Source organism: Danio aesculapii, chromosome 3 (assembly GCF_903798145.1).
Source record: "Danio aesculapii chromosome 3, fDanAes4.1, whole genome shotgun sequence".
Classification (NCBI taxonomy): Eukaryota; Metazoa; Chordata; class Actinopteri; order Cypriniformes; family Danionidae; genus Danio; species Danio aesculapii.
Genome location: NC_079437.1, coordinates 35,675,047 through 35,796,942, shown reverse-complemented (window position 1 = coordinate 35,796,942; position 121,896 = coordinate 35,675,047). Strand labels below are relative to the sequence as shown.

The 121,896-nt window shown below is 35.5% G+C and overlaps 2 protein-coding genes across 2 annotated transcripts in view; one reads left to right on the top strand and one right to left on the bottom strand.

Annotated features, from left to right (window-relative positions):
- Positions 1 to 2,675: 2,675 nt before the first annotated feature.
- On the bottom strand, positions 2,676 to 97,451 carry si:dkeyp-72e1.9 (syntaxin-binding protein 4). The gene is made up of 22 exons (XM_056453883.1): positions 97,387 to 97,451; positions 76,082 to 76,155; positions 67,919 to 68,014; positions 63,352 to 63,421; positions 63,117 to 63,191; positions 48,226 to 48,305; positions 46,012 to 46,135; positions 45,761 to 45,902; positions 39,148 to 39,254; positions 38,904 to 39,045; positions 38,149 to 38,221; positions 24,645 to 24,733; positions 19,098 to 19,194; positions 16,039 to 16,166; positions 13,093 to 13,185; positions 12,074 to 12,139; positions 11,674 to 11,862; positions 10,191 to 10,307; positions 9,091 to 9,140; positions 8,883 to 9,013; positions 7,121 to 7,178; positions 2,676 to 4,075 (listed from the first exon to the last, which is right to left on the bottom strand). Exons 1-22 carry the CDS (start codon positions 97,449 to 97,451, stop codon positions 4,015 to 4,017), a joined length of 2,127 nt encoding a protein of 708 aa, XP_056309858.1. The 3' UTR covers positions 2,676 to 4,014.
- Positions 97,452 to 111,230: 13,779 nt separating this feature from the next.
- Positions 111,231 to 121,896, top strand: part of ppl (periplakin) — a 27,203-nt gene continuing 16,537 nt past the window's right edge. Inside the window, exons 1-8 of the mRNA XM_056453882.1 lie at positions 111,231 to 111,472; positions 115,723 to 115,822; positions 118,096 to 118,250; positions 118,362 to 118,482; positions 118,571 to 118,690; positions 118,779 to 118,820; positions 121,561 to 121,722; positions 121,890 to 121,896. The exon at positions 121,890 to 121,896 is cut by the window's right edge and continues 101 nt beyond it. Coding sequence (XP_056309857.1) covers positions 111,423 to 111,472; positions 115,723 to 115,822; positions 118,096 to 118,250; positions 118,362 to 118,482; positions 118,571 to 118,690; positions 118,779 to 118,820; positions 121,561 to 121,722; positions 121,890 to 121,896 — 757 coding nt within the window. The 5' untranslated portion in view covers positions 111,231 to 111,422. The remainder of the gene's footprint in view (positions 111,473 to 115,722; positions 115,823 to 118,095; positions 118,251 to 118,361; positions 118,483 to 118,570; positions 118,691 to 118,778; positions 118,821 to 121,560; positions 121,723 to 121,889) is intronic.

Here is a 121,896-nt window from a genome sequence, read left to right as displayed (position 1 = left end):
TTCATAATAATACATTCAAAATCCCCCAAAAACTAGATCTGTGAAATAAAATCCAAACCGCATCTCGCATGTTTGATCTGACTTTATTAAAAACATTAAAAGAAAGATATTTAGGCCACACATATGATGCAATCTAGTTCAATCACAGGACTACATGTCGGCATCTGTAGAGCATGTGCTGTTATTAACATCAACAAACCATCTGCGTAACCGTACACACACACACACCTCTATCTTCAGGAAATGATTGATCGCATCTTATTACATATTGATATAATTGACTGTAAGTCCTATACGGCGAGACAAAAGAGCCAAATACAGTGTGCTTATGAAAACAGTAACCTGAACCGTGGGCTTTGTTGGGCTTGAATGGACCAATTCAGGGTGGAGCTGCAATATGACTCTGTTTCTCCATATACTTTGTGCCATGACGAACCAAATCCTGCTCAGTTTACCTGGAAAATAAGAAGCTTTTAAAGGCGTTTGACACATGCGCAAAAAGATTAGTCTTTAATTAGTTTATACTACTGAGGTTTGAGTGATTACTATGATACTTGTGATTTTTTTCTAATCCTCGCAGTACAATTGTAATCATAATTCGTAAATCTTTTGCTGTCTTCAGTAGTTTGTTTTTGTTCTTGTTTTGTGCCGCCATCTTGTGGACAAACTAATTAGTGCAAGAACAAAAGATTGTCAGCCAATCAGAATTCAGCTTAAGTGTTTTAAGCGACTAACGTAAAGCAAAAAACTGCAGCACACTACTGTAAGAAAAGACAGCGTCCTCTAGTGTGTAATCGTAATGTATTACCTGTGTTTGGATTCCGAGGCTGCATATTTGAAGTCCTCAAAGACTGAACTGAGTGTTGTTTCTACTAAAGATTGATCTGAAGCAGCAGTCACATTTGTACTGGATGTTTTTTAGAGTGATTTTAAACAATACCTACCTTGTTGTGTATATTTAGGTTGAAAATATAAACCATAAAAATCATCTTGGTAAAATAAGTGACATTTGATAGTTTGTATTTTTGACATTTGTATTGTTAGATATCAGGTCAACTGAAATATAATATTCAAGAGTAATCCTTCATTTTCTTTAAATAAACAAAAGTAAGAGGCTTGCAATGAATCTTGGGATAGTCTGAACTGTAAACAGGGCTTGACGTTAACCTTTTGTTTATTTATTTATTCTGACCATGGTTTTGTTCTTGCAATATTGTGTTTTATATAAATAAGTTGACCGCTGCATGTTTAAACTTAGTTGAGCATTTTTATGTGTGCTCGTAATGGATCATTTAATCATTGATTCACCTGATTTGTTCAAACTTGCTCAATTGTTCATTTAGACACACTTCAGTGTGATAGAGGTCAAAATGTACTATTTAATATTAATACTATGTAATAGTTTTAAGCATAAATTCAGATGAAATCGAGGCCAAATTTGCTGTCATACTGGTATTTGTGAAAACGGCCCTCTGATTATGGCATCTTGGTAGGCTGTATCTGTTATGAATAGAGCAATTCAATTTATGTTTGTCTGTGGTTTTTTTTTGTTCAAGCTCATTTCATTCATTCATTTTCCTTTGGCTTAGTCTCTGATTTATCAGAAGTCGCCTCATCGAAATGAACCGACAACTATTCCAGCATATGTTTTGTTCAGCGTATACCCTTCCAGCTGCAACCCAGTACTGGGAAAATACACTACAACCAATTTTGTTCACCCAGATCAACTATAGCGTATGTCTTTGGTCTGTGGGGGAAATCGGAGCACCTGGAGGAAATCCATGGGAACACGAGGAGAACATGCAAACTCCACACAGAAATGCCAACTAGCCCAGCTGGGACTCGAACTAGCGACCTTCTAGGTGACAGTGGTAACCACTGAGCCACCATGCCGCCCTCAAGCTCAATTATTTATTTCAATATTTTTGTGAAAATCTCCTTATCCACAGGCTGACCAACTTGATCTCATGGCAATTCGTAACTTTTTGATTTAGTGGCTAATTTATATAAATTCGTACAATCTTATTCGTACAATTTACTATGATTTGCTCATCCCCCAGTAAACATGGGTTTAGGGGTGGGGTTTTGGTGCACACCTCGTTTTCAAAATCGTACAATTTCATACTACTGGACTTATTATGAATCCATACGTATTAGCCATTAAACTGACAAAACGTAAATAGTTATATTTCCTCGTGAGATAGGCTGGACTGACTGCACGAGACAGAGCTGAAAAAAATAAAAATCACAGAAATTTTGCATTTTGTCTGGTTGGACAAAATTCTCTTTGGCTCGCTTATAAAAAATTCACCTGTTCTACACAAGCGTTAACCTCAAGCCCTGTTATATTCAATTTAACAGCCCTAGCCTCAAAAGATCCATCTGTTGTCTGAAAAAAAAAAGAAAAAAAAAAAAACTAAACCAAATGCTGGATTGTTCCCAGCAGACACACAACGTCATAAGACAATAATATTAGGTTGGATTTAGGTTGCCAGCATCTAAGGACAACGTTATTTTAACGTCCAACAACAGCGTGAAATGACATTGATATTAACTGAAAAATACTGTCAAATACTGACACTTATTCATCAGGTATAGCAACCAAAATCCAACATCTGATAGACGTCAAGCTGTAACATCTATAGATGTTGATATTTTGTTGATTTTCGGTTGAGTTGGAAAGTGACTAAAATCCAACGTCAAGCCAACATCTTAAACCAACGCCATATTGACGTCAAATACTGACATTAATTTGTCAGGTATGGCAACCAAAATCCAACATCTGATAGACATCATAGTGGTAACATCCACACAACGTCAAGCTGTAACATCATTAGACGTTGATATTTTGTTGTTTTTAGGTTGTGTTGGAAAGTGACCTAAATGTAACGTCTGTCCGACGTTGGGCATTGACGTCAGCCTGATGTTGGATTCTGACGTCAACCCAATTTTCATTTTCAAACAAAATATAACGTCCCATGACAAGGGGATACAACCCCAATCTGACATCATGTTAACGTCCTGTGCCGGCTGGGTTGTAACACAATGCTGTGTGCAAAATGGACAAAACCAACGGTTGAGTTAAAATAGCCATTTTAAATTTAATTGAAAAAATTAACCCAACATCGAGTTCATCCATATTTTACCAAACAGTGAATTACGATAAGATTTTGTTGTGCCACAGTGATGCAACTGGCATTTATCTACTGTTATCTAGCCTTTGTTGTAATTTGGCCTTTGTACGACTTATTTTCCAGCAAATTCAGCAGTCTTAAAGGAAGTTCCCATCCATCATAGAAACCAATACCAATGCAGTGGATGCTGAGTGACATTGGACAGACCTTTCGCGCAAACTTGTCTGAGCAAAGACTGGCATAATTACTAGAGATGTGAAGAGGACACAGAGGGTTCAACGGCAAGATTTACAAGGTTCAAGATGGCAGCCGTGCACATACTTCAGAAGCGAGCATGTCTACCTGTCTCTGAATAATAATAAAATATCTGGACCCAAAATATAAAATCTTCAAAACTTCATAGCACTTCTCAGAACAGATACAAATAAGCATCATATCAAATGATGACGAGTAAGGACTGTCCCAACGTGTATTTCTAAAGTGAAATGTCATACATGTATATAACACACCTAACTCTAATAGAGAGGTCAGCTGCACGGTCGCATGTGTTTCATTACAGTTGTTCAATGAGGAAATATTCGGACAAAAAATCATTGTCGTATGGTAACCATCTGCTGTAAATGTTATGCTGACGAGACTGAAACCGCATTGGAGCATCTCAAAGAGCCGATTTCAGTCCCCTGGGTTGATTTCTGCTTTATATTATGACATTGAGTACTGCTACTTGTTATATATACACATGGACGGCTTTAAAAAATGAGTTTGAGTTGAGCTCAGGCCTCTGAAGAATGAACTGAAGGAGTGAAAGCTCACAGTCTCTTATTTTCCACAGTATGCTTTGAGTTCAGATGTTGTGGTTGATCTGGTTGATCTGGATGCTCTATTGTCCTCTTCGCTCGGCCGCTGGAGTCCCGAGGACAGGAGGCTGTGGCCATTGGAGACTGGAACAAAAAACAAAGACACCACGAATTTAGATGACACTTGTGCCTTGATCTTCAGTGTAAAAAATCTTATGAGCACTTTTTAAAATTATTTTATAAATATTATTTTCTAATATTTACATAAGAATAACCTAGCAACCGCCTAGCAGTGCCTTAGCAACCACCTAAAACAACCTAGCAACTGTCTAGCAGCGCCTTAGCAACTACCTATAATACCCTAGCAACCGCAAAGCAACCACTGAAAAACTGCCTAACAATGCCTTAGCAACCATTCTGACAGATTTAATAATACAATACAATTTATGTGATTTTAATATTACACACAGCATATAAAATGAGATGTATTATGCAAAAATCTCTTTTATAATGGGTTTAAAGACAGTTGTGCTGCAGCAGTGTGTGAGCAGTGTGTATAGCCAGCCTCTAATAGAAAATTTATTAATTCTATCTTTTTAGTAATTATACTTGATTAAAACAGTCTGCAGAAACACTCTGGTTGAAATTCTCCCTTTCTACATGTCATCAGAGGTGACATCATTGTCACCCATTAGTCACAATCTCTTCCTCATTAGCATAAACAGCCCTCAGTGAGAAGCAGCCATCCGCCATTAGAGGTTTAGCTCTATACCTGCTGAAGTATGGAAGTATGTCAGCGACTAAAGGCTGATTTATTCTTTCGCCTGGCGCTGTGTTGCAGACCTTCGCTGACTGCGTGCGCACCTCACGAAACAGATGAGGTTTTTATACTTGATGCATTTTTGTAGTGATATTCTTTAAAACAACAGGGGACGGTCAAAAGAAATTCACCGTAAAGTCAGACAGATAAACAGAGAATTCTGTTTTCTGATTCTAAAGCTCTTTCTGATTCAGAGAACTAAGAGGTTTCCGGAACTACTTCATATCGTTAATATCACTCTAGATTTTTAAACTAATCATTTTAAATATTTATTTGAATGGTTATAAACATTTTCATAACCATTCAAGATTTTTAAAATCAAACTTTGATGCATCACTTGTTTTTGTTCATATCTCGGACACTTCCACCTATTAAAGTTAAATATTAATGATAACAGAACATGGGTTGCTCTACGTTTTTTATTTATTTATTTTTTGTTATGGAAAGAATAAAAGCTAAAAAAACATACACTTACTAAAAAATACTGACGTTTATTTATTAAACTCCACAATGTCTAGTTTTTGCCTTCTACTTATGTTAAAAAGGCAATAATGGTCCAACATTCCTGACCATTATCACCAATAAAGCCAAAAAAAAAACAGAATTAATTTGTCAAAGAATGAATTTGTTCCTTATAGTTTGGTAACTATTAGGTTGTTTGAAATTCAAAAGCAATGTTGAAAAAGCATATTTCTGTAATTTTTGTCATGCCCATTCATTTGACCTGTCTCTTGTTAATTACCGTGGTTATTGTCTCCACCCCTTTATCATATTGTTTAACCTAATTGTTTGGAATATATATATATATATATATTAAAACTATTATGTTCAGAAATGTGTTGAAAAAATCTGCTCTCCATTAAACAGAAATTGGGGAAAAAAATAAACAGGGTGGCAAATAATTCAGGGGGTAATAATTCTGACTTCAACTGTATATATTGCTTTTGTTAAGCCAGTTGTTGTCAGTCGTTTACGTTACTTCCAGGATGTCTGAGTGTTCTCCCTGTCTGTGTTTTGTTTATGTCTTATTTTGAGCTCAATAAACCTGTAAGACAGCATTTGGTTTCTTACATTTGATTCACTCCTTGCACTACACGTCAGACATGACACTATCTGTGAAATTTCAATTCTTTTTCAAATATTTCCCCAGTGCTGTTTAATGCGATACTGGTATTCAGCTTTTTGCAATTTGCAAGTGCAATTTAACTGCTTAACTATGTTAATTAGTTTAACTAGGCAAGTTTGGTGAATTACTATAGAAATGTGGAGCATCACATAAACAGGAGTAGAAACTAGTTAACCTGACAGAGACACAAGGAAAGAAAAAGATATAAATCCAAGGAATAATCAGGTAAATGAAGAGGTGAAAAGGTTAATCAAATCACTTAATTAACATGGCACAGAGAAAACGTAAGAACAAACCAAAGTTTATATTCTCGTGCTTGTATTAAGTGGGCTAACATTGTTGTTAACATAAAAAGAATTTTAAATGCAAGTGAAGTGTCTTCTTTAATAATTCAAAGGACTTTGTGAAGATGAAATGGCTACAGATTAAACTGTTCCATCATCATTCAATGTATATATTCATGTACAAATAAAATATGTTATAGAAAGACTGATCTTACTAAATTTGATTATATTTTTAAACTTCCTGCTGACAGATGGATAATATAGCAAGTAGTATTATAGTTAGTATTATCAGATGGATAATTTAGTTAGCTGAGTATTTATATTATGAATATTAAAATATAAATATTAAACCTTTTAAATATTTTATTTGAGCAAATACTTAGATATATAAAGATAAAACAGAATCCAGTTATAATTTATAATATAATATAATATAATATAATATAATATAATATAATATAATATAATATAATATAATATAATATAATATAATATAATATAATATAATATAATATAATATATAGAAAAGATGACAATTAATGAGTGTCATAAACCTTTAGAGGAGAACAATAGCTTCATTAGCAGAATCAGTGTGTTTTTACATGAACAGAGACCTGAAAGAAAACCTCAGATGCAGTGCAAACATTCTAGGAAGCGATGTGGTCTTTGGTTCCAATTCAAAGGACTATTTTCCATGTCTGCAATAATTATTCTACTCTCAGTGATGGACGATTAATGCCATTTAAAACACTAAAGTCTAAAAAAATGATCCATGTGACGCCTGCTTTGGTGTCCTTGTCAGACTGGATAAGTGAGAGCCTCTGCAAGGCCAGCAGTTCTGGTGAAGGGTTTTATGACAGAGAAATGAACATTTGGCCTGAGCTAAACTCAGCTGACAGCAGCAGTGCAAGGGGAAAATGCTGATAGCTTCATAACACAACAACAAAAAAGCCACTCACTCTGAATCACAGTCCTCTTCGGCCTTCATAACAGATCCCTCTACGTACTGCGGTAATGCTGTAAAACAACCAACCATGAATTCATTAAAACAAGAAGTCTACAAAATGTCCCAAATGATATAATTCACAATCCAAACAGAGATAGCCTCAAACATTTTCGTTTTCAAATGCAGATTTTAGTTTAGACACCATTTTAGTTAAAAAAAACAAAACAAAACTATGTATTCCAAACAGCAAATATCAGTGTCTCTCAACCATGTTCCTGGAGGACCACCAGCTCTGCACATTTTCAATGTCTCCTTAACCAAACACACCTGATTAAGATCATCAGCTCATTAGAAGAGACTGAAAGACCTGTAATAGGTGTGACAGACAAAGACATCAAAAACATGCAGTGCTGGTGGTCCTGCAGGAACGTGGTTGAGAAACACTGGCATTTATCACCCTTCAAAGAGCACTTTGAAGTAAAAACAATCATGGCTGTCATATTCAAGTGTCATTTCAGACTGAAGTGCTTAAAACTGGCCACCTTAATGGGCCTTTCAGAATGAAGCTTTTTGAAAGGTACAACTGATGGAAACTTCGGACCCTCATGATCCTTTGCATGTGAAAGTTGTTTGATGTCGAACACCATGTTACATTAGGAATGGCTCATCCCTTTGCCCTAAAGCTGTCAATCCGGAGGGTGAACCCTTAGAAGGGATTAGGGCACGAGGATGAGCCCTTAGAAATTAAATGCACAACTTTTCTAAAAAAGACTTGCTGACCACATTGGCTCCCAGAAAAGTTCTTATGGATCATTCCATTTCCTTCTCTGATTCATCGAGCTCTAATCATCTGGACATAATGATTATTTTCATTTCATGTTTGTGACTTGACTCAAAATTTTAAGAAACCGCTTTAACAGAAAGTGCATCCTAAAAGTTTTCTTGACTTTAAAATGCCAAAATGAGAATATACAATATATGACAGCATTGCTAACTTGACATTGCAACCTGTAGTCAAACAAACATATACACCAGGGGTCACCAAACTTGTTCCTGAAGGGCCGGTGTCCTGCAGATTTTAGCTCCAACCCTAATCAAACACACCTGAACAAGCTAATCAAGGTCTTACTAGGTATACTTGAAACACCCAGGCAGGTGTGTTGAGGCAAGTTGAAGCTAAACCCTGCAGGGACACCGGCCCTCCAGGACTGAGATTGGTGACCCCTGATATACACTGTAAAAAATATCCAAAAATTGGCAGTTTTTCCTTATTTTGTGATTCATGTTTTTATTATTTTTTTATTTTTCCCCCATTTATTTTTGCTTTTGCATTATGGAAGCTTGATCTTAATGCCAACAACTTTTAGCCTTTTAACCAACTTTTAAGTCACTTTTATTAGCATTTTTAATAGTTTAAAGTGATATATTTTCTGGGTTGGTGTTGAATATTATGGTACGAAAAACCTTGTAATAAACTACCAGTACATTTTCTGTTATTTTACATCGTTATATTATTTCTTATACATTATATTATTTCAAACTACTAAAATGTCAATAAAAAATCACTTTATTAAACTGTAGAGTTGTATTTTTAGCATCAAAAGTCGATCAGAGCAGAGATCAACATCCCATAATGCTGTAAATAAATGGAAAAAGACTTGTGAATCACAAAATACGGACCCTGTTAATAACAGATTTTTTTTACAGTGTGCATAGAATAAGTTGCATTGTTCAGTTTAAATGGTCAGTTGATCTGCTGCACATTTCTGACTTACTGTGATCCTCAGTGCAAAGCGAGCAGACTCCATCCACGAGCTCTTTGGCCTCTGCTGCGAGCTGGCAGGCCGAGTCTGGGATCGGGGACGGTGTGTCGGGGCTGTCGGCTGCTGGAGATGCTTGTGCACTCCTGTGGAATGAACAGATGTAAGAATCAAGGACGGAGGGACAATGACACTTTCAGCAAGTTTGGCTTGAACAACTTACCCATTTTCAATCCCGAATAAGTAACTGTTGGTGAGTACTTTGTGGACGTTCTGTAAAAATGTAAAGAATGTCAAGTGTTAATTGAGTGTCAAGTTTTTGTTTTTGAAGGACTTCTGATGTCTACATATACTACCTGACAAAACTCTTGTCGTTAATCCCAAGTGTAGGAGCAACAAATAATAACTTGACTTCTAGTTAATCATTTGGAAAAGTGGCAGAAGGCAGATTTTTCCAATGAAACACCTGTTGAACTGCATCCTAATCATCACAAATACTGCGGAAGACCTATTGGAAACCACTTGGACCCAAGATTCTCACAGAAATCAGTCAAGATTGGTAAAGGAAAAATCCTGGTTTGGGGTTACATTCAGTATGGAGGCGTGAAAGAGATCAGCAGAGTGGATGGAAACATCAACAGTCTGAGGTATCAAGACATTTGTGCTGCCTATTACATTACAAACCACAGGAGAAGGCAGATTCTTCAGCAGGATAGCACTCCTCATACTTCAGCCTCCACATCAAAGTTCCTGAAAGCAAAGAAGGTCTAGATGCTCCAGGATTGACCAGCCCAGTCACCAAATATCAACATTATTGAGCATGTCTGTGGTAAGATGAAGAAGGAGGCATTGATAATGAATCCAAAAAATCTCGATGAACTCTGGGAGTCCTGCAAGAACGCTTTCTTTGCCATCCCAGATGACTTTATTAATAAGTTATTTGAGTCATTGCAGAGATGTATAGATGCAGTCCTCCAAGCTCATGGGACTCAAACACAATATTAATTCTTTTTCCACTGCACCATGACTTTATATTCTATACTGCACATTATTTGTTTAGTCACAAGACTTTTGTCTAAGCAAAGTCAGACCTTACTGTCCTAATTAAATAATTAAAAATCAAGGCATGTTCATATTTTATTTGGATAAAATAAGCGTAATCTAGTGGCCTTTGCCTTTCACATAAGCTACTTCTGATACCAAATGATCAACTAGAAGTCAAGTTATTATTTATTTCCTAAAACTTGGATAGGCAACAAGACTTTTGTCAGGTAGTGTACAGCTGATAGTTTGTTTAAGTTTAGAAATGTGCTTTGTGTTTACCTGGGCAAAGCCAAGGAGCTTCTTGTTGGATATTTCCAAGTGTTTTCGAGTGAGTTCAGACTTTCTGAACTGGCTGTCAATGGCTGTCAGCCTTCTGTTCAAATCCATCACATCCTCCTAAAAAGAAATAGGCTATTAGAATAACTTGAACTAAAACTATTAAAATTATTTTGGTTAACTCAAGTTTAAAAAACAAGCCTCAAAATCACCTGACAACATGTTACAGTCCATTAACTTTTAGTAAATTTTGTTTTCTTTTTTTGGATTTTTTATTTATTTTACATTTTGGACTTTCATTTGACTATAATTCGCTGTTTAAATCGTGACATGGAAATCAAGTTCAAGCCTCTGCTCATTTGAATTGAGAAAGTAGTTATGTCCACCTTTAAATCATGTCACACTATACAGTCTTATAACGATTATAATATAAATATCTGTAAATTAGCAGCTTTCCATATTTTGTAATTCATGTTTTTATTATTATTATCCCCCCCTCATTTATTTATGCTTTTGTATTGCATTATGGAAGCTTGATCTTTCTTTCAACAACTTTTAACCAATTTTTAAGTGACTTATACAAACATTTTTAATAGTTTAAAGTGATATATTGTCTGGGTTGGTGTTGAATATTACAGTATAAAACCCTTGCAATAAACTGCCAGTACATTCTCTGCTATTTTACAGACTTATTTCTCTCTATACTATTTCTTACACATTATATTATTTCAAACTACTAACTTAACTTATAAAAATGTATTACTTTTTGGCCATCTATTATTAGGCACTGAAATAAACATTACGATTAGGATTTTCAATAGTTTTACAGAGCATTGTAGGCGTTCATTAATATCATTTATTGAGCCTCCCCCATATAGTCAGATAGAGCGCTTGGACCCAGAAACTATGACACGTGACATAAGACTATACAAGCAGATAATGAAAGGAAGCGTATCGGAAGACAAGGGTTAACAGGATCAGGAAAGCTCCCAAACAGGCACATGAATTTGGTTCACCTGAAGCACAACATTTTGAAGCACGGCCCAGGAGGCTACAGTCTCCAACATCTTAATAAATCTCTTAAAAATATATATGAATAGTCAAGAGAGATGATATAGAGCTAAAAAATCAAAATCTCTAAAAATCAGCATACAGTGATCAGATTTGTAACACTTTTATCACGTAGACGAATTTTTATGTAACATTTATTAAATACTTTAACAAGAAAGCAGCAATTGAAGCAAGAACATCTAACAATATTCATTTATTTTTCATTTTCCCTCAGAATTTCTTTTTCTTTTCTCTTTCCTTAACCTCTTTTGCAGTATATGATGTTAAAAACTGTTGTAAAAAATAATGTATACACATGTAAAAGTTTGTATAAGAATTTTTGTGTCATTGTAAAACATAATAATGTACAAAAAATAATATGAATAATAATAATGTGAATATTTTTCAGCAAACAGAGGAATGTGCTGAAATGTACCTTAGTGGCCTCTAGGCCTCTCTTTTTCTTGCCGGCAAGCTGGTTCTTCAGATCTTTGATTTCGGCCTCCAGGAGCTGAATGACCTCCTCATAGTCCTGTTCTGCACTGTTGGTCTGTCTCTGCACAGCTTCTGCCACCTGCAGTTTACTCTTCAGACACTTATTCTCCTCCAGCGTGGCTGTGGCCTTCTGTTTCACACACACAAAAGCAAACAAGGCAACCAAACATCTTAAATGTCACATATATTCAAACGCTGAGATAACATATATTTGGCATACTCAAATATAATAAGGCAAAAGGGGGAATCCATGACTTAAATCGCATTGTATGCCTCTTACTATTTGAACTGCATATTTTGAAAGTATTGAGATTAGTCATGTTGTTTTTTTGAGGCTTTACCTCAGCTGTTTTCTGCAGTTCATCCTCCAGAGTCTTCTTACTGTCCTCTGTGTCTTTCAGCATCCCCTGAGAAAATTGCAATAAATCTTCATGTGACAAAAGTTTTGTTAACAGATATTTAGCTATGTTTTGCCAAAATGTATAAAGAATCAAATAACAGATCTATTTAAGTGTCTAAACTTACAGCTGGGATATATGGAATATAAAATATGTACACACATTTAAATATAAACACATACAGTGTTCATCAGGTTCACTTGTTTACATTGTAATGAAAAATCATCTGAATTGCCTAATATATACTAATAATATTCACATCAAAAACATCATCTAGATCAGGGGTTCTCAACCTTTTTACTTTGGGGCCCACTTCTTGAAGGCCCACCTGTCTAACTTTTATAAAAATATATAATTTTATTTAAATGTAATTATATATATATATATAAACAAAAACTATATATATATATATATATATATATATATATATATATATATTTTTTTTTTTTTTTTTTTTAAACACACAGATTCAAAGTCATCAGGGAGATTGCAAGAGACCAATATATAGACAAAAAAATATATAGACAAATTTAAAATACAGTAAATCACCCTAAATCTGTTGAAATGCGTTGATCTGATGGCAGTTGAGTTTGCCGCTGGATATTATTGGGAGATCGCTGACAGAAACAGTGAACAGCTCTGCCAGAGCACGTCTGAAGCTCATACGCAAGTTTATTTTACACTCTATGGTAAAAAACACCATTGAACCTCGCTAGATCCTCCTTTATGGGTGCACGTCCATTATAAAACACTTACAGGACATTAATTTGGACAACTATATGGATATATTAAATAGTTCACACAAAAAATACACAAAGAGAGACTTTCACTTTTACAGTTTGTGAATGAATATTGCATGTAGTTGCAGACGCGATTTGCAGTCAGCTATTCTAGCCTTATACTTATGTAGCTATTGAAGGAACAGTTTCAGTCCAGCTACATCTGTTTGTCTGAGCTCTCACCTTGAGTTGTTTCATCTGCACCTGGAGATGTTTGACTTCATTTTGAAACTCCTCCAGCTCTTCACTGCTGTAGCTGCACTCTGATTCATATGTCTGGAAAAGAAAAGAGAAGCAATACTGTTAAAATACTCCCCTATAAGCATAAACGTCTGAAAAAAAAAGATTTAAAAGTGCCTCATTATAATAATTAAATGTTCCTTATTTTGTTTTTAAAAAATCAGCTTCTAAGCCCCTCCTTTCCAAGAGTCTGCTATGCTCTGATTAGTCACATCATGGCTCAGTTTGTCATGGTTGGTCTACTGCTAAATTGTCATTGACATGTCTGAGATGACACATCCTACTTTCAGCAATGCTAAAAACTGTGTTGATTTTACTAAATCAAAATTTTAATGATAAGTTATGATAAAGTTTAATGATAAAAGTTTAATGACAAAATACTGGACAAAATCAGCTCCAACCTGGAGGACAAATCTGCTCGTAAGTTTGCAGTTTATTATAAGATCTCATGACTGTAAAATAGCCATTTATATGCACCAGCATTTCACAAGCCCTTTTTCATTAGCCGCTTTCACATATTCAGACTTTTCCAGATTATTACCGGTATTTTGCTGTAAAGAGATCTTGTGTGAACAGGCCCTTAAAAATACTGAAAACTTGTAACATTACCAGTTAATTCACACAATTCTGCTGTCTGTAAACGCAGAAGGAAAATGTAATCATTTAATTAAGTTTAAAATGATGTCAGAATTTACTTGTTTTTTAAATGGATGTGTTAAAATGAGATTAGATTAGATTAAACTTTTTTGTCATTACACATGTACAAGTACAAGGCAACGAAATGCTGTTTAGGTCTAACCAGGAGTGCAATAGCAGCAAGTGCAGGATATGGGTATAAGTATAAAGTGCAATTATAGAAAAACTATGGGTATTATTTACAGATGGATGTACTATGAACATTACATACAGAGATTTACAATAGATAAATATATGTACAGGTTAATATTAATAATCAGAATTATGCATATATATATGAACATAATTACAAATGTATATATGCAGTGGATATGTACAATTCAACATGAATTAGTGCAACAAAGTGCAATAAATATGTACAATTTTAAATGTGCAAATATTAAATAGTGCAGTGATTTTTGGAGAGTATAATGCCGAGTTCAGACTGCATGATTTTCAAAGTAGTCGTGTCACAGATGTTTGCACACTGCATGACTACCGTTTTGTCGCTGCTTTGTTTACATTGCAAGATGGATCGGCGACAGGGGGTTTTACACTGCATGACTTTACGATAGGAAGAATCGCAGACAACTTTGCTCAAACTACATCTCACAACCAAAAACACGTGGTATATCCTTTGTTATTAACTACATATTGAGAAAGAAGCCTTTAATGGGGTAGAAAATGCACATATTTTATACGTAATTTATATTACCTGGGTTTAAAGGGAATTAGCAATTTCTTCTCAACTTTTTTCTTTTTTGACCTAGTTGTGATATTGCTCAGATAACATGTCAAACAGACACGGGTGCTCCTGCCAAATTTACACTAGTTTTTACTCCATTTCTTGGGTCCAAATAAACTGAAAATGAGCGTTTTTAACTTCTCCCCAACTACCCGCTGGCCTGCAGGTAACCACACAAGTGAATGCTGCTCTCTTATTGGCTAGTGTTGATCACTGATGTTATTTTCAGTCGAAATTTATTTCACACAGTAGGATTTGAATCGCAGACAGTTCCAGATATTTAGCATGGCAAATATCTCACGTGCATCTGCGACTCATCAGCGATTTTCTCAGATTGCGTCTTTGATAGTTCACACTGTGTGATTTCAGGCATTTGTCGGTGATTTCTCAAAACCAGTCGGCGAGTCAAAATCGGGGCTAAAATCATGCAGTTTGACCTCGGCATAAGTTATGAGAAGAGTGTGGGGGTGTATGAGAGGGTGGGGGAGTCAGTATAATAAAATAGATTATAATGAAATTATTAAATAAATTATAATAAAAAGTATAATAAAAAAGGGAGACAGTAATACTGTCTATTACTGTGTGAAAGCAGCTATAGATGTAAGCAAAGAGTTTGTATGCATGCGCAATCCTTGCATAGATTTTTATGCACAAGTAACAGATGTATCAGTCTGCATTTATGTAAGCTTTTATTCATTAATATAAACAGCAGAATCAATTTCGTTTTTTAAAAGACAATAACTTCGAGCGACGCCGTGGCGCAGTAGGTAGTGCTGTCACCTCACAGCAAGAAGGTCGCTGGTTCGAGCCTCGGCTGGGTCAGTTGGCGTTTCTGTGTGGAGTTTGCATGTTCTCCCTGCGTTCGGGTGGGTTTCCTTCGGGTGCTCCTGTTTCCCCCACAGTCCAAAGACATGCGGTACAGGTGAATTGGGAAGGCTAAATTGTCTGTAGTGTATGTGTGCGAGTGAGTGTGTATGGATGTTTCCCAGAGATGGGTTGCAGCTGGAGGGGCATCCGCTGTGTAAAATATGTGTTGGATAAGTTGGCGGTTCATTCCGCTGTGGCGACCCCAGATTAATAAAGGGGTTAATTAAGTATGTTTTATAATCTTTAACACTTTGCAGATCTTTTACATTCACAAACAACTTCATTACACACTGATTGGAAGGTAATGTTCGTAGAAAAATCACATTATGGGGCACTTTAAGACCAGAAGCAGTTGAGTGGTTACATATTAGTATGAGACAAATCCAAACTCTGACAATTGAAGCGTTTAAGAGCTTAAACGACAGCTTTGATAACTTTCCTGAGCAGCAGAAAAGCTCCTTTAAGAACGCTGGGTAAATCTCCCGACACGCTCAACTTTAGGAGAAAGTGAAGTCTCAATAATGTGAGGAGGTGCTGTGAGGATAGTTTTAGTCTGTATTACAGTCAAGCACAGCAATGCGAAACTGTACAGTTCTACTTACTGGGGAATGAAAGGCAGAGGTGTCCATCAAACTAGCTGCTTCCTGGTAGGAGAACATAAATGGTCCCTGTCCCAGGCCCACCTCCTCCAGCTTCTCCTGATAGACACTGCGTGTGGCCTCCACAAAGTCTTAACACAGAAACAGAGACACAGTTAGACATAGTAAAGAATAGTATTAGAACTAAATGCATAGATGAAAACATCAATATCCTCACATTATCAGTCAAAAATGTGGAATTTGGATTATTTGGAAATACTTAAAAATGTTTTAATAGACACAATAAGGCTTAAAAATACAGTAAAACATTAAAATGGTTACAATTTAATTTACTTAATTATAATAATGGACTAGTCTATGTAATGGACTAAGTAATGAAGTTTGCACTGCGTGCTCGTGGTTTTTAAACTTTTTTTGGTGCGTTAATCTTGTCAATATTATTCAGAAGGTCATGATTCACACTCATTAAATAATTATTTTGTTTAGTTTTCATTTTACATTCTTCAGTGATACAAAACACAGACGCTTCGGCACAATGCCTTCCTCGGTTTGTGAGGAAGGCATCACACTGAGGAAGGCAATGTGCCGAAACATCTGTGTTTTGTATCACTGAAAAATGTAAAATAAGAGCTAAACAAAATAATTATTTAATGAGTGATTGACCTTCTGCATTATAATCTAGACTAAAATGTTTTAAGCTGATTTTTTTGTCATTTCTTTAGTCTCCAGTGTCTCCAGAAATCATATTGACATGATAATTTGGTGCTTAAGAAACATATACATTTGAAGTCACAATTATTACCCCCCTCTGAATTATTAGCCCCCCTGTTTATTTTTTTTCCCAATTTCTGTTTAGCAGAGAGAAGATTTTTTCAACACATTTCTAAACATAATAGTTTCATAACACATTTCTAATAACTGATTTATTTTATCTTTGCCATGATGACAGTAAAAAAGACACTTCTATACAGCTTAAAGTGACATTTAAAGGCTTAACTAGGTTAATTAGTTTAACTAGGCAGGTTAGGGTGATTAGGCAAGTTATTGTATAACGATGGTTTGTTCTGTAGATTATTGAAAAAAATATAGCTTAAAGGGGCTAATAATTCTGACCTTAAAATGTTTTTTAAAAGATAAAAACGTTTTTTATTCTAGCCGAAATAAAACAATAAGACTTTCTCTAGAATAAAAAAATGTTATCAGACATACTGTGAAGATTTCCTTGCTCTGTTAAACATCATTTAAATATTAAAAAAAGAAAAAAATAATTAAAGGGGGGCTCAACTGTATATCTTATAATACATTTTTAAAACAGTAATATTATATAACAGTTAATATTTTGTAGAAACAGTGATGAACTATTAAAACATTGGTGGTAAGAAAGACAGAAAAAAAGATGGAAAGAATGAAAGAAAGAAAAAAGAAAGAAAGAAAGAAAGCACTTGTGTACACTATTTGTTTGCTAGACTACAAAATTCTGAAGTCTTATTTGATTTAAATGCCCATCTATCACACTAATTTGAGCAGCAGATGAGTGATATTAAGGGATTGGAAGGGATTTGATTTTCTCACACTTTTTAAAACATGACATTGATGTCGGTGATGCCGTCCCGATTAAACAACACAAGAGACATATTAAAGAATGAAGTCAAGTACTTGTTGGAGAATGAGCTTGCTAAGTCTTGTTAGTCCCTGCAGCAGTATATAAGACTTAAAGAATTAACAGTTAAGATTGTCTCTCCTTGATTATTTCCATCCATTTTCTTCAGTTATAATATAATTTTCTAAATGTTACAATTTCTTTCCCTAGACACCTTATTAAAACACATGAAATTGATCAAAAGTCTCATTTAACATTTATAATGTTATAATTTTTTACAGAGTGTTATGTATAATTATACATATAAAAAATTTTATTATAAAAAAGTTATAATACAATATAAAAAATATAATTGTTACACATTTTAACAAATGCTGTTTACTGAACTTTAGATTAATCAAACATTCTTATAAAAAATATACTTTTTCTCAAAAATATTATGCAAAATAAACTGCTTTTAACAATAATAATTATAAACAAACATATTTCACAAACATAAAAAAATTATAACTATTATAAACATAAACTGTAGGGTAGATTTTTAAAAAAGTGTGATTTCAGGTTACCTTTTGCTTGCTAAACAAAAAAAAAGTTAAATATATTCTCTTCTCCTGTCACTCAGCTAAATCCATCCAGCATATTCCTGATAACAGGAGAAAAACTGTCTAGAGGGAATATTTATGTTCAGGTGTTCTTGCTCTAAGTGTTTGCACAGCTGAAGTACAAGGAAACCAGCGGAGCTCTTGCTTTAGCACAAGCACTTTGATCAGGGTTTGCGGGCGACGGCATCTTCCTGCGGTGAAGCATAAACTCCCTGTCGTGAGCAGCCTGGAAATATACTTAGCTGTCTAAGTTTGTACTGAACCCAAATATTATTTCCCTTCCCTCGCAATTTGTCTCCGAAACTCATTCTAAGTGTTTTAAAATATAAACTCCAGAATTTTGATTCTCTCTTCAGAAGAGGCATTTCCGCTCATGTCAAAATATGATTATTTCCTGTGGTTATTTCAGAGGTTGGAAACCTTAGGCATGCATGCTGGACCGGTAATCACTGAGTGCGAGAGAGATTTTGGTTATTTCCGTAATGTTGAATTTGCGTGCTACACTACCTATTTTTTTAATGTTTTTGCTTAACTGCAGTAATCCTTTTTCCGTCATGCAACCTGTTTTATTAAGCTGTATGGAAACCTAACGCTCCAACTGAACTGAATCTGTTGAGTGTGTTTGACGCTGGTGATTGCAAAAAAGGAACTGATACTGTATATAAATATTATAAATCTCAAAATATTTTGAACCTATTTCATAATCACATCTAATATTGAGTTCTATATGACACATCTATATGTGAGTTCCTGATTTAAGTCCATTTAAGTCCACATCAAAATAATTGCAAAATTGTGTCTTTTTTTCCAGGATAATGTATTGCAGTTGTGGGATAAGAGTGTTATGGATGTGTCTGTACCTCCATATGAGACTGTTCCCTGAGGGTCTGTGGTGAGACTCTCTCTGAGCTGCCGTCTCTTCTCATCTGTCACATCCAGACCCAGGTACGACAAAGCCTGTAAAAAGACCAAACCATCAATATTATAATACCTATTCAACCAAATTTACATTCATAACCCTGAATTATAGATTTTTGTTTTACTCCAAAATCATAAAGATTAGGTTCCATGAAGATATTCAAAGATATAAAATTTTAATTAGTAACATGCATTGCTATAAAATTCATTTGGACAGCTTCTTGATGTCATTTTTTAACGTCAGATTTTCAAATAATTGTATTTCAGCCAAATATTGCCCTGACATTCATTCATTCATTTTCCTTCGACTTAGTTCCTTATTTATCAGGGGTTGCCACAGTGGAATGAACGGCCAACTATTCCAGCATATATTTTACACAGTGGATGCCCTTCCATCCGCAACCCAGTATGGCAAACAGCCATACACACTCATTCACACACACACACTCATACACTACGGCCAATTTAGTTTATCCAATTCACCTATAGCGCACGTCTTAAGATAAGGGATAAACTAGAGCACCAGGAGGAAACCCACACCAACTCCACACAGAAATTACAACCTGGATAACATACGAATGTGGGCCACTTTAGGCAGTTGTGCGGTACTGGTGGTATTCCTTCGGCCCAGACAAAATGATGTGAGCCAGAAGTGGCAAACCTGTGCAATGACAAAAGGTGGGCCAAAGATTCAAATCCATATATGGGCCGTTTAAGGCAAAGATTAGGCACTTATGGCAAAATGTAATCTGAACGTGACCCTAATGTGGCCCATGTGGAAAATGATAAATTTAGCCCAAATGATGGAGGACAAATGTGGGCCACAGTTGGTAAAAATGTGGCATAGTCATTTAAGGGTAATCTGGGTCTAAACCTAAAGTGGCTCACACGTGTAAGTGCAAATGTGGCCCAGTTATCTTAAGACATATGTGGGCCACTTTTGGCAAATATCTGGCGCAGTAAGCTCTGGCTAATGCAGCCATTAGCCTATAGTGGCCCAGAGAAGATATGGCAAATGTGGCCCAGTTATCCTTAAAGAAATGTGGGCCACTTTTGGCAAATATTTGGCACAGTTAGCCCTGGCTAATGTGGCTGTGAACCTAAAGCAGCTCAGAGAAGATATGGCAAATGTGGCCCGGTTATGCTAAAACATATGTGGACCACATAGACTAAAGTCACCATCATGGAGAAAAGTGTTTGCTTTAGTTGGGCTCATAGCCCTGAACCTCTTAATATAAATTTTCTTTTGGGCTGCTGTAACTTTTAAGAACTTTACTTGAAAAGTTTATTCATTACAGCAAACAAGCCAAGTAAAAAAAAATAAAAATAAAATGAAGTGAGGCACAACCTGTGAAGAAATAATAGAATTCACAGATGTTAACCAATGTTTAATCCATTATTAGAAGTAACGTAATACCATTCTTGCACATGCCACAGAATTATAAAGGTTAATAAGCTAAAAAAATTCTATGGTTCAACTTCTGCTCACAGAGACATCAATAATCAGCGTATGAACCTCAACATCGGAGACAATTAACAAAATGAACAAAACTCACAAACATCACAAAAAAGAGACTAAAAGTGACAAAATCAACGTCAACATAAACAGCAGAATCAACAGCAAATAATGAAAACTGTAGCATCAGTAATCTATAGAATGTATTCATACTGCAATGCATGCTGCGATTTTTGTACTTTGCCACACCAAGAAAGTGTAAGGTGTAGGCCAGATCAGGGCCAGAATAAAAGCAAGCTGTGGCCCAGAATAGGGTCAGTTCTGGTTCATTTGGTTGAATTCTAGCTAATATATGGTATTGATTTGACTTATTTGTGGCCCAGATCTGACAAACAGGAGCGGACCGCCCTAGAGCCATCAGTCCATTCAGTATGTGGTCCAGATGTAAGTGTCTGGTGTGGGCCGGATCTGGGCCAGAATAAAAGCAAGCTGTGTGTGGCCCAAAATAGAGTCAGTTCTGGTTCATTTGGTTGAGTTCTGGCTGATATGTGCTATTGCTATGGCTTAATTGTGGCCCAGATCTGGCAAACAGGAGCGGACCGCCCAAGTGCCATCATTTCATGTGGTATGTGGGCCGGATGTAAGTGTCTGGTGTGGGCTGGATTTGAGTCACATGAATTTTGCTAGCTGGGAACTGACCCAGCCGGCACTCAAACCAGCGACCTTCTTGCTGTGAGGTGGCAGCATTAACCACTGAGCCACTGTTCCACTGTTTAAAAGTGTAAAAATGTCTGAAAGGTTTTGAGCTTGCCAGTATGACCATTTCCAGAGCTAGTCAACATTCAATTGACTGAACTGCATTCATAGTCTAAACAGTCATATGCTCAGATGCATTCAAACAACCACAAAAGACCCATCCACTTTCTGTGTTTTATTTAAAGATTTAAAAAAGAAAGCACAATGTTCTCAAACTACTAGCAAATAATTTGTGTGAGCTTATTTAACAACATTAGATCAAAAGATGAGCGGATGAGATACACTTAAAGAAATCAGAAAAATGGCAGAAACATCAAAACTTTACTTTTGATTCCAGTGATATCTGTGAGTGAATTTTGCACCGGTGTGATTGAGTTTTCTATCTGCTTGCATTTCTTATATATTATAAAATCTATTTCAAATTTTTTGAGAAAAATACTACTCATAACAGGAGATATTTCAGTATCTATTTTCTCTAAACGCTGGTACTTAAACATTTGGTTAACAAAGTAAGAGAATATATTGGTTACACTTTATATTAAGGTATCATTGTCACGATGTAGCTATTCATTTAACTACTGAGCAATATATTAATTAATTACATGTACTTAATAAATGGTTAGAGTTAAAATGCAGAGTATGCTAAGTTATTGTAATTACTACAGCAAGTACATGGAAAGTGTTTAACGAACACCTTAAAATGATGCATTACCAATATATTTGTATAGTTAACTGATTATTTCTTTACATTTCTGAGCCTGAAAAGTCACATTACATCTACATACACAAGAGGGCAGTGTGGTGATAGAGGTAAATGGTGTACAATAAAGCGAGGCTTATGTTCGATAAGAGTTCAAAAGGCTGTAATATGGCTAATCAGATTAAAAGTGAACATACGATCTAATACAGGCACAGAAATAAGATACATAGCCAAATGTTCATACTCCAGTATCAAGAAAACTGTCCGTTTCTAATACAACATATCTACTAGCAGATGTATATGAACATAAGTCACAAAGCAAATTTGCACAGTGTCAAATACCTGTTCGTGCAACACTTAATGTAGTGCGCACTGTGTCTTTAGTCCACATTTAAGTGCTCTCGTCCATTGAGACCTAATCCTATTAATGGGCCGGTAGATTAGGGTCAGCCCTGGGATCAGCGGGATTAAATTAAATCTCTGCTAAACAACTGCACCATAACAAAGAGCAGGGACAAAGATCTAGGAGGAAAGTGACACTGAGATATTAAAGGTTATCTTTATAAGCATTCTCTCGGGTGCTCTGCTATTGAGATTTGGGCTCTTTTTGAAGTCAGATTCACCTGAATTGCTGGGCCTGATTTTAGCATTAACAAAAGGACAGGTACAAGGCACTGCACTCAGAAGGAATGCAAAAAGTAAACATTTAACCCTTAATTCTTTTTGTATTTAAGCAATTAAATTGTACTTTTAAATGTTAAAAAGGATAAAAAATATCAAATCCACAGGTATGTTGTTCTATTTTTTTCACACTTTCACAAATTTTTAATGTGAATTCGATTTAATTTTGTTACCAAAGTAATGTTATCTAGCTTTACGTCAATTAGGAGGCATCAACAACTGAATTAATAAACTGTGATTAACATCAACTCTGAATAACTAAACACAAAATGAAACTATATTTAACGTATTTGTTATTTTATATTATAAACTAATTATATTCAACAAAGGCGGCTACACCAAAACTCCAAAAATGCTAAATTTATTAAATTAAAAGGCTGACACAAAGCGTTACATTAGGTTAATTGCTGTTAATTAGGGCTGATAGCAACAAATTTCACACAAATTTCCATTCGCAAGTTTGCAATTTTTATTAAATTTAGATTTCAATTCAGAGTGTTTAACAAAAATGACAACAAATGCTGTAAACTAAACTAGACCTTAGTATACTACTTTAGAATAAAAGTAAGTTTAAATGAACCGATAAATGTTAAGATAGCTTTATTTCACTTGCACATAAGGAAGGTTCAATGATGACATTATAAAACATTTTTGATGATAATAATATTTCTAATAATTTTTGATGCATTCATTTAAACACATCAAATATTAAAGAGGCAAAAATGCACTGAATGTGTAATACAATGAATATTTTTAGCAAAATGTTAAAGTTTTCAAAGCCAACCATCAAGTCTGTGGACACTGAATGTCTAAAATAATTATAATGTTACTTATTGTTTCAAGCTGTTTCCTTCTGCTGTTCAAACTCTTTTGATTGAGTGATTATATTACTTAGAATGAATCTCAACCTAGGGATGCTCCATTTCTCTGTCATGCCACACGGAACGGCAAATATATTTTTTTTGCTTAAATTACATCATACTAATCATAATAAAATAGACATATTTTGAAAGCTAATGGGCCACATGATGGCTCAGTAGTTAGCATTGTCACCTCACAACAAAAAGGTTGCTGGTTCGAGTCCCGGCTGGGTCAGTTGGCATTTCTGTGTGGAGTTTGCATGTTCTCCCTGTGTTGATGTGGGTTTCCTTCGGGAGCTCCGGTTTCCCCTCAGTCCAAAGACATGCGCTAAAGGTAAATTGAATAAACTAAATTGGCCGTAGTGTATGCGTGTGTGTGTGTGTGTGAGAGAGAGAGAATGAGTGTGTCTGGGTGTTTCCCAGTACTGGGTTGCAGCTGGAAAAGCATTCGCTGTGTAAAACAAAAAGCTGGATAAGTTGGCGGTTCATTCCGCTGTGGCGACCCCTGATGAATAAAGGGACTAAGCCGAAGAAAAATGAATGAATAATGCTGATGCTTGGTTTCATTTCCAAAATATGCAAAAAGTGTGGAATTTATTGGATGGGAAGCATGTTAGAAAACACTATTCATTCATCAGACACCAAGCCACAGACTAAAAGATGGATTTTTAAGAGTTTGAAAAACAAAAATAATAATTTTTATAATTCTTAAAAGATTTTTTCAAAGTTACATAGCTAGATAATATTGTCAAAATTGTGAGAATGATTAGTGATAGTCTTAGAATATGTCAGCTCAGCAGAAAAATATAACATTTACATTATTTCCATACTATCATACATACTTCTTTTTATTGTTAAAAAATTATAAACACATTCAGTTTTTAAATAACAAAACATATTTGTGTTGTTGTTGTCATGGATCCGCTGAAATTATTACCACAGTGACTAATTCTGCAGAAAATAAAAATTATGTCCTGGACAGCAGTCCTCAGCAGTCCTCACGCACATGTGAAATGTTTGTGTACATCAGCCTTACCAGATCCAGCTTCTCTGATTTGAGCCGTATGTGGGGGTCCAGCGAGATCTTGGGTTTGGAAACAGTGGCTGGTCTCTGTGCGGTGGAGGCTGAGGGGGAAAGTGGGACAGTAAATCACCTACTTTAACAGTCATCCTCACTTTACTGCATTTAGCTGCAAGTGCTAGTTAGCTATCCTAAAAAAACATGACTTCTTTCCTATTGTCTGAAAGCTGAAATGAATGCGTATTACATTAATGCAATAAAGATTATGAACAGTGTGTGGGATTTGACTGAAGGGGCAGAGAGAGGGAGAGAGAGGTATTAACACCAGTGTTTTCGGTGGCGTGTGTATTGTTAAGCAACGCCTCCCTGCAATAAGAGCTATGAGATGATCGCCCCCCCACCCAAGGCCAAACTCCTGCGGGGATTTATTTATGTGGCTTCTGACGCTCTTGATGGACAGGCTGAGCTCAGACACGTCAGATGCACACAGGACCAACACACACAGCAGGACCAGTGGATTTAACAGGTGGCACCGATGGGACACAATTCAGGGCAACTCCAGCAATACAGATTAATGGTGCTTCAATGAATGTCCCACCGGCATGTGGAAACACAGAGAATATTCAGTAAAGTAATGGTTGAATGTTGTTCAAATGTGGACACTTTTTTCTACATGCAGAGAAAAGGGTGTTTTTTAAAAAATATCCTGAGCTTTGTTTTTGTATGGAACAGAAGCACATAATCAAGCTCCAAAATCCCATAAATGTACAATAAAAGCATGCGCATGACATACTGGTATATTCACAACTAAATTAGATCAGCAGTATGGTCAACATCAATAGCATTTTGCTGTAATTTAGTAGTCAGTATGACTTTTGTAGTTCATTTCAGAACATCATGGAAGTATTTGTGAAAAAAGTATCATTTTACACACGTAAAATTAAGTTGCCAGGAAGAACCAATTTTTTTACAGTGATGCCACTGAAGACCCTATTTTGGTTCCCCATAGAAGCATTTTTCATAGTGTGAAAAACATCTTAGCAATCTAATAACTTAGTTCTCTGATGTAAAGGACCGTTTGTGGAATGAAAAGTTTCCCATGAAACCACTGATGCCAATGAAGAACCTTAAAAAAGACTTACACAAAGTTATTTAAAATATGGCATGTGACAGCCAGACCAGGAATAATATCCATCTACAAGCTCAACCGCCATCAGATCAACGCATTTCAACAGATTTAGGGTGTTTTACTGTATTTTACATTTCTCTGTGTATTTTTGAATTGTAGATATCTAATAGTAGATATTCAGTCAGTCCAGTTTAAAGCAGAAGCTAGTCTTTTGTAATCTCCCTGTATATATAAACAGTTAAAGTCAGAATTATTAGCCCCCCTGAATTATCAGCCCCCGTTTATTTTTTTCCCCAATTTCTGTGTAACGGAGAGAAGATTTTTTCAACTAATTTCTAAACATAATAGTTTTAATAACTCATTTCTAATAACTGATTTATTTTATATTTGCCATGATGACAGTAAATAATATTTGACTAGATATTTTTCAAGACACTTCTATACAGCTTAAAGTGACATTTAAAGACTTAACTAGCTTAATTAGGGTAACTAGGCAAATTAGGGTAATTAGGCAAGTTACTGTATAACGATGGTTTGTTCTGTAGACTATCGAAAAAAAAATTCTTAAAGGGGCTAATAGCTTTGACCTTAAAATGGTTCATAAATTAAGAACTGCTTTTCTTCTAGCCAAAATAAAACAAATAAGACTTTCACAAGAAGAAAAAATATTATCAGACATAAAGATTAAAGTAAAAATTTCCTTGTGCTGTTAAACATCATTTGGGAAATATTTAAAAAAGAAAAAAAATTCAAACGGGGGCTAATAATTCTGACTTCAACTGTATATCAAATGGGATTTAGAATATTAAATGTGTGTATATGATGAACATTTTTTTGTGTGTGTGCTGCCTTTTTACAAACAATATGACAAATAATTATCATATCAAATGGGCCAGCTCACAATCTTCAAACATAATCGCTTTAAATACTGTATTTCCTACAGCAGTGTTTCTCAACCATGTTCCCGAAGGACCACCAACACTGCATGTTTTGGATTTATCCTGTTACACCCATTACAGGTCCTTCAGTCTCTGGTAATGAGCTGATGATCAGAATCAGGTGTGTTTGGTTAACGACACAGTGAAAAAAATGTGTAGAGCTGGTGGTCCTACAGGAATGTGGTTGAGAAACACTGTTCCTACTTGTGACTTGTTTATTTTATATACTGTTTTCTGTTAGTTCATGTTCCCCTCAGTATCCTGCTTACTTCCTGAACTGTGTTAAAGATTTGTCATTTAAACCACATTGATCAGAACAGTTATTAGTGATGTTAGTGACATGATCAGGTGGTAAACCCCTGCTACTTAAAACATTTTGAGATAAAAATAATGGTTTATTACTAGCCAGATTTCCATCTTAACATGAAACAAATCATTTCAGAGTTTAAAAAAATAGAAAAAAATGATTTAGATGCATTTCCATCAAGTTGTTAGAGCGGCTGACTGTGGTATTGTTAACCAACAGTAAACAATAAGCTTAATGGAAACTGCTGATTAGTCACATTAGTGTAATGTTTGCGGTGTTAAGAGTTTATTCTGCAAATGCACTGCCATCTACCATTATTCGCATTAACCCTTTTTCACATAAGTTCAAAACCAACTCAAGTAAGTGTAAAAACCTTTGCAAATTAAGGGATTTTTATTTGAAATTTGACGTGTTTCCATCATTCATTTCTCATGGGATTCCTCAAAATGGGCATTTACACAGGATGATGGAAATCCAGCTATTGCTTTAAATAACAAACATGTCATCTAAGGACTGCTTTGCTACAGTATGTGGCTTTTTTTTACACTTCTCTGGGGTTCCACCATGGTAGCAGAGCACTTACTGTACATTTACAGCATCTTTAATCCTAAAAAACTAAAAGACGCAGAATGAAATGTGTATATGCGTTGAATTAAAGATATAGATGGCACCACGCAATATCTTTTTTTATTTTCCATTTGTTACACTAGGAAGAAACTACAGTATGCTTTTAACCCCAGGTCAAGAGTGGGTTAAGTCTTAAGAGGTCAAGTTCCAACCACACAAATTGATGTTGTTGTTTTGCAAAAGTTCGTTGGAAATTTCAGGAAACACAGAACTGCTAAACTATGCTGGTAATAACATAACCTGTGGCCACAGTTGGCTAACGATAGTTTTGAGAAGAAAAAAAGAGTTTAATATATGAAGGGGCAAGCATTAGAAAGGTTGGCAGAAAGGTGACAAGCAATGGCTGTGAAAAGTAGGTAAGGTAAGACGCTTACGTACATATGTTTCCAAGTGTTTGCGGAACTGCAGTACTGTGCTTAAATCACTTACATGTAGGCTATGAAAATGTATTCCTTCACACTTTCAGTTTACACAAACATCTAAGTGTATAAACATGCCATCGTCCACCTGGTTGAAACAGGCATGCTCAGCCCTAAATCTGACACGCCCCAGAACATTGGAATTGTAGGGTTGCCAGCAGCACTGAGCGCAGATTTGACATTGCAGTGGACACGTGGTTACTTAGTATGACCTTGTTTGTTTCTAAAGTTACCCATTAGTTTTACCTGTGGCTAGTTTAGTTGCCTTTGCTTTGCTCCTGTATTTAAAGCCTTGTGTTTCAGTTGTTTGTTGTCTGTTCTCATTTAAGCTTGTGGTTTGTGTTATTCCCTCAAGTAATCTCTTGAGTGTCCCTTCCGAGTGCCTTTGGATCATTGCTAATAACTGCTAAAGTCTGACTGTTACTCTGACGTCTTGTTTGTGCATTTCAGTGTTATGCAAATCATTTCTTCTCAGCTTTACGTTAATAATACAAGCTGTTTATAGTGCATACCGTGTTCATTACTGTTTTATACTTATATTTTTCATTCATTTTTCAGTTCTTGTTACTTTAAAATGTAAAGAAATTTTTTAAGAATGAGGAAAATTAAATATATGTTTATATGTTTCATTTTATTTTGGGCGACCAGTAGAACATTTAACAAATTTGAATTTAAATAATAAAATGTGAGAAATGAGAAAATTAGGAAAAATGTGGAAAATACAGGGGAAAATAATCTGAAAATGTAATGATTTATAGTAGTTTTATTTTGTTAACTACTAGTAGCTATGTTTCCATTCACCTATTTTTATATAGGATATACTTTTATATAGGATATACTTTTATATAGGATAAATATTTGGATATACAAATTCCAGTATGTGCATTAAAACAGGTCATGGGATTTAGTTATAAGAGATCATGTGATGATAAAAATGTGAGTGAATGGACAAACCAGCAGGCTGAGCACACTGTAAAACATCTGAAATATTGTTTTGGTCATTCTAAAATGCATTAACCATTTCAGTATTAGTATTATTATATTAGTAATTACCTCCAGAACTGTCAAGAGCAATCGGTGCTCAGCTTCTCACGCCTTCAAAGGCCACCGCGCATTTATTGCGTGTCGGCGTCGTCTTCTGAGGCGCAAGTCATTTAATAAATGAAGAAAAGATTCACACAGCTACCGCAACAAATTCTGCTTTTACTGTGGATGTTTGCCACCAGTTAATCAGGAAATGACAATTTTGTTAGCTTTGGCTCGTTGGATGGAAACGCTGCTTTATTTGCACATCTTTTATGAAATATTCAAGTTTTGTGCATACATTTAATTACCATTTTTAGATAGAAACATAACTAATGACATTTCTTGCTAAATTAAATTCAAAATGTTAAATGCAAAATAAAATGAAAATTGGTCAATATGACAAAAATCATGATGTGTATCATTAGACATGTTGACAGTCATTTTTAGGCAACATGATACAATTGTTTTATCATTAAAACAGCAAATTAATCAATATCTTGATGGAATAACCTTGATTTTCAATCTGTCCAGAAATGCTCTAAACAACAATACTTTTATTTTTTTAATTTGGAAGAAATGTTAGCAAACATTTAATAATTAACCAAATATAAACAATTCAATCAAACCCATACCTAACAAATCCAGAGAAACCTTTTACAAAAAAAAAAATAAATAAATAAATTTTTTAAATGAGTCTTAAGAATTTAAGAATTAAATTTTGGAATTAAGAATTTTTAAATGTCTGTAATTTTCTTTCATAACTGTATGTGTGTGTGTCTTTGTGTGCTTGTATGTGTGTCTTATTTTTTTCCTCTCTTCGTGGTGTTAGATATGTACAGTACATACAAAAATACAGTTAATTATATTAATTGTGTTAACAAAGCCTGCTGTACTTAACAAGCAGCCAGCCTTTATTGTATGTTAGCCATAATATGTTTTAGTTATCATCACTTTCCATGAAAAACAGATTACAAGCTCCATTTCTCTACAAAGCACAGTGATTATAGATTGACAACGGATGAAAAAAAAAACACGTCTGAGTCTGAAAGCAGCCAGTCTTTCTTTTTAGGAAACACACCCAGAGGGGCTTTTGCAGGATTACAGCACCCATTTAATTCAGATAAGACAGATCTTTCTTATTCTTATACGATTTGATCAGCTAGTCTGGATAAAAGGGTAATTAATCCCTGTACGCTTTATAGATGCCATGAGTGATTAGAGCACTCAAGTGTGTAAACATAACACCAGCCAGAGTTCAAGGGCGAGTCAGGCGGGTTTGCATCCGGTCTAGATTAACCTCCACTGCACTTTAAGCTCCGGGACAGAAACAGTCTGATGGACATCTCAGCGAGTCTGACGTTATTCATTCTGTCAATGTTAGTGACCCCAAAATGTGTTTGGACACTGAAGATGCCCTTGAATATGTTTGAATTACATAACCAAATATCAAATCATGAGACACTGTTTTATGCCGAGATATCAGAGGTAAAGACACTTTTTTCATGCATTTGCCAATTTTGAGGCATTATGTGCCTGGATATTTATTCAATTCAATTCAATTCAATTCACCTTTATTTGTATAGCGCTTATACAATGTAGATTGTGTCAAAGCAGCTTCACATAAAAGGTCATAGTAAATAGGAACAGTGTAGTTCAGTTTGTAGTGTTTAAGTTCAGTTCAGTTTAGCTCAGTTTAGTGTGGTTTAATAATCACTACTGAGAGTCCAAACACTGAAGAGCAAAACCAACGATGCGTAACTCTACAGATCCCGAACCATACAAGCCAGTGGCGACAGCGGAGAGGGAAAAAACTTCACTAATTGAATTAATTTTCACTAATTTATGAATTTTGAGGATTATTTGCCAGGTAATTTAGGTTTTGTTTGACAAAAAAAATCTGTCTGTTTGCAATATTTTGAATTATGAAGAGAACCCATCTGTAAAAAGCTTTGGCTCTAATATTTCAAGAAAAGAAAAACAGTTGAACGTGACATAGTTTCATAGTTCAGACTCTTCTGCTAATAATGTATGTAAAATTCCATTTAACCCTTTATGGAGCAAATCAGGTTCAAATGTCATATAACCCACATTAACCCTCCAGGGTTTATCCAATGAGTGCCCTATAAACTTTTAATAAAATAATGCCTTAATTGCATATTAAATAAGTATTTTTGCAGCTGATACCGAGTACTGATTCCTTGTCACAGTGATCAGTCAATACCGAGTACTGATTCTGATGCTTCAAGCTTTAAAACGCATAAAGAACATTTTACCTCTAAGTATGACACTTAAGCGGAGATCTCACCTTACCTAAGAGAATAAATTAAAGATGTTTAATTTAACACATCTTTTAACCATTTAGGTGTGAACATGTCATGGCCAGAAGCAACTTTACAGAAAAACAATGTAATTTTGTAAACACTGCAAATGATGAAAGATGAATTCAGCATGTCTCAATCAAGAAAAAGTTTGGAACTCAAATTTGATGCATCACAAGTTAAAATGCACACCTATGAAATCTCATACTTCTTTACTAAAAGAAAAGAGGTGTATAAACTACGGTTTATTGCAATAAGTATATTACAAGAAGCTATATTATTACATATTCTTGCTAAAAATGATTTAACTTTTATTTATCTAATAGTTCCCGCTAGCTTTTAGTGAACTTGTAATATTGTCAAAAACACAGAACTTACAGTTGTTATATGTAGAAAGGTCTAAATACATGCAAGACCATCCAATTATTTCGCTCGTCTCCAACTTCTGACAGCATATCTGGAGAGTCTCACAGCAGCTCGATAGCTCTGTGACAGAGAGGGGGATTTCCACTCGCTATATCTTTACTGCTCTTCTTTTAACCTAACAAATGTAATGTTTAGAAAATCACTTTGCCTCTCGCGAAATGTTCTTTTGCTTATTCACTCTCGTCGCCATGATTTCTGTATATTTTAACTCATTTTGGGGATCATGGAGCTACTATGATATGCTGGAGAGCTTCAGGGAGAGGTCAAAAGGTTGGATGAGACACTAGATATCGGTGATCGCTTGGCTTGTGTCACAGCAGCTCAAAACACTGGAAACATAATGGTTGCATTTGCAAGAAAAGAGGCCATCACTCATGCCGGTCACACCAATAGACTGTTTAAACAGGCCCCACAGCATCTGTATATATTTTAGCTGATGTGACGCGAGTGCATCGATTGCTCACGCCCCAACACATCATTAAACTCCTCACGTGTATGGCTGCTGCATAATATACATGCGTCTGCCTCTGCTTGTAAACTCACAGACAAACTTTTGCGATCGGTTCATGAGATCGGCTAGATTGGCGACTGGCGAGTACCGATCGAGTCATTAAATGTGACTATCGGCCAATACCGATCTTCGGCCGATTGGAGCATCCCTAATATTAAACATAACATTTTAGCTCTTAATAAAAAAAATTGTAGCAATTATTAATCAGTCAATAATGCTGTTCAAGAGTTATCAATTAGATATTGCTTGATACTAATTGCAGGTTTAAGAAACTGTCCCAGGAGAGAATTGAGCCCAGGGCTCCTGCCTGGTAAATTAGCATGTAACGGGGTCCGAGATCAGGTAGCTCCCACTGGTAAAATGAGGAAAAGGGGGAGATGGGGTGGATGGGGGATTCTTGAAAAACAAAGATAAGCGAAGTAAGGTGAAATGGCCTATTTATTGTAGATTTGGATTAATCTGATTAGTTTATTCATGATTGCAGATGAGAGATCAGCCATAATCAATCATATAACGTGCTTCTCACGAAATTAGTTTATAAACCATTTCAATGTGGTCATGTCATTGGTCCTTAAACAGTTCCTGCATGTTTTAAAACTATTTCTTAACTGTAACAAGAGGCAATTCTATCATAACATGTTAAAACAGCTATCATTACATTATTCATTAATGTTAATTGTTAAATGTTAAACAGGGTTTATTGATTTACCCTGTTCACCTGCAGTGTCTTGTTTTAAAAAGAGACAATTTCGAAAAGTGAAATAAAGCTGTATTTTTTCAACAACTGTAAATAATTTTTTGATATATAGTTGTATATACACTGGAACATATTACAACATTTAGCATTGTTAGGATCCATTTCATAAAGTTACCACCAAATAGCAAGTAGCACTGCTTTATATTTTCAAAGCATGGTCCGCTTTCGCTCTGTTGCTTCAATACTAGCGACCACCATCAATTATAATGTCATATAATATGCCAGTCTCTGTTCATGATTTGTTTGCGTACGTGAATGTGTGAAGTATCACAAGCAATCTATCAAAATTCCACTGATTTCCTGAAATACATTTCGGGATAATCCGGCGCAGATCTTTGATAATGAGCTGAACTCTCTTTCCTCTCTATTAGATGAACACAATATGCAGCCTATTCCTCTTTCTGTTTCTACTTTCGAGAAGAGAGGAGGACGTACCACTGCTAAAACTGACTCCTAAATGTTTAAGAAGCTTTTTTGTAATGATTGATTATTACGCATCGGACTCAGTGTGCAAGGTTTGCTTATGTGACAAGTTTTTCGCATGTGATTACAAAAAAAATGCATACGAACATCTCGGACTTCAGTTTGCAAAGACCTTTAGACTTAAATACGGGAATATTATAGAGCCTAAAATATGACAAAACAATCTGAATTTGAATTGTGTTAATTTGAGTTATTAACAATTGTAATTTAATAAAAAAGAATATTATATGCCATTAAAAAACATTTGAGCCTAAAGCACCTTTACATTCAATTAGTAGAAACAGTGCTAACCCTAAACCACTAAGAGAACAAAATCAACACTTCCTCATAAACTGGCAGAAATGGAATTTGCTCTGTTAGGAGAAGTCACTGTGGACCTTTTTCCTATTTAATAAATTACTTGAGACACAGACAATGGGCGCACTCACACTATGCTATCTGAACCGTGCCCAGGCCCGTTTCCCGGATCGTTTGAGAAATTTGAGTGCTCTGAATCGGGCTCAGGCATGGTTCAGTTGGCCGGCCCTGGCCCGGTTTAAAGAGGTGTGCCAGAGCGTGGTTTACTTGGGCTTTGGCACAGTACATTTGTAGTGTGAGTACAAAGCGCGCCCGAGCCCGAATCTGAATACAAGACGTGACTTTTAAAGGACTGTTTCATTTGGATTTATTAATCATTCTTACTGTTCAATGAACGCAAACTGTCGTAGATTATTAAAGACGCAAACCCCTCACTGCTCGGCAGCTGCATCTTCAGCAAACCTACTAATTCCTGCAGCACGAGGACTTTATGATTGTTTATGAGCGTCAAAAGTGGCTGATCTGTTCGGTGAAATATTTGAGTGCGTGTCACTGCATCCCAAACGACTAAAATGATATAACTAAAGAAATGTCCACTGTGCTGAGCGAGAGCGCTTCTTGTTACTGAACATCGCATCATCGATGACGTAAGCGTGCTCAGGCCCGAATGTAATGTGTCGGGGGAGACGGGAGGGGGGACAAGCATGCTTTCGGCCCGGTTCAAGGCAACTGTACATAGTGTGAGTACACCCAATGAAACATAATGAATGCGCAGTGGTTTTTGGAAGTGCAAGACCACTCTTTTGGTAATAACACCACTGTGATGACAGACTTTGGCTTAAAGTGATTTTACATGACCAAAACAACATTTCAGATGTTGTGCAATGTGGTTGGTATGCTAGTTTGTCCATTAATGCCAACCCATCATGCTCATTTTTTCTGAAATGATCTGTTTAAACAAAATCGCATTACTTTTTTTATGCGCATGATGGAATTTATTCGATAAATGTGTTTCCATTGTAGTTTACGCAGATTTTTCCTACTCAGTCAGTGCATATAAGTGTTTTATGTGCATTTAAACAAATGCTGTGCATCTTGGCATTTCCACTAAGCATTTTTTGTGATATACCAAAATGCTATTGTTTATAGCTATTCTCTGAGGAAGTGACTTGACATATTAGCACACACTCAGACTTCAAAGCATCTGAACGCATAAAAAATGGACTTTCTCTGTATAGTTTCTATAACAGTTTATCAATCCGTTTTTTTGTGCCCCAAGAAAGGATTACACAGTGCGCACGGCGAACCAATCTGTACTAAACAGCTCTCCAGTCGCTGTGAGCTGAGATAAGAGCACTATCTGACTCGACATGAAAGCGGCCGTCTTCCCTTACTCTTGTACGTCGTCTTGGTTTTGATTGTGTAATTTAAACACCTCTCATATACAAGCCTGACCCCTGAAGCACCGAGAGATTACTCTGCAACTAGCTGCTGATTAAAATCCACACACTGCTACTGACTAATCCTCAATATTTCTCTCTGCAAATAAATAATTGCTTTGCAAGAAATCCTGATTCTCTGTGCACTGGTTAACTCATTTACACTGAGTCACTAAGTTGAAGTCACTAAGGAGAGCATTTCACATTCACTTGCACAACGCTGATATTTGGTTTGTTAACATGAAGTAGGGCTGCACAATATTTTGTTCTAGCATGGATATCACAATGTGTGTCTCCGTAATGGTCACATCACAAGATATGCAATGTTGAGTCTGAATTATAGTTGTTAAGCAACCAAAAAACAGATATGTGCGCACATCTGAGATTCTCCAAGGCAGGTGCTCGAGTCAAATATAATCGGCACACTGATTTATTTAAACAATAAAAGTTACAATAAAACATTTTGAGAGCTAAAGTGGCAGTGTGCTGATTTTCTTTTTACTTTTCCCTCTGAATTATAGTTGACCAGGAGCTATAGAATTGTATTTAATTACTTTATTTATACGGAATACATAAAATTTCTGCAACAATTAATTTTTTCTTGGAATTTTTGCCTTGTTTTTAGTCCAAATAACTACATTTCAAAACGAGAACAAGATTATTGTACTTATCCCACTGACCCCACAGATAATATAGCTTTTTAAGGAAAAACTCTTGATTTTGACTTAATTATTTTGAAATTGAAAACAAATATTTGTTCTTGATCTAAGAATTGTTTGATATTTTGACTAGAAAAGAGACAAAACAAATTAAGAAAACCTTTTTTAATTATTCATTGTAATTATTCAATTTCTGTAGCTGAATACTGTTAAACTATCCAGAAAACCATCAAATAGAGCTATTTAATCTATCTTATGAAACCGTATTCATACCGCAATATTTATCCTCCTAGGGCTTAAGTGGCTATTTAAAATACTTTGAATGTTTTATATTTTTGTTACAGTTATACGGTGTCATCCTGCAACTGTTTTGCAGCATATGAAATGTCCCAAACCCTATTTTTTACTGTTCAAAATGGAAAAAATGTTGTTTTTACTCTTTGATAGTCAAAGTTTAAAAAAAAGTTTTATGTTAAATATGCATTTAAAAAAATTCTGGAAAAAGTGTTTTATGTAAATTCGGACCACGAGTCCACATATATGGACATCATTTTTCTCTAAAAGTACATCGTATCAAAAGATGATACTTAGATTTTATTCTAATGACGTTCCAATAAGCCCAAATAGCAAAGAGAAATAAAAAAATACATGTAAAAAACACCTTGGGCCTTAAGATATATATTGCAATATAATTTTTTTCCAATATTGTATGGTCCTAACATAATGTTTAATAAAGAACACACTTTTATAAAAATAGTAAACAGTAAAAATCTGTTTAGATAAGTTTACTACTCATTACTTATTATTAGCATATTTTTGGAAATACTGTTACAGTTTAAATGTACTTGAGAAGAAAAAAGCGAATTTTTTTATCGATTGCTTTCATTTGTTGATTTTTTTCAATTAATCCACAGATCTTTTTTGTTAACTTTAAATATACAAATCTGATAACTGTATGCAAAAATACTTCAGGTTAGTAACATAAAATGTCATATGCTCATGACCAGTGTTGTGGTAATGCATTACAAGTAACCCGAGTTACGTAAAAATATTACTTTTCTAAGCAACAAGTAAAGTAACACATTACTTTTAAAAATGAAGTAATTATTTTAAGTTACTTTTAAAAAAATTCAAGGCAAGTTACTTTTTAGTTTAGTTAATTGTCTTTTAAAAAATAAATTGCTGAATTAAAATGATCGTAGACACATTGCATCCCACATGCAATGAGAGAATGCAGGAATAGGCAGAAAAGAAGATGGCAGAGCCTTACATTTCCGCAATGGATATATTCTCATTATTTTGAACACATTGAAGACAAGGAAAGGAGGATTATTAATGGATAGTGAGTTTACTTTTTAATAGGAGAAAAAGACAAAAAACATTGCTTGATACGTTCATTAATCTGTATATACCACATCTATAGCTCTGGGGTCAGGAAGTTCTCTGAAGATAACAATATCCTACAATATGTAGTTTTTTTTTTTTTAAGGTAAATAAAGGTGAAACAGTGTGTTGTTAATTGCAGAGCTCCTCTATTTAAAAAAGAAGAAACCCCTGCAAATTCTGAAAGAGATCAAGCCTCACCCAGGTCAGAAAAGGTAACGCAAAAGTAACTCAAAAGTAATATAACGCGTTACTTATCATAAAAAGTAACTAAGTAACCCAGCTAGTTACTTTTTTGGGCAGCAACTGAATATTGTAATGCATTACTTTTTAAAGCAACTTTCACAACACTGGTCATGACTGCCTTTATTTACAAACAAACACACAAAAAATATAAATATTAAGAAATCAACCTACTTTTGATCAATGTAATGCACCTTTGTTAAATATAAAGAGTTTCTAACATTTGTAATTTCTAAATTTTCACTTTTGATGAAAATTGTTTGCTTTGGTTTTGCTTTGCATTGATTGATTTGATTGATTGTAATTTTTTTTGCACTAAAACTAATGGAATCTGATATACTGGCACAAAAAGCTTGTGATTACATTGCACAAAATACACTTGCTTCGTAAGGTTATGAAATTAGAGTACTCCTTTCAAAAGGGAAATGTGAGCCTTATAAATAAACCTGCAGTGTTCATGTGGGAGTTGAGAAAAGCTGGAAACTAGTCGTAAAGCGTATTAAGACAGAGATAAGGGGGTTAGACATACTCTAAAAGTAAAGCTTCATGAGGCTTACCTGAAACCTGTATGTCTGGAGGACAGATATCCGGAGAGGAGGAAAGAACTGGAGCCGTTTCCTCTTGTCGCATCTATGAAAGGACAGTTTACTCTCATTAGTTGTACATTTGGGAATGTAAATTATGTTTAAATGATTTCTATCATGCATCTCATATTATGCAATTATTTTAAAAACACAAAAATACATATATATATATATATAAATGTATATATTATTAGAGTATTATAATAATATTGTTAGCTACATATGTGTATTGTTAGATACATTTATTATAATTGTTATTATGTATTGTTTTTTATCTAATAGGATTGGAAGTGTTAGAAGATCAAATACTGTATGTATTTTATGACTTTTATGAAGTATTTTTCCCACAATGATGTCTCCTGTACATTATCTTATTATTTTTTGGGAGAAACCCATGTCTTTTCCTTCAAAATACATTGCTGGTTAAATAAAAGTAACTTTATAAATAATTTTGGGGTATAAATAATTATTCTTAACAGAATAGAGAACAGAATAAAGAATATTAGTATTAGAAAGTCAAGCAAGACAAAAATAGAAAGTCTTAGTCTTGTAAGAATAGATAGAAAACATTGAACAGAGCATAGCATAAAAAGTGTATAACGTGTTATTGTTGAAGGACCAGAAGGGAATAGAAGGGAAAAGTGTTAGCATTTTTAAATACAGTACTTAAAATGTCAGATTTTGGCTTAGCACTACTTATGTGTAGACACAATGTGATCTGCCCACACCTCAGGAGATCGCACATGAACCTTTAACCGGCTGGAGTTGTATCCGTTCCCAACCCCTCTCTGAACTCCATTATGCAACGAAGGGCTGCTGGAAAAGGGTCCTTTTCCTGGGATGAAGGCAACATCCACCACCGGGTCCTGACTTCAAGAACAAACAACAGGAATGAAACAAACATTACAAAAAACAAGTAGAACAATACCGCTTAATCACTGAATCCAAATCCACATTAACCAGATCGAGTACCTGAATTTGACCTTATTGAGCACGCTTTTGGCCTCCTCATAGGTGACTCCTATCAGTGATTCCTTGTTAATGGCGATAAGCTGATCTCCGGGTCTGAGCCGTCCATCCTGTAAGGCCGGGGGAATGAAAATCCTTACTAAATGTTGCTGATCAGTCACAATTGATGGCAGACTTTCAGTTTGAGAAAGCTGCGCCAACAGCATCAGCAGGAACATAAGCCACTGTACTACACATTACAGAGGACACACTACAGCTACGCCAGCCCTCAGAGACGCCAAAGTCACCAAATCTACACATCCATGCCAGAGGTCTCAGGTTCAAGAGAACACAAGCTGCTCTCTAGCATTTACACAGACAACTCTGGGATTTGGGGATACGCGATATATCAGCTATCAGTAGCAGCCAATAAAAGGCACTAATTTCACACCTACTCTTAACGAAAAGCCTTACGTTTTTTTTTTTTACCTATGATAGCTGTTTTTTGTATTTGTGTGTCGGTCTGAGACAGTTATTAATGCATCAATTCATCAAAACATTTTACTAATTCATTAACTTCATCTGATTACTGATTACTTTACTTTGAAGTTACTTTTAAAACATATAAAAAAATACAAAATAAACTGCAGCTCATTCAGTAATTTAATATTCACTGAAAAAAATATTACAATGGGTTGATCACCGCAGCTTGACATATTCAAAGGCTTAGAGTTTGTCCAATACTTAAAATTCTCTCATCATTAGCTAGTTCCAAACGCATTAGTCTTTTTTTTTTTTTTACCACACAAAAAAGACATTTAGAAAAAAACTGGATACCTGTAACCACTGACATGTATAGTATTTAAAAGCACTGCAGTGTTTGGGTGGTCTGTGTTTGTCTGAGGTAATTAGTCTACCGAAATGTGTATACTCCAAAGCATAAAGCTGATTGGTCAGTTTTTGTCATTTGACTCGCGGTTTTCATCTGGGAGTGCCTGGGATATGCGAGCGTGCACAATATGCAATCCCAATATGCGCACATGCAAAAGACGCGATATGTGAACAGCCCCATAAGCAGTAACGCTACTCTTCAAATTCAGAAGATACCTCCCAATCCTGCACAAAAATCCAATTTAGCCTGTTTAGGCTGAGTTGGACCGCCGTGTTTTTGGGCGCCGATGTCCTCCTTGGTGACGAGTATTGTCATAGACTGCTTTTTGTAGAAGTGCTTGAACAAGTTGCTGGTCGAGTTAAAAGCAATCGAAAGTTCTTTAGAGACTGGACTGCATTTTACAGCAATATTTTTGTTTTTAAGCTCAATGAATTCAAAGTAATGTCTGTATTTCTATTTGAAGAAGCAGAAAACGTGATTTAAAATAAGCATTTTTTTCTTCAAAAAACTATATTTGTCATATAAGAAACACAATTACATTGACTTTAGTAACTGTAATCAAATTACACAAATTTTAATTGTAATTTGTTACATTACTGCATTCCTCAAAAAGTATTTAGAATACAGTAACGCGTTACACCCAACTCTGTTTACTAATTCGTTGCCTCATTTGTTGTATGTTAAATACAGGTTTAGTTCCGAAATGAATAAATAAAGGTGTTTCATATATTTTAAAGGTTACTCATCCTCCAAACGTAATTTAGCTAACTGAAAATGATGTTTATTGACTTTCCAATTACACCCTTAAAAAAGACAGATTCCAGTGTGAACCACAAACACAGTGATGCCATATAGAAGAACCTTCAACAGTTCCCTAAAATAGTTGTTAACCAGTTCATCAAATAACCATTTTTTTCATAGTGTGAAGAATATTTTAGTAGTCAAAAGAATTAATTTAGTCTAAGGGCTTGAAAGAAAAGGTTCCATGGATGTTAAAAATTCTTCATTAATCCATGGATGCCCAAAAATAAGATTTATTTTTAAAGAATGGATGACAATAAAACATGACTGTAATGGGTAACATGAGCACAATTACTTTAAACTAAAACGTTTTTTTTTTAAGTAAATGGAAGTGGAAATATTGCTAACATGTGACCATGACAGGAATACATTTTCCTCTGTCACTTCTAAAAATAAAGGCTCTTTAATGAAATTGAGAACTCAATGAAGAGCCTTTAACATCCACAGAAACTCTTCATTTCACAAAAGCATCTTATATTGGAAACATGTTCTTTAGATCATCGTTCATTTGAGAAATATTCACTGAAATGTTCTTTAAGGAACTTTAAATGGTTCGTCTATTGCATCGCTGTGAAAACTACGTTTTATAAAGTGTGTGAGCAGAAATGGTGATTTTTTTGGGTGGAATATACCACCAACATGTAAGTAAACACTAGAATCAAAAACTGGAAAGAGAGATACTCCTAAAAAAAGCAACAAACATCAAAATGGTTTATTTCGGACAGGAAGCCCTAATTACAGATTGTGATTAAGCGATTCTAAATGGACATGGGACCTTATATAACAGGTGTTACAGATGGCCAACAACCTGACACTGAAAATCTGAGCACTATTGAATATCTGGGTTTCAGCACAATAGTGGCGTAGGAGAATGAGTTTTATATTCCGCCGGGAGGGTGATGCCCTCGACAGCCTTCTGTACACCTGACCTCTGCAGTCTGCTGTCACAGCATTGTCCATCCCCAGAACAGCCCTACTATCTCTCTCTCTCTAATGGGGAAAACTCTTTCTGAGGAAGACAATGTAATGCCTGGATTAAAATTACTTTGACTGTTTCCAGGAGACATCCACCTGTTTAGAGTAAACCTTTGCACACTGGCTATAAGGCTGTAACGCAGTCGCCTGACATTCTAGGTTGTCATCCTCACTTTAATCCTAACCCCCTTTGCGATAAAGATGGCTAAATGTGTTGGAGCTTAATGGTGAGGTGTAAAAAGCTGAGTGATCCTTGCTTTGGGGCGCAGGATTCCTGGAGCTTCATAATCGGTTTCTTTCTGGTGCTCAGACCCAACACTTCCACGAATTGTGTGATATATCACACTCATCGATGTCTGCTACCAGCACACTTTATTTTCCAATAAATGCATAAGTGTCAGCTTCTTGTTCTTTTTTGTCTGAGGTGTGCAAGCACATAAATCTGCTCTAGATTTCATTATAATGTAAAAATCCACATTATTCTAAATAAAGTTTCACATGTCCTCAGTTAAAATGTAATGAGCTTTAAAGGGGTGATTCACCCAAAACGGGATACTTTTGTCATCATTTACTCTGGTTTTACTTGTTGCAAACCTTTGTGAGTTTCTTTATTCTGTCGAAAGCTATAGAAGATATTTTGAAGAAAGCTGAAACCCTGTAAGCATTGGCTTCCATGATATTTGTTTATCCTACTTTGGAAGTCAATAGTTGCATGTTTGTCACAATAAATTCTGTTGTATTGAAGAAATAAAGTCATAAATGTTTGGAACCACTCGAGAGTGGGTAAATAATGAGTAAAACACCACAAAAACAGTTAACCAAATAAAATAAACTACATACCATATATAATAAAGCTGTATCAATGCATATTTCCCACTAGTTCTGCATAAGTTACGCCAAGCAAAGTTTTTTTGTTTATAGATTTATTTCGTAAGATGGCGGAGCCTGAGAACAGTTTGAAATATCATATACACATGATCACTGTGCCAGCTTTTCTAAATAAATGACAAGGTGCACTATTAGAGCTATCTAAACATACTGTACAAGAGGTGATCAAAAGTTCAGATACGCTCATCATGATAAAGATTTATTTATTTAATGTTTATTGTTAATAATTGATTGTTATTGCCTGTACTGTAAGAAGGTATTTGTATTGTACATTGTACTGTACTGTAGTTTCTGTTTACAATAATAATAATAATAAACTTGAAAGAAATGCTTAATATTAACCTGAAGTTTCTGTTACTGTATTAAAACTAAGATAAAGGAATCAGATCTTTAGTGGTTTAAAGTGATGTGATGAATTGGAGTTATCCTGTTATACTGTTATTCCACACTAACTGGACATACACCATTCTCCCATATTTGAGAACTTTTATTTTATTATTAAATAATACTATTAAATCAATAAATAATGACAAATTAATAATTATATAACAATAAATATAAATCCACATTTTCTAAATAAAGTTCCACATGTCCTCGGTTAAAAATGTAATGAGCTTTAAAGGGGTAATTCACCAAAAAAGGGATATTTTTGTCATCATTTACTCAGATTTTTCTACTTGCAAACCCTTGTGAGTTTCTTTATTCTGTTGAAAAACGATAGAAGATATTTTGACTTATCCTACTATGGAAGTCAATGGTTACAAGTTCTTCACATTATATTCTGTTGTATTGAACAGACGAAATATAACCATTTAGGTTTGCAACCCCTTAAGGGTGAGTAAATAATGAGTAAAACCTCATTTTTGGGTGAAATATCTATTTAAGGAAGTTTTCCCATGCACTCTTTCTTAGGACCAGAATGAAACAAGCATATAATTATCTTTAACTATATTATCAATAACAGAAAGCAAGTTTGAAAGTACAGCAGTTTGCTGTTAACCATCAAAACTCTATCTAAAAACTGATCGAAATAACCTATTTTACAAGTGGTTATTTCCCAGTGGTAACGTCAAAATGTAATCATACATGTATTTTTTGGAGTATTACATATGTCACGTGACTCGTGAGGTTAAGTAAACCATTAAACTCATTTTCCATATATTTTCCATGTGTGCATGTGTTAGGAGCATGCTTTTACAATTTCTTGGGTCAAAAAATGAGTTTGCGATATACCCAAGACGAAACACTCACTGTTGCAGGATGTGCTTAAATCTGCCGTGAGGATGTGATCCTATCATATATTACACATGCGCACTTCAATAAGCCGACAGATCACTGTTAAGGTGTTTACGTGGCGGGCAAAATCAAGCTAATAGGCAAATAGCTACCAGTGTCGATCGGTTTAAGGTTAAGATGTTTAAGACCTTACGCCGATAATGAAAAACTGTTTAACGCATTTACACGACCACACGCACTGCCGGCTTAATAAGTGTAATTGGTTTAGGAACAGGCACGTAAACACACTCAATATTTAACAAATTAAAATTGTAGCAACATCTAATTTAGTAAAATTCTGCTGACGAATGTGTATATTGTGTATCTTTACCAACGCAATGTCGTTGAGATTAATTACAATTCTTAAGTGTGAACTATGCTGGTAACGCATTAGTCTGTTTGCTAATTGACAAGGTCCCAGTGCAGCAATCAGTGTTTCAGAGCATACAATTTACACTGAAGTACATTTAACCTGTCCATATGAAAATCTGATATATGGCCATATCCCAGCAAGCATTTTTTTGTTTTTAAAATATGTCTAATAGATGTCTAAACATAGTCGTCTTGGCTAAAACAAGGCTAAATTTGGGCTGTCAGAGAAAATCTAATAGATGTCTAAGAGTAGGCCAAAACTAGACTAGTCATCAAATAAACAGAAATGAATGACTACACATATAAAGTCTGTCTAATCTGTCTATTTGACGATAGTTTTGGGCTATTCTTAGATGTTTATTAGATTTTGACTGACAGGCCAAGTTTAGCTTTGTTTTAGCCAAGCTGTCTACATTTAGATGTCTATTGGATGACTATTAAACACACAATTGTTTGCTGAGTAATAGCTAATTTTTTTGAGCATATATTTGCATATTTGTAAAGGCAATTTCTGTAATATTTTGAAAAATATTGAAATTTATTTTATATATGTAAAATCCAAACCTGAACTTGTATGTCAAATATGTCATTTGCATATATTGCCATATATCAGATTTCTATATGAGTGACTAAATGCATTCACTCAGTGATTTCTACAATGTCAACAAACAAAACTCCATATGACAATACGCTTTTGTTAAATATATAGATTACAATAATTTAATATACATGTGTATTTAATGCATTAACTTGTATTTCTACAAATAGTGAGTAATTATAAACACTGATGTATGAACAGCACCTGGGACTAATTACGAGCCCGTAATAAGACTGGTGTCTGAACTCCACATCCAAAACAATCAAAGAGGATGATCCTCTTTGTTTATTATCTGCTGTTTATGAAGATGATCATCAAACACTAAACTGCACGTAAATCAATGCAGTTATAGAACAAAATGAAAAACCCTTGAAGAGATGTACAAATGCACAAGCTTTGTTTCATTGTCAATTCAATCAGTATGTTATTTTACTTTATTATTTTTTTATTTAATAAAATTTTATTTACATGTATTTTATATTATTTTATTTTATTTTATTTTATTTTTATTTTTATTTATTTATTTATTTATTTATTTATTTATTTATTTATTTATTTATTTATTTATTTATTTATTTATTTATTTATTTATTTTATTTTATTTTATTTTATTTTATTTTATTTTATTTTATTTTATTTTATTTTTTATTTTAAAAGCAGAAACTGTTCTTTCTTTTGATATACTAACTGTTTACAAATTTGTTCAACAAAATATTCTGTGGGACTTAAAAAACTTGCTGGTTGGGAAAGAGTTAAGTTCTGGCTTTTGCAAATACTAATATTAATTGTTCAACAAATAAAACTTTTACTACAGTTAAAAGGACTTCTTCTCTCACCCGATGACAGTCTCCTCCAGACAGCACTTCCTGGATAAAAACTGCAGGGCCATCAGGTCTGTTGGAGCCACCACCAATGGTGATACCCAGACTGCAGGAGCGAGCCACTGTTATCAGCTGAATCACCCCTTCACCTGGGTGACTGAAACCAAACATACACATAAAAGTATACAGCATGAGGCCACGTGTCAATAGACATAATATGGTTCCATAAATACGCTTTATTAGATTAAACCATTAGTTCCCAGTACCTTAAGGAGCGTAGCAAGGGTCCGGTGTTGTTGTAATTACTCTGAGATCCAGCAGGACTCAGCAATAAAGGACTTTGAGATCTTGATGAAGATCCTGATGATGTGCTGTCCAAATATCTGCCTGCTTTAGCATAAAAAAATTAAGATTTAGGGATTACATAGTTTCTGATTTTCAGTGGTGTAAAGTAACAAATTACAGATACTCAAATTACTGTAACTGAGTAGTTTTTCTTAGGAATTGTACTTTACAAAGTAGTTTAAAAATGTGTAGTTTTACTTTCCTTGAGTACATTTGTAGTACAGTATCGGTACTTTTACTTCACAACTTTCCTTCAACCTGCAGTCACTACTTTATTTTTTCTTGTCTATGGGAATTGGCTAAAGTAGACACATCAGTCCTGTGATTCCCGTCCAATCAAATCACACATAGAAAATAAAATCGCACCATACTGAACAACCTTAAGACATAGGCACTTTTAAATTGCAGCAAACCATTTGAAGTATTAAAAAAGTGTCCAAAGAGATGTCCAAAATCTTAACACACAATGACCCAGAGACTGTTTAGACTGCATGTCACTGATGAGAAGATGGCAGATGTTTACTCTATGATGACTGAAATCCCCAAATGGCCTTAAATAATCACTAAATGCACTACAAAATGTTACGTTTACACATCCCTGCACAAATTGCATGTAAATGCATCAGCTTTTCACAGCGTACTACTCAATACTCACTACTCTTGAGTACTTTTGAAAGGGCTACTTTGAGTATTATTTACAACAGATACTTTTACTCTACTTGCACTACATTTTGGGGCAAGTAATGGTACTTTTACATGGGTATGATTTTTCAGCACTCTTTGCACCACTGATTATTCTAGTGTCAAATTTGACAAGATTATAATTATCCATGTTTATGTAAGAACCGCCAGAGACACTCATTTTAAGAATATCAAAAATAATAATACACAGTTAAAGGTCTTAATTGGCATTAATAATTCCATGAAGAACATTCAGAATCCATAAAACTTTGCTTGACATTTTATGAAACAAATTGACTAGTATACTGTCTCTCTGAGGGGGAAAAACACCTTTGAACCTGAAAACTTTTTCCTGAGTGTCCAATAAGCTAAAATTAAAAGACTTTTTGGAATTGATTTTGTATCCAACTCTTATAAAACATAATAATATAAAATAGAAACCAACAATATATTTAAAAAAAACTATGGCTGTGTCTGGAATTGCGTACTTCCATACTATACAGTATATTAAAACAGTATGCGAGCTGAGTAGTTCCTCAGAATTCATAGTATTTAAAAAACTATGCGAGAAATAACTATATAACATGTTACTTCCGGCGAGATTCTGAAGTATGCATACAATATACACTACGCTATCCCATGATGCCACAAAAGAGAATTCATGAATGGCAGTGAAGCGATGCAACTGACGTGGGTAGGCACGTTATGATGACAAATGGTGGATGTAGCATGTACTATACTATACTATACATACTATATAGAACATGCTGTTCTAATGGTCGTGTAGTAAATTCAAATTCAAATGTAGTCATACTTGAGTAGTAGGCGATTTCGAACACCACAGAAATTTGCTTAAAAAAATCTATATATTGATATATAACTATATTGAGCTTTCCAGCAAACTGTAGTCTGGAAAACTTTTGTCAAAAAGTGTCCAGACAAAGCCCATAAGACCATAGTTCCTGCAAAGCTCTATCTCATTTGCACTTTTAAATTAAAGGCTGTTGTGCTTAAAGCGAGTTACATCATTAGAATTTTCTACACTGAAGAGAGTGCAGGGATAAGACTGAGCACAAGCTTCATCCTTGTGGAGTGTCTTTCCTCCGGCAGAAACAGATGTTCAAAATTGCATAATGGACAAATGCGCTGTCTTAAGCCATTTTCAAGGGCTGATTTGTTTCTCCTTCAAACATTAGAATGATAATTGACTTGAGTCCAAAAACACTTCAGTTTACATTCATATTTGAGAATGCGTATAAATATAGTAGTGAAATTATTATAAAAATGTTCTTCTTTTCCTGTTGTAAGACATTTTTGGAAGATCATATTGCATGAATCAGCATTTCATAACCTTTGTTATGTGAGGTTAGGAAAGAGAGACATTCTAGTAAACTCGAGCACAGAAATGATTGAATTACATGGCTTTAAATTATGTGTGAGAAACAGTAACCTACTATGCTGAATTGGAGAATTCCTGGTAGAACCTGTGCTGCCATTTGAGCCGTACTTTTCAAGAAGCTCTGCAAATTCTCGCCTACATAAAGACAAAAGAGAAATTATTAATAATCCAACCAAGACAAAAAAAAAAACTACTAATAATCACACAGAAAACCTTGAACACCTGAATGATATAACAGTCATTACTTCTCCCAGATTATGTAAGAATAGCTTCAACTATTCCAAATAATATCATGTTAAGTTATTTTTTTAGGACAGAATGTGAAGGTCTCCAGAATGTTATCCCCACAATCAAAATATGCTCTAAGCAGATATAAATCCTCTCTAGAGTGCTGAGATCAGTGATTAAAATTTGTCACATCATTACAATGAGGAAAAAGCATGACCAATGTTCGAGATGTATTTTCAGGTGTTTTAAATCTAAAACTGATTATCTTTCCTAGTTTTTTATTTGTCTGGCTAGTATATAAATGTGTGTGTGTGTGCGTGTGTGCGTGTGTGTGTGTGTGTGTGTGTGTTAGTTATACTGTATGTTAAGAGGTAACACTTTATAGATACAGTGGGGCAAAAAAGTATTTATTTAGCCACCAATTGTGCAAGTTCTCCCTCTAAAAGATGAGAGGTCTGTAATTTTTAATCAAAGGTAGACCTCAACTATGAGAGACAAAATTAAAAGTAAATCCAGAAGAAATTTTTTTTAGAATTTTTAAAAAGAATTTATTTGCAAATTATGGTGGAAAATAAGTATTTAGTCAATCAGAAAATTTGATCTCAATACTTGTTATATAGACTTTGTCGGCAATGACAGGCGTCAAATGTTTTCTGTAAGTAAGGTTTTCACACACGGTTGCTGGTATTTTCCATGCCCATTCCTCAATGCAGATCTCCTCTAGAGCAATAATGTTTTGGGGCTGTTGCTGGGCAACATGGACTTTCAACTCCCTCCAAATATTTTCTATAGGGTTAAGATCTGGAGACTGGCTTGGCCACTTCAGGACCTTGAAATGTTTCTTACGAAGCCACTCCTTGTGTGTTTGGGATTGTTATCAAGATGAAAAACCCAGCCACATTTCATTTTCAATGACCTTGCTGATGGAAGGTGGTTTTCACTCAAAATCTCAAGATATATGGCCCCAGATGTTCTTTACACAGATCAGTCATCCTGGTCCCCATGCAGAAAAACAGCCCCAAAGCATGATGTTTCCACCCCACGCTTCACAGTAGGTATGGTGTTCTTTGAGTGCAACTTAGCATTTTTTCTTCTTCAAACATGACAACTTGAGTTTTTACCAAAACGTTCTATTTTGGTTTCATCTGACCATATGACAGTTGCCCAGTCCTCTTCTTGATCATCCGAATGTTCTCTAGCAAACTTCAGATGGGACTTGACATGTACTGGCTTAAGCAGGGTGACACATATGGCACTACAGGATTTGATTCCTTCAGTGTATTACTGATGGTAGCCTTTGCTACTTTGGTCCCAGTTCTCTGCAGGTCATTTACTAGGTCCACCCTTGTGGTTCTGGGATCTTGCGTGGAGCCCCAGATCGAAAGAGATAATCAGTGGTCTTGTACGTCTTTCATTTTCTAAAAATGTCTCCCAAAGTTAATTTTTTTTTAACACCACGCTGCTTACCTATTGCAGATTCAGTCTTCCCAGCCTGGTGCAGGTCTACAATTTTGTTTCTGGTGTCCTTTGACAGCTCTTTGGTCTTGGCCATAGTGACATTTGAAATGTGACTGTTTGAGGTTGTGGACAGGTGTCTTTTAGGCTGCGTTCACACTGCGAGGTTAACTGCTCAAATCTGATTTTTTTTTCTCAGATCTGATTTTTTTGCATAGATGTTTACTATGCGGTGGCGTAGTAGGTAGTGCTGTCGCCTCACAGCAAGAAGGTCACTGGTTCGAGCCTTGGCTGGACTAGTTGGCATTTCTGTGTGGAGTTTGCATGTTCTCCCCGTGTTCGCGTGGGTTTCCTCCGGGTGCTGCGGTTTCCCCCACAAGTCCAAAGACATGTGGTCCAGGTGAATGTCACGGATTGGTCAGGCTCTCACGATCCCCACTCACGAAGATCACCATCACCTGACTTCTAATGAGCACACAGCTGCATCACATTCACGAGCACCAGATAAAAGCACAGCACTCCAGTCGCTCATTGTCCGGGCTCGTCTCGACGAAAGCGGACAACTGAGCGACCACTCAGCGTAGTCATCCTCAGCTAAAACAAACGCTTTACTTACCTGTTCTCTTTGTATTCCTCCTAGTCTTCCTGGTCCACCCGAATCGTCCTGTCTTCCAGTCCTTCCAAGTCTGTGTCATCCTCTGTCAGCTGTATCTGGTGTGTGCTGTCCATCCTCGTGTATTCCTGTTACCCAGTCACGGAGGAAAAGACCCCAACATCATTCCTGATCCTCCTGGCTATCCTTCATGTGCTCCTTGTTGTCATTTAATAAACACCCTAACGTTTCCTTACCTCTGTCTCCTGTCCGCTTCATAACAGAAGCCCGGACCAATAACGACGACAACATGAGCACCCCCGATCACTTTCAAGAGCTGGTGGACCAGTTGAAGCGGATTCTACAGCCACCAGCTCCACTTTCCAACGCACCACCAGCACCGAGCACTTCCGCCTCCACAGTTTCTTCTTCGGCCCTTCCTTCCAGTCCCATGGCCCGACCAGCGCCCTACTCAGGCGGAGCGGGGGAGTGCAATGGTTTTCTGTTACAATGTTCCCTCATATTCGAAATGCAACCTTCTCTATATCCCACAGATAAGTCAAAGATCGCCTACATCGTATCACTACTCTCTGGGCCTGCACTTAAATGGGCTGAGACGATCTGGAACCAAGCCGGGCCGGTCATGAATTCCATCACTACCTTCACGGAGTATTTCAAAGAGGTGTTTGGACGTTCTGATGGGGAAGTAGCCGCTGGAGAGCAGCTGTATCATCTAAAGCAAGGTACTCTATCTACACAGGAATATGCTCTCCGGTTTCGCACTCTAGCAGCTGCAAGTGGATGGAATGAGAGATCGTTGTTGACCACGTACCGGCTCGGCTTGGAACCCACTCTCCGAATCCAGCTGGCCACATTAGATGATACTATGGGTCTGGAGAGATTCATCCAACATTCTCTCCGATGTTCCGATCGTCTCCGTTCCTATCAACAGGACACCATCACCCCCTCGTCTGCACTCCTCCAATCGCCTGAGTCAACAGCCTCTCCAGAACCAGAACCCATGATAATAGAGTCTGGAAGACTGACATCAGCGGAACGACAGAGGAGGCTGACCCGGGGTCTGTGTCTATACTGCGGTGTCAGTGGACACACCCGTATGGAGTGTCCCCTTCGTCCCATTCGGACTTCAGTGAGTGTATTCAGTACGAATATTGAACAATGTAAACCACTTACTACCACCGTACAAATAACTACTGCCTCTATTTCTCTCCTTGTCACAGCCCTCATCGACTCCGGGTCAGCAGGGAACTTCATCTCCCAATCCCTCTGTCGTCAACTCCACCTACGTACTGAGGCGTCCTCGCATATATACCAGATACAACCGATAACCCAGTGCACTCGATCTTCGACCCGTATCCATCGACAATGCGAAGACATCCTTCTTCAAGTGGGGTTGTTACATCAAGAGAGGATTCAATTTCTGGTTCTGGAGGGTGCAAATATGGACATCATTCTAGGGCGCCCGTGGCTGGTGAAGCACGATCCCATCATCTCTTGGGGCACAGGAGAGATAAAGAAATGGGGATCTGGATGTACACCTACCTGTTTTCCAAATCTCCCTCTTCAAGGTCGGAACCCCATTTCTTTGTTTACAACATCGGTCGAGAGTCCTCCTGAGAAGCAGTCTATCCACATTCCTAAGGAGTACAGCTCCTTTCATGATGTCTTCTGCCCCAAGAGAGCTTCCCAGCTACCGCCGCATCGGCCATGGGACTGCGCGATCGACCTAGTTCCAGATGCCCAGTTGCCAAGAGGTAGGATCTACCCGCTCTCGCTTCCAGAGAATCAGGCAATGGAAGATTACATAAGGGAGGCTCTGAGTCAGGGGTACATACGTCACTCAAAATCACCAGCCGCCTCAAGCTTCTTCTTTGTGGCCAAGAAGGACGGAGGGCTGCGTCCATGCATCGACTACAGGGTCCTAAATAACGGTACAGTAAAATACCGATATCCCCTTCCTCTGGTACCAGCCGCTTTGGAACAGCTCCGAGAAGCTAAAGTCTTCACTAAATTGGACCTCCGCAGCGCGTATAATCTGATAAGAATACGTGAGGGGGACCAATGGAAGACAGCATTCGTGACCCCTACTGGCCACTATGAATATGAGGTCATGCCTTACGGTCTGGTCAACGCCCCCTCCGTATTCCAAAACTTCATTCATGAAGTCCTCCGGGAGTTTCTTCACCACTTTGTAATAGTGTACATAGATGACATCCTCATTTACTCCCGGAGTGAGGCCGAACATCGCCAACACGTTGCGGAGGTCCTACACACATTGAGAGAACATCACCTCTACCTCAAAGCGGAGAAATGCTCATTCCACCAGAAGTCGATTCATTTCTTGGGATACATCATTGACCAAACCGGTATACGTATGGATGGGAAGAAAATTGAGGCTGTTCTATCCTGGTCAGAACCCACTTCCATTAAGGAGCTCCAGAGGTTTCTTGGGTTTGCTAACTTTTATAGACGGTTTATCAAGGACTACAGCAGGATTACATCACCTCTCACTAATCTCCTCAAGGGTAAACCCAAAGGACTGGAGTGGACCAAAGAAGCAGCCGCAGCCTTCCGCCTTCTTAAGAAGGAGTTCACAAGGGCCCCACTCCTGACTCATCCTGACCCAAATCTTCCTTTCGTGGTGGAAGTGGACGCATCCACCACCGGCGTCGGGGCAGTATTATCCCAACATCATGATACACCGCCCCGACTGCATCCCTGTGCCTATTTCTCTCGGAAGTTGAGCCCGGCGGAGCAGAATTACAGCATAGGAGACAGGGAGCTTCTAGCAATCAAGCTAGCCTTGGAGGAGTGGCGTCACTGGTTGGAGGGAGCCAAACATCCGTTCCAGGTGATCACAGATCACAAAAACCTCCAATATATCAAAGAGGCCAAGAGACTATGTCCACGTCAAGCCAGATGGTCACTTTTCTTCTCACGTTTTGATTTCTCCATTTCCTATCGTCCAGGACCCAAGAATCTAAGAGCAGACGCTCTCTCTCGTTTACACGAGCATCACGATCATGAAGAACTCCCAACGAAGATTCTTCCCGAACACATCTCCATTTGTCCGATCACCTGGAACGCTCCTCCAGTCGTTGCCACTCCGGAAGCCCCTGCTCCGCCGGGATGCCCTCCTCATCGGCAGTTCATACCACCTGAACACCGGGTAGATCTGATCCACTCCTTACATACCTCGCTAGGCACTGGACATCCAGGGATCAACAATACTCTCTCGCTAGTATCCCAACGATTCTGGTGGCCAAACATGGCAAGGGATGTGAGGCAATATGTTCAGGGCTGTAAGGACTGTGCCCAATCCAAGAGCCCACGTCATCTACCCGCTGGAAAGCTCCATCCCTTGCCGATTCCGAACCGTCCCTGGTCACACCTAGGAGTGGACTTTATCACTGACCTCCCCTCGTCAGAAGGTAATACCTGTATTCTAGTCATCGTAGATAGATTCTCAAAGTTTGTCAAACTAATCCCTCTGAAAGGTCTTCCCACAGCCTTTGAAACAGCCGACAATATCTTTAATCAAGTCTTCAGGTCATTTGGTATTCCAGAAGATATTGTGTCGGACAGAGGTCCACAGTTCATCTCACGTCTATGGAAAGCCTTCTTCAAGCTCCTAGGTGTGGCCGTCAGCCTCTCTTCTGGATATCATCCCCAAACCAACGGGCAGACAGAGAGGAAGATTCAGGAGGTGGGACGGTTCCTGAGGACCTTCTGCAGTGGTCACCAGAGCTCCTGGAGCCAGTATTTGGGCTGGGCAGAATATGCCCAAAATTCACTGCGGCAACCCTCCACCGGACTCACGCCATTCCAGTGCGTCCTGGGCTTCCAACCACCGCTCTTTCCCTGGGATGGCGAACCATCTGATGTCCCCGCAGTGGATCACTGGTTCCGGGAGAGCGAGAGAGTCTGGGACGAGGCTCATCAACATCTGCAGAGGGCAGTCCGTCGAAGCAAGGTAACCGCCGATAGAAGAAGGTCTGAAGAACCCAGATACACACCCGGACAAAAGGTGTGGCTATCCACCCGGGACATACGCATGCGACTGCCCTCTCGCAAGTTAAGTCCCCGATTTGTTGGTCCCTTCACCATCGTGGAACAGGTTAACCCCGTCACCTACAAACTACAATTACCCTCTCACTACCGTATTCACCCTACATTCCACGTATCACTCCTGAAACCCTATCACGATCCTGTTCTTCCCTCCACAGAGCCTGACCACGAAGAGGAACCCCCTCCTCCACTGCTCCTAGAAGAAGGAGCCGTCTACGCAGTGAAGGAGATCTTGCGTTCCCGACGTCGTGGTGGCCAGTTGGAGTACCTGGTGGACTGGGAAGGGTACGGCCCCGAAGAAAGGACATGGGTTCCCAGAGCTGATATTCTCGATCCTAGTCTCATGGTGGAGTTTCATGAGAGCCACCCTGAGTTCCCAGCGCCTAGAGGCAGAGGGAGACCACCACGGCGTCGGAGGTGTCGGCCCTCAGGAGCGGGCCCTGGGGAGGGGGGTACTGTCACGGATTGGTCAGGCTCTCACGATCCCCACTCACGAAGATCACCATCACCTGACTTCTAATGAGCACACAGCTGCATCACATTCACGAGCACCAGATAAAAGCACAGCACTCCAGTCGCTCATTGTCCGGGCTCGTCTCGACGAAAGCGGACAACTGAGCGACCACTCAGCGTAGTCATCCTCAGCTAAAACAAACGCTTTACTTACCTGTTCTCTTTGTATTCCTCCTAGTCTTCCTGGTCCACCCGAATCGTCCTGTCTTCCAGTCCTTCCAAGTCTGTGTCATCCTCTGTCAGCTGTATCTGGTGTGTGCTGTCCATCCTCGTGTATTCCTGTTACCCAGTCACGGAGGAAAAGACCCCAACATCATTCCTGATCCTCCTGGCTATCCTTCATGTGCTCCTTGTTGTCATTTAATAAACACCCTAACGTTTCCTTACCTCTGTCTCCTGTCCGCTTCATAACAGTGAATTGGGTAAGCTAAAAAAATTGTCCATGGTGTATGTGTGTGAACGAGAGTGTATGGGTGTTTCCCAGTGATGGGTTGCAGCTAGAAGGGCATCCGCTGCGTAAAACATATGCTGGATAAGTTGGCGGTTCATTCTGTGGCAACCCCAGATTAATAAAGGGACTAAGCCAAAAGGAAAATGAATGAATGTTCACACTGTTGTTATAAATGTGGCCAATATCAGATTTGCAGTGTGAACAGATGATGGTCCTTAACTGACCCGCATGCGCAAAAGTACAGTTACGGACAGCACAATATGTCTAATTATGTGTATACTGTATGAAGGACGTTGTCAGATTATGCTTAATATGATTATTGCCCTTTTCACAGACAACCATGGTGTATGTCATGAACTGTAAAGGTTGTTCTGCTACTACTAATATGTATTTCAGCATTTAAAACCTAAAATTGAAAACACTGATCATTTATGATTTATTTAAATATTCTCTTAACCTCCATCCCAGGCCAATTTTCCCCCAGACACCTCTTGAGTGTCACACATAGGTCAACAGTTATGTCCGGTCACTGGACTCAAATCATATTCAGTGATGGACTCGCTTTCATAATGTACTGGTGCACAGCCTCAGCCACTGGCCTCTTTACCTGCATGCAGGTGACCTCGAGTGTCACCAAAGACAATTCAAAGCAGATCTATGCTTGTTTTATCCATAATGCACAGCCACAGGTTTCAAAGCACAGCCAAGCTTTCAGTAACTACTATATTTTAGGGCTTTCGATCGATACAAAAAACAAACAAACAAAAAAACATGTTTAGCATAATCATGGTGGCTGATTAATTTAAATGTAACCCAGTCTTATTATTGATATGTACCCCTGCATACATTTTTGGAGAGATCAAAATACGCCACAGGACGTAAGTTTTTTATTTGCAATTTTTGTTTTTGCAAACCCACCAGAGGCCGCTGTGTACGCTTTTTCAGATCTCAAATTTCTCTCACAAGTGTCATTTGTGCTCACGTATATCCATCAGAGGCTGCTATCGACTGACTAACTGACTGGCTGACTGACTGTCCGATCGCCCCCACCCATCCCTTTCCCAATAGTGTTGTAGTAATAATGTAGTATTTTTTGTTTTTCCTGCTTAAAGGGAATGGGTGACGTCTGCGGCAAGCTACTGGGCAAAACGGTTACAGCGAAAAAGCCATCAACACGGAGGTAAGCGGTCAGCTGGTAAGCGTTAAAAAACAGAAGCTATCAGCGGCATCATACCACCCCATACAGTTCGTTTTAAAGATGAAATGCATGTCTAAATTGAATTAGCGTAGATAATTAATGTCATCGATTAGCTATACTGTTTCACCAATGTGATTTTGGTTACATACTGATGTCCAGTGATCTTCAGTAAGTGCAATGAAAGTGTTTTAGGCAAACTGACTTTTTTTTTAGCTTTGTCAATGTCATATGTAGACCCACACGGAATCTGCGCGTGCAGAATTCTGCAGATTTTCCGCAGAATTCCGCATATTTTTAGCCCATCCATATTTCTGTTTATTTACTTGTGTAAATGTGTGTAAATTAATATTTATTCAGATTTTAAATTAATTACAGTAATATTATTGACTAATATGAACATGTTTGTTTGATTTATTTACAATACAGTTTGTAAAGTAATATTCTCTGTCTTTTAGTAGAGATATTATATGAGAGACTTGCTTTATTTACCAAATAAAGTAAATCTAATTGGATTTGCATTTTAAACATTAAATACAAGTTAAAAAGATATTATTTTTTATTTCACATATTAAGGTTTTAGTTATGAAACTCCCAAAATAATTCAGCAGAAACCTGCAGATTTTTAGCAAAAATCTCAGCAAAAACAACAAAAAATGTCCGCAGATTCCGTCTGGCCCTAGTCATATGTCACGTATTCTCATAATATAGTTCACCGCCCTGAACAATGTTGACAAGTCTGTGGATATCATTTTAGTGATGGAATAAGTTGGCTTTGCAATTGTTTATTTGTATTCATCGAGTACTTTCACCCTCAGCACTGGTATTTTGCTAACATCTGCAAAAATATGTTTGGCCTGAAGATGGTACTTCGAACTTCTTGTACAGTTCATCAGCTCTGATTTACACAACTTTGTTTTAATCCAAAACTTCCATCTTCCGTCTTGATCCATCATGTGTTAACATATTATCTATAACACAATGATATACAGTAGCTGCCATGACAGATGTTTGCCATTATCAAACGATTAATTTGGGCTATAGAAATAATAATGCATTGACTTTTTCAGATTATTCACATGTGTTAACGCGTTAACGTTGACAGCTCTACTATATACAGATAGCTGATTCATATTTATACTAAGTCCAAAATATCCAGGTGGACTCAGCTTTTGAAGTGCATGATGCAATGCATAGAGCTTTTTGCTCCTTTTCCTCCGTCCTCAGGATGGGTTATCACTGGGGATTAGAGGGAAGGAGGTCACCCAAGGTTGTGATGCATATGGTAAGAAGCCGACTCTAAAAGACTTGAGTGTTGTCTCAATAAACACCATGCTCAGTCAAAGCCGTCTTGCTCAGAAAAAACCCCACAAACAAAAAGCCCAAAATGCTGCGCTCAGTCTTTCGGTCCCTAAAGACTTCCAGGTTGTTGATATGCGGGTGAAGGCAGCGGAGGTCTTTGCATGGAGGCAGAGGCGTAATCCCCTCAGTGCACATTGGTTAAAGGCAGAACGCAGATTAAAGCATGGAGACGCAAAGACTCATCTCATCATGGCTTAAACCGTGAGTCTGTTTTCATTCTCGCTCACTCACGCTCCCTCTGTGTCTCCACAAACGCAATGCAGGATGCCTTTTACTTTCATTCATACAATCCCTGTGCTGCCAGTGTCAGTTCATGGCTGGGTTTCTAGATAACAATGCATCTTTGCTCTTAGGAGCACTCTCTACGTGCAAGGTTACGAATGCTCATTTGCCAAAAAATGCATGTAACATGAACTTGCAAGAACAGATTTTACACGCTACTAAGTCATGTCCATTTGCAAAGTGCTGAAAAATATCCTTTATGGAGTCAAAGACAATAATCATCATCTCCTGTTGATTACCAATCTAGACAAGTATAAAGCACATACCAACACACTGAGGCATTGACAAAATGGTTGAAAAAAAGATAAATAAATCAATAAAATGGATGGTTTACCACGTAAGTCACTGACAGCTTGACAGTCATATGAGATGTGTATTTCTCTATCCTGCTTGTTTTATATTTTCATTTGTAAATTAATTTAAAAAGAAATTATAAATTAATACATTTATTAAAAATGATTCAATTTCATCACATTTTATCACACTGCACTTAAATTTAAAAGTGTAATAAATGTAAAAGTTTATTAAATTTATTTTATTATCACTTAAATTTAAAAGTGTAAAAGCAGATTTTTGAAATTTAACAGTGTTAAATTAGTGCTAACTGTTTTTAAATATTAAATAAGTGATGGTAAAATATAAAACTGTACATACACTGTACATACACATGTACATACACTAATAATATACACAATATAAGAAATATAACAAATAAATTCTTAAACTTAAAATAAAATTAAATAAATACATCAAAAGTCACAGTAAGGAAAACTATCATTCATTCATTTATTCATTCATTTTCCTTCAGCTTAGTCCCTTTATTCATCAGGAGTTGCCACCGCGGAATGAACCGCCAGTTTATCCAGCATATGTTTTACACAGCGGATGCACTTCCAGCTGCAACCCAGTACTGGGAAACATACATACATACTCATTCACACATACACTACGGCCAATTTAGTTTATTCAATTCACCTATACCTCATGTCTTTGGACTGTGGGGAAAACCGGAGCACCCGGAGGAAACCCATGCTGGGACTCGAACCAGCGACCTTCTTGCTGTGAGGCGACCGTGTCGCACCAAAGAAAGCTATATTGTTAGAAATTACTAACATCTAAAATCAAATCTTAATAAGAAATCTTGTTACCATAGGTTTATAGCTTGTGAATGGCTTTTATACAATTGACTCTGAATTAAAAAGAAGTATTTAATATATAAATATATAATGTGTGTAAGTATATAAGATTTTTTTCTGTCAACATAAATTCCTTTAATCCAGTTTGTTTTTCTTTGTCTATTGTTTATCTCTCCAAAAAGTGTAAACGCAGAGCCTCATTCAAATCCCTGAAAACAGCTTGACCAATAGCATGTGTGTAGGGTCTGGATACTGAAACAGACAGGCTGAGCCAGAGGGTGTTTTTAGTCAGTGTGGGACCACAACTGACATGTGCATGTAAAAATGTATACAATTTTAACACATGGAAGTGCAAGTCAACATTTGAAAGCTTGGCAAAATACTAGATAACAGAAAATAATAGAAACAAACACTGGAGTTAAAAAAGATACATTTTGACATTTTGAGCTTTTACAAAAGGGAGGATTTTTAAGGAATGTTTGGGTTTTAATTGAGACTCAAAGTTCCAGAGTTTCTTCTTTCAGTTAAACTAAACTCAATTGTTAGTTCTTAATGGTCAAGCTCCAAATTCATTCATTCATTTTCTTTTCGGCTTAGTCCCTTAATTCATCAGGGGTCACCACAGCGGAATGAACCGCCAACTTATCCAGCATATGTTTTACACAGCAGATGCCCTTCCAGCTGCAACCCAGAACTGGGAAACATCCATACACACTCACGTATACACTACGGCCAATTTAGTTCATTCAATTCACCTGTACCGCATGTCTTTGGACTGTGGGAGAAACCGGAGCACCCAGAGGAAACCCACGTGAACACAAGGAGAACATGCAAACTCCACACAGAAATGCCAACTGACCCAGCCGAGGCTCGAACCAGCGACCTTCTTGCTGTGAGACAACAGTGTTAACTTCTGAGCCACCGTGTCGCACGGTAATATAGTAAAATATTATTCATATAGAAGAAAATCATAAGAATAGAAATCATTATGTCATCATCCCCCAATGATGGTTGGGTTTATGGGCGGGGTTTGCAGGCACGCCTTCTTTTAAAAATCGTACATTTTCATTTAAATGGAATCGCATGAATTAAAACAAATTAGCCACTTTTTGGACAAGATGTAAGACAAATTTCCTCATGGGATAGGTGAGAATGAGTGGAGTTTGCAGGGTTTTTAGAAAATATGCTTGATTGTCAATATGCTGTGTAACACTAGTATCACAAAAATTAAGCTCTAAACCTCTAAAAAGAAAAGAAAATCCAAAAGAATAAAAATGAAATTAAATGTTCATGTCTGATAAAAAGCCTTCTAATTACTTTAGAAGTAAAAAACTAACAAAATAAGTGAATTTAGTAAGTAGGTAAGTAAATAAATAATAAATAAGTAAGAAAGTAAATAAGTCAGCAAATAAGTAGGAAAGTGAGTTTATAAGAAGTAAATAAATAAGTCGGAAAGTGAGTAAGTAAATAAGTAAATAATTAAGCATGTAAGTAAAGAAGTATGTAAGGAAATAAATAAATATAGAAATAAATAAGTAAGAAAGTAAATAAGTCAGCAAATAAGTAGGTAAGTGAAAAGCTTTTAGACACTGAAAAGCTCACTAGCATCACCATGAACAGGAATGCTGCTTTTTTTCTAGCGGGTGAAGTGAACAGTGGATGAAGGCATTTTGGGAGCCTGCAGGCCAGAAGCTCATCTCTGAATAGCACGCCAAGAGACACTTATGCACTGCCAATACTCAGTCAGATCTAGTTTATGAACAAAATTATTCAGCTTTCGTTGAATTATTTACCAAGTCTTCTAAGGGGTGGACATTCAAATGAAAGATACCAAGGTCAGACATCCCTAAGTCTGTATCAGTGGATGAGAGTGTCTAAATGATTGCAAGTGTTTAGTTTAAATGTGATAAAACTTAATGAGGCAAATCATTTTAATGATTATTTACAGATGATTAAGTTCAAACGTTTGAGGTCTGTAGGATTTTGAATGTGTTTTAAAGATGTCTCGTACTTGTCTACAAAGCCCACATTTACTTGACTAAAAAAAGATAAATAAATAAATAATTTAAATGTTTTTTTAGTTGTGCTGCTTAAAGAGCCCCTATTTTACATTAAAAAGGCCATATTTTGGTTTTAGGGGTCTCCAACAACAGGCTGATAAGCGTGCAAGGTCAAAAAGCACTTTCATTGTGTTATAATGTGCATTTATTTTTAACTATTCATCCCAGCGACTGCCATATGAATCATTCAGCGATTCATTTGTTCCCAAACCCCTGCTTTGCACAAAGCTAATCTGCGCTGATTGGACCGATGACTCAGTCTGTTGCGATTGGTCGACTGCGTTCGGCACGAGACAGAGAGAAATGCCCGTTACGGCTACAGTATGAAGTAGCACAAACTACGTGAGAGCCCAATGCAGGAATGTAATATAGCAATGCAGTTAAACACCAGCATATACTCTACTCTTAAACCAATCCCCAAGTAATAACAATGACATGTATTCAGTATTAATCCACACAGTGGCAAAAGCTGAACTATTTTGAATATTGACTGCGTCAATATTCGTGTGTAGGAACAGCTGATGGTGGCCATAGCAAAGACAAACAGCAGAAGATCACCAGTTCAGAATCGCATTTAAATCGGTAAAGGAAGCACGTGTCACGTTTTTAACATGGTTTTGGACGCGATATGTGAACAGCCCCATACAGATTTAACCTGAGAGATACAGTACAAGAACTGATCTATAATAGATAATTGATTACAAGCCGCACGGGGTGATTACAATTTATAACACACAATTAAAAACACATTTTGCAAACTACACAAAACGAGGCAACAATTTTAATGATACTTACATGTTATGATCCTGAGGAAGAACAAACTGGTCCATATAAATTGTAAAAGTTACCGACAAAGTCCCTGTCAAAGTCTGACAAAGTCCTATAGTCTCTGATGCGCCTTCAAAAGCAAACAGCTGGCAAATCCCGCACTGCATTGTAGGTTATTGTATCAAAAATCAGAGAAATGATAGGAACAAAAACAGCACTAGGTTGGCTTTACTGTGGTATTGTTGTGAAAATGAACTTTAACCCTTTATTCCCCTCAGCCGAATCTCCATCTGTCAGTGATCGTCATCTTCGCGTCATGATCAGTCCTGTGATCCCCCGTGCCTCCGCTAGTGTCTGAAGTGAAAGCGCGCGCACATTTTAACTGGAACTTAAACTACATATTTGGTCATGTCCCGTATCGACGTCGATGCGATCAAACAAAAGATCCAAACCCAACACGATTCATTTATTCGACTTTGAATCAACTATTTCGCTAAAGAATCAATAGCTTTCAACAAGGTGCACTTTTAGATTTAAACCTCAGCTGGATGTTTTCATTCACTTAGAGCTGTGTTACACACTGCATTGAAGGTCATTTTCAAAACCCATAATAGGGGCTCTTTAATATTTTAGTTACAACAAAGTTTAAATTATTTTAAACATTATTTTAAATTATTTTTAAACATCATACCACCCTCAAACTTAAAAAGCACTGCATATCTTTAAATGTGCATTGATCATTTCCAAAGCCACTTTATTAATGCTTGAGTGGATATGAAGTATGTGATTGTTCGATATAATGATCAAAGGCTTACCTGGCTTCCTCATCTCTGGCTATGAGAAGGCGCATGTGATTGGTTGAAGATGCTGCTCTGAGAATGTCCACCGCTCTAGAATCAACAAAGATAAGATAATAGTGTCAAGGTTTGTAGGTTAAAATGGCTTATCTGCTAAAAAGGCAAGAACTAAACATTACAGTCCTTGATGCATTTTCAAATAAGCAAATAAAATAACAATTTAATGAAGAAAACAAAGAATTAAAACACATACCTTTCACTTGTCACGCCAATCAAACTTTCACCGTTCACCTCCAGGATTTGGTCTCCAGGCTGCAGGTTTCCTAAGAAAGAATTTACAACACAAAAAGCTATAAAAATCCATGAAGTTGTCACATTATTTGGCTTTAACTGACATTGACTAAAACTGGAGTAGCATAAGAGCTTAGTCCCTTTATTAATTAGGGGTCACGACAGTGGAATGAACCGCCAACTCATCCAGCATATGTTTTATGCAGCAGATGCCCAACACTGGGAAACACCCACACACTCTTGCCTTCACACACATACACTACGGCCAATTTAGCTTACTCAATTCACCTATAGTGCATGTCTTTGGACTGTGGAGGGAAACTTGAGCACCCGAGTAAAACCCACGCGGACACAGGGAGAACATGCAAACTACACACTCATTTTTATCAAGTAATGAAGCACTACAGGATACACTTTTTAAAAATCTAAAGGTTGAAATGCTTATCTATTGAACATTCCGCTGCTAACATGAATAAAGGATTTCTAAATGTATTAAAATAGAAAATAATTATTTAATCTGTAATAATTGTCAAAATTAATCTAAATTACTGACCTTGGGGTCAGTAAGATCTTTAAGAAGTGAAGACTCTTATTTAAAGAATATACAATAACCTAACAGTTAATGCGTCGACAAAGGTTCGGACTCAAGTTTGATTCCCTGCTCGAGATCCATTGCCGATCATTTCCCTTTCTCTCTGCTCCCCACACATTCCTGTCTATACCTGTCTATACTATTAAAAATCCCTCAAAATAATTATAAAAAAAGACAATTTTAACTTAGCAAAACATTTCTACTAAAAAATACAGTAAAAATTCTGCTGCTCCTTTGTACATTCTATTCCTCCAAGAATACTATTTATTGCAATCACATGAACAGATCTGATTCAAAAGTAATCAGATAATAAAAAAAATTAAATGAAGATTATTTCCCGTATTAAATTAGCAATAAATATGTAAATTACGTATCTATTGCAATCCCAAAAAATAAAGAACGCTTTATATATTAAATATACTAAAATAGTAATTATTATTTTAAATTGCAATAATGCTTTACTGTATTTATTCTGACCGAATTAATGTAGGTGAGCATGGTGGCTCAGTGATTAGCACTGTTGCCTCACAGCAAGACGGTTGCTGATTCATGGTTGGCATTTCTGTGTGGAGTTTGCATGTTCTCATGTTCACGTGGGTTTCCTGTGAGTGCTCTGGTTTCCCCCACAGTCCAAAGACATGCACTATAGGTGAACTGAATAAAAACCAAAAATGGCTGAAGTGTATGTGTGTAAATGAGTGTGTATGGCTGTTTCGCTGTGCAAAACATATGCAGGATAAGTTGGTTGATTCCGCTGTGGCGACCCTTATGAATAAAATAAAATAAAAATTATGAATAAAAGGACTAAGCCGAAGTAAAATGAATGAATGAATGAAATGAAATGTAGCCATGCTGAGAATAAGAGCCTTATTTCAAAAAAAAATTTTTAAATGACCACAATTCAACTGATTTACAAAAAAAAATCTTAATTGAAACAACCCAGGCTAATTATGAATACCTACCCCTGTATACATTTCTGGACAGCGCGAGCAGGATGTACAATTTTTTGCAGTTTTGTTTCCGCAAATCCGCTATGTACGCTTTTCCAAATCTCAAATTTCTCTCGAGAGTGCCATTCACGCCTACTGTTTTCACATAACACTCAGTGTTTTCAAAAGTGTTTTCAAAAGCAATCCAGAAGAAGAAAAACCCTCACAGCTGCCTGATTTTACCACATTTTCAAACCTTACCACGTTCTCACCCTGTTTTTAACTTGTTTATTTTATTTTTTTCCTTTTACTTTTCCTGCTTTATGGAACCGTTCTTCACCGGACTCGAACCCCATCGTTGCGGTCAACTCCTCTCTGCATCCACTGACGTACATGGCTAGCTACTGGGCAAACTGGTAACAGTGGAATAGCCGTCCACACGGAAGTAAGCGTTCAGCTGGTAGCGTCCTGTAGCATATATTTTAAATACATAATCCGCACTCTCCAGAAATGTATACAGGGGTACGTTTTTACAATGAGCCTGTGTTGCAACTGACAGTATATGCAACCTTTAGATTAAGTCATTTTAGTACTGAAAACACCAGCAGCTAAATAAATCATCTATGTCGTGCCAAGGTAATTATAAGGTGACCTTGATGTGAACTTGACTTCAATGCTGTTGATCATAACTAAAATCGTTTTACAGATGTTTTAACAGACGATCATCATTAGGAGATCAAAGTGCTTAGTGGCAGTATTTATCAACTTTTCATGTGCTATCGAGTTGTGACAGTCCTTTTCAGTTCCGCAGGACAAAATCAACAACAGCTCATATATAGGTCAGGTTTACGTCTATAGTCATTCAGTGAGATGCTGTCAGAACAATTCAACTCCAGAAAGAAACAAGCTTAAAGTCTCAAAGGGGTCACCTGTGCCCTTCACTGCGTCTGAGCACTTCATCCAAATACCACCTTTCTAGTGTCACATTTTACAGTCAGTCTGCATTACGCAGACTCTGAAGAGCTGTCTAGATTTCCTCCAAACACACGTATACCTGATAAATGCCACCATGCTTTATTTGTATTTCCACCAAACTAAAGAGAGCAGCCAGGATGCTTTCTGATATATCTGAACAGTGAGTTGTCTGTGAGCGAAGCTAAAAAACAAGCAAAGCCTTGGCAGAGCGCATGCGCCCCTATAAGCTGCCATATAGCCCGTGCTCGACAGCAACAGAATGGGAGACAGCCTCTAATTCCAGTCCGTCAGGGGCATTAACTCTAAGCACAGGGATGACGCTAAACTCCCCTTCACACGTGAGAGACTTAAGCAGAGGTATACGCAGTCAGACAACACAATCTGTTTCGCAGGAATGTAAACAGCTGCACTGACACGGTTTCCTTTCGAAGTTTGTGTCTGCGCGTTTGAATTGTGGCCTCAAATTATGATATGGTTTAAATGTTTAATCACAGTAGATGCTTTTTATATTCATATAATAATGAGGATGATTCATTTTGGTCATTAGGAAAATGGTTGAATGCAATGTAGGTAAAAGAAAGCAATTTAATTCAACTCGCTGGTCAGAGATTTGAACTTCCTATGCTGGCTAACTAAACTCAAAACCTTTGTTTTGCTGGTAAAACTGTGATTCGGGGCTGCAAAAATTACATTTTTGTGGCATTTTTTGTAAAATGACATGTTATACTATAACAGTTGTCTAAATTATTCGCCCTCCTGTGAATTTCTTTTCTTTTTAAATATTTTCCAAATGATGTCTAGCAAAGCAATACATTTTTCTCAGTATTTCCTATAATATTTTGTCTTCCAAAGAAAGTCTTTATTGTTTTATTTTGCCGAGAATAAAAGCAGTTTTAAATTTTTTATAAACCGTTTAAAGGTTAATATTATTAAGTAGTTATTAATAGTATATTTTCGATAGTTTACAGAACAAACTATCGTTATACAATGACTTAATTACCTAATTAATGTAACTTGTCTAACTAACCTAGTTAAGCCTTTAAATGTCACTTTAAGCTAAATACTAGTATCTTGAAAAATACTTAGCAAAATATTATGTACTGTCATCATGGCAAAGATAAAATAAATCAGTTATTAGAGATGAGTTATTAAAACTATTTTGTTTAGAAATATGTGGGAAAAGATCTTCATTCATTTAAACAGAAATTGGGGGAAAAAATACAAGGGGGCTAATACTTAAAAATATATTTAATATGCTACTGTATTATCTGTAGAATTACGTCTAAATTTCTTAAATATAAATCCTCTACATTGTAACTTCTTGTTTAATGTTTGCAAACATGCTGCTATTCAGGAAAACAGGACTCTACCTCTAGTATTCAATAATATTTTAAATACACAAACACAATCACACAGATATTTTTGCCCTGTATCTTTTTTGAATTTTGGGAACATTTTAATTGCACTTAAAAAATGCTGCGTTGTTTCAACACAAATTTGGACAAATTGGCTTTTGAACACAAACAGAGGCCAATTCTGCTGCAAAGCACTTCTTGAGTAAAACATTTTCCCTCCACTCCATTTCCCCTTACATTTTTCACCACCCCAAAAAGAGTGGCCACTGGCCAGCAGATGTTTTCTCTATGCAGCAAATCAATCCAATTACAATCAAGTTTAAAATTACAATTTTCAATTTTACTAATTTATGAATTAAAGGCTGGATAGTCAAAAACTTTTTTTATGCTGGTTGAAATCTCTCCTCATTTAAACAGCACACATTAGGTAAAGTGTACTTGTATGTATTTATATGATCTGTGGAAGGTATAGGACCAAAAAAATCCAAATTGTTTGGTCTTATGATTACGATTATGTTTGTATGACACCTCGAGCAACATAACAACACAAACTAGCCTGGACCAGGATGGAATTTAAACTAATATGAGACTATATAAACTGATTTTACGACACCACCTGCACAATGTATATGCAAAAAAAAGTCAAGCTATAAGAAAATATCTTTGAGCAAAACTTACCATCACTGGAAGCAAGGCCACCAGGTAAGATCCTCTTCACATAAACACCATATTCCTCTCCTGTTAGTTCTTTCACACCACCGATCACTTTGATTCCTAAAGAAAAGACAAAGCATGCTTCACTAAGACCATGCGGAACAGTATTGTTTCATGCTTTTGTTTAGCCATTGATAGTGTGTTTATACAGGCAAGCAAAATACGGAAACCATATTACAGGATTGCATGGCCATTTTGATCTGGCAAATGCCAGTGCACTGTCACGACACACTGACAATCAGATTACACATGACAGTAAAATAAATTATCTGAACATTGACTATTGTTTTCTGACCACACATTACGATTCCTCCTTTCTCTGTCCAAACAAAGACGATAAACTAGATTTGTCATACTATATTTACCATAAACAATAGACAGCTTTACCTGATGCCCGCTAAATAAGATTTAAACTCTCATGTGTTTTTTGAGATCTGAGAGACTTTGAAAAAACATTTTAATAGTTAAAAAACACTCTGACTTCCATGTAAGAACTGATTAACTAGCAAGCTTTAGACGTATTCCATGAAAAATGTTATAAATATATAACAATATATACATGCCTACTTGGTTATTATGAATAAATTATAACATATACTACAGTTTAGAGCTGCACAATATTGAAAAATTACATGATATTTTGTTTCTCTGCTATATAAATTGCGATATGAATACAATCTCACCAAATAGCTTGAATAGCTCTATTCGGAATGACATGCCTAATTTAGATTACTTTGTAAGTTTGTGAATCATAGATAAAAAAAATCAACAAATTGCAAGCAAAAATAATTACAATCGAGCAAAAAAAAAACCTTTAAAAAGATTAAAAAACTTGCTTTGTGGTTTTCCTGAGAGTCAAACGGTATTCAGGTGCAGCAACTGAATAAGGAAATATAATATAACACTGTATATTTGTAATGTGAAGTGACGCTGGCAACAGGAGTGCAGGTTTTTTAAGAATAGTCAGGCAAGCAACGGTCACACTCAGGAGCAAACAGATGTATGTAGGCAAATCAAGAGTTTGGTCAATAATTAGGCGGATGGTCAAAAGGCAGGAGGCAAGCAACATAAACAAAACAAAGTGAGGGTCAAAACGCAGCAAGACAAGGCAAGGAAACCGTGTTGTAATGTTCACAAACAATATAACAAGACTCAACCATGAGTGTCTCAAAGAGAGCCTTATTTATGTGTGTGTAATCAGTATAATGAGTGTAATCAATGGAGACTTGGAGCAGGTGTGTGTACATGTGTTGCATGTCTGAAACTTGAGTCCATATACCAGCAGATTTGTAGTCCGTTACTGATCTGCACAGGCTGGATCGCTGGTGATCTTGGAAATATTCTTCACTGTATTAATAATTCAGTCAAATTATTCTTCATTAAAGTTACAAATGTACTTTTTTGTGCTTAAATGCTTTAAACTCTCTTGAAATGCCTTTAAAACACACGCAAATGGTAAACTTTCAGTCTGTCATGGTTATACATTGCAATGACTCCACAAATCTCAGGTGTTCTCAACTTCTGTGCTGATCAACTATAATCCCAAATCAACATTGCATATTCTGCGATGTGACTATTGTGGACACACACACTGCGATATCAATGCTGAAACGATATATTGTTCAGCCTTACTACAGATCAAAAGTTTAATAAATGAGTACTTTGATTTATACAATAATGCAGTATATTGACTAAAAGTGACAGTGTATCACAATTTCCCAGTATTATGCAGCAATTTAATAGCATTATTCAATTCATTGATTTTCTTTTCAGCTTAGTCCCTTTATTAATCTGGGGTCGCCACAACGGAATGAACTGCCACATTCCGCACACATACATACTGTACACTATGGACAATTTAGCCTACCCAATTCTCCTGTACCGCAAATCTTTGGGCTGTGGGGGAAACCGGAGCACCCGGTGGAAACCCACGCAAAAGCAGGGAGAACATGCAAACTCCACATAGAAACGGCAACTGATCCAGCCAAGGCTCGAACCAGCGACTTTCTTGCTGTGAGGTGACAGCACTACCCCTTAATAGCATTAATAACAGCAAATTATTATTAAAATAAATAACTAAAATAAATAACTAAACACAATAAGATGAATTCTGATTCATTTCAAAATATACATTTCAAAAATATATATAAAGAAGCTGTTGTTTTAAATTGTTAGTAAGGTTTTCACAATACTATTGTTTTAATGTATTTTATTTAATCAAATAAATGAACAAAATAATAATTCAAAAGCACCGAACAGTAGTGTGTGTTATATTACTGGTCAGTGTAGTTAGAAAACTCATCCAAATGTGAATATATTGACCTAGTACTGAACCCTGAGCTGAGCTGCTGTAGGTGTGCTCCCATTTGTGTCTGATTTCCAGTAAGATAAGTGAAGTCTTAAAGAGCTTATGTTCAAACGATTCCCTATAAAGTGAGGATTTGTGGTCAGTATTCACTTCTGAATATCACACACATAGGAACTTCAACTTTCAGAGCATCAGGTTTGCATCCCCTTGAGATCATCAAGTGGAGTCAAGTACGCAACAGTAAGCTCAACATTTACCAGAATCCTTTTCTTCCGGTAATGTAAACGCGGTGCTGCACTCAGTCAAACATTCAGGAATCCTGCTTTACACCTCTGAGGTTAAAGGTATAGAGATTAAAAGTATTTTTAGCAGATTTACTTTAAGTGGAGATTCATCAGAGAACAACCTACAATTTTCTACATTTCGAGTTCACTGCTTAGACCTATTTGAAGAGATCCTAACAGGAGTAAAAGAGCAGTTTTTAAAGTATAGGTCAATATAAACACTTTATAAAGCACAGTATAAAAAACTTCAATGAGATATCTGAAAGAAAATACTGCTCAAGAGTCAGTAAACTTTCAGTTTCTTCCACTTCTTCTTGTTAATCTGGATCCTGGAATTCTTTGACAAAATCTGACAGCCTAACATTACAGTTTTCACTGAGTATGTAAGATGGTGAGCTGCTCTAAACTAAATAAAACTTTCCGTTGTAAATAAATGATTTAATGCATAAAAGATACATAATTTTTTTAATGAACATAAAAATAAATGGGAAAATTAAAGTTTAAAATATATCTGTTTTATTCATTATAATATATTTATATATCTATATATTTATATATCTATATTTTATTTTGTAGGTTTGGTCCTCTATTAGACAGCAGGTTGACCAGAAGAAAACCAAAAGAAACCTTTTTAGCAACTCTAATTATTTCATATTTACAATGTCATCAACTCAATTAAGTTCCCAAAAAAGCTGGTCAACCACAAAGACAAATGCACAAGAGGACAGGATAATGTGGAGAATCTCAGTGATCAGTTGGTTTAACAATCCAGCTGGAATTCAGCTGTAAACAGGGTAAAAATCTGTCTCTCAGCATACAGTGTTTCAGATTTCAGGAAATAAGAGAGTAAACAAACCTCGAGGATGCACAATAAAGGCAGGAGTAGTGTTGCCATTTCTCCACTGTAGCCTGCGTTTACGCCAATATGTTATTTTTTAAAACAACTTCATTTTATAATAATTAAAAAACTATTTCCGTCCACATAATGGACCATAAAATACACGATATGTAACCTTTTACACTCACTGAGCATGCATTTATTTTGCTGGCATCTATACTAGCAGTCTACTGGTTTAGTAATGGTCCCCATGAGAGTCCAGAGGACTGTGGATAACCACCCACACTAGGGCTGCACAATTCATCGTTTCAGCATCGATATCGCAATGTGTGAGTCGACAATAGTCACATCACAGGGATCTGCCATGTAGTTAAGATTATAGTTGATCAGATATTACACTTAACAACATAGTGGAGTCATTTCAAATTTTAACCTTAGAGTAAAGGTTTATTATTTGCCTGTGACTGTAAGCATTTCCGGTTAATTTAGGCCATTTGGACACAATAAAATAAATGTTTGTAGCTTAAAGATTAAGTGTACATTATATCATTATTTACTCAGTAAAAACAATACAGTGTTGTTGTTGTTGTTATTATTATACAGTGATTTTTTTTATTTCCGTTTCTGCACACTGTTTGACTCTGATTGTTTATTTGAAGCTTTTTCCTCTGTTGTATTGAACTTTGCTTGTTGTTTTTAACATTATTTATGCAGATAATGCTCCCCTATTCACTTTATTCTTTGCGTATGAGCAGGCGCAGCCATATGAATCTTTTTGGCTTGAGACGTCCGGTCTCATTCACTTCCATTCCTTTTTAGATGTTAAAAACAGCTCGTTCTGCTGCTTGATGTTGCAAACTGACATTTTCTTATCATATTATTCTGCTTTGTCTGCATAATCATGCAAATACTTGTTTGTAGAGCAAGTAGTTTCACCATTTTCAGCCGTTTATTACTCCTAGTCATTTCTCCCATAGGCAGCTGAATCGGAAGTTCTAAAACAATCACAAAAATGAGCACACTTATAAGGTCAATAAGGTCAATAGCAATCAATCCCAAATGTATCTAAAATTCTGAATTCTTTCGAAGCTATTCAAGTCATCTGGTCAAACTGCATTTATTTCGCTTCATAAATCGCAGTAAATTAAAATATTGCAATGTCAGTTTTTTTCAGTATCATGGAGCTCTCATCCACATACTTTCTTATTCACACACTACAGCCAATTTAGGTTACCCATTTCACCTATATCACATGTCTTTGGACTGTGGGAGAAACCGGAGCACCCAGAGGAAACCCACACAAACATGGAGAGAACATGCAAACTCCATACAGAAATGCCAACTGACCCAGCCAGCAACCTGCTTTGTGTGAGGCAACAGTGCTAATCACTAATCACAACTTTTAATATTGAAAAGTGTGCAAAGCTTTCCAGTTCCAGTTTTCAGTGCGTTCAATTACTTAAGATCAGATTAGAAATGGATTATCCCACTCCTCTCAAACCAAGGGAAGGCACTTTTCCTCAATAAAGGTGATTTTACATGCAACAACTGGCCTTTCCAACTGAATGCACAATGAACGCTTCATGTAAACACATCCACTGTCTGCATGTCAATGTGAAAGGATGTCAGATCAATTATCAGAAAAAGGGCAGGCGCTAATCAATGTTATAAGCCCCTAATTGCTTAAACAACATGCATTGAGCTCTGACGCCAACAAAACACAAAAGCCGTTAATGAGATAAGCATCTTTCACACTGTTACCTGTTGAAGATTCATTTGCTGGCATTCAGAAAGACATAGTAAAGGACTCATCCCTTAATACTTTAGATTTACTTTGGTCACAGGAGTTTAGTCTTATTCATGGGATAATAAATATCCTCTTTTTGCCTCAGGCTTATCTGGTATTAATAGATAGGTCTATTAATAATAGGTATTAATAGACAATAGATTGGCACTAATTGAGTTTTGAGCTGGTGTCGCATATTAATAGATTCACTTTAAGATAAATCTTTAATGAGAAGATCCACAAAACGGTTATCCAAAAAAAAAAACTTAAAATATTTCATATACTCTAAAATAAATGCAAAGTAAGGGCTGTGTCCTAGAAAAACCCTCGAATGCTTATGACAGTGTCACACTTTTAAATCTGTACATGATAGCGCCGCTGTAAAAATATTAGATTTTTCTATGCTGTTTTTATTCAGAGCAGCACTTCCCGAGTCTATATTCACGAAAATGTCTGCTAAAACAGAATCGTCTTGTCACACAATGGATTGTTGACTGTGCAAGTTGGGATGTAAGAAGGACAGGTTTAAGGAGCTTAGAGCTGCCTTCAAATAATGTTTTTGATCTTTTGTGAAGAGGCAGATCAGGCTGCGGAATAAATATAACAAAGACAGCGCTAAGACTTGAAAGACTGGAAAACAAGCGTACCCTAAACCTATGCCGCCGCTTTGCTCGGAGACTCCACCGTGTGCTTCGTTTCACTTCCCTATGGCCATTAGAGATCAGAGACGTATGCTGTACAATAGCCCTCATTAAAATGAATAGGAAATGTGCTGCTCTATACCTTTCTTAAGTTTTGAATAATTCTTAGCACCCCTTCGGTCTCAAATATTTTTTAAAAATGCTTTCTAAGAAGCTGCGCTATGATTGAAGACTAGATTTTGGAATAATACAAGGAAGTATTTTTGAGAAAGTATATTCTGCTTGCCACACTTTAAAAATTATTATAAATTATAATATTAAAAGAACTGTTAAATAAATTTTGTTTGTTACACTCAAATAAAGTTAGCATTTGACTTTTTTTGTGCAGTATTTGGGTTCCATTCATTGTCGTCATAGTTACACTGTAAAATCCTGTAAAAAGTTAAGGTAACTGAAACCGTTTGAGGAAACTGATTGCAACAAACTATTTAAGTACAAAAACTAATCCTAATGAGTACTGTGAACTTAATCTGTTTGAGTAAATGTAGCAATTTGAGCACAGTAAAACCCAATAAATGAAGAGAACTCAAACCAACTGAGGAAACCGATTGCTACAAGTCATTTGAGTTAAAAACTAATCTACAAAGGTACTGTGAACTTACTCCATTTAAGTTGAAGTAATGAGGTATTTAATTAACTCTTTACCTTTAACACTGAGTTCAAAAATGTTTTCAAACGAGTAGAATTAACTTTTGAGTTAACTACACTCATTTTATTTGATAAATTTGACTGTTGGGTTTTACAGTGTAGGGACATTGATAATATGTACTGATCAATTATGAACAATTATATGTGATGAACAATCATTCATTCATTCATTCATTTTCCTTAGGCTTAGTCACTTATTTATCAGGGGTCGCCAAAGCGGAATGAACCACCGTGAACGATTACATATTAGGGCTGGGTGATTAATCAAAAAGTAATTGAAATTGACATTCAGAATCTATGATCGATCAAATTTTTCCAGGCCAATTTTTTCAATTACTTTCTCTGCCGTTTGTGAAGTCAGGTGACCCCACTCTGTTAAGGCTAATTTATACTTTTTATTTTATTCTGATATTATACTTCTGCCAAGCGCACGCGTATGGTCCAGGGCAGCCTTCACATACCTGCTCACCTCTTAAAAAAACGTAACTACAAGTCACAACGACACGTAGCACAATCTTTGTGATTGGTCGATTTGGTAGTGGTTTTAGGCAATGTGTTTTAATTTCAGTTGTTCAGCGTTGATGTTCAATAAATAATCATAGATAGTAGATAGTGTGTGTTTACTTCAATTATTTTAAAATCAAGTAATGCACCCTTCATTCAGAAATCTCTCACTTGTAATTTGTGAGCATATTTACTATACAAAACCTGTCAGAACTATGAGGGCAAAACATAAAATAAATAAATAAAAATTTTGTTCATTAATCGTAATCGAGTTAAATGTTTGATTAATCGAGATTTAGATTTTAGCCCAAATCATCCAGCTCTACAAATTTTATTAAACATCTGTTTGCATTGACTAATATTTAAAAAAATATTGGTTAATAGCTGATTTTGAGCAGTAAAACTACATTACCCAGGCGCAAAGCAAATCATGTGAAAAGAGATCTTTCGCTTGACACACTTCTAATAAATGTTTGTTGTTGTCTTTTGTTTTGTTTTTCGTTTAAATAATGTAATAAATAACTTTAAATAATGTTTTTAATTTGATTTAAAAGTGGATGGACACTAATTTCACCAATGAATGATTCAGTTTATTTATTTGGGACTTATTCTGCCACATTGCCATTTTCCCATTCATATTAATATGAGTGAATATGATCACGCTTTACAATAAGGTTAATTTATAAATAATAATTTAACATTTACTAATGTAGTATTAACATCCAAATTAATGCTTGTTATCATTAGGTAATGCACCATAATTTAACATGAACTAACAATCAACTTTATTTCCATTAACTACTTTTACCTAACATGAACATATACTGTAATAAATGTATTGTTCATTGTTCGTTCATGTTAGTAAATGCATTAAACTAACATAAACTAATACAACTTTACTGTAAAGTGTTACCGTAAATGGAATTTCTAAATATCTTCTAAAGTCTTAAAATGTCAAAAGTCTTGTCAATTATATCAAAGATGTTTAATGGGATGTTTAGTAAAGTAAACAACACACATAATTGCACAATAAAAAGAGCATTGCAGGAGACACTTACCTAGTCCATTCTCACAGTCTGTAAAATCCATTGAATGCACTGCTCGATCTACTCCATACGGACCCATTAGTGTCCTGTGCAGGAAAACAGAGGATTTTACTGATAAATTAGATTAAAATTCAGAAAACAACTCAATAGCAGACTTGTTAATGTTTGAGGTAATTATAGTCAGTTAAATTTGAAGCTGGTGACCCAATTTATGAAATATTGTCAACAAAATACACTGTGAATTGATGTGCGGGGTGAATGCTGTACACACTGAGCCTGCGGACTGTTATTAGCATCAAGACCAGTTCATTCCAGCAGGGAATCAGTATTAATTATTTACCACGAATGTCCTGCTTTGGACAGGCTCCTAAAAATGGACTATTTTCAAGAACTAAAAATCTGTGTGTGGTTCTAATATTTACGAGCATGCATGAGAAGCGACAGAACAAGGCAACTGAGGGAACTTTTGTAAGATCTTTTTTTAATAATATATCAGAATAGTGACGTTCTTGAAGGGCGTTTTGTTGTGAGCGACCTACCAGCACTAACACTAGAAAGATTACAAGTTTCCACTGCAATCCAGCACATTTCTGATTTGCCCTTGAAACTGTACTTGATGGTTTGAACCAAAGACATCATACAGATACAAAATTCAAGCTAGCCTTGCTTCACAACAGTTATGTAACAAAGAGTGTCTGCTGTTCCCAACACAGCGCCCTCTAAAAAAAACTGATTGAGAGTCAGAGGAAATCAAAAAAGATGTTGAAGGCTGTTAAATGTAACAAAGTAACTTATTATATTAATAAAATGCCTAATGTAATGTATGCAAATATAAATTAAATGTATTTAATGCAACAATTAAGCAGATGAATCAAATTATTATTTGTGATTCAGAAAATTCTAAGAAGGTTCATGATGGTTGCCTTTTTAACAATATGAAATGTGTTTTAAAAAGTATGTATGAACTAGTTAAACACCCACACATCAAAGAATAGTTAGTATTTGAAGAGCTTAGATACAAAAATCTGTAAATGCCATCTGGCATTTTCCTATTTTCCTCTAAATGACCATATTTATCAGGCTCCTGTGTGTATGTTCAGTAATATAACTTTTATGGCAAAGAATAAATCATTTTTTCTGGTCTTTAAAGTAAATTATCTGAACATAAACCAGGAAGGCTGAGAAAAATGTTCATTTTTCGATGGAAATTTCACATGGCATTTAGAGGTTTTTGCATCTGAATAATTATTTTTTTGTATCTTTTTTGGTTTGTTTATTGGTGATATTTTCAGTACTGTGGGAATACTATAAATATCACTTTAATATCACTCAATTTCACTAAAACTGCTATCTTTTATGTGCACACGGCCCCTTTAATTTAAATAAACATTATTCAGATAACATTTTAATGAGGTATTTTGTTTTTAGTGTAATCAATATACAGTATAATATCTACTACAATTTAGCAAACAACCTGTTGTCCTTACAGAATCATGTATAATGTTATTATCCTCACATATACTGACATAACTCACATATACATGAACAAAAACAGATGACTCATATAGAAAGCTGTGGTTTAGCATTTTGTGGGGTCCTAAGCATCACAAAGTTTTGGGGGTCATGAATATAATAAAGCCCATTTAAACAAAGTTTTGTGATTTCCATGAGGTGTTTAGTATGAATGGATTTAGTGAGCACGAACAAACACATTATAATCTCCCGGTGATTAGAGCACATTAATAGTACATCCTATACACTGTTGTGAATCTTCAAAACACAGCAGGTAAATAAAACCAAACATATTTATTCCACACAGCAACTAGTCAATGCAATATGTAAGCGATACATGAAGAACGAAAGATGAAGCAACAGCCGTTTCGATTTTACTCGCGTTTTCCGTTCTCGATATGTCCGCGAATTTTTTTGCAAGTTACACACCTGAGCACAACACACAGGTATCACAAAGTACCTCAAAAGTCACCGAAACCTTCAAAGTGAAGCCAAACACGTCGACGCTCCTCTCGAGAACGCGCTTTTACCGCTGACTGAACTAATGAACTGTAGAGAAACGAGCTATAACGGAGCTCAACCTACACAGAATTACAAAACAACCATCTTTACCTGCTAATCATGACAGCTCCTTTGTACATGACCGAGAAAGTTGGCATTTTGAAGAGGTTTCTGCGCATCCAGGGACGAGTACCGTATGCCCATTCCTCTCGTGATCAGCGCCTCGCGGAGGTCCGGTTCAGCGCGAGCAGACACATGATTCACTCACTGCCACTGCCTCTAATACAGATGATCCTAAACATCACCAACTTTGCCCACAGATTAAATCTTATGCAACAGAAATGGGGGATAGTACTGATAGTACTGTTTTTTATATATAGATAGATTTGTTTTTTGGCATGGTTTAACAGTGACAGGAGCAGGTGTTTCCCAGACAAATATTCACGTTTTGGAAGATTTAAGATTTAAAGCTGGTAGTTTATGACCGGCTATAAAATGTGTTGATAATATTAAACAATTTCAATCCATGGGGGTCTTTAAGGACATGAGGCCGAGCTTTCTAAGTTAAACATTAGATATAACACCTGATTATATCATTTAAAACTGACAAGCTACTGTATTCACTGACATAAACAAGACAGCCTCCAAACACGACACGGTCTTTGGGACATACCAGAAACGTACATTATCTGTACTTGAAATAAAAACATAAATACAGTGAATAAAAAGTATTTAATCGCTCAAATATTTCTAAAATGGCCTGATGGTTGATTTCTGTGAGTTGTTCTGTAAAGGAGTTTCATTCATTTGGTTCTCTGATTATTTTTCTTTACTAAAAACACTTTTCAAATGTACAAACCCTGTCACTGGCCTTGTCCTCAGCCCCATTGAATCAAAAGCTTTATTATTCCTATGCTAAAAACTGTTATTTAGAAAAAATCCTTCAGAAATAGCAAGTTTAAGTTGTTATCGTTCACATCAATTGATTAAAAACATTAAATTATAAATAAACTCTACAAATAAATACTATTTTACAATTGTCCCCATGTTTCTGTCAGTCCGGTCACATTTGCATTACATTTTTTAAGGCTATGACTCCAAGAATGTGACACCAGTTGTGACATAAAGTGATATCATTTGATGCAGGAGAAGCTGACGGTGATCAAGGATGCGTTCTATCATTGAATTGTATGATTTTATGCTTGTTTTTTTTTTTTGTTTTTTTGTTTTTTGAGGAGGACAAGTGTAAAGGTCAGGCTCTGTCACATTTTTTATAAGTGAAAATGTTTGTTTCTGGTAGAATGTTCCCTTTAAGACAAGATATCATCACTCGAATGCACATCATAATTCATAATGAAACCTTTTTATATAGTAGACAGATAGATAGGAAATAGATTTGAAAATTGTGTAAAATGTGGTTCAACAACAAACTGGCCAAAAAAAAAACTGGAAACAAATCTGGGTTGTTTCACCGTATGTTTGAATTAAACGTCAATAAACCCAACCGCTAGTTTAAAAATTTAACTGAAAAAAAAATATTTATTAATAAAATAAAAGTAATAGATACATATTTTTAAAACAATAATAAAATAATTTGATATATTACATTTAAAATAAAATTTTCATCAATTTCTGACAATGTCAGGAAATCTAAAATGCGATACATAATTTAATATGACTAGAATCACCCGTAATTATGACAAAGGTCAAACAGACTTGGATCTACAACTGTTTACTTTTAGAGTAAGTTATCAATTGGTTTTACAGCTGAGTACGAATGAATGTTTAGTTGATGCAACTACGCTTTCAAATGTTCATTTATTCATTCATTCATTTTCTTTTCGGCTTAGTCCCTTTATTAATCAGAGGTAGCCACAGCAGAATGAACCACCAACTTATCCAATATATGTTTTACGCAGCGGATGACCTTCCAGCCACAACCCAGCACTGGAAAACACACACTCTTGCACACACTCACATACACTAAGACTATCAAATGTTCTTGTGAATAATTGCGCTTTTTCATCATGGCAATACATTATTATCACAATGTTGACCCAAAAGGTATAATAAACCAAAAAAACTTGATGTATTGCCTTATTTTATTCACATTTCAAGAGTAAATAAAAGCTTCAAACTAATTAAATTGCAAAAGGTCGATAAAGTATAATAAACAACACTACAGTTTAGTTCAGAGATTAGTTAACCTTTGATTTTGCTCACCATTCCATTTGAGAAGAGAGGAAGAATGATGGGTTGGTGGTTGGGGTGAATACATGTATGTTTGAAAAAAATATCATCATTTCAAATGTAATGCAACCTTTTGTTTGCTTTGTAATTTCTTTAGTTTTGTAAATTCAAAAGATTTTTAAAAAATGTAAATTTTGTCACCTGACGGATATCAGGCAATGCACAAGACAGTGAGCAAATCAAGGTAAAGGCAGGTGCAGCTTAACGTATTTAGCATTGAACTCCATAGTATTAATGCGATTGTTTGTGTTTTTGCTGTAATAACTTCATTAAACATTTTTTTATATACTGTTTTCGTTATTATAATTTAAACCAATGTTTCTAGTTATTTTTAAATTCATTCATTCATTTTCTTTTCAGCTTAGTCCCTTTATTAATCTGGGGTCGCCTCAGCAGAATGAACCCCCAACTTATCCAGCATATGTTTTACACAGCAGATGCCCTTTACTGGGAAACATCCATACACACTCGTTCACACACATACACTACGGACAATTTAGCTAACCCAATTCACCTGTACCACATGTCTTTGGACTTCGAAAACCGGAGCACCCGGAAGAAACCCACACGTTCACGGGGAGAACATGCAAACTCCACACAGAAATGCCAACTGACCCAGCCGAGGCTTGAACCAGCGATCTTCTTGCTGTGAAGCGATCATGCTAACCACTGTGCCACCGTGACGCCCGTTATTTTTAAATATTAGGAAATAACTTAGGAGATCACTCATGGAAACTTTAATGTACTTTCGGCCCACATCCCTCAGATAAGTTTGGTTTTTGGCCCTTCATAAGAAAATGTTTGGTGACCCCTGGTCTAGTTAATAAAAATTGTTTAATGCAGTAAAATCAACAGTGAGAAATAGCCATATTATAGTTTAAGTTTAATAAAAAAAAACTCAAATATTTATTTAAAAATGTTTTATTTTCAAAAGTTAATTTACAAAATGCCTGACTATCTTTCTTCTGTAGACAAATACAAGAAGATTTCAGAAATGCCTTTTTTATGTCCAACAATGGACACCAATTTATTCACCCACATAAATGTACAAAGCTGTCGGTTGCCATCTTTCCAAACGCTACACTTAGAGCTTTTTAGATATACAAATATGCACTTGTATGGACCCTTTATGTACAAATGTTTCCTTTCTGAATAGGTTGTTTTTACAGTATCATATTGACTGTTGTTTTTGATTTGCATGACTGACTTTCTTCTGTAGAAAAATACAAGAAGGTATCAGAAATGCATTTTTTCTATGTCCAACAATGGGCACCAGTTTAGCCATTAACATAAATGTACAAAGCCGTCGGATGGTATCTTTTCTTTGTGCATTTTAGATATACAAATATACCTGTATAGATCCTTTATGTACAATAGTTTACTTTCTGAAAAGGTTGTTTTTAGTGTATCATATTGAATGTTGTTTTTGAGTTCCTAATGGTGTGAAATCACATTGGCACCGTGGTTATTTTGTGAGTTGGAAAAACAGGAAACGCTGATGCTTTGGGAGGAAAACAACATTTGTGCAAAAGCAGAAAACTCTAAATCCTTGTCAACTCAGAAAGACATATTTAATCTCTCGCCCGTTTCCATTTTTAGCCAGTGTTATTGTCTACGGCCATCCATCTGAAGCCAGAGTGCTTTCCTTTCACACACAGCAATCAGATTTACACATGCTTGAGGTAAAATTACACAATAGATGGATTACTCCGTTCAGATTTGCTCAGATTTTGGAATTCTTACAGAATCGTGTGTAATGTCTTTGCATTTGGTAGGTTTCAAAAAAATCACACTCTTGGAAATGACTAACTGCATGCATAATGCATCTACCTGTTAAAAGAGATTATTGTCAGTAAGTGCCCAACAAATAGTGCTGCTTGCGCCCTAGTTCGAGTCAGAGTGACATTTTGCCTTAAATGCATTGACACCATGTAACTCCTCTCTGTCATTTACCTTGACACATGTCCTGTGAGTCAGAGAACACTTTTTATCACTAACTTGAGCTATAGTCCACAACAAGTGACATTAGGTTGTTCCAAAAGCTGTTTTGAAGTGTGTGTTTGCTTTAGATTTTTAGGCCTGTCATTTATGGCTGGGCGACATGGCATAATATTCAAATGTAAGTCATCTTATGTCTTAACCATATATACAGTGCTCAGAATAAATAGGTTCATAAGTCACAGATCTCTGGTATAAATTTATATTTTCTATAGGATGATTTACAAAACTATATGTGTGTATATATACTCAACGGCCAATTTATTAGGTACACCTTACTAGTATGGGGTTGGACCAATTTTTGCCTTCAGAACTGCCTTAATGCCTAAATGCTGCCTGAACCGTTGATACAAGGCAGGATGGATCCATGCTTTCATGTTGTTGATGCCAAATTCTGACCCTACCATCCAAATGTCGCAGCACAAAATCTATACTCATTAGACCAGGCAATGTTTTTCCAATGATCTATTGTCCAATTTTGGTGAGCCTGTGTGAATTGCAGCCTCAGTTTCCTGTTCTTAGCTGACAGGAGTGGCACTCGGTGTGGTCTTCCGCTGCTGTAGCTCATCCACCTCAAGGTTTGATGTGTTGTGCATTCAAAGATGCTCTTCTGCAGACCTTCGATTGTTATGAGTGGTTATTTGAGTTACTGTTGCCTTTCTATCAGCTCAAACCAGTCTGGCCATTCTCCTCTGGCCTCTGCCATCAACAAGGCATTTGTGCCAACAGACCTGCCGCTCACTGGAAATTTTCTCTTTTTCCCTAGAGAAACCCTAGAGATGATTGTGTTGTGCGTAAAAATCCAAGTAGATCAGCAGTTTCTAAAATACTCAGACCAGCCCGTCTGGCACCAACAACCATGCCACATTCAAAGTCACTTAAATCTCATTTCTTCCCTAATCTGATTCTCGGTTTGAACTGCAGCAGATCGTCTTGACCATGTCTACATGCCTAAATGCATTGAGTTGCTGCCATGTGATTGGCTGATTAGTAATTTGCATTAATGATCAGTTGGACAGGTGTACCTAATAAAGTGGCCAGTGACTGTATATTAGATTAGTCACTACCAAAGCCAAAATTCTAACAAATCTAACAAAAAACTTAAGATCACGGTCCAAAAATTTGTACAACCAATTTAACATGTTGATGAAGAATATTAAATACAATTTTAATAAACAGAAAAAAAATTAGAGAAACATTAAAAAGTATACAATTTTGAAGAGATTTTGTAATTTATTTTCAATTAAATGTTTTTTCTTCCTGTTCCTAAAGGTGTAAGGTGATCAAAATATTTTGATAGACATAACAGTACCAAATAATATAATACCAATGATATAATAAAACAGCACCAAATATTTTGCTTTATTCTCTAAGAAATGGATAAATATATTGATTTTCAAAAGGGTCTATACATACTACCTTTTCTGTAAATGCCATTAATTCTTAGTTTCTATATATTGACCACACAGAAAGTCTTATTTCTTTTTCCCATTTTAAAATATATGTTCAAAAAGTTACTCAATCATATGTGATTATTTGGTTATGATTTTTTTTTATGGTGTCCTTGTTAAAGTCTTAAACTGTTAATTTAATTACTGAGTAAAAAAAAATTCATTCCACCTACTGAATACAGTAAATGATTAGGGTTAGAATGCAAATTATGTTCAGGTTTAGTTGAATGCAATTATGCACATATTTATTATATTGCACAATTTTACTATATTTTTTACTTTTACTATAGCGAGTACATGGAACGTGTAACAAGGACACCTTTAAACAAAGTGTTGCTGATTATTTGTGACAATACAAATTCCTGGCAATTGATTGCTATATTGCTATAATATTGAAAAAAATACAAAACACTAATGACTACAACATAAAATATTGCAAAATGTAAATATTGTTATTCAATTTTCTGCCTGCATCCCCCTGTTGGAGTCTAAAATTGTGGTAATCCAAATGAGGAAAGTAATACTGTAAACAACATATTATGCAACATCATGAAATAAACAGCATAATATGAATGATAGACTGTTTATTTCCCACATACAATACATATCATCATATTGAAGAGCCCTTCTGTCATTTGCATCATTCTTGTAATTCTAGCAGGCAATGTGAAAACAAGCATCAGATGGTACAGTCTTGGTTAACCATGTAAATAACTAGCGACGACTGTCCACAGTCTGTCAAGTCCGCGGTGTGACCTCTTGTGCCAAACTCACAGGCTGTAATGATGTAATTTCAGGATTAGCTTTTAGTCATGATAAGCTTATTTTCGAAATGATCACAACAAACTATACGCTGACTTAAAGCACTCTGTCTGGCTTGCCTTAAATTTCTTCTGTAAATCCTCTCATGAGGTTAAAATGTCAAGTGTTATTTGAACATCCGCATATCAAGCCATGTCTGGGACGAGGACTTTATTGCGCTCAATAATCTGTCAGGACAACCTTTCAATCAACCCCAATGAGGGTCAGGTCATGGTCCCGAGAGACCCCTGCACCCCACCATCTCCAACTACCCCAGACACCTTATTCTGTTAAAAGAACATGCTCTCAGGTGTGGTTTTGTAAACCAACATTCATTCATTCATTTTCTTTTTGGCTTAGTCCCTTTATTAATCAGGGGTTTCCACAGCGAAATGAACCGCAAAGATGCCCTTCCAGCCGCAACCCAACACTGGGAAACACCCATACACACTCTTTTACACACATACAACATAAAACAAATAATAAGAAGATAACCTAAAGTAGAGGTTTTAAAAAATATATACCAGCCAATGACAGTGTTTCAATGGAAACAGCATGAAATTTAATCACTGAAAATAAGTAGTAAAAGCTGAACAATCACTGGCTCAATTTAGGTACAATGATTTGTTTTAAATAGTTTTATGAATCCAGCCACTTAGGAAATGCTGTAATCATTTACTGTCACAAATAAAAAGCTGTCACTGGGGCTGAATCTATTCAAAAGGTACCCTTTTGTACTTTTTAGACCCTAATATGTACACATTACCAGAGCCTTTAGGGAAAAATGTACTTCTGAAAAATTACTGTTTATTCTAAATCCAAGATTGTACACTAAAAAAAGTTGACTCAACTCAAAGTTGTAAGACAACTTGCTGCAGAGCTTTCAACCCAACTTTCAACCCAATTACTGCACTTGACTTGATTTAAGTTGCCTAACAACTTTGAGTTGAGTCAACTTTTTTACACTGTAGCTTTTGGTCCACCAGCTTCTATATTTTGATTAACAATCATTTAGGCCCACTATCTGCAAATTTTCATGCTCATGTGAATAGTGATAAAATAGTGATTTTTGAAGTTTGATAAGCAAATTAGCACAGTTGTTAAAATAGTCTAAAAATAATCTTAGGTCTATTGTAAAGTTTATCAGAAAAAAACGAAAAATATTGAGAGTTTGATTCATGCTTTTTATCATACCTAGGCTTGATTATTGATCGTCAAAATTTTATTGAGCCTATCTACAATGAGTAAAGAATGCTGCTGCCAGGTTCCTTACCGAATTCTTGCATCTCTAGACTGGCTGACAGTTGAATATCATATTAAATTATAAGGTATTATTATTTGTTTACAAGGCATTACATTGTCATGCTCCAGAATATATCACTGATCTCCTTCTTCCAAGAAACTGCTCTAGATCATTATGATTTTATAATACCATGATGCTCTCTGTGCCTCTATTTGGTCTGAAACTAAAATGAGACTGAGATTTCCGATTTCTGACCCCTGGACTGGAATGAAGTACCTACATATATTAGGCTGTCAGCCGATATTGGAGTTCTTTTTCTTTAGGATATTAAATTTGTTACTATGTAATTTAGGATTGTGTTTCATTATAAAGACTTTCTCTAATTCTTTTACATTCTATGTTGGTATGTTTGTAGGTTGTCATGTTTTGTACAACACTTTGGTCAGCAGTTGCTATTTGAAATGTGCTTTAGAAATAAAATTGGGTAACACTTTATTTTGATGGTCCATTTGAGTATTAGTAGACTGTCTGCTTAATATCTGTTGATACTGCTTTGTTGATACTGTTACTGACATTTAACTGATTAAAAGAAATTTTGCACGTACATGTCAACTTTAACCCTAACCCCAACCCTAACAGTCTACTTATGATTTAATGAGAATTAGTTGGCATGTAACTTAAATTCAACAAAGGGACCATCAAAATAAAGTGTGACCTAAAATTTCCTTGTTTTGCATTGTGACAGTATTGGTAGCTTTATTTCTGAAAAAAAGGTCCTCACGACTTTATATTTACAAGTGACAAACATCCTCAGAATTAGGATTTTCCTGCTGGCTTGGTATAATAACCCCTTTCTGATCAACAATTGTTAATAACTTTTACATTTAAGATGATTTGCATGAATTAAAACACTTTACAATCACCAGAAGTAAAAGTTATAAAATAAATGTCTACAAAAAAAAACACAACATGGTCGAATGATAGCAACATCATCACTATCATAAACCTACAACAAGTCTTTCAGTCTTTTTTTAAATGTGCAAATTGTAAAGTTTTTACAACATGGCTGCAGGAATGGTCTTTGATGATATTTTGGGCTCTAATTTAACGATCTAGGCGCAAAGTCTACAGTGCAAAAGGCGCAAAATGGCACAAAAGCATTAAAGGCGTGTCCCAATCCACTTTTGCTATTTAAAGAATGGAAAAATACGCTCTGCATCCCGGGTTGAGCTCTTAATGAGTTATGGGTGTGTTTTGAAAATAAACCAATCAGAGTCTCATCTCCCATTCCCTTTAAGAGTCAGTTGCGTCACGCCATGGTGCATTTGCTATTTACATGGCGGACTTAAAATGAAAATTAGGGTTGTGCTGGTCTGAAAATAGCAACACATTGTGGCAAACACGTCTTGCGCCTTATTGCGCCGGGTGTATGATAGGGCCCTTAATGTCCCTCATAACCTCTGTAGTTTCATTAAGCCACTTGTTTGCAACTGCCTTTTCCAAGACACATCAAATCTTAAAGATCCTGTAAACTTAAAATAAAGTTTTTTAGATGTTAGTAAGAGTATTGTTCCTTTAATATCCATTAGCTAGTTTGCTCCAAAACAGTGATAATATTTGCGTTTAGAAGATATAAACCTGATATAAACATTCAAAGCTGGCAGTTTATCACCTCAACCTACTGTAAATGAATCAACAATTTTTTTCACATCACCTCATACGTTTTTCATCAAATTATGACCAATCAAATGCTCTCTAGTATCTGACATGCCCCACCCCCTTCATGATTGCTTTTCACTTTAATCACAACCGCTCTCACTGGACATGGTGAGATACAAACAAAATGTTATTGGCTGTTTTTTTAAAGGGGAGGAGCTACCCTATCTCCCACCCTCTCTTCATTTTTCAGTTGAGATTACATCAAACATCGAGTAAAGATGGACATTTTAAAGCACTTCACGGGACCTTTAAAAATTGTAAGCTGTGAATTGCTGATATTATCATGAGCGGAGAAAAACTAATAAGAGATAGCTCACCTAAAAATGACAATTATTCATTCATTCATTCATTTTCTTTTCGGCTTAGTCCCTTTATTAATCAGGGATCGCCACAGTATAATGAACCACCAACTTATCCAGCATATGTTTACACAGAGGATGCCCTTCCAGCTGCAATCCAACACTGGGAAACATCAATACACTCTTGCATTCACACTCATACACTACAGCCAATTTAGCTTACTCAATTCACCAATAGTGCAGGTCTGGACTTTAGGAGAAACCGGAGCACCTGGAGGAAACCCATACGAACATAAGGAGAATATGCAAACTCCACACAGAAATGTCAACTGACCCAGCCGGGGCTTGAAACAGCGACTTTCTTGCTGTGAGGCGATTGAGCTAAAATGACAACTAATAATTCACATTTATCCCACCCTTAAGTGTTTCCAAACCTTTTGTTGAACACTAAAGAAAATAATATTTAAAGAATGATGTTAACCAGCCCCTGACATCCATAGCACTATGGTAGTTTCCAAACAGAAGTCTTCAATATATTAAACAAGTGGACCATGAGAAAATGATGACAGAATTTTCATTTTTGGGTGACCTATCCCTTTAAATTTCCACATAAATAACACATAAATAATATATTGTATGTGTGATAGCAACAAACATCATTTCAGACATTTATAATGCTTATTTCTGCGTTTTAGGACTCATTTTGCTCTATTTCACTCTCTAACCAAGTGATAAACAGTCAATTTTTGTGCAACTCCTGCACAATATATATATATATATATATATATATATATATATATATATATATATATATATATATAAATATATATATATATATATATATATATATATATATATATATATATATATATATATATATATATATATATATATATATATATATATATATAAAATAATCTAAGCCATGCATTGATATACCAGTCACAGAGAAAGAGTAGCATAGAAGAGTTTTCATCTCATGTGCTCTAAAAAGGTCGACTGTGCCCACATTTATAAAGCCTGGTACCAAAAGGCTATAAATAGTCTTTGAGGGCAGCCACTGTGATACAGGAGACAGCTGTTCTTTATTCAAGAATCCACCATGCCAGAGAATGGCACCACGGCACAGCTCAGGCAGAATGGCAGATATTTAGCACTGGAAGGCTTTGCATAATGTGCTAGAAAAGACAGTTAAGGATGAGCTATTGAAATGTCCTGAGAACATCCTGAAAAAACCCTAGATTGTAATAAAAATAAACCAAAATCATCAGTACAGGACACAACGTTTATGCTGTGCATGCAGAGGCTTTCATATAGTGTTACACTAATCAGTAAACAGCACACACTCAATATCACACAGCCTGACAGACAATGTTAGAACACAACATGCTAAAGCAAATTTGATAACAGTAGTATGTTAATACTGGAAATGTGCGAGTATATATGATTGTTTGTGTGTTGAAGTTGCAGTACTTACATTGCGCAGCAAATTTTTTCCATTGAAGCTTTGGATGATGACAAGTGTTTAAGAAATAAATTAATATTTGTGTTTATAAATGTGTATCAATGCTTCTAATGTGCTCCAAATGTCTCTATATCTCACCGCGCAAGTATCTCAGAAAGCCAACGGCCCTTCACCCCTCTTAAACCGCTGCAGCTGTAAATCCTATAAATGATGATTCATGACAGATTGTCTGTCCATGTGATTTCTCATGATGCACAGAATTAATGCATATAGGCCATGCTTCTGCATGTCATATCTTTCAGTTTTCATGGTTCTCATTCAAAACAAGACTTCAATAATATATCTAAAACATAACTCTCTTTGGTGTTACTTTAATATCATATTTCTATTCTTATTAGTTTGAATTAATATTTACAATTATTTTACAATTTTATATTTTGATGCTATCACTTATATTTAATACACATTTGGTCTATTTTTGACATTTTATTTTAGTTTTAGAATACTGAATGAAAAACAAAAAGATTTTTTGGTTTTATTTTCTGTGATCGAATGTCTTAAAAGCTAAAATAAATCTTTTGATATTGATTAGAACTTACAAGAGATCTTACTAAAACTGCGAACAAATGGATTGGGACTATTCACCTTGCAATACCTGCTTAAAATACAAAAGGATTGTATTGAACATGAAAATTATATATTTATTTTAGGCCTGTATGTTGATGATTGGTGATAAAATCTCAGAAAAATGCATTACTATTTGTATAAACGTGTCTATAGAGTATAATATAAAATAGGTATTAAACAGGTATTATAATTAAATAGATAAAATAGGTAATAAAGTATTATAGTTGCACACACATATATGAATATCTATATCTGAAAGACACTAGCAGATAATTTTGCTAAACTGACACAATATAAAAGCAAGGAATTAGCAAAAATGCCATTTACTAACATAGGAAGCTGTATTAGTACATTTATACATACTGTATATATAAAAAAACATATTCTCACCTGTGAAAGCAAGAATTATTTGTTTACTTTTTTCTGTGTTTTTTTATAACCGAAGGCTGTGAAATATTGTGGCATGGTTTACAGATTTTTACTGTGAGTGACAACACGTTGACTGTGCCAAGATGACAGACATATGTGGAGAGACTGAATGTGGAAAGTTCAGATATGCTATTTACACTGTAAAAAAAATCAGGGTTCAACACAATTTATTCATGTTGTCCCAACACAAATCGATTAAGTTAACGTAACAAATTTAAGTGGATTGAACATAAAGCAATTGAGTTGTCCCAAAAACTTGTTTCAGCTCATTTTAAATAAGTAGTTTGAACAAGCGTATTTATTTGTGAAATAAGCTTTTTTTTTGCTCACTGTAAAATAACTAGTCGTGCAGTCAGTTCTTTAGAGCCAAGTATCTAACTGTCATGTGATTAATTTATCATGACAACAATGACAGGAAAAATATATAAATCTATTGCACACATACAAGAGCCCATGTTATAAATTGTTGTTTAGAAAATAACATAATTTTTTTAAATAAACATAAATAAAAGTATAAATGAATAAATTTGTTTGATAGCTTTCCTAAAAAATGTTTTGTGTGTTTCAAATTAATAGCATTATTAATATTTTCAATGTAGTTTTCAATAAACTGTAACTTTTAGTTTTTTTAGTTTTAAGATTGTTTAAGGAGGATTTGAAGAGCAAATTATTCAATTTATAAGATTTAATAAGAATTCATGTCATCAGTAAACACATGCCGATGTTCAGTAATACAATATATTGTGATAATGAACAATGATATTATCATGGACACTTCAAAAATACAGTGAATAGTTATTTATAATTAACACTGTATAAAACCTTGTATGATCATTCAGATTTCTGCATTCACAGTGGTTGTTCATAACAGCACCAAATGCTTAAGAACCTAATAGTTACTGTTTTTAAACATAAGTATTTTAACATATTCATATAGTGTTGTTAATCTGGCCTTCGACATGCTCAAGACTGCTTTAAAACATTCAAACTCTTTATAAGCCTATTGTGCGCTAACACTAACAAAAAATAATCCATTTATTAACATTGGATAATTCAATTCAATAAACTAATAATGAAAACTATTTATGAAGCATTTATTAATCTTAGTTGATTTTCATTTTTAGTAAATGTTTAATAACTTATTAAAAAGCAAAAGTCATAACCTTTTTAAGCTCAGCTTTTTAACTGATGTTGTCTAATGAGACCTTATTGTAAAATCTTACAAAATGTACTTTACTAAGTTTAATTTGTTTGAAACATTTGCTTACTCTGGACATTTACATAAAAGCAAGAGTTCCCTTCATTATTACCTTTTAAAATAACCCTATTTTGCAGCTTATGACAACTTTGTGATATATAAAGGTCTCAAAGGCAATTAACGCCATCATATGTGAAGTCGTGAATCACTAAAAAAGCAAAATGTCAGCACAATTCAGTATCTCTATATGCAAATATGTCTACACACACCTAAAGAAACAAACTAAACTAATACAAGCTAAAATAAACACCTAATGACACAAGCTAAACTAACACAAACAACAATACTAATGCAGATAATGTCGCTTTTCCTTCCGGCAGGCATGCCAACCACCCATTGCATCAGAACTTTAATCACCAAATCTGCACAGTGGGTTGTTATCAGATTACGGGATAATCCAGTCCACATTGAGAAATCACAACAGCGGAGATGCACTATGTCAAGTCAGTTTTTGGCCAGGGCCGCTTCTTGTTTTTCATCGTGGAAAAGCTCAGTAAACGTGCCACCCATTGCAGTAATGAAGAATGGGAAATGAGGGTGGCAGCTTTACTCAGGTTCCAAGTTTCCGTGCTGGACCACCACGCATGGCGAAATGGGTTAATCTGAAACAGTCTGACAGACCAGCCTGACCTGTTTACTAACCGCCGCATCCCGGGCCTGTGACTGCCCTCCATAGGCAACAAACAGAAGCACATCCATGAAAAAATGTCACAACATATCATGCACTTTTAATCACGCTTGATGCTGTCAGCATAAAAACAACACTGAGAGGGATGAACATGAAGGGATTGCTGGAATTGTTTTTCCCTCATATTACGGAAGGACGGAGATGGTAATTTAATGATGCAGTTTTGAAGTCGATTAATGGTATTTATACAGCTATGGAGAATCATTTTATATATTCTCTAAAGGTCTGACTTCAAAATCTAAAATACAATCATTGTCTTTTTAGAGCATTTTAATTTATTTTTTAGAAAAGGGCAAAATAAAAAAAGATTAAAAAATCAAGTTTATTAATGCAAATATTAATTCTTTGCATTAAAGTTAGAACATTGCATTGTCTAGAAATGATTATTAACATGTCTGAACATATACAGCATATCATAGGTTTATCTCCACATCCTTATTGTAAGTTCTATGAACCACAGTGTCCAGATACATTTTACATATGAATGTCCGGAGGTGCTAAAACTTTGGGATTCTGTGCTGGACATTTTATTTAAAGTTACAAAAATTTGTTTTTCCAAAGATCCTGTATTGTTATTATTGACTGATAACTCTCTTTCTCCTTTAAATGCAAAGGTCCGTAAATTTTGGTTAGCTGCTTCAACTGCTACAAAGAAAATGTTGATACAGAGGTGGAAACCTCACCATGATCTTTCTGTTAAGCATTGGTTACATTCTCTATTGGAAATACTGTATCTGGAACTGTCATCAGCACGAATCAACCATGCTAAACTGGACATTCTGACGGTGTGGAAAATCTATATATGCGACGTCAAAGAAATCTTGAACACTTAACCCTCATCTGATACTATGAATGTCAAATTTAAATATAATTGATCTAAACTACAGTTATTCTGTGTTTCCTGATGTGCATATAATGGGGTGGGGGGTATATATGAGGTAATAGTTGTTTAAAAGTATTTTTCTATCTGATTGTAAAAATTGTATATTTTCATTTTTGGAAAAAAACTGAATTACGAAAAAATTCTAATAAACATGTCTGAAACATGCCACCTTTTTCTGTTTTTTAATTCTTAAAAAGCATTTTATTTATTTAAATTTTATTATTTATTTTATTTAAAATCTGGATGAAATGTCATCTCTAGTTTACAAAATAAAACAAAAATGACACAAGCAATTATATAAAATATCCAGAGAAACTAAGAATTTTCCATAGTTGTATATGACGAGTTTAGATGCAAAATCCTCAAAATGCCATCTAATATTTTCACCTAAAATTTGTATTTTTCTCCGACTCCTGTGTGTGGACCCAGTAATTTTACTTTCATAGTGACTAATAAGTTATTTTCATTGCCTTTAAAGGGAAATAACTGAACATAAATATAGGAGGCTGAGAAAAATGCTCATTTTAGGAGGACATTTAAAAGGCATTTAGTAGTTTTTGCATCTGAACTCTTCATATGTGTTTTGATATATATTAATAGAAAACATGTGCATAACAGAAAAGCAGAGTCTTTATAAAAGTGTTGGAAAGAAAGTTGAATAATTGATGAACCATAAGAAAACTGATGGAAGAAACCGGTTAACCAGAACTCATCATTATACAAGACCAAAACAAACAAAAGGCAAAAACGTGAAATGTATTTTTATTAATAAATCAGTCTAATTGTGATTAGAATCATTATATTTAATGTTTTTACTTGAATTTTAGTCAAAGTTTTAGTAGTTTTGCATTATATTTTGTAACAAATATTCGATATATCACATAATTAATTTTACACCTTTTATATTTTAACAGGTTTAAAAGACTGATTGACTTCACATTCACTTTTACATTTAATATTATGCAGATTGTGTTGTTTTTAAAGATGTTATTTTATAAACAGTGACCTTTCTGCAAAAAAAAACTATGATTCTATCTCCTGTTTTCAATCTTTTAAAGTGATTCCATCAAGTCTAGACACATGTATTTGTAAACTGAGCAGATATCCATCATTACAATGAGCTGTTATGTTCAGACTGATGAAACGTTACAGTTTCCGTTTTAGTTTTGACTATAATAATCATAGTGCCTCAGGTATTAGCTTAATGTCTAATCTATAATCCAAAAAATACACTGGATTCAATCCAATTATTAGTTCAATTGTGCATGTACATACTGCGACTGCATTTATAAATCTCCTGTATACATTATAATGGCCTACTTCTGTCTCATTCATGTTCTGCGCAGTTTGCCATATAATGCTGTTGCGTATTTAATCCACAGATATAGACATAACAGTCACAGGCTCAAAACTGTATCCTTGTAATAGAGGGAACCCTTTCCTGCAAAACTTTTACACAGGTTTAAAACTGGTTATGAAACATAAATGGCAAAATCCACAGAAATTATTTAGACGAAAAAACGGAAACACAAGTATGAATGCATACAAATCCTTGTCTACCCTGTAACAAATTCAGAGTTCCACACAAATCAAAGGACACGATAATCTGTATGTGAAAGTAAAATTAGTGGTCCAAAAATGGTCAAGTTACTGTTAAAAATGTGAATTTGTGGCACAATCTGGGTTGATTTGTAAACCATCAAACACAGGGACAGCATTTGTACGCAATGAAGGTAATTTTGTGACAGGACACAGGACACGTGTTCAGGTTTACAGCTCTCACATGGACACAACGCTGAGATACGCACACCATGATCACATCAACTTTTTACACATGAGCATTTGTTTATGTTTTTACTCTGATACTTCTGATATAAGCTATCATATACATTTTTAAAGCATAGATTGAACAAAACATTTGAGTTATGTATTAATAAAATAATAATGAAAATGTTGATTGGTTTTTCTTCTATGCTGTGATCAGAGAGTCAGAGAATATAGTATATATTTAGTATATTTATATAACATTATAATATTATAAATATTCATAATTTAAAACTACATATATTAATGCCAAAGTCCAAAATAAAAATGTTGTATACATATATTAAATAACATCAAATAATGATGCACAACAGTATTACTTTACTTTAACTTTAAATACAGTGAGACAAGCAAATATAACATATCTAATTCAAAGCTATTAAACTAATTCAAGCTATTAAAAAAAATACAATATGGTATTAAAATAACACTGTTGTAGTTATACTTTAAAGACCTTATTTTAAAGACTAAACTGTTATATTTTAGGCAGATGACACCATACTTGACATGCAAATTCAAAGACAGATGTACTTCACATTTACTTTTACATATTTAAAATCATGCAGCTTTTCTGATTTGTATATATATATATATATATATATATATATATATATATATATATATATAATTTTTTTTTTTTTTGGTACGTTTATATGTATATACCGGACTTCCTGAAAAAAGCACTATACTTCTTAAAGCATAGTTTAAGAATCTGCTAAAGAAGCTTTATCATGTCTAGACACACATGTGTTTGAAAACTGATGAGATATCCATCATTCCAGTGTTTAGAGTGTTCCTCCAGGTCATGGGACGGCATCACTCCTCTAAGTCTCTTCCCAATAGTCTATTCAAGTCCCGGTCACCAAACTCTAAATTTAGCACGTCACCGGGCAGATTCATTCTCAGGTACACTTGCTGTTTGCTATTCTTCTCTTTTATGGCTATAATTTCAATGTGTTCACAATCAAGAACACTTTCTCCTGTCAGTCGAACACCTTCTGTGATGCTCAACACTGGAGATGCAGTTACTGACTTTCACATGAATTTGAAGAGTGCTGACAAATACAAACTGTGTTAACAAACCCTCAGATGGTGACAGATTGCCTTTTATTTAAAATCTACATCTGAGTAAAGACCTTGACTGTAACAAAATGAAACGATAAATATACTGTCATACTCTACTAAAAACAGTGCAAAAGGGGTTTAAAACTGAGATTCAAAGACTTTGAATTGTCCGTTGATCAAAATGAGAGAGAGAGAGAAAAAAAGAAATGTAATTTAAAGACTTAGATAGTCAAAATATTTAAATATGTTAATTTAATTTCATTACAAATGTACTACTTACTCCCAGGGCCATTTATATCGAAGTTGATATTTAGCCGCACCATACTGGTGTTTGGTAACATCTAGTTTTTATGAGGTGAGTTGTTAGCCCAACACTCACCCCCCAATCTGGATGACTATAACAAATGTATTATTATTACTAATTGATTATGCATGCAAAAAACTAAATCACTCTAAACTGTTTTACTGATTTTCAGGATTTTACCATTTATAATAGAAAATGTAAAACATAAGATGTAAATATTTGATTACTGTAATAAAGTATAGAAAAGATAAACAAATGATCTCTAAGATAAATAACAATTAACATTGTCAAGCTAATTCTGACTTTTTATCTTTAATACACTATGCCATTGGTTATTTACCAATTATTTATTGATTTATTACAAATAAAACATGTTATTATAGTTAAACCATGGTCGCCACAAATTAACCAGGGTTTTGCTACACTATCCATAGTATTGTTTTGTAGCTAAGTTGTGGTTATACAAATAGTAAAAGTGCTACAAATAGTGCTAAAAGCCATTGATACCACAATAACATATCCAAGGCTAATTTTTCTAAAGAACAGCCCAAATATTCCTTTATGCATTAATATATAAGTCTTTATAAAATTAATAGCATCACATCTGGGGGTCCTTTACACACAAAGCCCTGGTCTAGAAGAAATCACAGTATTAATGAATGAACAGTCTATACAATATAAACGCAATAAGACCCAAATAAACGTTTTTTGTTTGTTTGTTTGTTTGCAGGCTAGGACTTGTTTGTTGAATAATTATAGGCTGTTACAGACGGCACAATTTTGCTTGACTTACTTGTCAGTAAGAAGGTTATTTGAACATGAAGCTGCTGTTCATTAATACATGTTGTTATTTACTTGTTACATTCAGTTTGAGAGTTAAGTCGTTTATATGAAAGACAAAACAAACGTATAAAGTTTCATCCAGTGACTGAAATGCCAAAGGGAACGCTGGAAACAACAAACAACATGCAAAAACTCTATCCCCATGTCAAAGTCTTACCAGTAAATGAGCGAAAGTCCATCAAAACGCTCGAGCTCTCTCCCTCGGGGATTCAAATAGGACATTGCATCCAAAAAGAAACGTGGAGGTTGAAATAGTCTGCTCTGGAAACGGAATTAAAAGCTGCCTGTGAATATTACCGCCAGACACATCACATCACCGACTTCATGTCATGCTGGTGGAGTCGCAGCCTCGCTCAAGAGTCAGCGTTCATTCAGCATCAAATCAACGATACAGCAACTGCCAGGCGAGAGAGAGAGACTCAACCATGCCAGTTTCTAATCTGTAAGACACGTGGTTTTCATGCCGACCTGGCCGTCTGCTAGACAAAATCTACATCTTGTCGACAAACCAAACCTTTCTGGTCACATTACTTTGACTTTTCAGGTAATGTCTGAATGCGTGTTATAAGATGTGAGAGTCCCAACTCACTGTTGCTGCATCGCAAAACTCCGTACCTAGAAGACGTTTTAGGGCATCTTGTTTCATAGACAGGTAACTAAGCTTTGAAGCAGTGGATTATAATACAGAGATATGAGATTATAATTTGTGAATATGTGCAGTCAGACAGAGGTGAAGCCTGTGACCGTTCAGCTTCAGGTAACAGATTAATGGTTCGGCTGCCAAACCGTCCTGAGAGATCCGCTGCACTGCAGCCTACACCAGCGGGGTTTCCAATTTCCTCACGTAGACGATTGTTTGTAACGCCAATGTGTCCCTGTAGCTTCATACTATAAGCTGAATTGAAACCTGTGTCTACATTTGATATTTTGATGCATCATCAGAAACCAGTGTTCAAAAAGATTTGCGATACCGTTTACAAGCAATAAAAAATACAGTGAAGAATGAACCAGTCATAGTTTGGTTTGTGATTTAAAATTCCTGTCATAGATCTTCCATTAATACCTGCAGAATCTAAATAACATTGGGAAAAAAAACACAGAACTGCAAAACATTTGTCTAAGTCATATTAAATTAATTGCACTGAAAAAATGATTCAAAGATGATTTCTTGTATATACAAGATATTTTTAAGTAAGGTGGTTGTTAACATTTTATTTGGGCCTAATTCAAACAACAACTTAAGTTAAGAACATTACTAAATTTAATTAGTTTGTTTAATTCAACACATATTGTTTGCAACAATTTTGCAGACATTTTTTTTTTCAGTGTGCATAAATCATGTAAAGTTAATCAAGTTATTTATTTATTTTTTACCCTATTCTCTTTCACTGTTCAAAACCGAAGCATTGATTTACCTCTTTTTTAAACGAAGCTTGGATAAAGCCATTTCTGTACTGAATTAAGTTTTTAGAAGCTTTCAGCCTAGTAAACTTGGTAACCATTGTATCTCATTAAATTAGGGGAAAAAGCATACATTCTTTGCATTGACAGAGTTTTCAGCACTCCAAATCAATGCAATTTGTTTAGAACAGTTTGTGTGTTCCTTCTAACATCTGTTACATGAATTCTGATTGGCCATTGTTTCTTGAATCTATTTAACCATAGTATATTTACATGTTGTGGACAGTAAACTCCACCTTCTATTTGACTGATCTCAGTTGTATGACATTAGAAGGCTGAGGTAGACCAGCCCAAATATATAAATAATACAACTTTTTGTCATCCCATCAAAAACAGAGCAGCATCAATATCAAATATTGGAGTTGGGGGAGGGACAATTAGACCATAATTAGTGGGGGGACTTGTTCTCTTCACTGTGTATGTCCTGTGTTGAACGTGTCCACAAAAACAACAGTGACTGTGACTGTTTTAGTAACACATAACTTGGTTTGACATGGTATTATTACGTTCGCTATTCTCTAAAAAAAATGCTGTGTTGTGTTAATCCAAATGTGGGTAAAGTATGAACAATTAGTTGACTTTACTTTTTAAAAAGTGAGTAAATCTGTTGCTTTAAAATTATTAAGTAAATAAAGTATTTGCATAATTATAACAATTAAGATAAGCCATCTTAACAATTTCAAGTTACAAGTTACGTTTTACAGTCTGGATTACAGCTGGGTTATAAATATCTTTTATATTGTGGTTGGAATGATGCAGAAACTATTAGTATGTTACATTTTAAATGAGATTTGGGCTATATTTAAGCCTATCATTCATTCATTTTCCTTCAGCTTAGTACCTTTATTCATCAGGGGTCGCCACAGCGGAATGAATCGCCAACTTATCCAGCATATGTTTTACACAGCAGATGCCCTTATTCCAGCTACAACCCAGTACTAGGAAACATCCATACACATTCATTCACACACATACACTACGGTCAATTTGTTTATTCAGTTTACCTATAGCGCATACCTTTGGACTGAGGGGAACCCGGAGCCAGGGGAGAACATAACTTCACACAGAAATGCCAAATGGCCCAGTGGGGACTCGAACCAGCGACTTTCTTGCTGTGAAGCGACAGTGCTAACCACTGAGCCTCCATGTTGCCCTTTGAGCCTATCACTTAAAGTAAAATACTTCAGTTTAGTTTATTGACCATCATTATAAGACGATTACGATGATGAAGCAATGATGTGATGATTAAAAAATGTCTTTAATATTGTTTATCTTCGACACGTGTCCAATCCGCTATTTTGTTCTTTAAACAGGGCTTTTCAAACCTTTAATCACCTTGGACATTTTTTATTTAAAACTATTTTGCTTGAAACTTTTCAGTGGACCCCATAGCACTTCCTTTGCGTGAGACCCCAGTTTGAAAACTATTCCAAAATGAGACAAAACTTAGAGGTTTTGTTCAAAACCTGAAACATCTTTTCCAAGCCTGTCAAAACTATTCGACTCCCCCTAGCGGTGAAGTTTGGTACTCTTCTGAAAAGTATACATGCATTGCTGTCTATTGCAGGTGAACAGTCTGTTCCTGGAGGGCCACTGTCCTGTAGAGTTTAGCTCTAACCCTAATTAAACACACCTGACACAGCAAATCAAAGTCTTCAGTCTCACTGCAAACTTCCAGGCATGTTTGTTGAAGAAAGGTATAGAGCCCAACTCTCCTGGACTGGACAGCTCTGCACTATCTGACAGATTTAGTGAGACATCAGTTCAGTACACCATCCCATCTTACACACTCAGTATTCAAGTGTGTCACAGGTCGCAGAAGACTGGCATTTAATAAGAATGTTGCAAATGTGCATCTCTTCAGGTTTTAGAGTAAGTGATACTGCCTGAGAAAGAAAACAATCACTACATGGGGTTTAGTGCCATGGTTCATTTACATGACTACAGTGCTTGACATTCTTTGAATGAGATCACGGTGTAAGGTGGAAAATGACAGAAAGAGTGACCGAATGGGTGTGGCTGCATGTTTCAGATAGTATAGTAGATCAGTGTGCATTACTGTTGCTCTGTCAACATTCCTCCTTATCTGAAAGGCAATGTTCCTTTCTGTCTTAAGCAAGCTGAGGAGAATTACAGCTTTTGATGGCAGATTCCCTAAAGAGACACTTTTAACAACACATCTTATTAGTCACAACACAATGACTTCTTTAAAAGCATGTTTAACACTCTTTTTCATTATAATAAATGTCTGGGGCCAGGCAGGATTGGCTGGTTTTTCTCTGAGCCTCCCCGTTCCAGAATGTAGGTGGGGCTGCACGGTCTGCAATGTTGGACCCAGCCGAGCAGGTTCTGCTCATTCTTGACCTGGGTGTGGTTGTCACCTGTATGTGCCAATGCCACTCCATTACTCTTTTATAAACACAGTACAGGTTGCGCTGACAGCTGCTTTCAGCTGTACGATTCTCCAATCAGATATCCCAGTCTACAGAGACAAAAAACACAAGCAAATTCCGACAGGGTGAATGGAGTGATTAGGCAACGGTGGCTGATAATCATTTCTCTGTTTGGGATTTGAGACCATGGCCAGTCTGGTTTGCTGAACTGTGGCTAGGCCATAACAGGATTGCTGCAACACAGCAGTTTTGTGTGTCAGAGGGTCTTTGGGAGATTTTCAAACTCACTGAGCCTTGGCTTTCCTGCTTTGTTTCGCAGAGGATTCGGACATTCACTGAACTCACTCTGCATGCCCTAAAGAGAGCTCCTGAACCACAAGCAGATGTAGTAGTGCTGTGACGCAAATACACTAAGAAATCTTTGGTATGTTGTACAGAAACAGGAACACTGTACTGTATATGTACAGTAATAAAACCAAACAAACACAAAAGATGGAGTCAAATTTACTTTTGCAGCTTGTTAAGGAATCCAGTCGTTTCAGTAGGAATTAATGTATGTCACCACTGTCAGTAGCAATTTATCAATGTCGCCACTTGGAGTTTGCATTGTGAATTTGCAGTGCTGACCAACAGCATTCTGCTTGGTTTGACTTACGTGTGCATGTGCTTTGTGAATGATGGACCTTATTTGAAAACGCACCTTAACAATGTGAAAAATGTATTGGAGTCTGAGACTAATTTGTACCTGTTTAACGAAGTCAAGTTATGGTCAAGTAGTCTTATGTAGTTTAATGACATACAGTAATCATAGTTACAATGTCAATCGGACTAAGCATTAACATGAGCAATTATTACTTTATTCTGATTAAATTAGAACTGTAGTCAATGTAATGTTTTTTTCTTGGCCTCTTACTTTATAATAATTCTGTAATCATGAGCTCTAAAGGTGCATTCACATGTATCATAGCATTCACATTTACCATAGTATCATGAAAACATACCCTCAGACTGATGGCAGAAGGTCTGGACTCAATCGCAATTTTAGAGGATGGTTAAAAGAGTTGTAAAGCAATCAACAGTGAGTTTGTTTTGTTCAGGGGTGTAGAAATGTGAGGTAGATGTCCATACAGTTACACTGTGCATTTACCATTGTTCACTAACATTTTATGGGCAGTCATCTTCTTAGAAACCCACATTTCTTTGCATGCAGATTTGCCATAATTGAGAAACAAAAACTGCTTGGTTTGGTGGATTGTGTTATCTGACAACGAAAGCCTAAAAATATGTTAACAAGAACAGTGTTTTTGTGAATTTGGGGTCAATAAATGTAAATGGATGATACATGCTAATTAGTGCATGACAATTGGTTAAGGTAGCTTTTATTGAATGTATATGTCAACACTGTCTTCTAGTCTAATAAGACCAACTGCCTTCTTTTGCTGGTAAATGTAATTATGTTGCTCATTATACAATTTTGATTGTCTTAACAAGGTGAATTGTGAATAATGTAGAAAAATAGTAAGTGTGACAAAGTAAATAAATAAGTATACTTATTAATTTACTATAGGCTTGCACCACCTCAAAATCTTTTATCATGTTAAAAAAACTTCCTCAAGATTTACTAAAGACATGTAGTGAAAATTGTACATGAAAAGGGGTAGAAAGTTTACCTTTCAGATGCAAAAGTTATGGGAGTAGAGCGTGTTTTGTGGCAAATTTTCCCTGATTTCTTGTACCTCTTTATCATCATTTCTTGTTTGTGATGTGATTTGCACTGCTTTTTGCATTGGGCATTATGAAAAGGCGCTGCTCTTGCACCAGTTTAACCCTATTTTGTAAATATAAACAATCTGTCTTTATCTGTCGGTCTAAGTGTATGACACAAAAGAGAATTGAAAAATTGAGGTGTGATATGAATGTTTTACATTACAGAGCAAACTAATGACAGATAATATAATTGTAGTTCAATTATCATATACAGGGTGCTTTCACAATGCATCATCAATCGGCCATATTGGAGACACAGAATGTAAACAATGACTGATCAAAACTTGCATATTTTACTGTTTATTGCTGCTGAAAATGATCAATTATTGTTACATTTTGGGCTGTATTAATCAGTCAGACTGGGACAAAAAACATTTAGAGTACTATAGACTGCCAAAAGTTTTAACAAATAAAAGAATAAAAATGTCTGAGGAACAAAAGGTGTTTGTGGATGGCAGACCGAAGCAGTATTTCCAGGACTAGAATCTTGACAGTATTTTTTGTTCTTATCATTCTCATCAAGTAGTAGCCAGCTAAGTGAAATATTAGGCTAATACCTAAATTAATACTGCTTGTAAATATCCCATTTTTCTTTATATTTTGTCAGAATATTGCACCCTTTCCTTGTCCTTTTCTTTATAATTTGGCACACTTTAATAGGTACACATGTCCAACTTCTCGTTAGCAGCAACTCGATGCATTTAGGTTTGTAGACATGGTCAAGACAATCTGCTGCAGTTCAAACCGAGCAACAGAATGAGAAAGAAAGTTGATTTAAGTGACGTGGCATAGCTGTTGGTGCCAGACAGGCTGGTCTAAGGTCTATCAGGCTGGTCTATTTCAGAAATTGCTGATCTACTGGAATTTTCACGCACAACCATCTCTAGGGTTTACAGAGAATGGTCCGAAAAAGAGAAAGGTAACAGTAACTCAAATAACCACTCGTTATAACCGAGGTATGCAGAAGAGGTTCTCTGAACAAACTACACGTCCAACCTTGAGGCAGATGAGCTACAGCAGCAGAAGACCACACCGGGTGCCACTCCTGTCAGCTAAGAACAGGAAACTGAGGCTACAATTCGCACAGCTCACCAAAATTGGACAATAGAAGATTGAAAAAATGTTGCCTGGTCTGATGAGTCTCAATTTCTGCTGCGACATTCGGATGGTAGGGTCAGAATTTGACGTCAACAACATGAAAGCATGGATCCATCCTGCCTTGTATCAACAGTTCAGGCTGATGATGGTGGTGTAATGGTGTGGGGGATATTTTCTTGGCACACTTTGGGCCCATTAGTACCAATTGAGCATCATGTCAACGCCACAGCCAACCTGAGTATTGTTGCTAACCATGTCCATCCCTTGATGACCTCAGTGTACCCATCTTCTGATGGCTACTTCCAGCACGATAATGCGCCATGCCATAAAAAGCGCGAATCATCTCAGACTGATTTCTTGAACATGACAATGAGTTCACTGTACTCAAATGGCCTCCACAGTCACCAGATCTCAATTCAGTAGAGCACCTTTAGGAATGGGAGATTTGCATCATGAATGTGCAGCCAACAAATCTGCAGCAACTGTGTAATGCTATCAGGTCAATATGGACCAAAATCTCTGAGGAATATTTCCTTATTTCCTTGAATAGTACCTTGTTGAATCTCTGCCATGAAGGATTAAGGCAGTTCTGAATGCAAAAGGGGGTCCAACCAGTTACTAGTAAGATGTACCTAAAAAAGGGGCCAGTGAGTGTATATGTGTAACTGACGAATTTTAATGTAAGTGCAAAAAAGAACAATTAGTTAACTTTACTTAAAGTGCGTAAATGCTTTGCTTTAAAATTATTAAGTATATCTGCATAATAAGTCAGCTAACAGTTTAAAGTTACAAAGAGTTTGCTCACATTTTAAGTAAAGCCAACTTGTCATTTTTAAGGGAACAGGTTTACACACTTTATTTTGAGTAAAGTAATTATTTGCTTTTGACAGCGTATACAAGCTAAATGAGGCCAAACAATAATGACTATATCCACAATTCTGTATGACAAAGCATTTGCAGTATGAATTATTTCTCTGGCCTGACTGAAGCAAACCCTTTAAAATAATAACCTTTCTTGACCTCACACTGAAACCGCACTTTAAATGGCTGTAAGAGTTCCTCTTTGACCTAAACAAAGACAGGATAAGTAATCTGCCGAAAGAACCCAAGTGTCACTTTTATCTACAAGAGAGACAGGTGTAAAGCAAGACTTCACAACCGAAGCGTATCCCCTTTAGAAACAAAAACTGTAAAGTCTCGTTGTCATCAACACTCTCTTAGCATACCACAGCCGATAGCTAACATATTTCCATTAGATGGTTTCTAGGTGCACTTCTAGCCATATGTTACTAGAGAAACTGTGCGACACACCTTCAGAGGCTAGAAAATGCTGTTTGTGTGTTTAACAAAACAGGTGCCGACACTCCTGCCATTGAACCTTAAATCTTCACACCCGGAAAAAACGACACTCCTCTTTTATTTAAAATCTGAAGATTGATTATGTAGTGATTACTATATTATAGAAATGCACGTATTATTGTAACATAATGGCTCTTTTAGGATCAAATCAGATGTCTGACCACAATGGTTCTTCTGTTAATGGATCTAGGTGTGAAATGCATGCTGTAGAACAGTGTGTTTTAGTTGATATCCCACAACTACCTGTTTGAAATACTTTAGTCTCTCCACCCATGTTTGCATAATGCACCTTGCACTCAGAGACATGCTCAGTGCAACATATTTACACACCCAATAGTCTGTACTATATGTTAAACACAAGTTTCTCCCGGGGCCTGAAGGAGAATGAACTTTTATTTGTAACCCCTCTGACCCTCCCCCCAACACCAAGAAATCAATATATCAGTGGATTATTGCGCATAAACGTGTCATTAGTCATTTGCATAGGGTGTGTTGAGTTCCAATGCAGGCCCATCCTGGCAGAGGAATGCTAAAAAAAACTCACACACACACATGGACTAAGATACTTCAGGTCTCAACCCTGAAATGTGTTCACTTTATGATCCCCGCATGTCAGTCAGGAGCTCAGATCGCCTCTGCTCCTCACCTGTCTTACAGCATGTGGGTGTGTGAGGGAATTCCATCCTTTTAACCTTTTCTTACATTCCTGTTTCCAAACCCACCGCATTATTCAGTATCAGCGGGGCATGCAAATGTCTATTCATTTGCATGAAATGTGTTGACAAATTAATTTCTTGACATTTTCACGTGTGTAGGATGAGTGGAATGTGGCAACACCGGTTGAAGATACAAGCACATCTGGGAGAAGAAACTGCAGGGAGAAGATGGACATGTAAATGATACATGTCACCCATTCTCAAGTCTGATCAGCAGGTGGTTTTGTTTGTGAGCGATGCTTGAGTAGGCTTGGCTTCCTGACAGTATTAATGCAGAAGTTAATATTTAAGCCTTTGGAATGGACTGTGTTCACTTGTAGCCAATTTAACACAAGGACGGCACACACTGTAGCTTATCTGTGGGCATTCCTTTAAAGTAGTGATATCACAGTGCCGTGCGGCTATATTCATTATCTCTGTAGTAAGATAGTGCTGTAGCACGTTTCTTGTCTTCTGTCATGGGAGACATTATGGAGGCTGATGTTACAGTTATTAACGGGCTCTCGCTTTTTTTACTTACTTTTGCAAATGGTATTTTAGTGCAAAAGGCGACACGGTGGCTCAGTGGTTAGCACTGTTACCTCACAGCAAGAAAGTCGCTGGTTTGAGCCCCAGCGGGGTCACTTGGCATTTCTGTGTGGAGTTTGCATGTTCTCCTCGTGTTCGAGTGGGTTTCCTCCCGGTGCTCCGGTTTCCCTTACAGTCAAAAGACTTGCTGTACAGGTGAATTGAATAAACTAAATTGGCCGTAGTGTATGTGTGTGAATGCAAGTGTGTATGGGTGTTTCCCAGTACTGGATTACAGCTCGAAGGGTATCTGCTGTGTAAAACATGTGCTGGATAAGTTGGTGGTTCATTCGCTGTGGATAAGCCGAAGGAAAATGAATGAATTAATACATTTTAGTTCATGGGCATGCAAGCTTTTTAACTAAACAAGCAGCCAAGTTATTTAGCATGCAAAACCTATTTATCATTAACGTGTTAAAATAATATTATTCCTGCACTAAGAAGAAATACTGGAGGGAAATGGAATTGATTTACTTTGCTAATAGATTTTTAAATAGATTTTTTTATGATTCAATAGTTTCAATGAATTTAAAATTAACTTTTTTTTAACAAACTTAACCTTAAAATAATTTGTTTGCTTTTGTTTACACAGAGCCTCAACACCTGGAACAAATAATGGAACTGAATTGAATTTTATTTTATTTTATTTTATTTTATTTTATTTTATTTTATTTTATTTTATTTTATTTTATTTTATTTTATTTTATTTATTTTATTTTATTTTATTTTATTTTATGAAAAATATTAATACCACATTGACTTATTTTTTGACAGTGTTGTGCACGGCAATAAATATTGCATATTATTTCATGTATTAAATATTACATAGGCTCAGTGGTTAGAACAAAGGTCGCTGGTTCGAGGCCCGGCCAGATCAGTTAACATTTCTATGTGGAGTTTGCATGTTTTCCCCATGTTTGCGTGGGTTTCCTCCAGGTGCTCTGGTTTCCCCACAGTCCTAAGACATGCGCTATAGGTGAATTGTATGAACTAAATTGGCTGTAGTGAATGTATGTGTGTGTAAAAGTAAGAGTGTAAGGGTGTTTCCCAGTACTGGGTTATGGCTAGTGCATCCACTGTGTAAAACATATGCCGGAATAGCTGACGGTTCATTCCTCTGTGGTGACCCCTGATATATAAGGGACAAAGCCGAAGGTAAATGAATGACTGAATGAATATTACATATTTTAAAAGGCTCCACAATGGCAATAAACAGAAATGTTCATCAGCGCACACATTAGCTTACTATATTCAAATATTATATTTGAATTTAGCTTGCGGTCAGTGCAGATGATCAAAGTATTTGAAAGCTAAATCTTGTGGACACTGCTATTTTTCAGCCTATTATGCACTTGGAGCTAACGCAATATCCTACTATTCCTGTTTCTTTATCTCACTGTAAAAAATACTGGCTTCCACACAATTTTTTCAAGTTGTCCCAACACAAATTAATTAAGTTAACTTTACAGATTTAACTAATTTAAGTTGACCAAACATAAAAAATTAAGTTGTCCCAGTGAGATGAAAATGTGTTGTTTCATCTCATTTTAAGTGAGTAGCTTTAACAAGCAACAACAAAATAAATTAGAGTGCTGTTATCAGAAAACCAAAATAGCATCCTGCCTAGCTGATGCTAACACAATAAAACACCCTCAAAAAAATCCCCTGTGCTTTATTTCTTATTGTGTGCTTTTGAATGTGAATACACTGCAGTCTTCATCTGGCACCTGTTGAATTGGTCTCTAAAAACCAACCTTATATTATTAATATGGTACAAGGCCTAAGGCATGATGTTAAACAGAATAGTAAGGGAGATATTCAACACCAAAGCAGTATTTGTGTTGTGTTTCCATCTGCTTCCATTCAAAAACAGACACTGGAACACACACACACACACACACACACAAATGCACACATACACACCCCCTTATGACTCATTGTTTCTAGGCATCCAACAATACCCGGTTCTCATGACTTTTCCTCTGTTGGCATTAAGAAGGGTCCCAGAGCTGCTTAGCAAGAGGCCCAGTTTACAGACAATCCTGATATTTCAAAATGCATCTACGAGGTGTAAAGTTAAAACTGCTCAGGAAGTTTAACAAGAACATCAGCATTCAGTCTAAAAATGGGTCTGGCTTTTAAAAATCTTCATGACTAGCTGGATAACACCGAAAAAGGTTGGACTGGTTATGTAAACTCTGTTGAACTGATACTGAAGTATGAGAGAATAATGAGTTCTGTTAGTCCAGAGCTTTATGGCTAAAGAAGCTGTCAATAAATAAGGCATGCTTCATTTGTTCTGCCACTGTGTATGATAATGTAACACTTTACAAACCTTTATGAGTTTCCTTTTCTCTCTGTTGAGCACAAAAATAAGTAATTTTGAAGAATGTTGTAAACCTGGAGCCATTAACATTAATTCTGAAAAAATAATACCATGAAATTCAAAGGTTTACAGTTTCCAGCATTCTTCAAAATATCTTCCTTTTCATTCAACAGGAAGAAAAGAAGCTCTATTATGAAAGTTTGGGATTAAATGACTAAATTTTCATTTTGGGTTGTCTATGTAATAGCATTAGTTAATACATTAGTTAAAATGAAATAATTATAAACAAACCCATGTTCGTTTACTGTGCACGTACCAAATGTACACATATACCGATTTTTAGCTTTGTAAATAAACAGATATTAACAAGCTCTATAATTGTTGAATATTGTAAATGTTTTGTTCGTTGTTGGTTCATGTTGACTAATTTTGTTAATTCATGTTAACAAATGAAACCTTAATGTAATATATTACACCATGCTTTGTGGACATGAAAAGGGAAGGTCATTAATGTATTATAAAATATCACAAGTTAAAAAGCAGATCAGTTTTTTCAAGTAACTATATTAATGCATTACATTATATGTCGATAATTTTGAATACTTAAAAAAATGTCGTCACTATTCTCTCGTTTGTTTATTGCCATTTATTCTCCTGTCCGCACATCGAGAGAAATTAGAAGTATGTGACTGGCAAACCTTGAATATTCATCGATGAAGAATTCTTTATCCTCATTCAATTCTTCATGTAATCCAGAAAGTCAGCTGAAAAGCCTCAACTATACAATTACATTTCCTTCAGCCTGAGGTTTATTCACTTCACGTTTTGGTGTAAAGTGAACATAAATTTTAAATATATATATATATATATATATATATATATATATATATATATATATATATATATATATATATATATATATATATATATATATATATATATATATATATATATATATATTATTATTATTATTATTATTATTATTATTATTATTATTATTATTATTATTATTATTATTACAAACAATCCAGACCAGCCCAGAATAAAAATTAATGCAAAAGAAAGATAAATCCATTAAGTTCCAATAGTATCTGGATGCAGCCTTTATGATGCAAGCTGAGATTGTATCTCTCAGAGATGCAATGTCAGACGCAATGCAATCAAAGGAGCTAGTGATGTCACTGTGAGGGGTGGGATTAGGGATGGGTTTGTCTGAGCCTGTTCAAAAGCATTACATGTAGCTCAGATTGCATCTGCACCAAGTCTGCAGCCAGACCCTCTCCTAAGTTCTTTTAAACAGTAACTTTAAAAGTAGGCTACCACATTTAGCTACTTTTTATTTAAAAAGTATTTATTTATTTAAAGAGGTAACGCTAGATTGGAAAAAATAAATAAATAAGGTAAGTGTATGATACTTGAATGACATGAGGTTGAGGTGTTCGGAAACTATTTACTGAGCAGACGCAGCACCTAATGTCATCTACTAAAACTTTTCTATATATATATATATATATATATATATATATATATATATATATATATATATATATATATATATATATATATATATACACTAACCCCTTTTCCAAGTGGGTCTCATGTCACATGCCCCTCCACGTCTCTAGCTCTCCTAAAGGGGCTTTACTTATTTCAACTTATATATAGTCAACACACTACAGTAAGCTTCTCCAGCACTGATGATTTTTCACTTTTCTAGCCAAACATTAAATAAACTCCTAAATTAAATAAATAAATTATTAATAATAATAATTAAAATAATAATTAAAGATCCATTTGCACATAAATTTATCAAATTATAAATGGATTTAAAAACATTATTTAAATTAATACTATCCAATAAACTGTAATTACTGTAAATTTACTGTAAACAACGTCTACATATATTTATCAGTTATAATATTTATTGGCTCTGCCCTGATAAATACATCTCTGACAGTTTGTTGTTTGCTACTTTCTCTCTCTCTCTCTCTCTCTCTCTCTCTCACAATATCGGACATAGCCTACTGAAATAGTCACAAACATTGGATTTGTAGGAGACACCAAATTTTTGTATTGGTGAATTGAACCTATGTAGGTTACACACTGGTCATCATGGCAATCAAGAATAGCCTACTGTTATTGTATCAAAATAATAATACTGCAGCTTGTTTTTTCTGAATGAAACAACCTACCACCTAGTAAAAGTTAAACGTCTCCTACGAAACGCTGTTTCGATAGGCTACAGGTCCGTCTGTCAGAGAGGGGCGGACACCAGCCCGGACTTTTAAATGGGCTTTGGTGTTTTTGAGCTCGGCTAATTTTGACGGACAGCGATACAGCTCGTGTTCGTGGGAGGGAAGGTGCTGTTTCGCTCTCTGTGGGCGTTGTATTTGAGGTGTGTAGCCTACCTGTCCTAGAAGACGCTTCAGGTACAAGTTGAACGACAGGGATATTTACTGTGCCATCTTACTCAGACGGGTGTTGGAGAGACTCTGCAACTGTCATCATGTTCAAGAAAAGGACAACCAAGAGTAGCGCGACCATCAGTGAGAAAAGGTAAATGGCAGACGGACACTTTTTACACTGTTTATGTTTCATCGCGTCATTGTGGAGCGCGCGAGTGCTGCTATGACAGGACTACTGTACGGTTCATGGCTGTCGTCGGTTTGTTGTACATTAGCCACGTCGCACATGGCAAGTTATGTGTTTAAATATCTGATTTCGTGGTAAATGTGTTTTTGGTTGCTTGAATGAAAGTTACTGTAGTAAGGGTGTGGCGCTGCAACAGGTTGGATAACTTTCTCTGAGATACACTTCGTTCATCTCACCTGGGTTGGTCCCATTGAAAACCTAAAACCTTTTAAAAGTTTGTTGTGAAAAAATGCACTGTAAAACCCAAAGTTAAGGTAACTCAAACCATTTGAGGAAACCGATTGCAACAAACCATTTAAGTTCAAAAACTAATCCAAATGAGTAGTGTGAACTTAATCCATTTAAGATCACAGTATTTTAAGTAATGAGGTATTTAATTAACTCATTACTTTCAACACTCTTTTCAAATGAGTAGAATTAACTTTCAGTCAATTTTGAGTTTCTGAACTTTGACTACATTCATTTCATTTGATAAAGTTGACTGTTGGGTTTTACAGTGTATTGAAAAATCTTTTTTGTCTGGTTTTAGCTTTAGCTTTACAAAAAAGTAGATGTATGTCAAGTTATGAAGAATATTTAAAGTAGTAAAGCCTAAGTTAATTTCGAGTAGGCTATATTTTAGGGTAGCCTACTTTAAACAGTATGGTAAGTATGCACTACATTTTTAGTCTAAGTATACTAACAATAGCTTGGCACACTTTTAATTAATAAAACTATACTTTTAAGTGTATATTTCATGTTTAACCATTTTGATTAGCATTGAATACCCACTTAGTTTATAACTAGTTTTATTCGTAGCTACTGCACATAGGCCTACAAGTGAACACATGTATACTAGTTAAATAGTGTTAGCATGTTTTTAGTCGAAAGTACACTGCGTCTCAAAGTTTAGTATCTATAAATTATTTTTGTACTTTATATGTCCTACTATGTTCCTATTTAGGTATCAAGTTGTATACTTGACATATACCTTACCCATAGCAGTGCTTTAGTACATTATGTTTTAAATATATTAGAGCAATATACAGTAGTAATTTACATTTTATTTATATAAATTTTATATTAATTTATCATTATTTTATTTATTATAATGTATTATTATTAAAATATATTTATTTATTAAATAATAATTAATTAAATAGATTTTTTATTATATTTTAATGTTACTTATAATATTTATTATAATATATAATAATATTATAATAATATAATGTTTATAATATATTTTAATATTGCTGTATTATTGTTTTTATTAATGACTTGTTTTTTATTATTTGTTTTAATATATTTATAGTTCTCAAGTTACACCTCAGAACAGGCTGCAGTCAGTGTTTAAAGGAAGCTGATTGGTTAAGGGTACTAGTGTGATCTTATAGTGACAAGTTCAAGTTCAAACAAGCATATATTGCAGATGGCTTGAGAGATGAGTCTAGCCTTGAGCTTCGTTTCAGTAGGACTCAGTATTGGACCCCAATATAGTGAAAGCAGTGCAGATTATGGGAGACTTTGCTCTAAGAATATGGTTTCAGTTTGAGTCAAAATAATTTTATTGGTTACAGATGTAGCAAAAAACGAGGTTTTCCTAAACACATAGTTTTCTGTCTAAGTCATCTTTGGGTGTTGTTCAACTGTGCTACGCATGATAGGTCATTCAGTGTCAAATGTGCCAGGTTTTGTGACTTGTCTGTCCGCTTTTGACAGAAACAAGGCATGGCACGCTGAGATAGGGCCAGTATTTGCAGTGAGCTATAAAAGGACAAAACCTTAGGCTATTTCATAACACTGCTCTTGAGATGTCCTGATTTCTTAGTTTATGTTTTTGTATGTGTATGTTTTGGATATGGGAACACCTCAAGGGAAGGGAACTGAGCATCAAATAATTACCAGCCCCACCCAGAACTTCATTTCAGATCAAATTAAATATATTTCTCTAGACAGAATTGCAAATGTTGCTGCTTGTCTGATTACATAAATCTGGTATTTTTGTCATTTTAATATTTTTATTATATTTCATGATTATTTTAATAATAAAAATTATTTTAAAATATTAACAAGATAGTACATACACAAATTTTACTGAATTACTAAATTATTAATTACTTATACTCATGTAACTGCAAGCTTATTTTTACTTATTTTTGCACTGTAATTATTACAGTTATTTTAGAAAGTTGAACTAATATTGTTTGGCTTAGGTAAGAATACATATTATATCAAGTCTGCATGAACATACTTTAAAAACATTCAATTAAGAGTTATTTTCGAATCTATTTTCCATTCAGAATGGTGAATGTGATTAATAAACGAAAACCCAGACAATATATTCATCTTTTAAGATTGGAGTCAAGTTTGGTCTAAGCATGGAACAATAACGGGTTCAAAGGTTTACCACGGTTTGGAAAAGTTATACCGTTCCTAAGGTATTTTTTAAACTAGTTTTTCACAACTATTTTATTTAGCTTTTTAGGACAGCAGTATCTCCAGCAGAAAAGAAACCTTTACATCAAAAGCTACTCGTCCAAAATATTTAAAATGTTTCTTTAAATAAAATATACTGTGTAAATATTGCATTCAATGGGGGGGGGGGGGGACATTTACCCAGACATTTAAATAGAACATATTTTGGAGCAGTAATCACAACATTGTGATATTTTTTATCTAAGGTTATCATACCATCAGAATCTTATACCAGCCCATGCCTAGATTGGACGACTAAACATTTCTGATTAAATAATATTTTGAAAAGAGAAATTAAGTGAACATAAAAAAATCTGGAACTAGTTACTAAATAATAATTACTTGGAGCTGACTCCAACTGTATAGTAATAAAAAAAAAGTTGTTTTTTAAGAATTATGTTTTATTTTTTGTCTTTTTTGCTGTTTAAATAGTAATAATTGTAAGAACACAGCTGTTTATTCATGTTTCACATACAGATGCTTTTGATAATAAGACAAAAATGTCTCTTTACCTTTTTTTTGCATGTACAGTGTTCAGCATAATTGAGTACACCCAATTTTGAAAATGAATGTTTTTATCCATTTCTCAGTGAATATAGGCAATGTATTTTGGTGCATTTAAACAAAACTGATTTATTAAACAGATATATTTATTAAAATAACATTTTAGTCACCAAACATATTTAGGAATTAATAGATAATACAATTAAATTCAAGCTAAATATTGCAAAAATATACATTTTTGTCAATACATTTGTCAGTTTTTTGCTTCTCGAATTTTCCTCTTTTTTTAAATTTGTATTTAATATTTTTCTATAACATATAAATTTGGGTGTACTAGTTTTTGGACCGTTATTGTCAGTTATTTTGTTAGATAAGCTCCAGATTCGGCTTCAGTACTGACTAATTTAATGTATATGCACAAATATAATATATAAAAAATATGAATTTAAAAGATAGATTTGTGAAGGGTGTACTTATATATGCTGAGCACTGTATAGTGCCACATTAGTAAAACCTGTTAGACCAGTTTGAGTTTCTAACGCCCTCATTAAAACCACCAACTTGTTGTAATTATCAGCCTCATTTACATATCTTACTCAGAACTCCCTTAGCTTCTTTTAGATCAAGTGAACACAAGACTGTTTTGTTTTCTGATAACATGATATTATAATTTAATCAGTTTTCAGATATTAATAGCTGGCATTAACTCGCTCAAATGTCATTATTAAGGATTCTCACTATTGGATGATAAAATAACACATTTTGTCCTAAAGGCAAATACAGCCCAAGGTGTGTAATTTGATTCAGATCAAGTTTAGTCATGTCTTCCATCCACTGTCAAAACAGTATTTCTCTAGAATTTGCAGAATGCAGTAAAAACTGTGCTAGGCTGCAGCTTGTGTCAAGTAGAGAGAATATTTAGTTTAGTTTTTTTTTGTTAGCACGCTGGTTCCCCCAGCAGATGATGCGGATTGAAAGTGTTTCAAGTCCTGTATTTATTTTCAGAGCATCTCGGCATGACAGATAAAGTGAAGTGAGGTTTTCTGTCCCAGATCCCAGAGATTCAACATAACAAACCTACTACACCGGCAGCAGTATTTTGGGAAAATGCAGACTGATGTGTATTTATTTGGCTTACTGAAAGTATATCAGACTGCTCTTCTCAAAACAAACTCGCTGTTGTTTCACCTCAGACCACCTGATACTGATTTGGCAAACCTGATCGACAAGTTGCAGAAGAATGCAGACAAGGTGGAGAAGAACATCATTGAGACCGAGCAGAATCTCAACAAGGTGAGCGCAGCACAGCAGCTTCAGCGGATTATAAATCAGAGCTGTCTTCACAAAATTAAGCATGTTAATTCTTCCTTCAAACGTGTTGGGTTATTTATGGTAAAATAATGAAAAACATGTGCCAGAGTTATTTGGATATTTTCATTTTAACTTCTTCAGTATGTTTCGTGCTTTATTATTTGTTACACTTTAGTTGAAGTACCAATTCCCACTATTAACTGTTGGCTTAATGCCTGCTTATAATTATGATATTGCTTTTTTCTCAAAAAGTTGACCTTTTTGCAGTTTATTTATCTCATTTTATATTTAACTATGAGACTTGAATTCTGCATTTTAGTGACATTTTAAGCAATAATTTTAGCTGGATTAGCTAGTTTTTGATGTACCAAAAACTATTTCCTAAAGATTTTGAATAAAGAAATATGAAAAATACTTTAATACATAAAGTTTAATACATTATTTATCATTACAAAAAATAGGAATATGTTAAAGTTTTTAATTAAAAACTGTAGTCGATTGTCATTTATTACATTCGACTTTCATCTGTCACAATTTGGCCATTTGATTAAAACATTAATGAAAACATAATAATAATGTAGAGCTTCATGATTTTTCTAAACTCTCTTGTAAAAAAGGTACATTAAAAAATTCATGGATAACAACAATAGCCAGAATAGTCATTCAGTCATTCCTTCCTTCATTTTCTTTTTCGGTCGCCACAGCAAAATAAACATGTTTTATACAACGGATGCCCTTCCAGCCGCAACCCATTACTGGGAAACATCCATATACACACAAACACACACACACACACACACTCATACACTAAGGTCAATTTTAGCATACCCAATTCACCTGTACAACATGTCTTTGGACTTGTGGGGGAAACCGGAGCACCCGGAGGAAATCCATGCGAACATGGGGAGAACATGCAAACTCTACACAGAAATGCCAACTGACCCAACCAAGGCTCAAACCAGCGACCTTCTTGCTGTGAGGCAAACATGCTACCCACTGCGCCACCAGAATAGTATTCAAATAAATTTTAATACGGGCCACTTTTGGTGTTTTACACCTTTTTATTGGTCAATTTTTGTTTCAAGAAAAAGGTCCAAGATTTAGAATAAAAGTCACATGTAAAAGGTTTTCTCTATTTCAAAACAATACAGGAGAGAAAGATAATATCTCTTACGGCAAATTGCTAAATGAAAATATTTGTTAGCATTGGCCAAAACTGATTAGCTGAAGTCCCGCCAAAGCAACAGCCAATAGAGGATTCCGCTTTGTCTTAGAGCCTTTTTTCGATGGGTTATTTTCACTATTTATGATGGCATAGCAGTCAAAATAGGACAAATGAGCTCATGTATGGGAAAACATCTGGACATTTGTCAGTGAAGGGTGCATCTTCCGAATAGACCCGAACCCGCATAGACCAAAAGTTCTTATAGACATCAGTCAAGTTTGGTAAAGAAAAAATCATGGTTTGGGATTACATTCAGTATGGGGATATGCGAGAGATCTGCACAGTGGATGGCAACATCAACAGCCTGAGGTATCAAGACATTTGTGTTGCCCATTACATTACAAATCACAGGAGAGGGCAAATTCTTCAGCAAGATAGTCTCCACATCAAAGTTCCCGAAAGCAAAGAAGGTCAAGGTGCTCCAAGATTGGCCAGTCTAGCCACAAAATATGAACATTATTGAGCATGTCTGGGGTAAGATGGAGGAGGCATTGAAGATGAATCCAAAGAATCTTGATGAACTCTGGGAGTCCTGCAAGAACGCTTTCTTTGCCATTCCAGATGACTTTATTAATAAGTTATTTGAGTTATTGCAGAGATGTATAGATGCAGTCCTCCAAGCTCATGGGAGTCATCCACAAAATTAAATCCTTTCCACTGCACCATGACTTTATATTCTATACTGGACATTATTACTGTTAAGTGACAAGACTTTTGTTTATGCAAAGTCAGACTTTACTGTCTTAAGTAATTAAAGATCAAGGCATGTTCATATTTTAATTTGTTAAAATAAGCCTAATCTAGAGGCCTTTGCCTTTCATATAAGCCACTTCTGATACCAAATGATCAACTAGAAGTCAAGTTATTATTTGTGTTTCCTAAGACTTGGATAGGCGACAAGACTTTTGTCAGGTAGTGTATTATCTGAATGATAATATTGTAACATTTCAAGTCTTGAAATTCCATTAAGCTGAACAATCACTTTTGTTGCATAAATATCTCTAATCACATTCCTCACTGATGTTTTCAGGACATCAGGAAGATCAATGAGGGCAAGCCGCCCCTGTACCAGGAGGACACCAGCAAAAGGATCTCAAACTCCCTGGATCTGCTGAAAAGTCTGGATGAGGACGCATCCATAGCCGTCCGTCTGAAGCACCCTCAAGCTGAGATGATTGAGAAAGAGTGAGTCTCTACAGCCACCATCAATCCCAAATCTCCAACAACATCTTTTATGCCAAACAATCTGACTAACATGCTGTGGATGGCTCTTTTTATTTTTCCTCAACGTAATAGCATGAGACAGCTCCGAGTGCGTGTGATGAAGCTCAACGATGATCACAATCGCATTTACAAATCCACACGCTCAGAGCAGGTTCCCACTGTCAACTGGGGGAAGATGATCGATGAGAAACTGGTGTGTATACACAGTACTTTTCTCTCCCTCGTTCTTTCTTTTATTTAAAATACATGCTTTCAAATGATGATAATGTGTTTTGATGCAGGCGAATTTGAACAACAAAGGATTTGGACAAGATCTGCCCACCGTTGAGAATGAAGTAGAGGAGCACAATATTTTTCATAGTGAAGTGGAGGCACTGGCTCCGTATGTCTCTGGAGACCGGGTACATATTTACTTAATACTTCTGAGGAAAAAAGAAACATATTTGATGCACAACTGACATCTGTCTCATCTGCTTGCTTGTATAACAGGACAGTTTGGATGGCCAGCAGGCGAGGTACAACAGGCTACTGGTAAGAAGTCATTTTCTGTATTTAAACTCCCCCTGAAATCCAAATTAGGTTAGTATCAGTATATTAGTCTTAGTGTTATTTATAAACTTGTATATTCTAATTTCACATTTAGAAAACTTAAGCATTCCAATCAGGCAAATTCTCACCAATATGCATCAACAGTATTTTATGACATCACATTATACTTTAGCTTCTCATATCGTCTGACCAATCAAATGAGCTCTCGTTTCCGACACTGCAGAAAATTATTTTTTTACTTAGATTCTTGTTGATGTTCTTGTTAACTTGATGTCTTGTTTCTAGTCCAAATATGTAAAAATTGTTAAATTAAGAAGTATTTTCTAGGCAAGCAAAACATTTTGTCTTGTTTTAAGAAATAATATGTCAATATTAAGTGAGTTTTTCCTTAAGACAAGCAAAATAATCTGCCAATGGGGTAAGAAAAATGATCTTATGTCAAAAGGAAAAACAAGATTATTTTGCTTACCCCATTGGCAGATTATTTTGCTTGTTTTATAGAAAAACTCATTTATTATTGGCATATAATTTCTGAAAACAAGACATTATGTTTTGCTTGTCTAAAAAATGCTTCTTAATATAAGAATTTTTAGATATTTGGACTTGAAACAAGACATGTATGTAAGAAAAGCGTTTTTTGCATTGAAATTTCCTGCCCACTAATCAATGCGCCTGAAATTGGTCATTTATTCACATGGATCACACTTGCATATAGAACAAAATAATAAACAGCAGCAAAGTGGTGGTCTAACTTCTCCACGTTCACCAATAAATGAATGCTGAAACACGCTGTGAATTTGTGTACTCTTCTCTTTATGGCAAGCCCACAAGATGAAAATGCATTTAATATGTGCACACTGTAAAAAATATCTGTTTATTAACAGTTTACACATTTTGTGATTTATAAGGGTTTTCCATTTATTTATGGTTGTGAATTGCATTATGGGACATTGATCTCTGCTCTGTCAACTTTTGATGTTGGAAATTCTACCCAGCAGGCACAGGACATCAACATGACGTCAGATTGACGTTGTACCCCAGCGTCGTGGGGATGTTGTATTTTGTTTGGAAGTGAAAATCGAGTTGACGTCAGAACCCAACGTCAGGCTAATGTCAATGTCCAATGTCCAACGTCCAACCTAAAATCAACCAAATATTAACGTCTAATGATGTTACAGCTTGATGTTGTGTGGATGTTACCACTATGACGTCTATCAGACATTGGATTTTGCCATAACCGATGAATAAATGTCAGTATATGACATTGGTTTAAAATGTTGGCTCAAACATTGAATTTTGGTGACTTTCCAACAAAACCTAAAATCAACCAAATATCAACATCTTTTGACGTTGTTATTGAATGTCGAAATAACATTGTCCTTAGACACTGGCTAGACATTGAATTTTGGTCACTTGACATCACGACCTAAATCTAACCTAATACTAAGCCTGCTGAGTACAATTTAACAAAGTTTAACAAAACTTTTATAGACATTTTAGTAGTTTGAAGTTATATAATAAATAATATATGTATATATAATAGGTAATAATATACGAGTTCAAATGCAAAAACCTTTTAGTGCCGTCTAAAATTTTCCTCTAAAGTTTGTGTTTTTCCACAGCCTCCTACATTTATGTTCAGTTATTTCACTTTAAAGACAATGAAAATAACCTACTGTATTCTTTGCACTAAGAGTAAAATTACTGAAACTACACACAACAGCTTGAGAAAAAGGCTAGTTTTAGATGAAATTTTTAAATGGCACTTAGAGGTTTTTGCATCTAAACCCTTCATATAGAGAAATAAGTCTCTAAAATAACAGAAAGTATACTACAAATAGCAACTCGGGCAATATATCACTTTAAAGTAATAGAAATGCTAATAAAGTCTTTTCGATATATTGAAAAAATAATGTTTACATTAAGAGGTTCCACTGAAAAATGTTATAAAAACTGGCATCCTCTAATTAATTTTTGTCAAGAATACAAAATACTTTGCTGATTTATAATGTTTTTTAACAAAGATCTTGTGTGTGTGTCATTTAGATTTTATGTATATTTATTTAGTTGCTTTGACAATTCATGTAGGTGCTAATGTTGTTGTGTGTGTGTGTTTTTATTTATTTATTTATTTATTTTATTCTCCTCCTTGGGGGTGGGGTGGGATTGGGGACTTAGTGTTTTTGAATGTTTTTGTTTACCCTAAAAAAAAGAAAATATGTAAATTATTGATATTGTGGTATTGATATTTTTTGTAGACTTTACAAAAAAATACTAATAAACATCACTTTTCGAAAAAATGTTTTGGGTTTAAAGTTGTTGGAAGAAAGAGCAAGGTCCCATAAATCAATTCAAAAGCATAAATAAACAGAGGAAAAAATAATAAAAACATGAATAACAAATTATGGAAAGCTGCTATTTTAAGGATATTTTTTGACATACAGACAGCATACAGGTAACTAGGACCTTTAAAACTAAGTTTGTTACACACAATTACAATTTTCTATATGGAGAACGGCACATAATTGATTAAATAGTAATGAAATGCCATTGGCTATTTTAAAGGGGAGGGCCACCCAGTAAGTTTCAGTTGAAATCACGTCATCAAACAAAGTTGTGCATTTGAAGACCCTTTAAGCGACTTTATTTTGCAACTTAGTTATGCATGGATATTGTAATGTTTAATTTTCAAAACATGTCCGTTTGACTTTGTCCATCTTAGGCAAACTCCATGGCACGGCAGAAGAACCTGCTCACTATGAGGGACTACATGCAGCGCTGCACCAACGAGCTCTACTGGATGGACCAGCAAGCCGAAGAGCGAATCACATATGACTGGAGCGACAACAACCTGGATTACCCAGCCCGAAAGAGGCAGTACGAGGTAAGGCTTAGAGTTAACAGCTATTTAATGATAGGTAATGCATAAATAAAGCATAATTCTATGACTGGAGATTAAGCGCTTTCATTTTCAAACCTCCTACAAATTATGTGATCACAGAGCTGAAACGTAAATACTATGAAATGTAATCTTGATGTGTACTTCATCAGAACTTCA

Coding starts and splice junctions, on each gene's coding strand:
- si:dkeyp-72e1.9 (XM_056453883.1), bottom strand. CDS start 97,451: ATGTCCTATTTGAATCCCCGAGGGAGAGAGCTCGAGCGTTTTGATGGA. Junction 48,306..63,116: donor GCCAGAGATGAGGAAGCCAG/GTAAGCCTTTGA, acceptor GTCTTTATGTAG/GCGAGAATTTGCAGAGCTTC. Junction 45,903..46,011: donor CCCTTGCTACGCTCCTTAAG/GTACTGGGAACT, acceptor GTTTGGTTTCAG/TCACCCAGGTGAAGGGGTGA.